Source organism: Thamnophis elegans, chromosome 6, assembly GCF_009769535.1.
Source record: "Thamnophis elegans isolate rThaEle1 chromosome 6, rThaEle1.pri, whole genome shotgun sequence".
Lineage (NCBI taxonomy): Eukaryota > Metazoa > Chordata > Lepidosauria > Squamata > Colubridae > Thamnophis > Thamnophis elegans.
In genome coordinates this window covers 85690824-85835002 of record NC_045546.1, presented here as the reverse complement: position 1 = coordinate 85835002, position 144179 = coordinate 85690824, and the positions used below count along the sequence as shown (strand labels likewise).

Here is a 144179-nt window from a genome sequence, read left to right as displayed (position 1 = left end):
AAAGCAATCCTATTGAAGAGTTGAACAGTGAAGGGACTTTATAGATAGCTAGCTGATATTTATTTATAGGGGAAAATGTCCAGACCAAACGTAATTTCTAAGGTTGTATTTCCCCCCTTACCAGAGGGATTCCCCTTGTGGAGTACTGTAAAGCTGTTACCATGGCAACTCCACTGTGCTGTACAGTAGTAGCCATTTTATGGCAGTACAGTAGAAGCCATTTTAAGGAACAACAGGCTGTATCTTAACAGAACACAACCCTGAAGGTTGTTAGGGGTGTCTTAACCCCACAGTATTTTTTTCCAGATAATAAGTCATCTATGTACCATGCTTGGTTGAAATTGCTCAAGGAGTTCCAGAATTATGCTGGATCACACACTGAGCCATTTTTAGATAGATAGATAGATAGATAGATATTTAGATAGATAGATAGATAGATAGATATTTAGATAGATAGATAGATAGATAGATAGATAGATAGATAGGTAGGTAGGTAGGTAGGTAGGTAGGTAGGTAGGTAGGTAGGTAGGTAGTTTGAGTTTGAGTTTGAGTTTGAGTTTGAGTTTCATTTTATTTATATGCTGCCCTATTCCCGGTGGGACTCAGTGCGGCGCACAAACCCAAGGAGGGGGAAGGGAAAAAACACAAAAACTACAAAAGTACAGGATATTTAAAAACAACCAACAGCCACACGATTCGAGAGGGGAAGGGAACTCATCGACCCCAGGCCTGCCGACACAGCCAGGTTTTAACGGCTTTTCGCAAGGCCTGGAGAAAGGTGAGGGTCCGAATCTCTGTGGGGAGTTCGTTCCAAAGGGCCGGAGCCGCCACAGAGAAGGCCCTCCCCCGAGTAGTAGCCAGATGACATTGGCTGGTAGACGGAACCTGGAGGAGGCCTGCTCTGTGTGACCTAATGGGTCTTTGGGAGGTAATTGTAGTCTAGGTAGGTAGGTAGGTAGGTAGGTAGGTAGGTAGGTAGGTAGGTAGGTAGGTAGATAGATAGATAGATAGATAGATAGATAGATAGATAGATAGATAGATAGATAGATAGATAGATAGATAGATAACCAGCACTTTCAACTGGTTCCCGAAACCAATTCTGCTCTTATAGATTGGGCATATACTGCCAAACCAGGTCTAGCCACTGGCAATTTGAAAGCTATGTTTTATACCTACTGCAGTTTCTCTGTAGTCTTCAAACAAAGCTCTGGTAAAGCACTTTACAGTGATCCAGTGAGCCTTGTAGATCTGTAAAACATATTGAGAATCCTGCCATGATTCCTTATTTTTTTTGGCATGGAAACATTATAGCAAAACAGAAACGAAATTCTTGTATTGTAGTTCATTATTTGCTGCCTTAGTCATTGCCCACCAGAAGTTGTAAAACTCAGACTATAATGGATAGATTATCCAGTTATTAAGTTGTGGTCTTTAATCACAAAATGAAAAGATGAAATTAAAAAATCAACAACTTTTTTTTTCATCTCACAAATGGTGTTTTTATACTATTTTCATTTGTTTCATTCTGCTCTCTCTCTCTCTTTTCTTCATTATTAACCATTTGGCCAGAGCTGAATTTTGGTTTGTGAAACTACCAGTTATCTTTTTAGTTTAAGACTTTTCATCAAAACATATTAAACATTCTAATTCAACTAGTTAGACTGCCTTATATATGTTCCATCTCTACTCCTCCCACCATCCATACCTCCCTCCCTCGTCCCCCATTTAGCAATAGCAGTTAGACTTATATACCACTTCATAGGGCTTTCAGCCCTCTCTAAGCGGTTTACAGAGTCAGCATATCGCCCCCACAGTCTGGGTCCTCATTTCACTCACCGCGGAAGGATGGAAGGCTGAGTCAACCTTGAGCTGGTGAGATTTGAACCGCTGAACTGCAGATAACAGTCAGCTGAAGTGGCCTGCAGTGCTGCACTCTAACCACTGCGCCACCTCGGCTCTCTTGCAGGACTGGATCAGAATAAGCAGAACTTATCCCCTTCCCAAGATAAGGCTCTTTAATGCTACTGTGAAGTGTGATTTGAGTACCAATCTGTTAGCAAGGGCATCTTATAAACTGTCCTATATAAGCCATATCTATTTTAGAAGGGATTGCAATGGTAATTTTTATTTTATCTTATTTTTCCACACGGCCTTATTATCTATAAAAAAAATTGCTGAGTTCTCTGAAAGCGTGAGGCTACTGCGTAGTCATGCTTTCGAAATCTTGTACCCTCAAGGTGTGTTTTATTGCAAGTTGTAAGATGTCTATGCAGGCTGAAGATTCTGAAACTTGTGATCTAGCACATCTGGAGAGCACCAGATTGGGAGGAGGAAGCAATTACACCCTCTTTCCCCTTTTATTTTGTGCTGTGATGAATCATTCATTATCTAAAGCAGTGGTTCCCAAACTTGGCAACTTTAAGACTTGTGGACTTCAACTCTCAGAATTCTCCAGCCAGCTGGAGAATTCTGAGAGTTGAAGTCCACAAGTCTTAAAGTTGCCAAGTTTAGGAACCACTGATCTAAGGTAATCTTGTGACTCTTATTTTTTTATTACATTTGCTGATCCATGAAGGTTACACTGCAAGTAAAAATACACTTGTAGATAGGCTTGAATTACTCCACTAGTTGTTGCTAACTCTAGAGGGTGATGCTCATCCTCATTTCAAGGCCATTGAGAGAGCATTGTCTGAAGACATTTCCCTGGTCATGTGGCCAGAATGAAGTGACGGAGCACTGTTACCTCCCCCACCTAAGTGGTATCTATTTATCTTCTTGCATTTGCAGGAGCTGGAGTGCAGGATGGGAGCTCATCCCATCATGTGGAGCTTGGCTCTCGAACCTGGGCTGCTGGTTTTACAGCCAACAAGCCCAGCACCTTAACCAGAGGTGGTATTCAGCAGGTTCTGACCAGTTCTGGAGAACCAGTAGCACAATTTTGAGTAGTTCAGAGAACCAATACCACCTCTGACTGGCCTCACCCCCATCTATTCTCTGCCTTTCAAGACCCAGCTGATGGGGAGGAATTGGGGATTTTGCAGTAACCTTCCCCTGGAGTGGGGAGAGAACGGAGTTTTTATGGTATCCTTCCCCTTCCAAGCCACGCCCACCAAGCCACACCCACAGAACTGGTAGTAAAAATTTTGAATCCCACCACTGACCTTAACCACTGCGTCACTGCACCACCCTACCTATATAGCACATCTGTTCTAATAATAATAGTTTCCAGGCACCCTAAATAGTTTTACAATTATCTTGAAAGTTGAATGTCTTTTGTGCATCTGCAGCATAAGTGGGTTGCTCCCGGTTCAGCCCGGATCAGTTGAACTGGTAGTGGCGGTGGCAGGAGGCTCTGCCTACCCACCCAGATGCTTCTGCGTAAGGACGAGTGAACTGGTAGCACTAGATCAGAGGTAGGTTTCAAATTCTAGTGCTACCAGTTCACTCGTCCTTACGCAGAAGCATCTGGGTGGGTAGGCAGAGCCTCCTGCCACCGCCACTACCAGTTCAACTGATCCGGGCTGAACCGGGAGCAACCCACTTATGCTGCAGATGCACAAAAGACATTCAACTTTCAAGATAATTGTAAAACTATTTAGGGTGCCTGGAAACTATTATTATTAGAACAGATGTGCTATATAGGTAGGGTGGTGCAGTGACGCAGTGGTTAAGGTCAGTGGTGGGATTCAAAATTTTTACTACCAGTTCTGTGGGTGTGGCTTGGTGGGCGTGGCTTGGAAGGGGAAGGATACCATAAAAACTCCGTTCTCTCCCCACTCCAGGGGAAGGTTACTGCAAAATCCCCAATTCCTCCCCATCAGCTGGGTCTTGAAAGGCAGAGAATAGATGGGGGTGAGGCCAGTCAGAGGTGGTATTGGTTCTCTGAACTACTCAAAATTGTGCTACTGGTTCTCCAGAACTGGTCAGAACCTGCTGAATACCACCTCTGGTTAAGGTGCTGGGCTTGTTGGCTGTAAAACCAGCAGCCCAGGTTCGAGAGCCAAGCTCCACATGATGGGATGAGCTCCCATCCTGCACTCCAGCTCCTGCAAATGCAAGAAGATAAATAGATACCACTTAGGTGGGGGAGGTAACAGTGCTCCGTCACTTCATTCTGGCCACATGACCAGGGAAATGTCTTCAGACAATGCTCTCTCAATGGCCTTGAAATGAGGATGAGCATCACCCTCTAGAGTTAGCAACAACTAGTGGAGTAAAATCTTCAGGGAGGTATGGTGAAAAGTGCTTTCATAGGCTCTTTGAAAGGTTAAGATTTTCATAATCCTTATTTGATGTACAGGACTGGTTTAAAGAGTTTTATTTGATGGTATTTGCAAGTAATGTTTCCTAAAGCTGAATACACACATTTATTTTGCAGTTGATAGTCAGTAGTACATTGTAAATAATTCTGTTGCAGATTAGTATGTAAATATTCCACATCAATAAAAGCAAAATAAAACAGAAACGCTTTAGAGTTTCTATCAGAAAAAAAAAACATTCTCTTAATTTTTCACTATGTAGAAAGAGGGGCTTTTTAAATGCCGACAGGTCTTTAATATGGGACCATCATGGCTACAATCTGAATAATGGATGATTATTAATGTTATAATAAATAGCAGTAGTAGACTTATATACCGCTTCATAGGCCTTTCAGGCCTCTCTAAGCGGTTTACAGAGAGTCAGCATATTGCCCCCAACAATCTGGGTCCTCATTTTACCCACCTCGGAAGGATGGAAGGCTGAGTCAACCCTGAGCCGGTGAGATTTGAACCGCTAACCTGCTGATCTAGCAGTAGCCTGCAGTGCTGCATTTAACCACTGCGCCACCTTGGCTCTTAATAAATAATTTCTTGTAAAGCTAGTATGGATTTCAATTCATTTATTATATAGTCTAATAACATTCAGATACAAAAATGGTGTGGGAGAGAGAGATCACAAAGGAATCAGCAGTCTACCAATCCTAACTTTGATAGTTTGGGGGAGGTTTTTTCCTCCATAATTTTATCTGTAATTGTCAGCCTTAATAGCAGAGGTGGTATTCAGCGGGCTCTGACCAGTTCTGGAGAACTGGTAGCAGAAATTTTGAGTGGTTTGGAGAATTGGTAGCAATAGCAATAGCAGTTAGACTTATATACTGCTTCATAGGGCTTTCAGCCCTCTCTAAGCGGTTTACAGAGTCAGCATATCGCCCCCACAGTCTGGGTCCTCATTTCACCCACCTCGGAAGGATGGAAGGCTGAGTCAACCTTGAGCCGGTGAGATTAGAACCGCTGAACTGCAGATAACAGTCAGCTGAAGTGGTTGCAGTACTGCACTCTAAACACTGCGCCACCTCGGCTCAGTAAATACCACCTGTGACTGCCCCTGCCCCATCTATTCTCTGTCTCCCTAGTCCCAGCTGATCTGGAGGGAATGGGGATTTTGGAGGGTGGGAATGGGGATTTTACAGTATCCTGCTGCTACCACGCCCACCAAGCCACGCCCACCAAGCCACACCCATAGAACTGGTAGTAAACTTTTTGGAATCCCACCACTGTTTACAAGGTATTCTGCCTTGAGATCCAGAAACTGACTGCATAGGAAGACAGTAACAGTACTCTGAGATAGGTTATAGCAACAGAATCTTGCAAATCTGCTTCTACTTCACCTTCCCTCCCTCTTATATCCTGGTCAAGGAGGAACTCTTATCACTTTTCCAGAGTTTGAGGAAGTCTTTTGTCTTTGTTATTTCTGTAACAACTTCTGGATGGTCTTTTCAAGGCCTTCTCCATGGCTCTCTGCACTAATATCCAGTTTATTTTTATTATTATTATTATTATTTAACAGGCAGGGCTAACTGAAAGTTATAGTGAGAAAAGTCAAGATGGCAGCCATGATGTTGCAATGACAGCTCTGCCCATTTTTTTTTATCTCATAGTGGAGCTTCAGTTGCTCCATTATAGCTACGGTCTTCACTTTTTTAACCATACTGTCTGCTAACAGACATGCAATAGAGCCATAGGAATTTTAATTTATAATATACAAGCATTTCTTACACCTGTTTAAAATTGGCATTTGCCTGAAACCCCTGATAGAATTGTCTGTGCAGTAGGTTCCGGGATATTGGGTTCATAAAACAAATTTTGTGGTGCAGTCTAAATGTCCTGGAAGGATCTTTTGAAATTCTGCTTAACTTGCTGTTTTATCACAGAAATGATTAAAGTAGCAGTGTCTCAACTAAGCCATGCTAGTAATGTGCAATTTTTTTCTGATCCCCAGTAATTTCAATCAACATAAAACCAAACCTTACGATTTTTTAAAGTTTTATTTTTTTAACATTACATATGGAGGGTTTTTTTTCCTGCCAGCAACAGATGCCATTACTGTAAATTAAAGAAAGAAAAGAAAACCCTTTTCCAAAATAAGCATTGTTGTTTCCCTTATTTTTGAACAATTGATGGGGGTGGGGGGTGGGGGTGGCGTTGCATATGAATTGAAGTAGTAATTTGACATACTTGCTCAAAATTGCATGACCTTTAATGCAGCATAATAGCATTTGTAACTGTTATAACATTTAAGAACAAAGCACAATTTAGATAAAAGATAAAAAGGTAACTGTGTGTAACCTGTGGTGTGTGTGTATGTATGTTTACCTATATATGCAGATATGTGTAAACAGAGAGAAGGAATTATTTTGTCCTCGTAGTATTTTAAACAAGAATAATTTTATATGATTGTCATCAGGTTAACAACATGTGAGTATGACTCAAGATATAATTATAACATATCAGCTGTTTTGCACACTGAATTTCTGAAGAGGTGTGTGTGTGTGTGTGTGTTCAAATACACTCAGAAGCCAGTCTAGTAAAAGAAATTGATAAAATATCTGTTTTTCATCATTAGATACTATCATTTAGCCAACATTAAATCTGAGTAAGACCTACTTGCTCCAAACTAGTAGTGCAGTTTATTTAAAAAAGGTACTTGCATGCAAGGGATAGAGGAAACTAAATTTTTGTCCTTCAAATCAAGGTGAAAATTTCTTGCAATCTACAGAGCAAAGCTGGAGTGAAAAAAAAAAGATAAAAAAAGATTGATTGTTTGGAATTCATACTATTCAAGAACAGGAGTTCTGTAGGTAACAGATAGACCTGAATTAATTTGACTTACTCCTCCTCCTTTTCCTCCTCCTCCCCACCATCATTACCACCACCATCATCACCACTGTTGTTGTTGTTGTTGTCATCATCATCATCATCATCATTAAAAATACATGAATATTCTCATGGAAATATATGGTATTCTGACATACGGAGCCCATAATGAAGTAAAACAGACTGATCAAAACTAAAGAGATTAGCCAAGTATCCCTTTCTGCAAATATTGTGATTACACAGAGCTAATGTTGAACTCTTTTCTGCTTCCACTTTGTGACGTTGTACTTGATACATGGCAGCTGAGCTATTGAGAAATAGGTGGTTACATTCCTTTCTAATGTGATTAAGCCAGAGAGATGGAATCTTGACAAACTGGACATTATGTGGCTTCGAATATGGGAAACATGTCAACATTATTTAGGGAAACATACGGTGGTATCACTGGCTCAAGGTTCACATTATTCTTTTATTTAAAATATCTTTCTCCATCTGCTGTCCAAAGGAACTGACACTCTAAGAAAAGGCTCGAGCATTCCTACTAGCACATAGCTCAGTTTTTACTTATTGGGCATCCCAGTTTGTTTATTTATTAAATTTATATCTTGCCTATCTCTCAAGTAACTAATCCAATCCCTTGATATTAGACTTTTTAAAAAATCTCCAGTGAAGTATACATTCAGATTAGAAGAGATTTATGACCAAAGTGTTTATTCCCTCCCCCCTAAAAAATGACAAATTAGAGTCAAGCAAAGTCTGACTTTATACCATGAATATGATGTTCTTTTATTTAAAATAAAAAGGTGGTACTACTTACAGTTCATGATAGATTTACACGCACTAGTAGTGAATGTGGGAATAAAAGGGGAGGAAAGAAGTGGTAAATATTGTCTTCCAATCAAATCACTACACTCTTTTGCTGAATCAATGCATTATTCTAATTTTGTAGAGTTGGGTCCAGGATAAATGGATGGGTTAAACAAGATAACCCAACATAAAAATGCCAAATCTGATATTAAATTCCATTGCTGTGCCCATTTTCTTAACTAATCCTAATAACTTGAGTAGTCCTATTAATTGTAGCAGGACTATTGAACAAATACAGAGGACTGTGCAGCTAAAACTAATAAATGACACAGATGAAATTTAAGAATCCCGAAGCTAATTTTGATCAGATGACCCTACCAAAACTCCAGTCAGTAATTAACTTGTATTTACTTTTCACAGAGTCCACACACTTTCAGAATTAGGAAGATTTGTTTTTTAGACTTGACAACCCTAAATTAGTAAAAAAATAAAATAAAATTAATGAGGCTATTCAGATGTCCTATCTCACATTTCTTTGAATTGGTCAATCATTAGTTGGGGTAGAGTCTTTTTTTCAGATCCACATAACTAGTCTTCCTTCTCAGATATGAGGTATCCAAGGAACCACCACCACCTCCAAAAAGACCCAGATCATAGATCCAATTATTTATAGAAAAATGCACCCACCTACTCTGTGGGTGTGGCCTCCTCTGTGGGAGTGGCTTGCCGCCCATGTGACTGGATGGGATTCGCTTGCCGCCCATGTGGCCGGATATGAAGATGCCAACGACACTTGTCAGAACCACCTTAAATTACCTCACACACAGCACTGGTATGCATAAGAATAGGATGTAAACTTGTTTTTTAAAAGGCATCTTTGGTTTGCATTAAAACAACTTCAACACACGCAATGTTCTGATTGCACCACAAACGCAGTAGTCATCCTTACCTTTCACAGAGGCACTGAGTTTTATAAATAGGAGCATGATAGTGTAGAATAATCATAACTAAGGACCAGTGGTGGGTTTCAAAAAATTTTGGAACCTCTTCTGTAGGTGTGGCCTGCTTTCTGGGTCCACTGGTGGAACCTCTTCCAACCGGTTTGGTAGATTTGACAAACCGGTTCTACCGAATAGGTGCAAACTGGTAGGAACCCACCTCTGTCCTAGTCCAAGTTCACCCAGCTGGCGTTGTGCCCCAGGTTGGACTAAAATTCCCTGTTTCCCAGTGATGCCCTTTTTTATAAGATTTTTTTTTTTTTGGAAAAGGTTTACGTAAGTGAAGGGCAAAAAATGTAAAGAAAAAGATATGAGGAATAAAAAAGATAAGATAAAATTGCAGAAAGCAGAAGGAGGGAAGGAGGGAGGAATCCTTTTTTAATCATCAGATATATAAATCATTATTTTTTTCTGGAAAAACTCCATTAAAAGTTTCTGGTATTTTGTAAAAAGTACTTATTATTTTGTTCCTGACCAAATAATAATAAGCTTTGCCATTTCTGCATTTTCACAATCTATTACTCCATTGTGAAAATTTTGACACCCCTCCTTTGCTGTACATACAGTATAATAATAATAATGCTGCTATGACCTTATATAAAGTCAGTCTTCCATGGGTCTTATTTAATTGGCTATCCATATGTCCCAATGAAAATAGTTTTGTCTTTTTCTCAATATTAATCTTTAACATTCTTTATATCATTGTATGCATTTGTACCCCAAAATTTCTGGTTTTTTCCCAAGTCCACTATACGTGGTAAATAAAATAATCTGATAAACAACAAAATGATTAAAACAAAACAGAGAGCATTGAAGAAATAATAAACATCAACCCTTGGCTTGGAATGAATGCCAGGTTTTCAAAGCTTTCTGGAACTCTAGAAAGCTCTAAAACACTTCCTCCATCTTTCAAGATAGCAGCATTGAATGGAGGAGATCTGGAGGATGCTGAAACTTATTGGATGGGCAGAAACAATCAAAGGCAACTTATCTCTTGGAGATACAGGTCTTGTGCCATACAGGGCTTTATAGGTAATAAACAGCACCTTGAGTTGTACTGGGAAGCCATTGGCAGGCAATGTAGCTTGCGTAGTAGTTACAAAGCATGGAATCACTGAGATTCTTCCATTATTTTTTAAAGGATCGAAGATGATTCCCCCCTTATTATTTATGCTTTTCATAAAATTCTGATTTTATATTGTGTCTGTCACACACAGTGAGGAACAGAGAAAGTGAACTCCGAAAACTCTTTGCAGTATTCAAATACTCCGTGTGACATAAACTTACCCTTATGAATTGGAACCTGGAACTCACTTCCCTTCTTGCAGCTTCAAACGAGCAGCATATGTTGGAAATTGTGTCCTTTTATACCAAAATAATATCTTGAGGACTCAGCAAGATTTGAGATATGTGATTTGGATGCTGAATTTGGGTCTAGATCATTTGTTTTTCAAATTTTTGTCTCAAAGAAAGAAATGGGAAATAGCTTTATCCCACATTTTATTGACAGAAGTCAACTATCGTCACATTAACATTCATGCAGTCACTTTTTCATGACCTGGGTCACTGCAAATTTGAGGAATAGTCTGCAAATTGGATTGCATAAGGCTGGGTAGAGTAATTAGAATGCTTAATTCACTGTGAGAAGTAGCATAAAATATATAGCCTCTCTTTGCCATTGTGATTCTATGAATTATTGTATTGTTTTAAAATTGTTCACTTATTAAAGAGTCAAGGCCCAGATTTCATCTGAAGAACTGGTATGATTTTTCTTTGATACATTTGTTTTAAAATTTGCTAAGAGTAATCAGAAATAGCGAGTTTGACATAGTGCAGTAGTGGGTTTCAGCTCCCGTTGCAACTGATATGCTGCAACAGGAGCAGGGCATGAACCACGGCCACGCATGCTGCACACGCATGTGCACCCACTGCCTGCGATGCTCCAGCTGCTTGGCAGAGCATTGCACAAGTGCCCTATGCTGTGTGCGCATGCACAGATGGCCCGTTTCCTTCAAATACAGGTGAGGAACGAGGGTGGGAGGCCAGGCCCTCCAAAGCACTGTTCTGGTACGGTGGCTGCTGCTTCCGGCAGGCACCAATACGCATGTACCGGGGCATACCGCCTGCAACCCACCACTGATATAGTGGTTAAGGGCAGCTACGTGCTAGAAACCAGGAGACCGTGAGTTCTAGTGCTGCCTTAGGCATGAAAGCCAGCTGGGTGACTTTGGGCCAGTCACTCTCCGTCACTTTCTCTCAGCCCAATTCATATCACAGGATGGTTGCTGTTAAGGGGGAAATTGCAGGAGGAATTGTGTGTTAGATGTGTTTTCTGCCTTAAGTTAGTATATTAGTGTATACTATATCTTAAGGCAAATTTAAGAGTAATTTAGATTGTCACTGTCTATTAGTTGTTTTAATAGCTTTTTTTTTTTCATTTTTAGACTATCTATATTATGATGTGGAAGGTAAATGAAGTTAAGTCCATGGCAAAATTAACTTCTTCTTTTTTGAAGGAGAAATAATTTATATGTTATTACTTGACAATGATATTCAGTGAAATGTCTGAATACCATTGGCTTCAGGGGATTTCAAATTTCATTTAGTTACTTCCGATCCTTCAAACTCACTAAGAATAAGAATATGAGTTAGGACTAGGAACTTTCATGTTCTATCATTGTTCACCAAAACGCAACATTCAAACAAGTTGTTCTAATCTGACAGTAGAAATTAACATTCTGTAAACAAAATTTAAGTCATTCACTATTTTGATTTTTAAAGGGTTAATTGTCCTTTAAAAAAAAAATCACAGATCTCAAACAAAAATAATATTGTCCATTAAAAGTAAGAGTTTCAGTTTTAATAGTGACAACTGTGTTCCAACAATAAGGAAATATCTTAACTAAGCATATATTTATTCATTTGTAGATTTATATTCTGATTTCTATACATTGGAAAATGAAATGTATTGCAGCAATAAAAAACAGAAAATGTAAATAGAATGACTTTTAATTCAATGTTAGAATGAAATCAAACATTTGAAATACTGTATTTAAAGTCATAATTAAAAGCTTAGTAAAAAAAGAGATGTGTCTATGTCTCCTGAGCATAAAAACAAGAAACAAAGACTTTTATGCTGTCAATCATCTGTTATATTCAGAAGTTTTTATGTTGTTTTTTCTGCCGAATGCATTGTTCAATTTTGCAGTGTAAATTTAAATATATTTAAGAGTCGTGACCCGACGATTGCGCGATAGACATATGTGCGCCGACCAAACCACAACGACAAAACCGCGATGTCAAAATCACACCCACAAATTCGCAACGTCAAAATTGCGCCGACAAAACCGCAAACAAGCACAATAATATTTTTTTAAAAATTAGGGTTAGGGTTATAACGTAAGTATGCTCGATTTTGTCATCACAATTTTGTCAGCGCGCATATGTCGAAAATCAGTTAGCGATTTTGACATCGCGGTTTTGTCGGCGCGGTTTTGTCAGCACGCATATGTCTATCACGCATTTGTTGGTGAACCTTTAAGAGTAAACCTGTGGATTTTATTAATAAAACTTGATTCCACAATTTAACCTTGAAATAGCATCCCTCCTAAGGACTGCAGGTGTGCTGCACACTTATGGGGATGACATAAATATTAGAACAACCACATGGAGTGCAATGACATGTAACAACTTTAAAACATTGCTGCATCTGTGGAGGTAGCATGGCTGAAACACCCTCCGCCCTGGCCCAAGACTCATTTAATGTACACCTGTACATTTTTATAGACGTATGCGCTAGGAATTGGCAAATGTGTTAATGTAGTGGAAAATGTTCTGCTCAGCTATGCTAACCTATCATTTAAAAGTGCATTGAAAAAAGAAGCCAATTGCTACATGGGAAATGAGGCAGGTTTATTTTAATGTGTATATGTTGGTCGCATTTCACTGAATGCCTTGTAAATGCACGTGAAGGTCAAAACCATCGCCATGACGTTTAGTGATGCTGAGGCCAGAATAAAATAGACAAAATGACATCTCCTCCGAAGAATAAAATCAGTATAAGGTTTGGCCGTACCACAGTAAACTCCTTCTCAGCAGGATAAGCGGAAAACTCATAATGGACCCCATGGCATATTATAGAACTAGCAGCTCAGAGCGTGTGGAACACAGATCTCTTCCCCAGTTTAAGTTAACTTGCTGCATAGCACAGGGATAGGTCCAGCATTTATTTTTTTTAAACAAAGGTTCACTCTTCTTTTAAAAGATTGCTAAACCTGGGCTTAAAGCAGCCTTCTTAAGACATGGCATTTGCTCCAGAGAGCACCCGCCATCAAATACGTTGGTAGATGTTCCTGCAGAAGTTTCTGGTCTCTCCTATAGTCAAAGTCTAAATGTTTTGGAATGCAGATGCCCGTTTCCCATACAGAAAGACCCATGAAAGAGGCAAATAGAGCTGGGCAGATCCCAAGCCCTGACAGTGTGAACAGCCACATCACCAGTGACATGTGCTAGATTATATACCCACATTATAAAATGTGTTGGAAGAAGAGAGAACACTATTTTCACCCTGGAATTGCTAAGAATAACTTTGAGCTGCTTCAGGTAGAGGCTGGAGATGAGAGGGAGGCAATGTCACAAGGAAAAAATACAATTCTATGCGTGATTGTGCCATGGTTGAGGAGATGACAGAAAAAGTGCGGTCCAAATACTTTTCTCTAGATAAATCTAAAGTTAATTAATTAATTATCAGATGCAGATTTTGATTGCATATACTGTCGTTTTGACATATCCTTTGGTTTAATGGGCCCGAAATGAAATTATTATTTAAAGGAAACAACATGGAAAAAGTATGATCTGTAGATCTGGATTAAAATAAGATGTAATAAACATGATTAGGATTACTAGTATTCAGATGGATGGATGTAATAAACCACTAATGGAGTCATATTATGTTTAATGTGTATTAAATTTAAATGTCTCTGAAGGTGTATGGGTACCAGCAGTTAGCAATGAATAGTGTATCATAGTGGCTGTCAAATATAGCTTTACAAGTATGTATATGCAGAGGGAGGAATTACACATTATCATTGGATGTACATTAATGATAAATTCAATTTTCTTCCCCTTTTGGTATGATTTATATCTAGGCAAAATTCTACAAGCACATAGAAGTGATTTCTGTGACTAAGAATTATGTTAAAGAGATTCTGAAAGAGTACCTGCTTTGGTAAAATATTCTTATACTTAGAGGCTTCAGAAGTTTATCCAACTAATCTTATTTTACTGAACATTCATTTAGAAAGCAACTGGTGATTTTTAAATTTCTCTCTCCTGGCTTCTTTCATATATTTACTTGGAGTTCTTTAATAAATACATCTATTGAAAAATTAGTTGATTTAGTTCTTTTCCTAGCCAGTACAGCAATTTTACTCATATGGCAAAATTCTGTTCATATTCATTTACATGAATTTTTAAGAAGTTCAAATAAGTGAATCATAAGCCTTTTAGTTGTTATTGCTTACATTAAAATGGAAATGGGCTATATTTCTTTCTTACATCTTAATTTGGGATTGGGGAAATAGCTTACACCTTAATTTAATTATTTTTAATGCATTTCTATGTAAATGCAGAAAGAGTTTTCATGCCCTTTTCGGAGGATAATTTCCTTTTCTAGCAGAAACCATTTTCTAAACCAGTATGGCGGTTGTGGTATAGTGTTTAAGTTCAGGGGGTGAATATTGGCCTGACTATCTGTTTTCAGTCATTTCTGCCCATTCAATAAAGTCTATTAGGGCAGAAACCCTCTGAGTCTTTTCTTGAGGGACTGTCGTCATCAGGCAAAATGATGGTGCCACTTTTCTCTCTTTCCCTTTTGAACTGATCCACCTGTCAGTCAGCACCATTCCTCAAGAAAGCTCCAAGAACTGACTATCACACAAATGAAGAAATAAATGTTTAATCTCACTACTGTGAAGGCTGAAAGTTGCTGCAAAATGCTATATACCACTAAGATGGAAATGTTGCAGTGTGATGGAAGTATTGTAATAACAGAGTTGGAAGGGATCTTGGAGGTCTTCTAGTCCAACCCCCCTGTCAAGCAGGAGATCCTATACCATTCAAGACAAATAGCTGTCCAATCTCTTCTTTTAAAATCTTCAGTAAAGAGGCATTCACAATTATTTTTACAGCATCCTATCTTGCTGATTAATTCTTAAAAATCTGTTAGCTAGTGGACCACAACTCAAGGGGTCTGCACTGTTAAAAGCTCCATTTGATAAAAGTTTGTAAGTGCTGGTGTCAATTCATATTCTGTGTTTTAGATACATGATTTCTTTTGTTGATGGATCAACAAAAATGTACATTTTTTAATATGTTGAGATCATAACACGCAGTATGATGTGAAAAACTAATTTCTAAAGTTAGTGAACTGGGGAAGAAAGAATACTTGGACTATAAATCTAGTGTATATAGTCACATGTAAGACCATTTGTGGAGAAGCCAATCCTTGAATTTTTATGAGCTGGGGGATTCTGAGAGTTGATGTCCACATATCTTAAAGTTTTTGAGGTTGAAAAATACTAATGTAGATTACATAAACAAGGTGGAGTATGGACTGTAATTGAAAATTAATGTATCAAAAGGCCAAGCTAGATGTGTGAGATGGGCAAAATGATAAAAAACAATTGAATGCCAATACTTAAATGGTGAAAGATTAGAAAATGTGTATGCATTTGTGTACTTGATAGAATGTTCTGCCATGCGCTGCGTGGAGAGTCCAAGCATGGGTTAAATTCAGCCTATTCGCCCAAGGACTGAGTTGATTTTCTTAGCCACGCCTCCTCTCCTCATTGAAGAACATTGACACATTTTTGGGGAGTTCCTCGGTTTTTGGGTGAATAGGCTAGTGATTTTCCTATTTTTGTCTTAGTTTGTAGTCAGGAGAAAAAAAATCCCTTTTAAACATCGTTTGACTCTCTGTTGAATTGCTGGGAGGACTTGGGGGCTTCTCAGCTCCTCATAGCTGATGGAGCTTTGGTTCATTGGGGTGCTTGTCCAGTGGCTGCTGGTGAGTGCGGGGGCAGCAGGAGGCTTCCTTCCCTCCTCCCCAGCTGTCAGTTTGACTTTCTTTCACCTGGAGACCTTGTCAGAAGCTTTGGATTGCATCTGACAGCTTCCTTATCACCCGAAGAAGCATGGCGGCCATTTCTGAAGCCATTTTCGCATTCTGGCCATTACTGCTTGCTGCTCTTTCCCTTCCTAGCTAGCAGATCACCGCGGGGAACTTCTTGGCCTTTATTCGGGGCTCCAGCAAGGCTTCCTTCCCCAAGAAGAGTTAAATGGGTGGCTTAGGAGAGCTTTGGCCCTCGGGTCATACTCCTGTCTGGAGGACACATCTGCAAGGTGTGCAGCACCTGTGAACTTGCGCCAGTGCCAGGATTACCGTTGCATCAAACTCTGACTCTAGAGTTCCTATCCCTTCCCCCAAGGATCTTTGTCCGGTGTCCCATCCCCATAACCCTTCCCAAGAGGGAACACATGCAGGCGGAGATTCAACATCTCCTACAGATAAATGCCATAGAGCCAGTTCCAATAGACCAAGAAAAGAAGGGGTTGTACTTCATTCTATTCCTCCGTGGGGAAGGGTAGTAAGGGTCTGGATCTCTACGGGGAGATCGTTCCATAGGGCCGGAGCAGCAACAGAGAAGGCCCTCCCCCGGGGAGTCGCCAGCCGACATTGACCGGCAGATGGAATCCGGAGAAGGCCTAGTCTGTGCGATCTTATAGTCCTCAGGGAGGTAATTGACAGGAGGCGGTCTCTCAAGTAGCCAGGTCCGATACCATGTAGGGCTTTAAAAGTAACGACTAGCACTTTGAAGCGTGTCCGGAGACCAATGGGAAGCCAGTGCAGCTCGCGGAGGATAGGTGTGACGTGGGTGTACCTAGGTATCGCTCGCACGGCTGCGTTCTGGACTAACTGGAGTCTTCGAACACTCTTCAAGGGCAGCCCCATGTAGAGCGCCCTCTCTAAGCGGTTTACAGAGTCAGCCTATCGCCCCCACAATCCGGGTCCTCATTTCACCCACCTCGGAAGGATGGAAGGCTGAATCAACCCTGAGCCGGTGAGATTTGAACCGCTGAACTGCAGATCACAGTCAGCTGAAGTGGCCGCAGTACAGCACTCTAACCACTGCGCCACCTCAGTGGGTAAAATGAGGACCCAGATTGTTGGGGGAAATTTGCTGACTCTGTAAAACCACTTAGAGAGGGCTGTAAAGCACTATAAAGCAGTATATACGTCTAAGTGCTATTGCTATTCTTTAAGATGTGCAAATAATGGCAAAAAGGCAGTAGAAAATACATGAAATACATGAAAATATATTTCCTCACAGAAATGTGAGGAATAAATATTTGTCAAAACAAATGAAGCAGCTGTGGCATGGAAATGTGAGTTTGCTCATTTTTGAATATGGAAATAAGAGTTGGACCTGCAGAAAGTTTAAGCTGAATGGAATGAAAATGGGGTATAAGAAGAAGAAATAGTGAACCAATAATGATTGGCTGTTGACTAAATGTGTACTGAATGCAAAAGCGAAAGTATCCTGAGATGAATTAGCAATATAGAATGAGAGTATCAGAATCAAATTGCAAACAACATATTAAAGAGGAATGAGTTGTTCACAAGAGGTGATCTTGGAGAAAGTAAGCAGAGGTGGCTTCAAAGAAATGTACACCAAGATGTCTGGAGAAAGGGAAACAAAAGAAAACATTAGGAAACTCACCTTGGTTCTTTCTCAAATCTCTGTCGTATAAGAGAAAGAAAAACACTGGAATTTCAAGGTTCTGTTTGCAGAGGTGTATCAAATATACTTCTAATGAAACTTGTGAAGTTGGTTTCCTGGTTTAGCCTACCGCACAGGGCTGGATAGTAGGAAAAGAATTAGAAAGTCATGTTTGGATGATATCCACAAAACAGAAAGCCAAAAAGCAGAGTATGAAATGGCAGAAGCAAATATGTTTGGCAGGGTTAAAAATACACGCAGAGACATAATTAATGATATTGGTGTAAACTAAATGAGTTCTATTCATTTTCCTTTCTTCTTATGTCATGAATTTGATTTATTTGGTTTACTATTTTTTTTTTTACTCTGATTCTCCATAAATTGCTTCCCATGAAAGAGAATAATGCAATAGATGAATGTGCATCAGAGGTGGCATTCAGCTAGTTCTGACAGGTTCTGGACACACCGTAGTGGAACTTTTGAGAGTGGGGAGGGAATGGGGATTTTGCAGTATCCTTCCCCTGCCACACCCACAGAAACGATAGTAAAAAAAAAAAATTGAATCCCACCACTGATGTGCATGTATACTTTATATTAATAGATTATGCTAATGGTGACCTTATTTTGATAAATATTGAAAACATTTTGCCTTCATTATCTGTAACATACTGTAGTTCTTAAGATGATACTAGAATAATGTATCAAAAGTTTTATGTATATAGATGCTATTGACATGGTTTAATAAGTCAAGCTAGGAAAAAAAAATGTGGTGGACTTTCTTATTTCCCAAAATGTGTCTCCTCCTCCTTCCTCCTCCTCCTCTTCCTCCTTGCCTTCCCATCAGTTTTGACTCCTGGTCTGCCTAAAGGAAGACTATTACTCATAGTCTCCTAATTTATAGCAATAGCAATAGCAGTTAGACTTATATACCGCTTCATAGGGCTTCCAGCCCTCTCTAAGCGGTTTACAGAGTCAGCATATTGCCCCCAACAACAATCTGGGTCCTCATTTCACCCACCTCGGAAGGATGGAAGGCTGAGTCAACCCTGAGCCGGTGAGATTTGAACCGCCGAACTGCAGATAACAGTTAGCTGAAGTGGCCTGCAGTACTGCACCCTAACCACTGCGCCACCTTGGCTCATTTCTAACCCAATGACTTTGACTACTGAATCAAAATAGCTTCTCTGTCATACGTCCAGAGTGCTTTGATTAGCATGCAACACTTTCCTTTTTTTCTTTTGCAAGAACTGTATATCTATAATATCTATATTAGCATTATTCAAAGATTCTAATAATATATTTGACCTCTAGCATTTTGGGATGAAATTCTTGAAAAAGTACCTTTTGTTGCAAGTTGTTAAGTGTATGGTTGTTAGTCTTTTGGTGCCATCTTGTGGTGTGTCTAAAAGTTTAGAAAACTTTTTTTTTCCCTCTGAGCATTGAAATATCTAGGAATACTGATAATATCTTTGTATTATAATGTAATATATTATTAAAATGTATGCATTTGTAAACTTTATGAATTTGGTCTCCCGAGAGCCTGATTCAAAGTGAATAGGATTAGGAGAAGTCATTGTGGTCATCCAGTTTGAATCTGTACTACTCATATAAGTGGTTAGAATCATGTACCTGACCATCACAAAGGCAATAACAATACAGCTTTATTAATGGCATGGGAAATAGCTACAATATTTCATAGAAAGGCTGGCATTTTAAATGCAAAACAGGAGAGACAAAGACATACTTTAGCAGGTAAGCCAAAACATGATTCCATATCTAAACATTTTTTTTTCTTTTTACACTTCAGGTCACTTTGTAATATTAATATTTCTCAAATATAGCAGCTAGTTGTTATGAAATAATTAACCCATTGAAAAGGCCTCTTTTGTGCAGTCTTTCAGCATTGCTGATTGCTCATTTGATCAAAATTCTCAGCAAGCGTTTAGAGAGGGTTGTAGTTTGGCTAGGAATTCTTATCTGAATTGAAATATATTTTGGGAAAGAATTATGCTTCCTTTGGGGACTTCTAAATGCAAATTGGAACTGTTCCTGGAACTGGCATTATGTTTGTGTGTTCAGTTGGAGGAAATAGTGAATAGCTTTGTTTTATCAGCTTCAGCTGATTCCTCTCCCTCTTTTGAAGAGATGGCTTGGCTTTAGTAGCGTATAACAATCACATCCAGAATGAACTTGCTAAGCACATTTTATAAATAACTGAGGAAATGCACCTGATCTTATTGAAGATCTAAATCAAGACTGAAGAAATGAAGATTCAAATGAAGTTCTAAAAAAAAATATAGAGCATAATCTTAAGAGAGATCATATCAATATATTTTCTTTCTTGTCTTCCCTATTACTCACTGGATTTTAAGAACATATTTGATTAAGCCAACTGAATATTTAGCGTCTTTTTTTTTTAAATTTCCAAAAGTACTTCTAAGTCCCACTTCAACCCTATAGCTGTAGTTGCAGATAATTTTGAAATGTGGTTGCAGTCCAATGTTTTTGGAATTTGTGCTTCTATATGAAGAAAACAATGATCGAAGACAAGCTTGGGATGTGGACCTTAGCAGCTGATTTGGGGTGATTCCTTAATTAGCCTTCTAGCATCTGTGTCCCTTTTAACTAGCTATGTCATGCTTGAAATGTCAGCTGTCCTTATTGTTCAGAATGATTATATTCTTGAGGAACACATTAAACAGAATTGATATAAATGTTTGCTCTAATAAGTAAGTAAAGTGGGACAGGATATTTACCGATCATCTATTAATAAAATGTTGGAATATCAGATAATTCAGAATACAGTATTATAGAGTTGGAAGGGACCTTGGAGGTCTTCTAGTCCAACCATCTCCTCAAGCAGGAGGCCCTATAACATTCTGGAGAAATGGTTGTTCAAAGATAAAGTTCTCATGAGCTGGGAGATAATGTCTAAATAAAGATAATAGTTAATTTAATTTTGAATCATTGTTACAAGGCTTTTATATTACAGAGATGATAAATGATGAAAAACAAAAGCAAGAAACCATATTTTTTTTGCCATAAAGGGTGATCTGGAGCATAGTGGAGGGTTTCTACTTCAGAACTATGAAAGAACCAATGGAGAAGGTCAGACAAAAAATGGGCAGTGTTTAAAAGATTTGTTTCAATATTAAAATAGAAGAAAAAGAACTGCTATTTTTCCCTGGTTATATAATCTGCCCAACAGTAAAGTGGGTTAGCCACTATTAGTAATCCTCTTTCTTAAGGCAGATGTGCTTCTTGCTGTAATTCTCAAAAGTTTTGGGAGATTTGTCTGGCCCTTTGCAAAATAGGTCATGAAATTCTTATGACAGAGTAAGAAGGATATCTATCCACTGAGGAAATCTTACTGCTGAAACAAAAGGGCACTACAATGTTTCAGTGTTTCAGAATTATTTTAGCCTTTTTTCTTGGTATTTTACATATATAAATATGTATGGAAATACTTTGTCCTCTTGAACTAGCTTTTCTATATTAATGATAGGTTTAGGTTTCTTACTGGATATTTTAGAAAACTTTACTGGAAAAGAATGGAAAAGCAGCGCCTTTTCTTTTTTTTTTTTTTTTTTTTTTTTTGCATAAAATATTTTATTCAATTTTCAATTTTCACATTCCATTTGCAATCATTTATACACAGGGTATTTACTATAAGAAAAGAAGAAAAAAAAAAAAAGAAAAAAGGAATAAAGCGAACAAATAAAAAGGAAACACAACTCATCATTCACAACCCCACCTGACCCTTGCATCCTCCATACACCCCATCTACCCCCTCCAACTTTCCTTTCTCCCTCTAACACTCCCCTCCTACTTCCCTTACCCCCTCAAACCTTCCTTCTCCCCTTACTCCCCGGACACCCTCCTTACATTCCCCTTACTCCTTACATTCCCCTTACTCCTTCCTTACTCCTCCCTCTTCCTTCCCTCTACCTCCCTCCTTGGTGTATGCCTTTATTCGAGTGTTGTTTGATCTAATAAAAGTAAAGTGGACCAAGGGAGAAAATAATAATAATAATAATAATGAAAAAAAAAAGGAACCACCGTGTATAAATACATTCTTGTTCTTATTAAGACTATGTTAACCCCCCCCACCCCACCCCCCACAATCCCCATCCCTAATCCTCCCGGCTTCCCAGGGCCCACACCTGGCACTACCTTCTATCTAAAATATCTTGTATACATATGGGTTAAAAAATAAAAGTAATATATGAAAAAGGAAAAAAAAAAGAAACCACTCTTTGTGTTGATCTCAGCCCCCCATCTTTATCTATGCTTAAATAGTATAAATCATTCTATCTATATTTTATTCTCGTCTCTTACTTCTTTGCTATTTACCCCGATCTTCTGTAGATTCTCCCGTTCCCTTCCTGAATCTCATGATCCCTTCCAATAAGATTTAAGCAGCATGGTTCATGCCATATATTCAAATATATCTTTACAGACAAGTAATCAAACTTTCCCTTCTAGTAAAATTTAAACAACGTAAATGATCTTTCTTTACCCCTTTTTCAAACAGTAATTCAAAATAATCTAACCAGATTTCCCCTTCTTAGTAAAGTTAAGCAGCGTAGATCAGATATTACTTTACACAGGGATCAATTTCTATCTTAAGATAATTCCAACCGACTTCCCCTTCTAATAGGATTTAAATAACTTAGTTCATTCCACATGCATTTTACCCTCATCCCCCACTTGTCTGATATTTACCACTATCAAATTTATGCTAACATTTGTTTAAAGTATAGTTCAAAGCGATTTGTAGCATGAATCATTCCACATATTCCAATAATACTTTCAGCAAGAGTCAGTTAACCTTCTATTTTAAGGTAGTCCCTTCTAACAAAGTTAAACAACATAAATCATTCCGCATTCTTTTAACAGTTATCTTAAGATAATCCCAAGCGGCTTCCTGTTCTAATAAGCTTTAAACAACATAAATTTTACCCTCTTCCCTTGCTTGTCTGATATTTACCACAAATAACGTAGTTCATTCCACATGCATTTTACCCTCATCTCTTGCTTGTCTAATATTTACCACTATCAAATTTATACTAGCGTTTATTTAAAAAGTAACTCAGGACTATAACAACCACCTTTCCCTTCAAGTAAAAATTAAATAGCATGGATCATATTCAAATCTGATGTTTACCACTATCAAATTTATGCTAACATTAATTTAAAATCTAGCTCAAAGTAGTTTCACCCAGCTTTTCGTTCTGATGAAAATTAGTCCGCTTTTTCTACCGGAGAGAGGTCTCAAACCCCCATTCAGTCCTCAAGCATTTTAAAATGTCTAAATTCTCGATCTCCGTTTTTCTGCTTCTCCGAGGGAGGAGGGGCTACCCCCTCCATCTTGCAACCACAAGGCCAGCCGCTCGGCTTCTCCTTCCGCTTGTCTCTCCACTCTTCCAAACGCGTCAGGAGGTCCCGCCTTCAGAATCCTACAATAGAAATCTTGAGCCTCCGAAACAGAGTTGAGACGAAACCTTTGATTCTCAAATGTAACCGTGATACCGGCAGGGGCCTCCCATCTGTATCGAATCTGTTGGCTCCTAAGCTCCTTAGTTAAAAAGGCGTAATCCCTTCTTTCTTTCAGCATCTGAGAAGGAATATCTTTAAAAACAATCAGATTTTGGCCGTCAACTCGGAGACTATTATTATGAAGCTTTTGCACAATTGCATTTCTAGATTCTTTTGTAGAGAAATGTATAATTATGTCCCTTGGGAGCTGTCGCTGTTCCGCTATCAATGAGTTCTGGCGATAGATTTTCCGAATCTGCCAATCAAAGTTAAGTCCCGGGCTTCCCAGCGCATGGCTGAAGGCTTCAGCAAAGGTCTGTTTTAAATTCTCTTGCTCCTTTTCACGGAATCCTCTGACTCTTATAGAAGATGCCTTCCTATTAAAATTTAACATCATAAGCTGTTTCTCATTGTCTCTAATTTTCTGTTGTAAAATTTGAATATTGGTAGTCAAATTAAAGTTAGCCTTCTCCAGACTTTCCAATTTGTTCTCTATTTCAGCAGAGTAATCTGACAGAGCAGACACAGCTGCAAACGTATTCGCCTTCATTTGATTAACTTTAGATTTTAAATCATCATATAATTCCAATACAAATTCCCTAATTTCTTTCTTAAAAGCGTTAAGCATTTTAAGGAGATATTCCTGTGTTAAAAGTTCCCCAGCAGAAGGCATAGGAGACAAAGGCTGTGTTTCCAATAAAGATTCTTTAAATTCTTTTATAGCAAGACGCTTCCTTGACTTGGGTGGCATAATAAATAAGCAAGTAAGCAGAGCTTCGCTCCCCTCTATTTCCAAAGAAAAAAAAATTTAAGGAGCAGTCTGCAGGAAGATAACACCGGCTAGGTACATCAATCATCCACGGAGAGAAATCGCCATTTTGAGGTCTGTTTAGACAAAGAAGCCTCTAAGACGAATGGTGCTGGTATTTACGATAGTAATAAAAACATAAATCTCACAGGGGTGGAACCCGCCCGTATCAATTCTAGCTTGAAAAAACTTTGTCTTGTCCTGGGGGGGGGCTAGCCTGTCTGGGGCTGCCAAAAAAAAAAAGGCAGCTGAGAAGAAATGGCTGGAGATAAAAGCTCCGCTTCGGCCGGCTCTAATCTCTTTCCACAGCCAAAAAAGAAAAAAGGCTGTGGCTTACGATTAGATCCTAACCTACGGGGCTAACCTCCCTGCCCCTTTCTTAGCCAAAAAGGGGTGCTATCTATGATCTTATTTAGATATACAGACCAGATCTCTGAGGAGCTCGGTGGAGCCCTCCTCGGCAACAGGCCACGCCCCCCGGAAACCATCGAAAAGCAGCGCCTTTTCTGTGGCTACCCCTATTTTGTGGAATATGTTTTCTTCAATGACCTGATAGTCTTCATTCCTTTACTCTTTTGGAAGGCCATTAAGACCTGGTTTTTTATCCAAACATTGGGATAGTATGCACATATCTGGGGTTGGTTATTGGGGCATCTCAAGGGGATGATTGAGATACTGAATTTTATATTGCCAGATCTTTCCAGTTTTGTGTGTACAATAATTATGCTGTAGTTATTGTATACAAAAACAAAGTTTCCAAGACATTTTTTTCAACTGTCCAACAATGGACAGTTGTCCAATGAAAAATATGTCTGATAACTGGACAAAGTGACAAAGTAAATAACCCTTGGCAAGTATAGTATGCTGCTACCAATTAGACTGATTTTATTTTAAGCAGAAATCAATCTTTCTAGGTCAATGCTCCTTCGTCTGTTTTAAACTTTCTTATAGCCAAAGTTTTTAAAGCTTTTTGATAAAATTTAAATCTGTGAAGCTCCCCATCCTGTTTTTTTTCCCCCCTTGGTAAAATTGTAGTACAGTATCTCACTATATGTTAGCTATTTATGTTTGTTTATAATTTCTTGTCCATATAATGCAGTAATGCAGGGGTGGGTTCCTGCCAGTTCTGACCTCTTCTATAGAAGAGGTTCCACAAATCTACAGTGCCGTTTAGAACCGGTTCCAGCTCCCTCCCCCTGCCCGTCCGCACATCATCAAGATGAAGAGCGAGAGGAGGAATTCTGGGAGTTGAAGTCCACAAGTCTTAAAGCTATCAAGTTTGAACACCCCTGGGTTTTTTTTCTAAAGGGTTGGAGGTGTAACCTGACAGCTTTAAGACTTCCGTGCTTCAAATGCCAGAGTTTCTGAGCCAACATTTTGGTTGCTAAGGAAGAACGTTGTTAAGTGAGTTTCACCACATTTTACAAGTTGGCCATGCCCACCTGGTCACATGGCCAGCAAGCTGCTCCCACCCGGTCACATGGCTGGCAAGCCACTCCCACAAAGCAAGCCTCACCTACAGAAGAGGTTCTAAAAAAAATTGAAACCCACCACTGCAGTAATGGTATTCTATGTTCTTCACTACCGATTCAGTAGCGGGAGCATATGCACCTGGGCATGAGTGGGCAGACATTGATGACATCTGGGTGGGTGGGAGGAGCCTCGCACTGCAGCCACTACCAATACTACCAGTTTGCCCAAATCGGTGCGAACTGGCAGCAGACCAACTCTGATATAATGCTTCGTGTTCTGAGAGCTGCAAAAGTGTTTTTTGGGACACAACCTGGATTTGTTCTTAATGTCACAAATGCAGCATAAAGATTCTTAAAATCCACCTTAACCTTGACTTTATTGTGCTACAAATATCCATGTCACTGAAATCTCAAATCGTGTTCTTCTAACTCTAAAGGCCTTCTATCTCTCAACAGCACCCACTTTTTTCATCCAAAACGAACAGCAAGCTGCAAAAATATAGTTTCAAATCAGGTAGACCCATTCTCCCTTTTCCTTTGCATCTTGTGACAATTTATATTTAACTCAAGTTTTTTTTCCTCTTGCCACACAAATTTTGATTTATTTTGTTGTGTAAAATCAACCAATTGTTTGCACTCTTTAATAGTGAAGATATAACATTCCCACAAAGGTTCAATCCATTTATTTGCTTAACTCCAATTTGTTCAAAAGCACTTTAAGCAGAAATCAATCTTTCTAAGTCAATGCTCCTTCGTCTGTTTCAAACTTTCTTATAGCCAAACTTTTTAAAGCTTTTTGATAAAATTTAAATCTGGTGAAGCCCCCCATCCTGTTTTTTTTCCTCCTTTTTTTTAATCCAGACAAAATGTTGAATCATGAAGTAGATTCCTCTTCTCCTATCACTGAGAAAATATGTAAGTAGTGGTAAATAGATTGCACCTGAAAGTGATTAAAAAAGTAAGGCTTGTGTAAACCTTGTTTCCATATAGATTGCATTCTAACTGTGAACTTGATTTAATTCTCTCATTCCCCAGCTCCTCAATTTACAAAATATCTTGCAGTCGTCTTAAGACAAGCTGTCTAGATTCAAGTGGGCAATCTTACTATCAATCCAGAGAGACTGTGTCACCCCAGGATTCATCTAGCTACCCGTTTCCATTGAACTGCCTTCTGTGTTCCTTTGGGGATGCCTAGACTGCTATAAACCTTCACCTGGAACCCCAGAATTATGTTTTTGTAGTTTTTATGGTTCTATTTCTAATTGTTGCTGTGAGACACTTAGAATTGTGCTTTAAGTTGGGGATCCCTACAAACCTTTTAAATAATACAATATCAAATTTGAAAGATCAAACAATGAAGCCCACTTTCTAACTTTCAAGTGGCGACAGTACTCTATGACTTCTGCTTTTTGATTATACTTCATATCTTCATTATTGGAAAAACAAAAACATATTTCTCTTAACAATCACCATGTTTGTAGGCTAAGTATGTTAAGAGAGTTTAGTTTTTAAAGTGTCATAGAAGTAAAGAGTACTCAACTGCTTTGAAACTCAACAAATTTGGTACTCAATGTATTTCGCATTTTGATGCAAAAATTTTGTCCCGGGACTCATAATTATATTTCGTATTCAATAAACAAGCTAGAATTTATTACAATTGGCTGCCTTGTGACTCATTACGTTATTCCTTATAGGAAACATTTCTTTGGTATTCATCATTTTGGGTACTTATCACCCTTCCTGGAATCAATTAACAATGAGTATGGAGGTACCACTGTATCATAACCATTTTATTTATGAACCTCAATTCATCATATTTTGATTATTTCCTCAACAGCCAGAATGACTTTAACCCTCTTCTTTAGAAAGAAACAGCAGTATAGGTAGAGGATTCTGGTCCTTTTTCTCTGTGAGATTCTTGCATTAAGAAAGCTTTCAGGCTTAATTTTCTGTTCAGATATAGTGACAGGACTTGCAGAAAAGCATACTGAATATCACTTTTCTATGTGATCTGGCAATTCATAATTATTTAGGGATCAACATTTCAATTTTTATTTTTATTTTTAATGAAAAACCATGCAAAGGTCTCTCAGGATGTTTTAATAATTTTTTCAGCATTAAAAATCTGGATGGCTTAATGATTTTAAGAGTTATGGTTAGTGCCAATATGATTAACATTCTGAATCCCTTTACTCGAGAGAAACATCAATGACCCAATTTTAGTTTTCTGATTAAAACTTGTTTAACTTGGATGGACAAGATTTTTTTTCTGGATTATGTTTTTTGGGGATGTATCTTAAATTTAATTAGGGACTTCTTGTTGTTTGAAGCAGAATGGTGGGGAGGATATATACAGGTATCATTTAACACTTTTTCTTTCCTTTATTCCTTAATTTACTATCTTGCACAAATGCATCCCTTTATCTATAAAATAATCTTAAATCCTAATATTGGGCTATTCCTTTCAGACAGACCCATGCAGTATTGATTGATTTCTATAAGGCAGTGAAATCACAGCCTTTTTCAAAATAAAATTAGGGAAAAAAGGTGCCATTTATGCCTATCTAATTTTTATTTTTTATTTATTTTTCTAAAAGTAATAATTAAAAACACCCAAATGTTAAGGCACTGAATCAGAGGTGGTATTCAGCAGGTTCTGACCAGTTCTGGAGAACTGGTAGCGAAAATTTTGAGTAGTTCGGAGAACCGGAAAATACCACCTCTGGCTGGCCATGCCCCTTCTATTCTCTGCCTCCCGAGTCCCAGCTGATCGGGAGGGAATGGAGATTTTGCAGCAACCTTCCCCTGGAGTGGGGTGGGAATGGAGATTTTACAGTATCCTTCCCCTGCCACAACCACCATGCCATGCCTACCAAGCCATTCCCACAGAACCACCACTGGGCTGAATATTACTTACTCACTGTTCTCAAATGATGTCAGCAATTAGCTGCCATGGCCAAAGTTATAGCAGTCACTTTCTTATTTGGTATGGAGCCTGGATGTTTTTTTTTAAAAAAAGATAAATAGCCATATTTGTTGGAAGCTTGATTGGGTCATGATCTTTAGATAGATACATCATTTGGGTCAGCTCAACATTGTGTTGCTTGTTGCATTAGTCCATAACAATAGATTTAAAATTCAATTTTCTTTTCTGCATTTCTCCCACAATTGATTTGAAAGAAACCCATTATGGTAATAGCCCCCATCTAACACATGCTACATTTCTTCACTGAGTGTTGAGAACAGCATAGCTATTTAAGATCCCTGCGGATTAGGACTGATTATTTCGATAAAGAAATAGGTGAGCACCAACTGTAAGATCCTTCTTGCTGGCATTCTGTTATTCGTAATGGCTATTTGTGGAATGCTTAAGATAGAATAATGGGGAAAAACATGGTGTAGATGACAGACAATTTAGAATAAGGCATCTTTTACATTCATATACTATTATTCTGTGATTTTAAGAATGACACATTCCCCTAACATGAAAAACTGTAAATGCACTATGGCATATCATCAAGAGCCGAGGTGGCACAGTGGTTAAATGCAGCACTGCAGGCTACTTCAGCTGACTGCAGTTCTGCAGTTCGGCTGTTCAAATCTCACCGGCTCAGGGTTGACTCAGCCTTCCATCCTTCCGACGTGGGTAAAATGAGGACCCGGATTGTTGTTGGGGGCAATATGCTGACTCTGTAAACCGCTTAGAGAGGGCTGAAAGCCCTATGAAGCAGTATTTAAGTCTAACTGCTATTGCTATTGCTAATAATCTGTTATTTATTTGAATAAAGAAAAGCTTTAATTTCTGTATTCTATAGAGTTGAAGCTACGAATTTTAAATAGGCATTATATTACTCATATTATTGCCTACTCTTGGGATATTTTCAGCTGCTCACGTTTCCTTTGCCATTCAGTCAGTAGCTCATCTGCCTGCTATCATACATTGATTGGTTTTATCTCAAAAGAGGCCCCTAATCTTGGTTAAATCTATTTTCCCTTCCGTAGAAGTAAAGCCTGATTTATTCTCTGAGAGCCCGGGCATTTAATTGTCTTTTCATTCCTACCATAGCATTTATTTTATCTCAACTTGTTAAAACTTCTGCTCATCATTTTTGACAGTTAAGCATTGATCTTTTGAGAGTCTTAATTCGTGGCACAAGTTGTGTTATCAGTAAAGTTCAAGACAGACTTACATGACTGAAAATGGGCTTAGCTAATTGGATAGATACAGAGTCTAATTTGGGATGAGACCAGAACATACTTTATTCCTGAAAGTTCAGTCAGGAGGTTGATGATAACTTCAAAGCATTTTATCGTGGGTGGGTGGAGGATTTCGCTCGAAAGTACCTTTATCAACTTTGTGTGTAGGATTACAACTGCAGTATTATTCAAGTCAGCATCAGCTAATGCCTAATAATATCTTGAAAGCACCGTGATGGGGAGGGCTGCTCAGAGCTCTCTTTACAAACTTTCTCTTTACAAACTTGTTATACATAATATAACCTGAGTAACAGTGTTTTATTCATCATATATGATGAATGTGATATTTATTTGTACCCTTTGTTGATGATGGGTTCAGAAACCAGTCATAGCAAGCTATCCAAAATGTCTGTCCGCCTCCACAGAGTTTATTGCTTTTTATACAGTTTTTCACAAGCAGCAATGAGTATATGGCAACAGCATCGCTATTGGTGTATTCTCCTTGTCAATCTATAAGAACATCCCAAGCAGGGTAGAGTCTCACATATCTAGATGGTTCCTGGTAACTGCCTGGTAGTGCTAATTAGATGAACTCCAGGGGTGGGTTCCTGCCAGTTCTAAGCTCTTCTTTAGAAGAGGTTCCACAAATCTACAGTGCCGTTTAGAACCGCTTCCAGCTCCCTTCCCCCGCCCGTCCGCACATCATCAAGATGAAGAGCGAGAGGAGGAATTCTGGGAGTTGAAGTCCACAAGTCTTAAAGCTGTCAAGTTTGAACACCCCTGGTTTTTTTTTTAAAGGGTTAGGGGTGCAAGGGTCTTGTAACTTGACAGCTTTAAGACTTGCATGCTTCAAATGCCAGAGTTCCTGAGTCAACATGACTGGAGGAGGAATTCTGGGAGTTGAAGTCCACAAGTCTTAAAGCTGTCAAGTTTGAACACCCCTGGGTTTTTTCCTAAAGGTTTAGGAGTCTTGTAACTCGACAGCTTTAAGACTTGCACACTTCAATGTCAGAGTTCCTGAGTCAACATGACTGGAGGAGGAATTCTGGGAGTTGAAGTCCACAAGTCTTAAAGCTGTCAAGTTTGAACACCCCTGGGTTTTTTCCTAAAGGTTTAGGAGTCTTGTAACTCGACAGCTTTAAGACTTGCACACTTCAATGTCAGAGTTCCTGAGCCAACATGACTGGAGGAGGAATTCTGGAAGTTGAAGTCCACAAGCCTTAAAGCTGTCAAGTGGGTGGCAGCGGCTGGTCTCTTACCATCTCTGGAATGGCACCACAGGACAATTCTGGGCCTATTGCAGGCCGGATCTGGACCATAGGCCATGTGTTTAACATGTCCCTTATAGAGTATCTTACCTCCAAAGTACAGGTAACAAATTAAAGAAGTAGTGTTCAATCAAGTATGGCTTATGGGTTATTGATTTCCCCCCCCTAGAAAACCATCAGTGTTAATTAAGTCCTATAGTATTGTTTATAATACTTTTTAAAATTTCATTTGGCTTTGAATGATAGCATGCCATCCAGAATTGTACTGAGGTGGCCCATGAATATTGTTAAACAAATCAATAAAGTATAAGCTTCCTAAACAAGCAGCAGCAGCCACATCATCACAAAATCATGGCTGAATGCTAAACATGTTGAAGAATAATTGCCAAGTGCAGCCTGAACCAGATAAGGATGTACATGCTTTGAATGAGGGATTTAATGAGAAACAGTTTAACATTAAATGTAATAGCCGTGATTGGTCTTTGGGGAACTATTTGCCAAAGGCTAGGATTGTGCAATAGCTTACTAGCTCTGGGCTCTGAATAGGAAGAACTAATGAGAAACAGCCTGGTAGAAAAGATAACAGAAATGTGCAGCAGTTCTGGGCGAAGAACAAAAGCTCAAAATAATTCAAAATAGCCGGTAGAGCTTTGAATTATGACAGTTGAGAAAACGGGATCTGTGAAAGGAATATCCAGCAAATTAACAAGCACAGCTACCCAGGTCTAGGCTTCTAAAAGGGAAAATGCCATACTCTACAAGTTGTTCCTTTGCATGGCAGACGATAGGAGGTCAAGCTAATTATGTATGCAGGATGGAACCCGATGCATAGTAACAATTCTGGAACAGCAATCATCATATGAGTGTGAAAATCTTTTTTTAATGGATAACAGTCTTTTAAAAAAAAGAATTAAAAAAGCTATTTTTAAGCAGGGAGGGAAGCAAGGAGGGAAGGAGGGAGGGAAGGAAGGAGAGAAGGAGAGAAGAAAGGAAGGAAGGAAGGAGGGAAGAAAGGAGGGAATCTAGGAGAAAAGAAAGAAAGGAAGGAGGGAAGGAGGGAAGGAAGGAGGGAATGTATGAGAGAAAGAAGGGGGAAGGAGAGAGGAAAGGGAGGGGGAAGGGAAGGAGAAAAGGAGAAAAGAAAGGAGGGAAGGAAGGAGGGAAGGAGAGAAGGAGGGAGGGAAGGAAGGGGAGTGGCAGAGAAGAAACGAGGGAAGGAAAGAGGGAGGGAGGGAAGAAGATGCCTAACTTTTGATGTCTATAACGATTTTGTTATTATGGAAATGTCTCGAAACGTAGTCAAATGTAAAGCAAAACAGTGGCGGATGTTGTATTGTCTTTTGCAATCTATTGGCTGTTGTATTCTTCTTTTACTAATAAAAAATAATAAAAATTAATAAATAAAATAAAAAAGCTTTTCTCCAGGGTACAGGGTGTCAGCGGTATAATTTCCAATTGTTTCAGATCTGCAAAATGTATTAATTTGTGCTATAATGTATGGAGAAGATGCTTCAATATACATTCAGAAAATCAACTGCTTTAGATTGAGCAGCCTTCCAATAGATTAACCATCTGCAGAGTATTATTAGCGTTTAAGATATGACCCAGTTTTTACAGCTGATTTTGTTGCCCTTATTAAATTTATTTTTGCCTTTCACAAACCCACATTTTTTTTAAAATGAATTTTTTTCCCAATAAATGTTTGGCTTCTTGGTTTTAGATAAAACATGCTACAGTTGGCCCAACTGCATACATGGGTTTAAATTACTAATTTAATTTAAATTACTAATAAAATACTAATTTAATTTATATCAGTGGGTCACTCTCTAAATGTGATTAAGTATGGGTCCTTAAGAGCTGTAGTAGTGCAGTGATTAGAATGCAGTATTGCACGCTAATTCTGCTGACTGCCAGTAGTTTGATTGTCACTGGCTCAAGGTTGACTGAGCCTTCTGTCCTTCTGAGATTGTTGGGGGCAATATGCTGACTCCGTAAATCACTTAGAGAGGGCTGTAAAGCATATTGAGCAGTATATAAGTCCAAATGCTATTGCTATTGCTTGTCAATATACAGTGGAAGGAACTTAAGACAGCCGTTCTGTTAAATATATGTCAAATACCTCCTATTTCAAGTAAAAGGACTCTAAGCACTGTCTCTCTCTTGATTTTAATGGTGGAAATTTACTTAATTTTCACTGCGATCTGAAAATCCATCATTATTCTGAAGGTGATTAATGTTAACAGGAACATCACCCCGTCGACAACTTTGAATTCAGTGGGAATTGAAAGGTTCTGCATTGTAAGGACACTGGAGAGAAGATAGCCCTCTTTCAACAGTGTCTCTACTGATGCATTTACACAGTTTAATCTTTACAATTCAGGAAGCACCTCTTCCATTTAGAACAGTTCCCTTTTCTTTTTGAATACACAAGATGTATTCAACGCACTGAGCATTGTGCGGTGATGCCCTTGAGCTATCTTGCTCTTTGCCCATAATGGCAAAAAAAAGTATTTCTCGAAATCCATGTACTCCAAAGTGACAATTTAAAATGCAAGTACAGCCAAGCGAGCTACCTTTAAACATAATATGAGTGGATATTTCCGCATTCAAATTATAGTAATCCCTGGGGGCAGGGGAAAAGTGGGTAGCCTTTTCAGCAGCTGATGTAGAATCTCTCAGTCAAGTGATATTTCATTCTCCAGTACAGTAATTCCCAAATGTTGATGCTTTGAGGAGGAGGGGAGGTTGTTGATTACACAGTGCTGGCTTCTTATTTCCACTTGTTAAACTGCATTAAAATAAATCACTAGATTATTTTTAAAATGCTAGTGCAAGTTAACATTGCACTTACTGAATATTGTTAATGGCTTCACAAGATACATGCTATTGGATGACAAATGCACAGAGCTGTGGAACGGATAGTTTTATATATAGGCAGAGAAGAGTATAAAACATTGTTTCCCTGAAAGATGACCAATCCATGGACCACACACATGCCCAGATTCACATAAGCAAAGCATGCATAGCCACCTTTCCCAAGTAACAAGAATATCCCCCCAATTCATGTATTTTGGTTTCAAGGATCTCCACTTTATAATATGGCCATTGTGTTGGAAAAACGAAAGGAATCCAGCTTGGTAGCCTTGAAAAGAAAATTACTCTGGGGAAGAAGCCATTAAAGAGCACATTCTTCAGCCTCTTGCAGGTTGAATGCCCCTGTTCAAGAAACCCACTTAATTGTTATAAAAACGGAAGTATTAGTTTGTGATGGGATATAATTTCTACATTTTGTTCTAATGGACCTTCCTGTATTTGCGAATGTTCCCTGGTTCCTATTGATATGCAATGGAGATAATTAAACTCACAGAGGGATTGTGAGCATGAATTAATTAGCAAATTCTCTGCCCGGCTTTGATACTATAAAGTATATCTTCTATATTCAAGTCCTCTGTGTGTGTGTGTGTGTGTGTGTGTGTGTGTGTACATGTAAAACACACGTACATACTTCCATATATAGGTAGTCCATAACTTACAACAGTTTATTTACTGACCATTCAAAGTTACAATGGCACTGAAAAAAGAGACATGACCATTTTTCACAGTGGTGAAAGCAGCATCCCCATGATCATGTAATCAACCTTTGGATGCTGGGCAACTGGCTCATAATCATGAACGTTGCAGTGTCCCAGAGTCATGTGGTCAACTTTTGTGACCTTCTGACAAGCAAAGTCAATGGGGAATAGCAATAGCAGTAGACTTATATACCGCTTCATAGGGCTTTCAGCCCTCTCTAAGCGGTTTACAGAGAGTCAGCATATTGCCCCCAACAACAATCTGGGTCCTCATTTCACCCACCTCGGAAGGATGGAAGGCTGAGTCAACCCTGAGCCGGTGAGATTTGAACAGCCGAACTGCAGTCAGCTGAAGTAGCCTGCAGTGCTGCATTTAACCACTGCGCCACCTCGGCTCAATGGGGAAGCCAGATTCACATAACAACCAGGTTACTGACTGCAGTGATCCACTTAACAACTGTGGCAAAAAAATGTCATATAGTCACTTATCAAATTTTCACTTAACAACATAAATTTTGGGCTCAATTGTGGTAAGTCAAGGACTACCTGTATTACATGCAGGATAGTTATAGAATATCTGTATTTCTTCTTCTTTTGTTTTTACCTGCTTCTTCCCCAGAGTAATTTTCTTTTCTTTTCAAGGCTACTCCAAGCTTGACACCTTTTGTTTCCTCAAACTTAAGTAGGGTTCATGCTGTAGTGTTAGCTTCTTCGGTGGAAGGGGTGGTGATGGCCACCTTGAAGGAAGTAGTAGCACATTCCCTTCTCAAGAGGCCATCCTTGGATCCAGTAGTTTTTAATGATAATTCTAAGCTATGTTGGGAGCCTTGATGATGCAGTGGTTAGAATGCAGTATGGTGATAAAATTCTGCCTGCAGTTACGAATTTGATCCTCCCCAGCTCAAGGTTGACTCTGCCTTCCATCCTTCCTTGATCAGTAAAATGAAGACCCAAATTGTTGGGGGGGGGGCAATATGTTGACATTTGTAAACTGTTCAGAGAGTGCTGTAAAGCACCATGGAATGGCATCTAAGTCTGAGCATTATTGCTATAATTATTACTTTGCCAGCCTTGCCCTTTTGAGGAAGGTTGCTAAGAAGGGGATTAGTCTGCAGCAGATGAGAACTCTGGAGGAAATAGATTCTCTTAACTTGTTTCAGTTGGGTTTGAAGCTGGAATGGTTGTGCACCCAGCCTTGTGATTCTTGAACTCTTGGCAGCTTTTGGTACTGTCAACCATGGCTGATAAATTCACCAAGAGACCCAGCAAGTCTAGTAGGGTCACACTTTCCTTATTCAAGTCTTAGATCGTGTGAGTGAGCATTGTGGTTTCTGTCCCATGCCCAAGATAGGATTCTGATTAAAAAGGATCTAGACCAGTGTTTCTCAACCTTGGCAACTTGAAGATGTCCGGACTTCAACTCCTAGAATTCCCCAGCCAGCGAATGCTGGCTGGGGAATTCTGGGAATTGAAGTCCGGACATCTTCAAGTTGCCAAGGTTGAGAAACACTGATCTAGACAATGTATTTCTTCCAGAATTAATACTGTATTACTGCAATTGACAGTAATTAATTCATAGAAAATCAAACAAAGGTAGAAGATTACTGATAGAGATGTCAACATTCTAGAAATCTTAAAATGTTGTCAAGTACCTTTAATACTAGAAAATGAAGTTAGATCAGCTCTCAGGTTACTACAAGACTGGAGGAATTGCTTGAATAATTACAGAAATATGGCAATCAACAGAGGAAGAATCAGCAAAGGCTATGTCAGCACATCTGGAGCATGACTCAGATTGGAAAAATCTGTATATTTACCAAAGAAGCCTTAAAAATATGTGCACATTATCATACCGAGGTGCCGAGGTGGCGCAGTGGTTAAATGCAGCACTGCAGGCTATTTCAGCTGACTGCAGTTCAGCAGTTCGGCTGTTCAAATCCCACTAGGCTCAGGGTTGACTCAGCCTTCCACCCTTCCGAGGTGGGTAAAATGAGGACCCGGATTGTTGTTGGGGGCAATATGCTGACTCTGTAAACCGCTTAGAGAGGGCTGAAAGCCCTATGAAGCGGTATATAAGTCTAACTATTGCTACTATTGCTTGCTATACAATATCCTTAATGTCATATGCTACAAGGGAAATACAGATGCCAAATATTTTAGAATCGACTGGGAAACGAGACATTGCTGGATAATTGAGAAAATGAAAGAATATTTAAAAAAAGTCAAAATGTTCTTCCTTGATTACGGAAAAGCTTTGATTGCAGCAACCTTATCAAGCTATGGAATGTATTTAGGGAAAATAGAAACCCCATAATGTCTCATTGTTCTCATGCAAAACTGTTAAATAGTGATAGTGCAAAAAAAAACAAAACACTTTCACACAATTAACTGGTGTAACTGCAGTAACTGTTCCTGGGGCAATCAGATTTGACAAAAAATTGTCTATACCTTAGTTATATACTGTAAAGTAACACACTGCATGAGAAACTGCCCTTGAAAAGGAACCAGAAGGTGGCGGATCCAAAATGTGACAATTACGGTGTTAGAAGCATAGTAATATCATTGTTCTGTGCTGATTGTCAGTTCCTTATTGTGCAGACTTTTAAGGCATTGATGTAAAACTTTAATGTTCTAAATAACTTAAAGTTTGAGCATCTAAGGAGACGTTTCTCCACACTCTACACCCATGATGGCGAACCTATGACACGTGTGCCACAGGTGGCATGCAAAGTTCTCTCTGTGCGCAACACAAGCTGTCGCCTCAGCTCAGCTCCACCATGTATGTGCATGGGCCTCCCATCGGCCAGCTGGTTTTGCCATGCATGCATGGGGGGTGCATGCACAGAGGTGCATACAGAAGCTTGCATGGGAGAGTGTGGGGGGGGTTGTACGTGCATTGCATTCTGGGTGCGCACAAACACGCTTTCCGCACACAATGACAAAAAAGTTAGCTATCACTGTAAAAACTGTAGGACTGTCCCTTTTGAGTGAAGCCACGTTATTCTAGTCTCATATAGATTATGGAATTCATTCCTTTTGGCAGTTGGATTAGGTCCATACTGTCTCAGTAAAAATCCATAATGATGTATGTATTTTATGGCTTTTAAATCCATAATTGGTTTTGGTATTAATTTTAGTTCATTCTTTCGCACTCTCTCTTTAACAGTTCAATTCACTTTGCTTATAATGAACCTTCTGTAGATAGCCTGCTCCAGCCACCTGTGTTTATCTCTCAGTTCAAGCTCTCCAGTGGGGTGGGGGTGGGGGGGAGAGAAGGCTTGACACAATCAGTGTCTCCCAGGAGAATGCTATCTTTCACTTTTAAGCTCCTTAAAGGATCATTAATTAATGGGGTACATGAGATAGAAGCATTTATAATGTCTTCTTTAAAGGCACTATGAGGTCTGATATTACAAAGAAGAAACCCCAACAGCTAGTCCATTTGTTAAGTCAATTCTAAGATATATTGAGTCCCCAACCCTACTCAAAAAATGCCAATATTATTTTTTGAAATTACATTTCCTGTGTTTCTAAATATGTGTATATATGCATCAGTGGTTTGGGTGTGCTCCCACACATGTGCAACACTTCTGTGTAACGCTTCTGCATGTACAGAAGTGACTGGGTGGGTGAATGAGGCCTCCAGCTGCCGATACATAGATACATAGATACATAGATACATAGATACATAGATACATAGATACATAGATACATAGATACATAGATACATAGATACATAGATACATAGATACATAGATACATAGATACATAGATACATAGATACATAGATACATAGATACATAGATACATAGATACATAGATACATAGATACATACGTACGTACATACATACATATGTTTTATTTGAAATCTTTTACGAATCACATTTTTCTAGACACTGTATACTCAACCTTCTTGTCTCCAATCTGGACTTTGATTACTTACATTTCTGATAACATTTTTTCTGGGAAAACAGTAGAAATAATTAGGGAGGGACTTGTCATTCCTAAATAGTGCAGTACAAGAAAATGATTCTGTTTATTGGGCCACTAGGGAACCAAGATGCAGGGTAAAACCCTTTAATCTAATCCAGCATGAATACACAACATTTTCATCACATTTCCCACCGAAATTATGTGCTTTAGATTTTAGAATGTTCCCTGTATAAGTCAAGACAGCATGGTGAGAAAACTTACTTTCCATTGTCAGAAACACAATACTGCTAAATACCTGTTGCTTGGCAATACGGAGGTGCAATTATGATGATAGTGTGCTCCTGGCCTTCTGGTGGACTTTCAGATAATCACAGTTAATGTTTTGTTCCGTCTGTTGCCATATTCCTATGATTTACCCACAGTTCTTTTGTACTTGAATTTAATTGCTGTATCTTGAATGAATTGTCTAATATGCATTTTACAGTAATTGCAATAGCGTTAGAATCCTGCCTAATAAGTAGCAATTATAAAATAATAGTAATAAATATTGATCTGCAATGCTTACTTGTGCATATGTACAAATGCATTTTCAATCTCTTTAATTCCCAAGCTCTGTGCTTCCAAGCTAGAAAAGCACAGAATTTATTGGAGTGCCAAGTTCTCATCGTCAAATCAATCCAAGTGGGACAATTCAGGTAATTTTACATTTGAGTTGAGAATGATTAGATTCCTTAAGCAATCCTTGAAGTAATGAGGAGAAAATCTTTTTCGGAAATATAAAAATGGTGTGTGGTGTAATGATTTTACTAGAAGAATAAATATTTAGGCATTCATTTGGAAGACAATTAATTTCAGTGGGGGATGCTAGATGTACATTATCTACAGCCAAGGTGGCGCAGTGGTTAAATGCAGCACTGCAGGCTACTGCTAGATCAGCAGTTCAGCGGTTCAAATCTCACTGGCTCAGGGTTGACTCAGCCTTCCATCCTTCCGAGGTGGGTAAAATGAGGACCCAGATTGTTGGGGGCAATATGCTGACTCTCTGTAAACCGCTTAGAGAGGGCTGAAAGCCCTATGAAGCGGTATATAAGTCTACTGCTATTGCTATTGCTATTGCTATCTGTGTTGGCACCTGTCTGTGTAAGAGTACTTCATTGTAGTGCCATCCGCTAATTACCAATAATGGTTGTGCTTGGTCTTTAATAAAACAACTTTGTTATACTTTGAGTGAGTGCAATATTAAATCACATTTCCTGCTTCTCAGTGCCTTATTTCTTCATGCCTTGATGAACTGATTCTGCTCTCTGAAGCTGCAGGATTTAAGCCTCAGCAGACATTGCAAATGCTTGAGAAGCTAATGGCAGGTTTTTAGATACTTGCTTAGTTTTTTGCCCTTTCCCTTCCACTAATAAACCTGGTAACTTGCTGACACAGAGAGGGGAAGACAGAGAGAGTGGGCCTAGAGATTTAATATTTCATTTAGCCTGAAGGGAAGAAATGCCTTCTTAGAGACGTTCAGTGTCATTTAGTGGAATTCTTACCACAGAGCAGGAATTTATCCAGAGGGCACGAGAAACGGTATGCCCGTTCATGCAGTATTAATCTAGACTGTTGACAACATAGAAACATTCTTCCAACAGTGGGGCAAAAACAACAACAACAAAAATCAATTTGGCAATCTAAAGGAAATCTGGTATTTCAGCTTTCTTTCTATTTCAGTGGTGCAATTTGTATTGATCATAAATCTAAGGTATAGAACGATTTAGTTGGTATGATTGGCCATGTTCATGCTGAGTGTGTTATTGGAAAATGATCAATAACTTCAGCACCTGTTTTAATATTCCCACGTAGATTTAGAGGCAGTAGGTTTTCAAAATTCACTGTGACTAGGAATAATATACACTAAAAAAAAATTAAATATCTTCAAATCTGGAAAGGCAATATAGAAGTGGAAGCGTGTCAATTTTCTTTCTCTCTTTTCTTATTTGAGTTGATTAATTGGTTGACTTCATAGAAACTTGCATACGGTTTCCAAAAAAGACAAAGAACGACTTCACATTCAAAAATTCATTTTCTTCTTTTTTGGTGTTTCTTAAACTAAAATACTATAATGCAGTTTAAATTAAGCACTTCATTGGCTTATCCTGTTAAGGCAGTTTTGATTTGTGCAGTGCTGATCCCCACTAATAGCTTTTGAAATAGAAATAACTGTTTCTATCATCATATACATATTTCAGGCATTTTCAGTCTGACACAGAATCTTATTAATGCAGAGATCTCATGCATGTCTACATGCTTGCACATACATTTTGTAAGTACATACATACTAGCACTGCTGCTACTTAGTTTGCTCAATGAAACATTTACAAGCTCAGAGAGCACCAAAGACTCTTCATTTCAACCCTGAGCCCAAATATTCTCCTTTACTAGTAATATTGTAAACATATTGTCTGTCAACTCTATGATTAACAGCATAGAGCATGTAAACTGATTACACAGACGATGAATAACTACTACATGGTGTTCCAAGATCTTGCAACTCTACTTTGGCTTGACCTTGCCTCCTTCCTGTTGGTCAGGTAGGAAGCCAGCTTGAATCTCTCCCTAACACTCCAGAGCTTAAGAAAGGCTTCTGCTCTTGTTATTTCTGAAATGGTTTCTGAATGTCCCTTTCAAGACTCTTCTCCTTTCCAACAGGAATGGGGAAAAAGAAGGAAGAAAAAGGCAGGAAGGAGAAGAAATAAAGAAGTGTCTGGGTAGAGAATAAAAATATATAAAGGGAGCCTGTTTATATATTACACAAAAGGATATATTCCCCGTGGAACGATCTACCCGTAGAGATCCAGACTCTTACCACTCTCCCGGCCTTCTGTAAAGCCACCAAGACCTGGCTGTTCCGGCAGGCCTGGGGCTGTTGATCAATGTCCAGCCCCACCTACACTGAATGGATGATGTGCAATTTTAATAATGTACCTTTATTTTTAAATTTTTAAATGTTTTTTATCTGTCTGTAAGCCGCCCAGAGTCCCTTGGGAGTGGGCGGCATACAAATTTTTATTAAATTGGAAAAATTGGAAATATTCAGCAGGTAACAAGTCCCACTAAAAAACAATCAATTCAGGGGTGAAATGCTACTGGTTTGGACTGGTTCGCCCAAACTGGTAGTGAAAAAAAGCTACTGGTTCACCTGAACTGGTAGTAAAAAAAAAAAATGCTACCGGTTCGGGTGAACCGGTATTTCCAACGATCAACTGTTACACATGATTTATATTAGTTAGAAAGCAGAATTTCCTGCTTTCTAGCTAATCTAAATTGCGTGGCACAGTGGATTTCCCGCTTCACTGTTTTAATTAACTTTTCAGGCATGCTCGGTAGCAGGCTCTGCCCGGATGTCATCACATCTGTTTTTGATGTTCTGCACATGCGCAGAAGGCCCTGCGCATGTGCGGAGATGGCCCGTGTGCTCACATTTGCAAACTGGTAGCGAAGGTAAGTAGATTCCACTCCTGAATCAACTGCGAGATAATACTTTTTAAAAATTATCTACCATTGATACCAAAATGTCTGTAATCATGCACCTTTCTTATCCACTTCTAACCATTTCTTTTCGTGGAATCCTTGGGGGATAAAATCATCTTATCAGACTAGAATTCACTGACATATGTAGTGTTCTATCCAGTGCAGTGTTTCTCAACCTTGGCAATTTGAAGATGTGTGGACTTCAACTCCCAGAATTCCGTTTGCTAAAAGCGTTGTTGGCTGGGGAATTCTGGGAGTTGAAGTCCACACATCTTCAAACTGCCAAGGTTGAGAAACACTGATCCAGTGCTTATCTAAAGAAAAATTGCAATCTATAAGACTCTCTTATAGTGACTCTTGCATCTTTTAAAAAAAAAATGAAAGCAAAGAAACCTCTTTGATCCTTGTAAATGCACTCATTGGCTTAATTCTTTTATTGCACGCAGGCAGGAAAGATATTGATGCTTAAAACCAGGTAATTAGAAAGGCTTTTGTACTTACAGCAATAAACTGTACTCAGGCAGGATTCTCCAAGCCAATAGGTAAAAGGTGGAGGGGAAAAATGTGCCCACTGTAGCAATCCATTAAGCAGACCTGCATGTCAGATTTGTGTACATAAGCTATTTTTGTAATTTCAACACATTCCATCCAAGCTTTTATTCCATTAACCTAATTTAACAAGAAGGAAATCCAATAACAATAGCTAACATGGAAGAATTATTTCCCCAGAGAATGTTAACGATACTTTAACATCAAGTGAGAATGTGTAAGGAATGGATTATGCCTTTCTATAAAGGAAGCCAGGAGGAAAAAGTCCTGTGTCATATACAAGCAGTTCAAAACTTACTCTGTTGTGTAAGAAAAGGTGGAGTGGTTCTTATGGTAGCCGATGTCTTTGTTAAGGTTAAACATTGAAGAACATTGGCTTTGGGGTTTGAGGATTAGATTGGATTGGATTAGAGAAATATTTAGCCTTTTAAATATAAGGTTATTCACAATTGATAATTGTATGTGTCTGTCAGTCAGTCAGTCAGTCAGTCAGTCTGTCTGTCTGTCTATCATCTATCATCTATCATCTATCATCTATCATCTATCATCTATCATCTATCATCTATCTATCTATCTATCTATCTATCTATCTATCTATCTATCTATCTATCTATCTATCTATCATCATCTATCTCTATCATCTGTCTATCTATCTATCTATCTATCTATCTATCTATCTATCTATCTACCTACCTACCTACCTACCTACCTACCTACCTACCTACCTACCTACCTACCTACCTACCACCTACTAACCATATGTCTATAACTAATATCTATATATTCTATATCACGCATAAATATACACACTCATATATGTGTCTCTGTGTTTGTGTGTGTGTGTATACACACTCCAGTTATTGCTGAAATATACTCATATCTTTACTACACAGCATGCAGAGAGATGCTAGGATTTCCAATTGTCAACATCTGGAAATCCATTGTGAGGTTGGCGCAGTGGGTAGAGTGCAGTACTGCAGGCTACTTCAGCTGACTGCTAGTTCAGCAGTTCAGCGGTTCTAATCTCACCGGCTCAAGGTTGACTCAGCCTTCCATCCTTCCGAGGTGGGTGAAATGAGGACCCAGACTGTGGGGGCGATATGCTGACTCTGTAAACCGCTTAGAGAGGGCTGAAAGCCCTATGAAGCGGTATATAAGTCTAACTGCTATTGCTAACTGCTATCTCTAGAATTGTATTATAAGATAAGATGGTCAGTGAATGACCATAAAAATCACATCCTGTTTAAGGTAATAAATGATGTATTATTTACTATTAGGTTTTTAGTGGTTCATTATTATATGTTACAGCCTATACCAAATGGATGTTTTCCAACTCCTTTAACCTATCTTTTTCTTTAACTGTAGTTGGTTTTGCTTAGTTTTATTTTTTTAATAACTTGAAAAAGTACAGTACATAAGAAAAGACTTTGCAATCAAGTTCTCGTTATTCTTTGCCAACAAGATCATTTGTACGTTTTGCCATCAGGGTTCAGAAGATGCTAATATTATATCAAATTACATAATATCATATGCAACTTTCCTCTCCCAAACTTTTAACAGAGCAAGAAAATGTTTTGCTGACAACCTTTGAGCAATGATATAAACCAGAGAATAAATTACTGAATTAAATAGACCATTATAAAACATAACTGCCTACCTAATTCCTACTGAAAAGCATCTATAGCTGATTGTTTTTCTGCTTCTAGATCAGAGGTGGGTTGTTGCTGGTTCGGCCTGGTTTGGTTGAAACCAGGCCGAACCCAGTGGCGGTGGGAGGCTCCACCCACCCACCCGGTCACTTCTGCGCATGTGTAGAAGCGCTGCGCACAAGCGCACACATGAGCACAAGCCAATGGTAGTAAACTGGTTAGCAACCCACCACTGTTCTAGATAATGTTGTTTTCTGTTTCTAAACTGGGACAACAATCTATGCTGTCAGGTCACGAGACATAGCATTTTTTCTTTCCATAGTTTCAAATGCAGATCAAAATAATCTTTTATTTAGCATTTGTTCCTTCATGATTCACTTTGTCTTCTTGGGAAACTTTAGGAATTGATTTTTGAAATCTTTGATTCAGATCATGTCTCTCTTCTGATGCATATGTCTTTCTTTCTTTCTTTCCTTCTTTCTTTCTTTCTTTCTTTTTTTCTTCTTTTTTTCTTTCTTTCTTTCTTTCTTTCTTTCTTTCCTTCTTTCTTTCTTTCTTTCTTTCTTTTTTGCAATACTCCGGAAAACTAATATTCTATGGTTTCCGTAATTTCTAAAACTGCATTAGTCTTTAAATGTTTCTTGATGGCAAAATTAATAAATCACTACTTGACTCTCAAGCCAAATCAAGCAGAAAATATTTTAGATAAAAACTATAGCGAGAGCCAATTTAATGTAGCAGTTAAGGTAATGGGATTAGAAACCAGGAGATGGAATTATAGTCCCGCCAAGGGCATTGAGCTAGTTGGGTGACCTTGTGTCTGTCACTTTGTCTCAGCTCTAAGAAAGAGATAGAGGCAAATCACTTCTGAAAAAAAAAAAAAACAACTTTGCAATAAATCTTCAGAAATTTGTCCAGGCAGTCACCAGTAATCAACACTGACTTGAAGGCATCACCACTACTACCAACAACAACAAAAGCTATTGTATTTAATATTTAAGTACCTGTGGTAGAATTCCTCTAATCTACATGATGAACATTCTAATAGTTACTACATTTATTAAAGTTTAATAAATCTATTAAAAAGTCAGCAGAGCTGCATGAGAAGACTAGAAAAAAGCATTGATTTACATAATACATGGCCATGGGAGTAACTTCACACTACATTAAGGTTTTGCAAAAGTTGAATTAGGTGACAGTTACCAAACTACTTTTGTAGTTTTATTTAAATGTGTTTGGGGGGGAAATACATATATTTGCAGTTATGGTGCCAGGTATAATGTGAAACGTAATGTACAGTAAAGGAGTGCATCTGAAGGTATAAATTCTTTTTCTGTTTGCTTTAAGGTTTTGGATATGCACCGACTACAGATGGGCTTTCTTTAATAAACTGTGCCAAGGGTGCCCAAAAAGCTTATTGTAAGAAGAAGTGCAATATTGAACTTGCAGTCAAAGGCACGTGTGAAGCCAAGAACTATGATAATACAGCAAGTCTTACTGCTGGCACTGTTCTGGGTATGCCTGCTACACCCCTGCTTGGCAGCGATGGTGTTTACTAGGACTACAGAACACCAACCCCCAACTTACAGAAATCGTGGAGTAGGAAATGATGGGAAGGCTCTGCACCGCCAAAAACGAGGCTGGATGTGGAACCAGTTTTTCTTGTTGGAGGAATATACCGGATCGGATTATCAATATGTAGGCAAGGTAGGTATCACACATTCTTACTTCTATTAGTCCAACGTTCTGCATTGAATGAAATGGCATGAAATTATCCTTGAGGGCCCTTTGTTTTGTTAAAAACAAAAAGCACCAGATCTTGGCAAATAGGAGCAGCAGGTTGATAGGCGAATGTTCTCCTGGGAGCAAACCAATTAATAATGTCATTGCATGACATGTTGATGACCTTGTAGTTCCTTAAGGATTTGGATTTTGAATCATAATGTGCATTAACAGCGCTCCATCCTTCAAATGACACATCCTACTGATTTCTCTAAAATGTAAACATTCCCCAACTTCCAATAGCGCCTCTTTCTTTGAAAAGAAAGTAATTCTCACCAGCAAGCCTGATGTAAAAAAAATAATATATGAAACAATACAGTTATTGGGAAAATGGTTTAAATACTCTACAAAAGTAGGTAAAATAGGACAAAATCTATAAGAATTTGTCCCTGGTTTCAATCTCTTGAATGTAGAAGTAAAACAATCTTAAAAGTTCATAGATGATTGGCCTATCTTTTCTTTAATATAAAATCTGGCTGTAACAAGTAATGATTTATTGATTAATCACTTCCCCAGCAAATTCGTACTTAAGTCAAGTGATTTCAAGAAAAAAAAGGTAGCAATTGAACGTAACAAAATCTACATTTGTGCCTTTTCTTGTTTTAAACCAGCTTTCTGGATTCGAAATTGTCGGAATAGTGTGTAATATTACACATACCCAAACCTAGCTTGGTGATTACATTAGTCAATATCGTGGTAAAGTAAATATGAATCGTAATATAAAACCGCAAACCCACAATACCCTTAAATAGTAGCTGTACTCTCAGATTCGCCCAGTAGATTTTAAAATACAGGATCACTCTCCTGGAATTTGGGAATGATAATGTATCAAAAATGCAGAAATGAAAAGGATTTTTGGACAGCATAATATTGATATCCATGCCTTTAGGTAAAGGTAAAGGTTCCCTTCGCGAATATGTGCTAGTCGTTCCCGTCTCTAGGGGGCAGTGCTCATCTCCGTTTCAAAGCCAATGACCCAGTGCTGTCCAAAGACATTTCTGTATCATGTGGCCGGCATGGCTAAACACTGAAAGAGCACAGAACGCTGTTCCCTTCCCACCAAAGGTGGTCCCTATTTTTCTACTTGCATTTTTACATGCTTTCGAACTGCTAGGTTGGCAGAAGCTGGGACAAGTAACGGGAGCTCACTCCGTTACACGGCCCTAGGGATTTGAACCACCGATCTGCTGACCTTTCTGACCGACAAACTCGGTGTCTTAGCCACTGAGCCACCGTGTCCCTACATGCCTTTAGCAAATATTATTTCCTGCCCAGATATTGTTCGCTCTTTCCTGTAATCAGTAACTTCAAAAGATGCTTGAAAATATTCAGGATTAATCGGTGCATACATATTAGTGACTACCTGTGTATATATTTATAAATTCCTGATTTGTATGACATTGTTTTATTTCTTTGTTGGGGAGAACTATAAAACACAATTTCAAATATTACATTTGCATGTGCTATAACCCATATTTGAAATGACAGTGATACATATTATCTCTTTGGCTATTTTTTTATTTTATGCAGTGTGGTATTGTATAAATATATTGTTATAACCATGGGTAATCCATACATCATGAAAGGCAGATACAGTTTCTCTAATTGTCTGAATTTGTTCTGTATTTGCAATAACGAACTACTGCAGCAACAGGATGCAGCCATATGCAGAGAATATTCACATTTTTATTATAAATATTCAGAGACATCATTATCCATATTGTGTCAAATGTTATTTCACAATGTATGTATTTTTGTTTTCGTTCAAAAAGTAAACCCACCACATCTTTGCAAACCGAATCAGGTCTCATTTCAGGGGTCCTATCTGAAGAAAATAAATGGCTAGTTTTTTTAAGGTGTTATTTATGGAATGGAAGGGGTGTTCCATCATTATTCCTGGCACTCCTGATCTTAAGGGAAAGGTTTACAAAAAAAATGTAATTCTATTCAGCTGAAAAATTGCTGTAGTTTCTGTGACCTTTCAAGAAAGGAGGACAGTTAGAAATGGAGGTAATAGATCCAAGAAGTGTGATTGTTAGTCTCTCATCCTGAGTTTTTTTCCCCCCATTAAAATCCCAAGAGATATTTTTTTTCTCATTTTAACATATATATATTTTTCCTGGAGACTTACCTTTCTTAAGGCGAATATCAGAATTAGGTGCTCTAGTTACTATTGGTGCTTAATTAAATGTGAGTGGGGAGAAGTGCTTCTGTGTGGAAATGTGTTTGGAGAAAAGCTATAAATATATACACTCCTTTGTACTAAAGAAGTACCAGTGCTCCATATAAATGCATGCAATGCTAGCCAATTAAATTATTAGCATTTAAATCAGCAGAAATGAATCATATAAATCAGCAAGAAATAATATCAATAATTTATGCCTGTCCGAGGTTCTTGGGAAGAACTCAGTAAGTGGGTAAAATGCTGTATCCTGTCTAAACATCTGGCTGACTAGGCAGCTAACCGTAATAATGTGTTACTTGTTGGCGCTATTGCAAACCTAATATCTAAATAAATAAATAATAATTTAAAAACCTATGTGCACCACAAACCCAATGTATAAATAGCATATCTTCCATGCTGGGACAGTCATAGTTTCAGGAATAATCTCATCAAAAATTCCTGCTGCAGAAATCTTTTTTTTTAATAAATGCACAACTCAGAATGGATGACTAGTACATACAATGCTTCAGTGCACATTACACTTACTGCACATCTGAAAGCTTCTTTTGTGCAATTCCCATAATTTGCCACTGATACCCAGAAAGTGCCAGTCAGGCATAATTTTTTGGCTTATCACTTCAAGCAAGCAGCACAGAATTCTCTCATAAGTACCATAAATTGCTGTGAAAATCATCTATGTAAGCAGACTTTAATTTGTGATTGGAAGGGGAGATAAAGTTAGTCAAGCTGCTTATGTTGATTTCATAATCTATCCTTGTCTCTCATCTTTGCCATTAGAATATATTGATTCCCTCTTTCTTTAAATTAGTTCTTCTCTTTTTACTTCACACACTTCTTAAATTCCTCATACTCACTCTTATTAACTTTTTTTTTCTCTCTCCGAACCTGCATTTCCAAATAACAAAGGACACTCTTGTACAAACCATTTAAAGCTTCTTTTAACAAACAACCATTCCTTGCAACGGAGAAATAGGCTACCAACTGACTTTATTACAAAATGTGTACATCTCTCTCCCGCCCCGGGAGTTTCTAATCTTTAGTAAACCAGCTTTAAGATTACTTGAAGCTAAAATTTTTATTCTAGATGGAGCCCAGATAGGATAGCAATAGCAGTTAGCAATAGCAGTTAGACTTATATACCACTTCATAGGGCTTTCAGCCCTCTCTAAGCGGTTTACAGCATCAGCATATTGCCCCCACAGTCTGGGTTCCCATTTCACCCACCTCGGAAGGATGGAAGGCTGAGTCAACCTTGAGCCGGTGAGATTTGAACCGCCGAACTGCAGATAACAGTCAGCTGAAGTGGCCGCAGTACTGCACTCTAACCACTGCGCCACCTCGGCTCTTATCTATCTATCTATATCTATCATCTATCTATCTATCTATCTATCTATCTATCTATCTATCTATCTATCTATCTATCTATTTATCTATCTATCTATGAACTCCATCCATCCATCCATGCATTATATCTGTTTATCATCTATCTATCTATCTATCTATCTATCTATCTATCTATCTATCTATCTATCTATCTATCTATCTATCGCAATAGCAATAGCATTAGCAATAGCAGTTAGACTTATATACCGCTTCATAGGGCTTTCAGCCCTCTCTAAGCGGTTTACAGAGTCAGCATATCGCCCCCAACAACAATCCAGGTCCTCATTTCACCCACCTCGGAAGGATGGAAGGCTGAGTCAACCTTGAGCCGGTGAGATTAGAACCGCTGAACTGCAGATAACAGTCAGCTGAAGTGGCCTGCAGTGCTGCACCCTAACCACTGCGCCACCTCGGCTCTATAAGAATATTATATGAAGGGAAAAAATATTATTCAAAAATACATATTTTCAGATCTAAGGAATGTTGCTAATGCAGTACTTTGTTCAGGTTTGAGACAAGTATGCTCAGAATAGAGTTAAGGGCATGGAGGCTAGAAGTACTGGCTAAAGATTTCTTTGTGCCCAGAAGGTCTGATACTATTAATTCTGGCAAATGACTGTCCTTCATCATGTTACTGGCAGTGAATCAGAGACAGAGGCTGTCTAGGCTCGCCATATATTTACTAACCCTCTTCCTGGGATAGGAAAACCTCAAGAGCTAAAAATATTTGGCAGTCTGTAAGTTACTCACGCTAACCTTTCTCAGAGTGAAGAAGAACTTCTCCAGGGCCTGAGATAATGTGCTATCATTGCCATTATTACAGGCCACATTTATCAAAATCCCACTAACGGAACCCCGCCTGGCCTATCTGTCTCTGAGGAACCAGAAATTGCCCAACATGTGTAGCTTCACTGCAATTTTAATAAGGATCTGAACAAGGATTATATATTATCCTGAATGCAATGCCTCCCAGGAAGGAGAGCAGGCTACTTTGCCAATTTTCTTTTCTCAGATTCCAGCCATGTTAGCAACAACACAGTAGCTGAATTAGAACAAAAATTATACATTTTGGGGGGGCTGGGGCCTATTTTATTAATCCTACCCTTCTTTTATTCTCGTTACTGTTATTTGATTGTAATAAAAATAAGATAATCTTTAGTAAATATTGTAAAGTGCACTGTATTATGGATGTGCTCTATGGGTATTTATTTATTTACACTGTTTCCCCGAAAATAAGACCTGCTCGGATATTAAGCCCAGCTGAGCTTTTGAGTGCATGTGCTAAAATAAGCCCTCCCCGAAAATATTGCAACACAGCAGCAGCCATGAGGTAACCATGTTCACCACCTCCTGCACCTGAAAAATAATAAGACCTCCCCGAAAATAAGGCGAAAAGAAAATGTCTCCCATTTGTTAACTCACATTTTTTTAACCATTTACCCTTCTTATATCTTTAAATTCAATGTTCTGCATGCAAAAGTCATCACCAGATAGCACTCATAGGCATTGACCTTTAATTATCCATTATCACTTTGACCAATCAAAGTTTTTGCATAATATCATTTGATAAGAAGAGAAAACATAGGTCACATGTCTTTCTTAGTTTCTGACATCATGACATCCTTCTTTGTAGCCATATTCCTTGGAATGTTATCTGGATTCTCAAGAAGGAGGAGCAAGAGATGGCAAAGTTTCACTAGTTTTAGTTGTTCACCGCCTCCTGCACCTGAAAAATAATTTCATTTATTTATTTTTCATTTATTTGGGATTTATAGGCCGCCGTTTTCCCTGAGGGGACTCAGGGCGGCTTACATTCATAGGAAAAGGAAGGTGCAATACAAAAACGTAAACAATATGTGAATAAAATAAACAGTAAAAGCAAAACTTTCATTCAATCTTCAACACTCGGGTGGGGCGAATTAGAAACTTATCCCCAGGCCTGACGGGATAGCCAGATCTTAAGGGCTGTGCGGAAGGTCTGGACGGTGGTGAGGGTGCGAATCTCGACGGGGAGGTCGTTCCACAGGGTCGGAGCTGCTATTGAAAAGGCTCTCCTCCGCGTAGTTGCCAGTCGGCATTGACTGGCAGATGGGATTCGGAGGAGGCCCAATCTGTGCAATCTAATTGGTCGGAGGGAGGTAATCGGCAGGAGGCGGTCTCTCAAGTACTCAGATCCACTACCATGGAGGGCTTTATAGGTGGTAAGTAATACCCTGAAGCGAACCCGGAGATCAACAGGTAGCCAGTGCAGCTCGCGGAGGATAGGTGTTATGTGGGTGAACCGCGGTGCGCCCACTATCACTCGCGCGGCTGCATTCTGGACTAACTGCAGTCGCCGAATGCACTTCAAGGGCAGCCCCATGTAGAGCACATTGCAGTATTCCAGCCTAGAGATCACAAGGGCTCGAGTGACTGTTGCGAGGGCCTCCCGGTTCAGGTAGGGTCGCAACTGGCGGACCAGGCGAACCTGGGCAAATGCCCCCCTGGTCACAGCCGACAAATGATGATTGAAAGTCAGCTGTGGGTCCAGGAGGACTCCCAAGTTGCGAACCCTCTCTGAGGGGTGTAAAATTTGACCCCCCAGCCTGAGTGATGGAACACTGGCCAAATTGTTGGGAGAGAAACACAACAGCCACTCGGTCTTGTCTGGGTTGAGTACCAGTTTGTTAGCACTCATCCAGTTCTTAACGGCCTCAAGGCCCCGGTTCATCACGTCCACCGCTTCATTGAGTTGGCACGGGGCGGACAGATACAATTGAGTATCGTATTGATGGTATTTTATCCCGTGCCTCCGAATGATCTCGCCCAGCGGTTTCATGTATATGTTAAATAGTAGGGGGGATAAGACCGAACCCTGCGGCACCCCATATGTTAGGGGCCTCAGGGCCAATCTCTGCCCCCCGACCAACACCGACTGCGACCTGTCCGAGAGGTAGGAGGAGAACCACTGCAAAACAGTGCCTCCCACCCCCACCTCCCGCAGTCGTCGCAGAAGGATACCATGGTCAATGGTATCGAAAGCCGCCGAGAGGAGAACCGGCCTCCATCTCTGGCTCTCCAGAGATCATCGGTCAATGCGACCAAAGCGGTTTCTGTGCTGTAACCAGGTCTGAAGCCGGACTGGAAGGGGTCAAGGTAACTAGCTTCCTCCAAGGACCGTTGAAGCTGGAAGGCCACCACCTTCTCGACAACCTTCCCAACAAAGGGGAGGTTGGAGACTGGATGGTAATTGTTAAAAACGGCTGGATCCAAGGATGGTTTCTTCAGGAGGGGTCTCACCACCGCCATTTTAAGCGCGGCGGGGAAGTGCCCCTCCCAAAGGGAGGCGGTCGCGACCGCCTGGATCCAGCCGCATGTCACCTCACTGCTGTTGGCAACCAGTCAGGAGGGACACGGGTCCAGTATACAGGTGGAGGCACTTACAGCTCGTATGGCCTCCCCAAAAATAAGGCGAAAAGAAAATAAGACCCTGCCTTTCTTATTTATTTATTCATTTATTCATTCGTCCGTTTATTTATAAAGCACAATTGTTAACTTGATTTTCCTTCTCAGATCTTTGTTCTTTAGATTCATGCTCTCTATTCCACCTCAGATATGTTTAATATAGACTATCAACACTTTGGATTTTCATCCAACAGTATGGTATCATTTGCAAATAATAGTGCATATCCATGCACATACACAACTATCCTGCTTCTCCAAAAATAAGACCTCCCTGGATAATAAGCCCAAGTGGGCTGTTGAGCGCATGTACTAAAATAAGCCCTCACCCAAAAATAAGACCTCCCCAAAAAGAATAGCAATAGCAATAGCAGTTAGACTTATATACTGCTTCATAGGGCTTTCAGCCCTCTCTAAGCAGTTTACAGAGTCAGCATATCGCCCCCAACAACAATCCGGGTCCTCATTTCACCCACCTCGGAAGGATGGAAGGCTGAGTCAACCTTGAGCCGGTGAGATTTGAACCGCCGAACTGCAGATAACAGTCAGCTGAAGTGGCCTGCAGTACTGCACCCTAACCACTGCGCCACCTCAGCCAGAACGCCAAGTGCTTATTTTGGGGGTGAAAGAAAATAAGACCCTGTCTTATTTTTGGGAAAACATGGTAAGATACATCCAATATCTCTATAAGCATTCCTTATACACTTATTCATAAATATACTAATCGAACAATGGGATATTGTACATTGCTTTACTCCCTATTGATTAAATACTCTAATTATACTTGTGAGTGACCTGTGTTCATTAAATATGGTTATTGTTACATTCAGCAATATTTCTGCAGCACATTCCATAATGTGGGATCTTTGGTGTTCTCTGAGATTGATGGCTTTCTTGCAGACATTTCATTACCAAATTAGGTAACATTATCAGTGCTAGAATGGAGTTTATTTCTTCACTTCATATATATGTATGTATGTATGTATGTATGTATGTATGTATATGTGTGTGTGTGTTGTATTTGTGCTGATAAATAAATTTAGTGACACTAAATATATATATATATATATATATATATATATATATATATATATATATATATATATATATATATATATATATATATATATATATATGTTATATTTATGCTGATAAATAAATAAAGGGAGACTAGTATAGATCTATTTCAAGTTATTTAGCTCTCATCAGCTAGCCATACCCAAGTTTGGGAATCGATGAGAGCTAAATAGCTTGAAATAGATCTATACTAGTCTCCCTTTATTTATTTATCAGCATAAATATAACAAATATAACAAAAAGGCAACAGTAAAAAATATTGGGTTTCTGTCTGGATGGTCTCTTGTGACGAGCCGAATGACAGATGATGGAAGCAGTTAGCTTCCTCCCATAATTGGGGCTTACCAGGGGTTGTAAAAATCTAATATATATAATATATATATTTTCTGAGGTTTTCGCGGGTGTTAGTATGTAGGTCTCTAGTTGTTCGGGTTTTCTCCCGCGTAGAATTGGAGATGTCTTGGCGACGTTTCGACGAAGTCACATTCGTCATCTTCAGGCTGCTGCTGACTACTTCAGGTTTGGTGTTTCCAGGAGTAGAATATATATATATATATATATAAACACACACACACACACACACACACACATTCAGGAAAAGTTCAAATACAAAACCCAAAAGTCAATAAAAATCCAAGAAGACATATATACTATATTGCCAAAATATATTCACTCACAACTGAGTCTTATTATGTGGATGGGTGAGCGAATACTTTTGGCAATATAGTGTATTTTAGTCCTTTGGTTCATTCATTCATTTCTGTACCTTCGTCTCTCTTCATTTATTTCACTTTGAAAGATAAGATCATATTCAGTTCCTTCAGCAAGAATCATTTCCCTTCTTCAATTTCACAGACATGAAGGATATCTATTTTCTGTCTTCCATTTGTTAACTCACATTTTTTAACCATTTACCCTTCTTATATCTTTAAATTCAATGTTCTGCATGCAAAAGTCATCACCAGATAGCATTCATAGGCATTGACCTTTAATTATCCATTCTCACTTTGACCAATCAAAGTTTTTGCATAATATCATTTGATAAGAAGAGAAAACATAGGTCAGGTGACCATCCTTATTTGTAGCCATATTCCTTGGGATGTTATCTGGATTCTCAAGAAGGAGGAGCAAGAGATGGCAAAGTTTCACTAGTTTAGTTGTGAGGAAGGGGATCAAGACATCACCTGCCTAAGAGTTCTCAGCATATATATTTAATGATGCCAATCTTTAGATAAAGGTAAAGGTTGCTCTCCCACATATGTGCTAATTGTTCCTGACTCTAGGGGGTGGTGCTTATCTTCATTTCAAAGCCGAAGAGCCAGCACTGTTCGAAGACGTCTCCGTGGTCATGTGGCCAGCATGACTAAATGCCGAAGGCTCACGGAACGCTGTTACTTTCCCACCAAAGGTGGTCCCTATTTTTCTACTTGCATTTTTATATGCTTTCAAACTGCTAGGTTGGCAGAAGTTGGGACAAGTAATGGGAGCTCACTCTGTTATCCGGTGCTAGGGATTCAAATTGCTGAACTGCTGATCTTTCTTAGCAGGAAGTTCAGTGTCTTAACCACTCAGCCAACACTTCCCTAATCTTTAAATAGTTTGGTTTAATTTGCTTTAATTTGGCAAGATTTCTCCCTATAGATGTGAAACAATAAAGGAAACCACTTGAGAAGAATCTCACATGTCTTTCTTAGTTTCTGAAGCTGATATCATGACATATTTAATATTCCTTCCTAATGATAAGGAAAGCAGCGGTCACTTTGGCCTATATGTTACAAGCCCAATAAAAGCCCAGCTTTATTCCAAGGTTCTATAGAACCTAAGATTTGTAATATAGAGATTCTCTTGGAAGCCAAGAGATGGTCACATCCAACCAACTAAAATGTGCATACACTTCAAGACGTGCCATTATAAAATCGCTACCTGTAGTTCCTTCTGTCTTCTGTTTTGATTTTCAACATGGTGCTCCTTAGAATTCTTCACTGGAATAGCAGGGTTTGAATCAGCATTGAACCCTGGTAGCTTTCCTGCACCTCAGTAGAGGTCCAGATCGGCAGCAATATGCTTAATATTTAAAAAAAAAACAAAAAAAAACAAATAAGGGAATAAATTCAAAAGTGCTGTTGATTAGCTCTGGCTTGTTTTGAAAACTGAGATGGTATGCTACTTTTATGAAGAGAAAGAAGAATCAATTTCTGCTTACATATTACTATTAAGACACAAATGCCAGAAATCTACTTGAACAATTCGAATTTGACATGTGGTGTTTGCATGTTCCTACCAGATATAAATAAAATATTCCCTCTGCATCTTTGTAAAATCAAAGATGGAAAAAATAGCACCACTGTTTCTTCATTATCAAGAAAAAAAAAACTTACAGAGAAAGTTTACTGTATCGGTGTACACAGTATTCCACTGTAATTTAAAACACACACACACACACACACACACACACACACACACACACACACACACTTTAAAAAGGTCACTCTTTCTTTTCTGAGAAGCGGGGCTTAATTCTGAAGAATATATGTTAACTTGCACTTGTGGGTGAAGCGGTTTTTCTGCATCTGGTTTGCCAAGAAAGTTGGCATAGTTTTTTGACAAGTTTGAGTTCTCTTGGAAGGGACCTCTGGTTCGATGCCAGGCTGGGCAAGGCAAAATTGCAACATTTGGCCAGAGAAAGAATCTTTCTCTGGAAGTTTACCACCCCAGTAGTTGGCACACTTTCAGCTATTTTAAAGAGAATTTGACCTGTCCTGGTTATGCAGAATTTAAAAAGAAAGTTTGATCCAACAGTATATACTGAATTGGCCAGTCTTAAACCCGTATACAGAGTTCTCCAAATAGAGATGAAATATCAGTACAGAAGAGAAACTTCCTATTAGCACAAAAAAGGGGGGCAAATAAAGTCTTGTGCCTCGTCACATTAAATAAGTTTGAACTTGAAAAAAAATGAATTAATTCACAACAATGATAGTTTTGCATTCAAGATAGGCTTTGATAACCCAAGAACTTAAGTTGATGAAATGTACTACTCAGCTTCTCCTTTCAATGTAAGACAGCCTACAACATCACTAAATGTCCGTCCACCATATTCTTTGTATAGAAGAGTGAAGTTATGCATTGTGTATTGTCTGTGACAATTTCAGAAGCAGCATAAAATGTGCATTGACTCTGCAAAGCGATTTGCAGCTCCCTTATTTGATTTGCAGCATTAAAGTGGTTCTGCTTTGATATGCAGCTTGGCTTGGTTGGGATAATTCATTCAAATCTTCACTTCATCAAAGCCTCCTTTTGAAGTTCTGCATAGCTCTCGTTTTGATAGCCTTTTCTTTAGTCCACCCTGTTAACATATTCCGGTCTTGATTTTTCACAGCGTAAGCAAAATCCATGTCAGTACTCAGTTCTCTTAAAGGAACGTTGCGGTTTGATTCAGGGGCCTTTGGATTGATGAATGTTAATTTCAACATAAGAAAGAATGATGTGAAATTGTTAAAAGGTATGCAATTTTTGTAAGAATATACGTAAAGGGAAATGGGCTGATAAGGAAGGAAAGAGCAACTTTCTCATTCATTAACACCCAAGGAACATGACACAGAGTAGTGGTAAAATTCTCAAAGACTACAGTTGTTTATTTGTAAGTGAAATTCAGTGTTTTAATCAACAATTTTGATCAACACTTTCAAAGTGAGAATTATAGTGACTCACTCTTGTCAACGTATCAATCTCAGCTTCTTCAAAACTTGCTTATGTGAATTTTGTACGTGAAAATAGTGACAATAAGGAACACACAGTTTTTAAAAAGTCTCAATGGCTTTGTTTGATAACATCTATCTTTTTTTCCTCTTTTGTCAGGAGATTTTCATAATTGTCCTATTAACCTACTTCTTAAGTGGAACACTAAGGACACATAATCACTTTTTTTTTATTTGAATACCAGTGTTGGTGAAAGCAACACTCAGTTATTGTTTTCAGATGTGATCTTTTGTTTCCATTTCTACTTAACATTTATTCACAGGTTTTAAGGGTTTCAGACAATTTGGGGAATATTCTACTTCTCAACATGCATGTAGAAATTTTAGCTTTTAACAATCCATTAAAAAAGAAAATGTATGCAAGAAATACATTTCCATAGAAATCTTGTTGTGTTTCATGCATATATTGAAGAAATTATATGTTCATTGCTTCATCCATCACTATATGCATGCATGCATGTATGTATGTTTGTATGCATGTATGTATGTTTGTTTGTTTTATTTTTGAGGCCCATTAATTTTAATGTTAAGATGCTCATCAGCAATTTGGAACAATCTTGCCTTTTAGGTTATTAGGCAAAAAGGAATATTGATGACATTTACAGATATTTTAATTAATGACTTTTACAATATATTAAAATATAAAAGTAGTATATTAAGTGATACAAAACTTATAAGATTATAGCATAGTTTGAAAATAAACAGTACTGGAATTAATGTTAGGAATTATTTAAATTAAGCTTGATGGACAGCAAAAAATATAATAAGAAAACTAGAGAACCATAAGAAAATGGAAGTGGAGCCTCATATTGTCCTCTAGCTTCTTTTTAAGATTACATCTAAAGAGGCATTTTTGTAAAGTGATAAAAGCGGAGGAGAGAGGACAGAAAATATGTAACAAATCAAAGTGTGGAAACAGACTGTCCTGCACATATTGCACCAATAGATATGTGCAAAATAACTTGATCTGCCTTCTTGAACCTGGGCTTTGTCCAGAGGATCTAGAGGGATGTTTTAATATGTAGCGCAGATGGTTAATTAGCAATTTTGTAGAGTCTCCAGTTGACCTCTTTCTGAAGTAAGCAGGCCATGTTTTATCTCCCTCTTCTGTCTTTTATCTCAATAGGAATAAGCAGAGAAACCAGAAACACCACATGCTGAAACATGTGAGGTTTATTCCATGGATTTAAGCTGTTACATTTCAGTAAATTGGCTTTTGTGTTAGCAGTGCCATTTTCTCTCTGTGGTTCATTCCCGCCCATCTTGGTTCCTTCCACATCCTGTAATGTACGCTGTTTTTGTATCCCTGTTGTATATGAGCCGTGATGGCCAAACCACTACCGGTCTGCCGAACTGGTAGGAACCCACCACTGATTCCCCACCACTATTACTTTAGTGAACAATCGTTTATTGCTACGTAGGAGAGGCACAGCATAAAATTAGCATTCTACCTTTGGATGGATGTATTTGGATGTATTAAAACTCATGGGGAAATGCCAGTGTCCTGATCCTGCTCATCTTTTGGTGAGCCGCTTTTCTTCTCTCTCTTTCTCCTCACACAGCAGCCAGCAAGGAAAGGGACAGATTGCTTTTGTCAGAAGTTTAAATTGCCGCTTGATAAATTGATTCTGGAATCAGATCAGGGGGCTGCATGAAATTGGGCTGCATCAGACTGTACGCATGTAGACTGAATGAGTGACAAAGGTACCACAATCATCCGCAGGTTTTGAATGATCTAGGCAGAAATGGAAAGACATGCTGGTTGCAACATGAACTCCTGTTTTCCTGCATTTTATTTTAGGTTGCTGCGCTTTTCCTGTGTCAATGGAATACAAATATAACCCCAGCAAAGTCTGTCTGGACTACACAGGTAGTCCCCAAGTTACGACTCTTTGTTTAACAACGGTCTGGAATTATGACAGCCTCAGAAAAGGTGTTCATAAAGCACTTCTAATCGCAGAATGTTGAACCACCTCTCCACTGGACATGTGACCCGAATCTGGATGCTTGTAGACCTGTTTGTACTTACAACTGGTTGCCAAGCACCCTGTAGTAAGGTAATTGCCATTTGGAATCTTCCTTGCCAGCTTCCCCAACAAGTCGATGGAGAAGGTTGCAAGCTGCTGCCATCTGCCAAGAGGACTCCCTTTCATCTCTGGGAGCTGGCTGAAAGAGCTGCCTGCCAATGGGGCTGAATTACTTAAAAGGAGGTGCTGGAACTTATCTCAAATCTTGAAGATTTAATTCTGCTGCTGAACCCCCCTGGAGGAATTCCATCCCCTGCACAGAGATGAGCTGAACTCCTCCAGTGGAGGGTAGAAACAGAGCTCAAATCCCAAAGGGTAGCCTTCCTTGCCCATTTGAGGGTGTGCAAGAGGGAACACTCTCTTTCAACCAACTTCCAGAGACAAGAAGGACCAAAATCCAAGCAGAGGGACAGTGCAGTAAGGTACAGATAGGGTACCTCAGGCAGGTGGGATGGCCCAGTCCAAGCCACCCACCACTATCCCTTCACTCAGGAGTTGAAAATTCTACTGAGTGAAATCTCCCAGGATCCCCTACCCCTGAGGTACCTAATGCTCCTCCCCTGACACTCCATCTGCTTAACAACCTGTGAGACTGCCTAATGACCACAACCAGGAGTATTGAGATTGTGTTCGTTGATTGTCAGCAGTCATAAGACATCTCACTTAACAACTGCTTTACTCAACGACCAAGATTCTGATCCAAATTGTGGCTGTTAAGTTAAGGACTACCTATATAGTAACTGAACTGACAGTTGGCTGATTTGTAAGGTACCCATTTGATTAGTTGCTCAGGTTTTACTCAGGTTTTATGATTGATGTCCATTTTACTACTAGAAGGATCTCAGTCTTAATCCCTTTGCTTGCTTCATACATATGATGCATGGTATGCAGGTTATTAACAGAGCCGAGATGGTGCAGTGGGTAGAGTGCAGTACTGCAGGCCACTTCAGCTGACTGCTAACTGCAGTTCGGCGGTTCAAATCTCACCGGCTCAAGGTTGACTCAGCCTTCCATCCTTCCGAGGTGGGTAAAATGAGGACCCGGATTGTTGTTGGGGGCAATATGCTGACTCTGTAAACCGCTTAGAGAGGGCTGAAAGCCCCATGAAGCGGTATATAAGTCTAACTGCTATTGCTATTGCTATTACAGCTTGTGAGTCATATTGGGCTCTGCGTGGCATGTTAAGAGCCCCAGTGTAAAAATTCAAGTTGCATTTGGGGTGGGTGTTTTCTTTTTTAGGTGTGCTTTCAGTTGTTTTCAAAGCTTAAGGTAGCTATCTAGCTTCTTTAGACATTCTCCTCCCCCGCTTCACACCATAGTGAAATGTTTTCCTCCATCTATTCATAAAGACTCTGTGAGCCACGAAAGTGGCACCAGCAGGTTTCACTCACCTGAAACATTGCTGTTAGGCAACTGACAGCTGTAATTTTGGTGTCATCATAAAATGTTCATTCAAAAAAAGTTGTATTGATAAATGCCTGCTTCTGCATTTCAGCTTGTTAATATAATATTCAAAACATAAACAAAAAGGCGTAAGTAGAGAAACTGGGATTAGCGACCACAGCTGGAAGTAGCAACTCTGTCATTAAACACTAAATTACAGACCATGAGGATCTTAACATGTCACTATTGTTGCAGTCATTTAGCGAGACATCATATGACTGCAACTGATTTTACTGCTACCTTCTCCATTGAGTCTGCTTGTTGCAAGCCAATTGTGAAGTACAGAAATGGTGTTCCCATGAGTGTGGAGATGTTGCATGGCTTGTAAATATGAGGACCGGCAATAAAATTACTTCTTCAGTGCTGTCATAACTTTGAACAATCATTAAATGATACATTCAGTAACTGAGCACTACATGTAGTAGCAGTAATGGCCGAGGAAGAGCAGGAGCAGAAGGATGTGGTTGTTTTTAGGAGGTAGTTCTGGAAAATATGGTAGTCCCACTTAGTCAACAGTTCTGGAGGTCCTCTGGATACTTTAGGTCAGTTTTTCCAGAAAAATAGAAAGAAGAAACAACCGCTGGAATAATCATAATTCAGGAGTGGGTTTCAACCGGTTCGTGGCGGTCCCTGCGAACCGGTTGGTCGGCGAACCCGGAAGTAAGTAAATTCCGGGAACGGCGAAGGGCCCAGCCGCCCGCCCGCGCTTCTTACCTGGTTTTGACGAGTTCTGCGCTTCCACGCATGCACAGAACGCATACAGCGCCTGCGCGATCCTCCAGGAGCAGCTGGAGCATCGTACAGACGCTAGTACGCATGCGTGCACCGCACGCATGTACGAGGACACCGCTGGCCCCGTTCCAACCGAACCGGTTGGAACGGGGCGAGAAACCCACCCCTGTCATAATTGTAAGGCTATTTGCCACTTTGGCTTAGGATGTATTTTCTTTTATTTTTATTTTTATCTTATTAACATTGAACTCTGTGCTTAATGAAGATGCCTACATCTCTGTGCTGTAGTACTGCTCCATTATGTCAATTTCTCACATCTCAATGAGACAATTGGGCAACTGAAGCCAGCAAAGAAATGGCATCTCATTGGTTAGTTGGCAGGGAAATTGAGAGTAAGGGCAGTGGGCACCCTTCCCCCAAACACACAATTAATCTTTAATGAGGTGCCCTGAGCTACTTTTGGACTATGAGATTGTCTGAGTTTAACTTACAAATGACGCAAGGCTGTGGACATAATTCTTTTTCTCTGCCTTTCAAGAAAACACAACTTGGGAAACAAGTTTCTCTTTTCAAGTTGACAGTTCCCTATCACAAAAGCTCTCTGACTGCATTAAAAAGCTGATTAAATTGGAATAATTGGTATTCATAGGCGCAGCCAATGAAGAAAATGAGAGAAAAGAAGAGGGGAAATCACTACATTACAGTGTAATAAATTACTTGGAAATAAGAAAGACGCCACATTACTGATTTTCATCTCTGCCTCTTGTTTAAAGTTATAAATAAATATAATAACTTAAAAGCCAGTTATTTTAGCCACAATTTGAAATATGGTAGTTAGGGGTGATGTTGGTTCTTTCTTGTATGTTGCTGACCTTTTAAGTCTCCTTATTTGGCACTTGAGATAAGAGTGAGTGATTTGACTGGGAGAAAAACAGTGATTTTTAGCAATAGCAGTAGACTTATATACCGCTTCATAGGGCTTTCAGGCCTCTCTAAGCGGTTTACAGAGAGTCAGCATATTGCCCCCAACAATCTGGGTCCTCATTTTACCCACCTCGGAAGGATGGAAGGCTGAGTCAACCCTGAGCCGGTGAGATTTGAACCGCTGAACTGCTGATCTAGCAGTAGCCTGCAGTGCTGCATTTAACCACTGCGCCACCTCGGCTCTTCTTTTGCGCCTTATGGGCATTTCACTGCATTTGAAAAGTTAAAGAATTCTTCTTAATCACTCTTTGCTTGAAGTCTTGCCTTTACGTCCATGTATAAAATTCTTGTTGGAATTTATTTGTTCAATTGTTGCATTTTTTTAAAGGAAAAGATTAGGCCATAATTACAGCAGAATGTTCTATTTCTTTCAGAATTCATATTTTCTATTAAGCTCCAAAGTATACTTAAGGATTGAAGTTTTGTCCTTTCTGTACAGAACAACAGGGTTTATTTCAGAATAAATAAGTATCCCTTGCCTTTTTTCCGATGTTCACAACAATTCAACTTAATATAAGGTTCAGTTAATGAAAATATAATCAACCATATTTTGTTCCCTGAAGAGGGCCATCTGGAATACCAGCTGAAGTACAAACTTAAGGATAGAGATTGCAAAAAGGACATTTAAGGATCCAGGAAAAAATTTCTAGCATGAGATGTAAGGCAGAAAATGGGGAAATTGGGAGCAGGAAGTATTGTTTTCTAAATAGAGACTGTGGTAAACAGATGTTCATCATGAGAAATAGATTGCAAATTGTTTATAACCAAAGGGCAGAGAAATAGACTTGTTCAAATCTTAGGGCATACCTATCAGTAGGACCCGATTTTTAGCCTTTGTAAAAGGCATTCCAGAGCATAACTAAGATTGATGCTATCCAAAATGAAGTATTTTATCTAAGCAAGGTGACTCCTTGTCTTCCATGAAAGTATTGAATTTCTAGAGAAATAATTATTGCAATGGCCATAAGGCAACCATTGACATGAGATACCACTAACAGAGTCTACAGGATCTAAGGATCTTCCACTACAGTTAATGATTGGATTTAATCTAGAAATGTATAAAGTGGTTGCATAACAAACCGATAAGGACCTTGGCAGCAACTCAGACAAACTCGGACAGCAATGAACACAGATAAGGCTTGGCAGCAATCCATCCTGCCAAGCTCACAGTCATGTCCTCCAACATTCAATCCTGCGTTGACTTCTGCAAAGAGGGGTGTGTGCACAAGTAGCTTTTTATAGTCTGGAGAGGAGCCTAATGACCACTAGCTGAGTGCAATCACCTCCTGTAATTGCGTAATTGCTCCTGACGCCTATTAGCTCTTCGATGGCGTGCATCCAAGAACAACGCACTGCTGGCGTCCGGATCACTCTCCCTTGTCTCCTCCCCACTGGTATAAGGCTCAGGTGCCTCCTGGTGGCCAACCAGCCTCTCTGCGCCCTGCTCGAAGTTGGAACCCTGTTCAGGATCCTCCACATCCTCCAGAGCCGACTCATAGGGCCCCTCGCTGTCGGAGTCTGGTGGCAGCTCCAGCGGCTCCTGCTGGGCCACAATAGATAATATAGCCAACATTACAGAAGCAGATTTTCCCTGCATAGACATTATAAACTCTGTTTTAATAGAACTGGAACATTAGATTAGACAATATAGATATTTCAAGATTATCCAACAGTGGGAAGCAATTTATTTAAAAGTTTAGCAATGGGGAGAGGCACCCTCCCTCCCTCTAGACACACAACTCTCACTTTGGAGGAGCTGTTCCCAGACACCTAAATTCCCAGACACCTGAATGAACAGGTAGAAGAATGGAGATCCATGGGATGGATCAGATAGACTGTGTGTTATATGCCTTAAATAGACACTCTTGCTGCAACTCAGTCCAGGGGAGGAGGTACAATATGATATTAAATTACAAGTCATGGTTATTTTTTAAAAAATATGGAAACTTTATTTCTCTAAATCGATGTATTATTGTCCAGAACTTTGCTGCAGGAAATTAGAAGCTCTGTTAGAATAAAGCAAGCTATGCGTTAAATGGAGAATTATTTGCTTAAGACCTTTGGCCATTTTGCAGTTACCATGATATATAATTTGGAAGATGGTTTTGCCTCCGGGGGGAAAAAAAGTACTATCAAAGGCTATTAGTTCCAGAGTGGCTTGTCTGTCTTCCTGACCGTAATACTGGAAATAAATTGTAAAACATAAATAAATAGTGCCTAGACCGAAAGGACAAAAAAGTTGGGTAAAACATTGATCCCAGGGACAGTCTGAGTCAGTACTGCTGTTGGAATTTACAAGCTCAGAATAAATTTTAGTAAATGATCTTTAACCGTTTCTGAAAAGAAATCTGACTCTCTTCGGTAAAAAATGTTTTGAGGCCATACAAGAAAAGGCCATTTGTGAATTAGAACATGCAGTAGATTTACAGCAACCAATGGGTCTACATTTCAGTTCTCTTCCTTTCTAAAATATGCGGCTCCAGAGTCCATGTAACTGATAGCAGCTCTTAAATATTTATGGCTTCCATTTCTCATCCCCATTTTCGCTTAACCTACTCTCACTCAATTCTCCTTCAGTTAGATTACCTAAATTTCCATTTCTTTTCAGTTCTAGACCTCCCCTCCCCAATGTATTCCAAAACACTTTTATAGACAAATCGTTAGTTTGCAGTCCCTCCCTTCTTCAGTAATTAAATATCATTTTAAAATTGATGTTTGAGAGTATATTATTCTATTAGCCAACCCTTTTTAAGCAGTGATAGCTTATTCCATATTGGCCAAAATGATGTGATGGTTATTTCAGGCACTGCCATTTCACTTCTATAGAATAAAGAGGAAACACTCCTACTTAGAGATGGTGGTGATGGTGTACAGTCATCGATAGTGCTATTATAAGAAGCCCCATCTTTTAACTGTGATTTTGCTGAAGACATCTGATTGATTTGCTGCCTCAGGATAGGTGTTGTGATTTGTATCTCTTCTGGGCATTAGTCATTGCTGAAACAGAGCAATAATAAGTATTTCTGCTTTGTTCAGCACAAAACACCTTCCACGCCACACTTACACTTTAGGTGAAGTGACAGAGGTGTGACAGACTCTGACATAAAACTGCAAATGTACCCCTTTATGGCTGCTTGCTTGTAGTTACCCCAAATTCCTGCAGTTGGAATCTGCGCTTATCCCATTGCTGGATGGAGATTGCAGTGTCCCCCCCCCCAATTTTGTATCCTAACAAGGGGAGCTCGAGTTGAAGATGGTCCTGTGTTCTGACACCCCCCCCCCTTCTCCGTCCAGGAACGAAAGCCAAAACAGACGTACGAAAGAATGTTTTAATCAGACAAGACTCTTGTTGGCTGCAAGCCCAAAATAAACAAAGAGATAAGCTCTCTGGCAGCAATTACTACAAACCTAGGCAATGCAAACAAGCTCTCATAACAAACCACTTATCCAAGTTGGTTTCTCTGAATCATGAACGTGAACGAGAACGTTGACTCCTGCAACCAGGGCGTGGCACAGTCTCTTTTATACTCAGGAGAGGATCTTAATCAGCATCAGCTAAGCACAATCATCTCCTACAATTACGCAGTTGTTCTTTACGTCGAGTAGCCCTTCGCCTGCATGCATCCTGAAACAACTCCCAAATGTTTTCCTGAACATTCCCTTTGATCCAATGCTCTGCTGCCACCTGGTGGCCAACCAGTCTCTCCCCGCCCAGCTCGGAGTCGACACCCTGTCCAGGGTCCTCCACCTCCTCCAAGGCCGACTCATAAGACCCCCCTCACTGTCGGAGTCTGGCGGCAGCTCCAATGGCTCCTGCCAGGCCACAACATTCCTGGGTATTTAAAAAATACTCATAATAATCATTATATGTTTGTTTTCTCCAACAAATTTGTTTTCTATTTAAAAAGTAGCATTGGTTGTCTGTATAATGGAAATGTGCTGAAGGAGTAAGATAAATTGCTATTCAGTCAGACAAATTGCAAACTAAAGATCACATTATCCCCCATTTGGCTTATCAATTGGCTTATCCTTTTCATCATAGGATTACTCAAATACTAATGCCTATAAGAAAAGGTAAAGATATGTAGGGAAGAATCATGTCTTACTGTTGCACAGGGAAGAGACACATTCAATGATCCTTCGTGACATTAATACTAGCTGTCTTGTTTACATAAATTGAATACTGGTTTTTTTTAGCATCAGAGATTCTGTACCCTAGATAATCTGACATTTGCTGTTTCAAAAGTGTATTCAGACTATAAATATTTTAAGATTGTTAACTAAAATGAACATTTTAAAAGAGCTGGATTACCTTTTCCAGTTCTTTTGGAAATGTCAGCTTCTATTTCTTTTATTAGCAAATTCAGTCCAACAGGGCCACTCATGTTAGCTATTTTTTTAAAAATCTACTTAATACATACAAGAGCCCTGGTGGTGCAGTGGTTAAAGTGCAATATTAGCAGCAAACTCTGCCCACACCTAGAGTTCGATTCTGATGAGGCTCAAGGTTGACTTAGCCTTCCATCCTTCTGAGGCAGATAAAATGAGGACCCAGATTGCAAGGGGCAATAAGACACGCATGCTTTGACATTGCAAGCCACACAGAGAGTGCTGTGAATTGCTAGGGGGGCTGTATATAAACTCAAATGCTGTTGCCACATTTCTTCTTTAACAGTATATTATTGTTATTGTCCAATCACTTACTTTCTGTGAGACACAATGGAAGGGATTGTCTGTCAAAAACTGCTTGAGTTTTCGCAAATACATATCAGCATGTCCAAAGCTAGGCAAATACATGCTTAAAAATATTAGTAATTTTCTGCAGTTCCACAATTCAGAAGCATATTTTTTCTTTGTTCAGTCATTCTTGTAATCCTCAGTAAACAATGATAATCAGAACCAGGAATTACAACTCTGAGTAACATGGTTGAATATGATATGACAGTACTGACTTACAACAGCAGTTCTGACATTCCAGTTGCAATTAGGAGAATCCTACGTAGTTGTTATGTGTGACATCATGTGGTTGCTACTTGCTACATCCTCCTGGCTTCCTCTCTGAGTTTTCTTGATGGAAGCCAATTGTGAAGGTCACAAATAGTGATCACACAACCAAGATGCAGTGACTGCTGTAATTGTGAACCAGTTACCAAGCATCCAAGTTGCAATCATGTGATCACTGTGACAGCCACAACTGGCCCTAAGTCTCCTCGCTCACCATTATTGTGACTAAAAATAATAAAAGTGGGAAATATTTTTTTTAAAACTCTTGTCTTGGCCTATGAAGAATTGAAATTTGATTGATTGATCAAATACTTGATTAGTTTCTACAATTGTACAAATGCCACTGATTTGGAGCAGTTTACAGAGAGTTAGAAAAAAGTTAATGACAATTAAAAAAACCCCAAAATTATTAGTGAATGATAAAATTTACATTCTAAACACACAAGGCAAACATTGTCTGCTGGATTCCAGAAATTAATGTGGTGGTCCTTTGAGCATGAAAATTATTCTATTCTTTTAAGATGAGATACAGATAAGAGATAGCAGCAACTTCCACAAAGCCCATTTAAGTTCTATTGGATACAGCGAAAAGTAGATAATATTCTTTTTACATGCAAAAAAATTATATCAATTTAAGACACAATTTTATATCCAGATAAAGGATTGTGGAAATTGGCTGGGGTTACTAATGCAAATTTCACGTTTCAACTTTTCAGCTATGATATTTGGCATAAGCAAATAGATTCTAGTCTTGCTAGCTTAATGAATGCTAAAGAGAAAAAAGAGAAAATAAACAATGACACTGAATGTCAACATTTGACAGAAAGAATGTGAAATAAGGCTGAGCAATAAATTACCAGACTCATCCTTCAGTCCCAAATCCTCTGAAAGGAACTGATCTGAAAACATGACAAAGCATCTAGTGATTTGTAATTTGAATGTAGTGTGTGTGTTCCCAAGGGGAAGAAAAAGAGCTGGCCAGCCAGATAGTCCTGCAGATTTTTAATTTCCAAAATTATATCTAACAACCTGGTGTAGATAGAGCCAGTTAAGGAAAATGTTTTAGTACCTGCCAAGAATGAGAAATAGAAATAAAACTACTTTAATATATAAAAGCAAGCAAGATATACTTTGTATCCTGCATGAATGATTAAATGGATATTGCTAGATATTAAACCGAGACACTGCAACAGATATTGATAGTGTATATCTCATAGAATTCCCTCAAGCATTGCCAAAATACATTGTGTTAAATTAAACTATTTGCTGCCTGGATAGAGTAATAAAACAATCAAAATACCACATTCATGTCTAGCATAAGAAAACTCCATTACCGTGTTAGCTAATGAAGTTTTCTCATAATATCTGCTAGTAAAGTTTGTGATATTTTGATTGCTTTATTACTGAGGGGTTAAAATAATCTAGAAATAAAGAAGAGGAAACAAAAAGTTGAGAAAACATCAAGCATGCCTTTTTCTCATTTCCTTTATAAAAAGAGAAGCATATTGAGAAAGTTCTTCTAAACATATTGTGACTTAAGGTCTATACTATGTAAAAAGCTTTTTTAAAAAAGCTTTTTTAAAAATAAATAATCAGTTTCCTGATTTTCAGATGTAATATCGATGTGCACTTAGTAATAGAAATAGAACTTAGATTTATATACTGCTTCATAATACTTTGCAGCACTCTCTAAATGGTGTACAAATCAGCATATTGTCCCCAACAATCTGGCTCCTCATTTTACCGATCTTGGAAGGATGGAAGGCTGAGTCAACTTTGAGCCAGTCGTGATCGAACTCCTGGTAGTTAGCAGAATTCTGCATCCTCACTACCACTTAGTTGAAGCTATTAACTCTTCACTGTAGAGTTAGTTTAGTTGGATGTTTTATGTAGTTGGATGTTTTATGATGGACAGGGTATGACATCAATCAAACTACTGGATATTGTAGATAGTCAGAGCTGCCCATCTGTTGTATTTTATGAAGGACTTTATACCTGAAGTTCTTTGAATGTAGATGTAAAAAATATAACACCTGAATATGGAAAACAGGATGCTGAACATACATGAAGTCATTACGATTGATTTTTTAAAATATTCTCAGCTGTGAAGTATTTTAATGTTTGTATTATTTTAATTGTTTTTATTTTTTTTAATTTTGTGAGCCAGACTCACTTGGTAAGATGAGTGGCCATGCAAAAATAATAAAATAAAATAATAAAATAAAATAATAAAATAAATATAACATAATATAACATAATATAACATAATATAACATAATATAACATAATATAACATAATATAACATAATATAACATAATATAACATAATATAACATAATATAACATAATATAACATAATATAACATAATATAACATAATATAACATAATATAACATAATATAACATAATATAACATAACATAACATAACATAACATAATATAACATAATATAACATAATATAACATAATATAACATAAATAATATAACATATAAAATAATATAACATATAAAATAATATAAAATATAAAATATTATAAAATATAAAATATTATAAAATATAAAATAATATAAAATATAAAATAAAATATAAAATAAAATAATAAAGGTTTGTTTGTAGATAATATGCGAAATACCATATCATCAAAATAAACTTGTTTAATAAAAAAATTAAAAGGTAAGCCTTAAAAGATAAAATGTACATAAATCAAGTCTATTAATAAACATATAATTATAGTTGTGGACTAAAATATGTATTAATATCAGGCAATGCCAGAAGTTTATGCAGTGTTTACCTTAAGGCTTGGATCAAAACAAAACCTTTTGCACTCCGCTTAATCTTTTGCTGCATGATATTGATCTGTTTTATATGAGATTCACTGTTTATAACTACTGATAGGGGGAAAAAACCTGTTCTACCACTTCCAGGTACCTATTTTTTATTTATTCTCTTATCATCTTCAATACTGAATCAAAAACAATTTCAATTACCATAATAATGAGTGAGAAAGTTATCAATTAAAGGTGAGGTTTTAAATGTCTCGTTGAAATGCAGCGTAAAATTCCTCATCACCAGAGATTCACCTTTTAACACTGCTTGCAAAGTAATTCGGAAGATGTGACTTTTATTGCCTATGAGTGTGAGTTGACACTAAGCTGACTCATATTACAACCTAGATGCCTTGCAAGAGATAAAAAGATATCAAAAGATCCTCAGACAACAAGAAGAAAACAGTGACGAAAAGCTGACACCTTTTTTGATATGTCACTGCAAAAAGTGAAGCTGTATGAGTCATGCCATCATGGGACTCCCGCACACCTTCAACATTCATATTTAATGCTAGTGCAACCTTGACTAAGCATATATTACTGTGCAAAATAATCTACACACACATTAAAAATATAAATGAGAAGAATCTTTTCAATAGGAATAGGAATAGAATATCTAATCAGTGCATCTGAGTTTGGTTGGCTTTTGTTTTTTTTTTTTAAATTCCTGTAAACCAGATAGAAAGTGATTAAGAGTGACCCCGATCAGGGCTTCCCAGTCCAGGAAATTGTCCCACGAAATGGATTTGTGCAAATCCCTTCCTTCTCACCATGGTTACCACCAACTCCTCCTCCTTAAATAATGAAGGTTCGAATAACCCCTGAACCATATTCCCAACTTCCTATATGAATATTTTGCTGGGAGAAATAGGTTTCATTGGAGGCAATGGGGCGAACACTGGGGTTTCACGGAAATTTCATTGGCAATTTTTTTTTTTTGAGATATTAAAAGCAAATCAGCAAAGCCAGAACCTCTTATAGTATTTGCCTATACAGGAATAGCAATATAGCAATAGCAGTTAGACTTATATACCGCTTCATAGGGCTTTCAGCCCTCTCTAAGCGGTTTACAGAGAGTCAGCATATTGCCCCCAACAAGCCGGGTCCTCATTTTACCCACCTCGGAAGGATGGAAGGCTGAGTCAACCCTGAGCCGGTGAGATTTGAACCGCTGAACTGCTGATCTAGCAGTAGCCTGCAGTGCTGCATTTAACCACTGCGCCACCTCGGCTCTATGTATAGGAAGAGCACTTGCCCAATTTTCAATTCAACACTTCAAGAAATGTTCTCTTTGAAGCAGCTATTCAGTGTGACTACTAACTTGTGCTTCAACAGCTATGTATTTTTAGTGGGTGTGATTAATGAGCTTCTTACACTTACTAACTGCGCCAGGAGAATGTAGACTAACATTTCATTTGCATGACGTGGAGTCAGAAATAAATTCTTTGTCTTGTGTCCCGGGTGATGTTAAGCAGCTGATAGAACCTTTAGGATGATGACAGAGAGAAAGTTGGGAAAGAAAAACATCTTCTCTGAGAACTTTTGTCTCTCTTTCCCATTCATTAAGGAATTTGGACGTGGCCCAGATCATACAGACCATCCTTCTCAAAAAGAATCAAGCTGTCTGCTTTAATGGGGACCCAAGGAAGTTGACTTGAATGTAGGGAGAAAAATAATGAAATGGATTTCTTAGGTGATATACGGTATCTAAATATATCAGTCAGGCCTCAATACTTCTGTCTCATGCCTCGGTTTTGTTTTTGAAGTTAGATATTCTAGAGATTTAAAGGTTTTACTAGATAATAATAATAGTGATAAATAGTGTCATCTCTGCCAATTTTTTTTCATTTTTTTTTTCATTTTCCCTTTATTTGTATGCCGCCCTTTTCCCTGGGGGGACTCAGGGCGGCTCACAGTTTAAAAAAAAAGGGGGGGGAGGACAAAACAGTTTCCAACATACAGACAATACAACATATTAAAAAACACAACAGCCACACCATTCGAGTGGGGTTAGAGTCTTAACCCCAGGCCAGCCGGGACAGCCAGATCTTTAGGGCGGCGCGGAAGGACTGGAGGGTGGTGAGGGTCCAAATCTCCATGGGGAGTTCGTTCCAGAGGGTTGGAGCAGCCACCGAGAAGGCTCTCCTCCGGGTAGTTGCCAGTCTACACTGGCTGGATGATGGAATTCGGAGGAGGCCTAATCTATGCGATCGTATCGGTCTAGTGGAGGTAATTGGCAGTAGGCGGTCTCTCAAGTACCCAGGCCCACTACCATGAAGGGCTTTGTAGGTGACACGTAGCACCTTGAATCGAAGAATATATAATTTGATAGCTAAACTACATTGTGTATAAATTATAGGAGCACTGAGAAAATACATGCATGCATACATATTGGAGTACACACATGCATTATTATACATACTATTCTAATATTATACATATTAATATAATTTTTATAGCAACTAACTTGATGAATCATAACATTTACAAATAGGTTTCTGCTTGATACTTTACGACACCAACCAATGATCTTGTAAAAGGAGATTTATATGACTGAAGGGAGATCCTCAGGAAATCTATCTTAAACTCTTGGATAGTAGGATATAAATACAAGAAATACCATGAAAAACTGGCATGCGGAGAAAAGTGTTACAAGATAAAGTCATCATAAATTGTAGAAATAATACATATTTTTATTCAGATTCAAAAGAGGAAGGTATGATTAGTAACTATTCTAAAGTGAAATGCTACCGATGGGAGGAGAATGAATGAACTCATTGAAGAACAGTTTGCAAAATATCAGAGGCAAGTTATAAAAACAAAACCACATTTTTACAGCTGATCATTTGGAGAGAGAAAATTGCTCAGTTAAACAGATGTCTTTTCCTTTCTCAGCTTGGCTGACATAAATCACAGATGTCCATTAGCCAAAAGAAGTGTCTGAACATTTTATGCTTATGACAGAAAATAAGAGCCGCACTGTTACGCTTCAGATTTTTGTGTCTGGTGTTGTTTTTCCACAAAGAAAAAGACTACCTTTAAAATAATATGGGACAATTTCTGAAAGTTTAGTCTATTTCAACACTTTTATGGCAAATCCTCTTCCTCCCCCGCTCCTCCTCCCCAATAATTGGCTTCTAGTTTTGCCATTATATATACATTTTTAAATTAATTTTTGTGATGAATCAGTATTTCCCACTAAGGTGCCTTTGCAGCCTCACCGAATTATTAATTTTTCTATGGCTTGATGTGACTTCTAAAAACAAAATATGTGGCTAGGAAAGAATAGTAACTCCAACATACACTGTGTAAATTTTTGATTCAGATGTAGAAGCAACATTATTTAATCAAACTGAAGTCCCAAAAAAATTGACTGTATATGAGTGATCAAAAAGTACAGAATATTGTTATTATTTATAACTGGTAGGGCAGTTTTGCATTGGTTAATAGCAGTTAGACTTATATACCGCTTCATAGGGCTTTCAGCCCTCTCTAAGCAGTTTACAGAGTCAGCATATCGCCCCCACAGTCTGGCTCCTCATTTCACTCACCTCGGAAGGATGGAAGGCTGAGTCAACCTTGAGCCGGTGAGATTTGAACCGCCGAACTGCAGATAACAGTCAGCTGAAGTGGCCTGCAGTACTGCACCCTAACCACTGCGCCACCTCGGCTCCTTAATGGAATGGGCAGGGGAGAGCAGAGCAGAGGAGAACATACTTTATTTGGCCAAGTGTGATTAGACATAGAAGGAATTTGTCTCCACTGCAGAAGCTCTTAGTGTACATGCAAAACATCAGAGCAGTGGTGGGATTCAGTCAGTTCGCACCTATTCGGGAGAACCGATTGGTAACTTTCTAAGTAGTTCAGAGAAACCTTATTTTGTTTTTTTTCCCACTTTACAGAGCTAATCCTGTAAGGAAGGCAGGAAGGAAACATTCTAGTGTTGTTTCTAACCTAATCTTTATTGTCCTCGCTTACAGAAACTGGTTTTCCAGTTAACCCTATTACATTTTAACATCTAAGACGAAGCGTCCATCAACGTGAGTGACGTTGAGTTGGCCACGACCACCCAGTCACATGACCACCGAGCCCCACCTACCCAGCTGGTCATTAGGGCAGAGAACCGGTTGTTAAATTATTTGAATCCCACCACTGCATCAGAGTAATAATAATTATAATAAAACCAATAAGAGGTGGTAGTAGATAAGATGAGAAGGATAATAATAATTATCCTTCTCATCTTATCATAATACAGCAGTACCACATGAATAAATATACTTAGACACAAGACTGTGGGAATTAGGAAGAAAAAACCTATCTGTATTTAGTTGTTTTTGGCATGCAAAGCCCTGTAGCGGTATCCGAAGGAAAGGAGTCGAAACAGTTTGTGTCCAGGATGTGAGGATAGATATTTTCTCAGCCCTCCTTCTGACCCTTGCGATATGCAGTTCCTCTATGAAAGATGGGTTAGTTGCAGTTATTTCTTTTTTCCTGTAGTCCTAACTATGTACATGTCCTGTTTGGTTGCTGCACCCAACCAGACAGCTATAGAAGTACAAAATGACAGACTCAGTAATTCCTTTGTAGAACCCTTACTTCCTGGGTCCCAGCAGCTTCAGGTGCAAACTGAACTTTCTGAGCTGACCCAGGAAGAACATTCTTTCTTGTGTCTTTTTAATTATGGCACAACATTAAACACCATAATGATTTAATAGTATTAGGCCTGAACCAATCTTTCTTTCATATTTTTAAAGAGAATTTTAAAGCAAAAAAATAAAAGATAAACATAAAAAATATATGAAACAATATTAAGAAAGAGAGAAAAGACAGAGTGCAGTAGATACAAGAAAAAGGAAAGGAATGTTTAGCTTCCAAACTTCTTTGCAATAGTTAGAAACCTATTTATTGTCACTCATCCCCCATAAAGACCTGGACCAGTTTCAAGTTTAACATTGTCAGTGAGTCAGCGCATTCCTGGCTCAAAAAACCAGTTGGCTTTGCAGCCATACAAACCATAGCCAGAGTGAGATTGTTGCTTTTTGTGGCAGATGGTTGCAGCTCTGGCAGAACCAGTGAAGTATTAGAAGATAAATCTATGCTTTATGCAATCTGTCCTGCACATATTTGGTCAGTTTGGTCTAGTGGTGAAGTCACTAGGCTAGAAACTGAGAGACGGAGAGTTTTGGTCTCATCTTAGGCAAGAAATCCAACTGTATGACCTTGGTCCAGTCACTCTCTTCCAGCCCAACCCATCACACATTGGTTGTGTTGTGGGGAAATAGAAGGAGGAAGTAGTATATGTGCATCTTAATTGCCTTGAGTCATTTATAAGAAATAATAGACAGGATAGTCAGATGATAGATTGATAGAAGAAAGAAGAGAAGAGAAATAATGACTCTCATCATTAGCTGTACTGAAAACTGCTTGTCCCTGAGTGTGATTGAAACAAGACTAGCTTTCTTTGTGCTTTTAATTAAAATTCCAAGATGTGAAAGGAAACAAAAGTCTTTTGCAGGAAGAGAAGTAAGATAATTATTTTGTATTTCCTGTTCAAAAACAACATCAATTCCAAATGAGAAATTTAAGTTGGAGGCTTAATTTCATTTTGAGATGCATTTCTTCCAGGGCTTTCAATTAGTATTAGTATTGCTAATAGCAAGAATCAGAAATCAGTTGAAAACAAAGATATGAAGAAATCATGCACCTCTCCCCTCCCTCTCTCTTTATCCCTCTCTGTGATGGATTTCCTATTATTAATGAAGCCACCATTGCACTATCCGTGGCTGCTTTTGTGTGGTGGACCAGCTCTGGAATATTGGCCTAAGAATCTAATCAGTATTGTTTTAAATAGATACTTAAAGCATCAATAACTGGAGCTTTACTCCAATAATTAAAGGTGGTAGTAATTCATATATAATATGTATTCATCAATCTACTAATGCCAACATTTCATCTTCTCTAATTCTGTCTTTGAATTTTCCTTTCCATTATGGCAACTTCAAAAATTAAATGATTTTAATCCAGCCACATCACAAGCACCATTGATACTCCAAAATATCCTCAGTTCTTCCTTAAGAGTGCTAGTTGACTTTTACACTTTAGGGAATCCTGCTGGGGTTTTATTACTCTTAGCATACATTTCCAATGTTTTGCTCATCCCTCCCAGGAATCCTACTTCCCCCATCATGATGAAGCAATACAACAGGATTTGGGGGTGAGTAAGGACTAATGGGATCTTATCTAGGCTATTCTTATAAAGGATTTAGCTCTTTGCTGTTGGAAGGATATATGGAAAAGATGTCTTCTCTCACTTTTATTATTTGATTTTTAATTGGAATCTTGAGAGCACATGATTTAGCAGGTTCACTGAGGACATGTTGGTATATTATTGCTGGAATTGGGTATGTCTAGTTTAATAAAAATAAGGACTAGGGGTGACATGATTGCAGTGTTCCAGTATTTCAGGCACACAGCATCCTGATTGTGAGGTGAGAGTTCCACCTCTATCCATATCAACATTCCTGCTATTCAAAGAATATTAAGCCAAAATGCCTCTTTTGATATTAAGTAGTGCATCAGGGTTGTTTGTCAGTGGTCCCTTAAAGTATTATTGAAGAAAGAATATCACAAGAAGAGATTCACAAGAACTGGGATTTCAGTTATCTCAGTGGGTGCCACATTTTGCCCTCCAGTTTTCTTCTGCTTACCTGTTGTTACCATGAAAATTTGAGATGGTAAAGTTATAATGTCACCTGATTGCCATTTCAATAGAACGATTAGGTAAGAAAAAAGACATCTTTTAAAACACCAATGAACTATTTCTGACTTCCAGATGTTCAATTTTTATAATGTGGCCCGCCTGCTATTCGAGTAAAATTAGGCAAGAGAAAGACATATTTTAAAACATGAATGAGCTATGAATGAGCTATTTTGGACTTCCAGATGTTCAGTTTTTAACTTCTATGAGCCTTAGCCAGCATTATCCCTGTTGAGAAGTAATGTGAGTTACATTCTTAATGTGAGCTACATTCTAAGGGAACTGATTTGCTCTTCTAAGCTATTGTTTCTTTTGAAAGAAAAATAAGAATGAGTTAATTTTTAAAAATATCTATCTATCTATCTATCTATCTATCTATCTATCTATCTATCTATCTATCTATCTATCTATCTATCTATCTATCTATCTACTGTCTGTCTGTCTGTCTGTCTATCTATCTACCTACCTACCTACCTACCTACCTACCTACCTACCTACCTACCTACCTATCTATCTATCTATCTATCTATCTATCTATCTATCTATCTATCTATCTATCTATCTATCTAAATAATAGTATTTATCCTCTCTGAAAATATTCCTACCTCAATAAAGGTAGTCCTCAACTTACAATACTTCATTTAGATTTACAACAGCACTGAAAAAAATGACTTATGACCATTTTTCACGCTTACAATTGTTATGGCATCCTCATGGTCATGTGATCAAAATTCAGGTTATTTGGCAACTGACTCATATTTATGACCCAGAGTCATGTGGTCAACTTTTGTGACCTTCAGACAAGCAAAGTCAATGGGGAAGCCAGGTTCATTTAACAACCATGTTACTAAGTTAACAACTGCAGTAATTCACTTAACAATGTTGGCAAGAAAGATCGTAAAATGTGGCAAAATTCACTTAACAAATGTCTCACTTAGCAGCAGAGATATTGGGCCCAATTGTGGTCACAAGTCAAGGACTGCCTGTACATAAGGCTGTATTGCATGACAAGCGAAGATTATTTGTGATACTCACTGTAGATAGAAAGTCTTCAGTGATTACAGATCAAAGTCTAAAGTGGGATTGCTTTATCCCCAATCATATGTTTTTATTCGAAGACTGTTTGCTATTTAATTCTTGCAGTTTATTTCTGCAATGGTAACAAACTCTATTCTCCAGTCAGTCTGGCTGGATATTTCAAGGAATATTATTGCGTAGACACAAAAAAGTCCTATGTTATATGCTACAGTTCACTAAAAAATTACTTTCAGCTTGAACTGTTAAAGAAAGAGTCTTCTGTCCCCAGCGTGATTTTGGTCTATTTCAAAATTGCTCTTGCCTTCCTTTCAAAAGAGAAGAAGGTAGGTGTTTTTCACAAAAGCAGGGACTCTGCTATCAGCACCAAGCAGCTGTGACAAGCCACGTTGGAGAACATGAAAGAAATGGCAGCTAAAATACACAAGGAAGGATGGCAGCATCCAAGATAGGGTTTAGATGCTGTTTGGATGGGAAAGGCATATAAGCCCAGGTAATACAGTAGTAAATAAATAATTGTTGGCCCAAGGAAGAAGCATGTCTTTTGTTCCAGAATGGTTAGAGGTCCCGTTCCCCCCCCCCCCCAATCTCATAATACATAGAGTTGGAACAAAACCGATAGGCTGCTAACTCCAAATCCCTCCTACGTGCAGAATCCGAATTCCAATTAAACAATCTCTTGACAGAAGGGTGGATATGAATGAACATAGCCAATGAAAGGAAGCCAATATCTCTTTAGGCAATTGGTTCCATTGTTAAACCAATTATTGGTTTAACAATGGAACCAATTATAACCAATTATAACCATATAAATAAAATAAACATTCAAACATTCAAACTGCTCTTACTTTTAGAAAAAAACATCCTCAATACAAGTATAGTGAGTATCGCTAATAAATTGTTTCTGTTTTTATCCAAAACGGAGGTAATTCAGGACATTCTTGGCATCCCTTCCCTTGCTTCTGCCTATAGTGTTGCCTTTTAATATTTTGCAGAAGCCTTACCAGTGATGATGAGCAAACTATCCTTTCCTAAAATTTGCTTTTCGTTATTTTCCTAGCAAGATGCAGGCATGTTGCTCTTTAAAAACAAGCATTTCCTACTCCCCAGCCCACCCCGGAGTGCTGGGGAAATGCCATACAAGGTTTTTTTTAGCTGCTCCTACCTTTCTTAGTAATCGTGGTGAAGCAAAAAAAAAAAAAAAAAATAGTTGATGTGCATAAAAGCAGGCCTCAAACCACAATTTGTTGAAGAAAGTCTATTGAAAAATGAGGCAAACTGTAACTTTGGGCATATAAATTTCTCTAAAATATAAATGAGAAAAGCTTCTCTGTACTTTGCAATAGTTGTTGTCCTCAATCTGTTTAGATATAAGGCTATCCTTTAGACTTGGGGTCTCCAACCCCTGGGTCTCAGCCTAGTACCAGGTTGCGGCCTATCAGTACCGGGCTGTGGCTATTCAGAATTGGGCCATGCAAGCTACATGAGAGCTGTCGCACTCGGAGCTCCATTTGTGCAAGTGGAGAACCCATGTGTGCACCCATCACTTGCGTAAATTGAGCTCTGAGTGCACACATCTGCTGGTTGCATGGAACCACTCTCTTTCCTTCCCCCCACAGGTCCACAAAGTCAGAAATGTTTGAGTTTGAGGGGGGGGGGAAATCAATAAAAGAAAATAAGAATAAAAATAGACAGGTTAAAAAACAACACAAATACATTCGTTTCAGTCGGGGCTGGACCTCAACAATTAGCAAAACTCACTTAACAACCATCCTGCTTAGCAATGGAAACTTTGGACTCAAAAGTGCCAGTAATATAGGAAGATTTCAGGCAAGATTTTTTTCCGTCTATTCTTTCAGATGGCAACATTGGATTTTCTCCATGCAAAGCTTAGGTTTTTCTCTGGCTGCGCTATATATATATTTATTATTTATCCTTCTTTCTTTAAAGTGCTCAAAATACAGTTTATTATAATGATAATTAATATTAATGTGATAGCAGGTTTTTTTATGCTATCACAGAAAACTCTGATAGCAATTTTTACGGATGCTCTTTTGGTCATTACTGAGAACAAGGCAGCAAAAAAATGCAACATAAAATCTCTTTTAAAATATCTGTGATAATTTATTGATTTAATCTACATCTTAGTATAAGAAACCATATTCACTATAAAACTGATGTATGCTTATTAGTTCTGCATATTATCCATACTATCCATACTAATAGTGTTTTATAGTGTGAATAAATTTATAGTATGCATATTCTAGCAGACCTCTTACCAAAAATGTTTCTGCAGGTTTAATTCAAATTAAATAACATTGATATGCAGATAACATAATTAGTATTACAGCTGTATGACTCCTCAATTTTCACCAGAGAATAAATATATATATAAGCCCAAATCGCTGAATGAGCCTGCACATATATTGAAAGGTGCATTTCAATCCTGGTTGTATCATTACTTAAGTTAGTGCTAGTAATGTGAACTTAAATTATTCTCATTGCTGATTTCCAGAGCCAATTTATTGCCAATTCCTGTAATTAAAAATTATTATCTTGATTTATATCAAAGGATTTTGTGTTGTAAAAGTGAAAAAAGCAGCTTTCTACTTATTCAGCTTGATTAAAACAAGTGTTGCCTTGTTAATAAACTTTCTGTCAAGATACAAGACTTTAATAGATTTATTTATGTTACTAAAAATAAAATATGTCACTCTGAGAAGCATAATGTGTATTTTACCCTTCTAATGCATATGTTCTACTCAGACAGGTAGTAATTTGTATAGATAATGGTAAATAGAAGTAGTTTGAATATGAAGAAGGATTCTGATGAATTTTCAAGGAGTGAGAGACATCTGTCACTCTTACAATGCATTTTGAAGAGAGAATATAGACAATATGACCACTGGGGGAGAAATTAAAGGCAAAAAGAAATTATTTAAAAATGCAAAATGGAAAGGACAGAAATAGGATGAGCATTCGTTCATGACATAAAATAAAATACCAGTTGAAAAAAAATCATTCAGATTTTTATAGACATATGATATATAAAATATGAAGTAGTAAAGTCATATAAATATACAGTATATGATGCATTAATAAAATCTTACTGGGAGAAAACTGATCTTGATAGTGAGAATAATTTTAAAGTGGTAACTATTAAAAAAACTTCTCACTGATTTTATTCTTAATTTTTAAAACAGCAATTACCTTCTTACATCTTTGGAAGCTAGTCAAACTGAATGAATAGTACATGGGTAGATTTTAGTCTTAAATATACATATCTGCACAAAAATGCAGACATGGAATAGGGAGTCCTTTAAAAACAGCTACTTAAAAATAAAGTACTTCTCCCACACATTAGATACAGTATGAAATACTAAGAATACTAAGATAATATACAAGATGTGACTTGCAATGAAGTGTCCACAATAAAATATATAACTAACATTTTCAGTAAAGAATAATACTTTCTAAAATTAATAACTAATCAAATGTATCAATTTTAAAAAATGTTTGAACTGGGGTGAAATCAACTTACCTTCACTACCGGTTTGCAAATCTTCTGCGCAAAAACAGGACGTGATAATGGGTGGGTGGGTGGAGCCTCCAGTCACCAGCGCTATTGGTTCACCAGAACGGGATGGAACTGGCTGAATTGCACTACTGGTTCGAACCTCCTAACTATTGTATGACCTGAGCTTAATGGAGCAAAATAATTAAGATTTTTGGCAATGGTTTGCAATCAATTGGGCTTTTGTTGCTATTAAGATGATCTTAAAAGCCGAGGTGGCGCAGTGATTAGGGTGCAGTACTGCAGGCCACTTCAGCTGACTGTTATCTGCAGTTCAACGGTTCTAATCTCACCGGATCAAGGTTGACTCAGCCTTCCATCCTTCCAAGGTGGGTGAAATGAGGACCCAGACTGTGGGGGCGATATGCTGACTCTGTAAACCGCTTAGAGAGGGCTGAAAGCCCTATGAAGCGGTATATACGTCTAACTGCTATTGCTAACTGCTAATAATCTCTAGAACATTATCCATTTTGGGAGAATAATAGAAAACCCAACTTTGATGGGGAGGGAGAACCAAAAAAAATTCAATATTTATATCATACAGATCAGTGCTGTCAAATTTACAGCCTTTGGGCCATATGTGTCATGTTCTGGCCACACCTACACCCAGTTTAGCAAAGTGGAAAAAAGTACCAATATATCACGTGATGTCACCATGATGCCGCAAATTTGACACCCCTGATATAGATGGATGAAGACAGTTATGTTTTTTAACCTAGCTATGTGGCTGAGATGGATAACAATATGACTGTGTGTGTTTGTGTGAAGGCTATAGTTACTTCTGTCTATAATCACAATCACTGCCTATAATCACAGCTGTGTCCATGACTAGATGAGGTATTTATATAACTTTATTATTGTGCTGTATATCCAATTATCATTGCAGTTATATTAAAATAACTGCTGGAGCGTTATGAGTTTTAGCATAATTGTAAAAATGTCAGAGAAATAATGATATATATCAAAAGGACACAACAAAACAATATATTTTCATTAAGGCTAAACTTGTAATAGATGGTCAATAGATAGGTAGTGGGAAGAAAATGTAATAAACAGTTGTGATTTGAGTAGTGATTGCTAAATAAATCTCTTCCTTTTTCATTAAGTCATTCTTCACTGTTTGGGAGCAATGAACTTAACAATGATTTATGCTGGGACATGCTTGGATTTAGAAGAAAGAAGCAAAACATGAAGATAAATGATACTAAAGCACCTTAAGGGGACCAAAAGTATAAACATTGAGCCAAACTTGCTGCTTAAAATCTCAAATCAGCTATTACTCTTGAAGCAGACGTACTTAATAAAAGCTACAGTTTTACTAGTTTCAATACGTTTTCTGCAATTTGGTGATAATACAATTAGGAAACATTAGAGAATCTGTTAGAAACATTGTGAAGGTCAGTAAAAATAAAAATTATATATATATAATCAGCACAAATACAACACAAATGTACAAAAGGCAACAATAAAAATATTGGGTTTCTGTCATGATGGACTCTTGTGACGAGCCGATTGACAGATAATGGAAGCAGTTAGCTTCCTCCCATAATTGGGGCATACCAGGGGTTGGGACACTAAATATATACCTTCCTCCCTGGCTTCAGCTGATAAGGAGGAGAGCCTGTGGCTTAATGGCTAAGACGTTTGCCTAAGATGTTATATAGCACAGGTTCAAATCCCAGTAAGGGTATGGCTAGCTGATGAGAGCTAAATAGCTTGAAATAGATCTGTACTAGTCTCCCTTTATTTATTTATCAGCACAAATACAACACACACACACAAACACACACATATACATACATACATACATGCATGCATACATACATACATACATACATACATATGTTGCATTTGCATTCAGCTACCCTTACTGGGATTCGAACCTGGGCTGTATTAAATATTAGGCAGATTTGTTAACCACTAAGCCACAAGGTCCTCCTCCTTTATCAGCTGAGCCAGGGAAATAGGTATGTAATTAGTGTCACAACCCCTGGTATGCCCAAATATGGGAGGAAGCTTACTGCTTCCATTCTCTGTCTATCGGCTCGTCACAAGAGACCATCCAGACAGAAACCCAATATTTTTACTAAAATTAAATAAATATATATTTAATAAGATGGCAATTGGGAAAAATTTAATCGTCAGCAAAAGGAAAGAAGACATGGGGATATAGTGAGTTGGGTAGGACAGTTGTGATAGTATTGCAACAAGAAACAACTTGGGGAGTTGTCTGCTGACAGGATGTATGGTTGACTGTGGAGAGGTTAGATAATGTCTATTAATGACAAGGGCTTAGGGAAGTAGACGGGGTTTGAGGAAGATGATTAGTGATAGTTAAGGGCAAGCCATAATATCAGTGCAGAGAGAGATCTGATGGGAATCTGGAGGTGGAGGTTGATCAGGCCCATGCTATAGCGAATTCATCTTTGAATGAAGTTATGGTTCTGACTCCCCTGAAGACAGTAGTGTATTCAACAAGCAATGGCTAGATTAATCAACATTTGTTGCAATGGGATTCAGGTTTAAAATTCAGAGAAAGCTGATTACCCAGATGCTTTCATGGCAGGCTATACTGCAAAGAAATCATTGACTGTATTTGCTAAAGATCTCTGATAGGAGAGTGGTGAGATCATCTGGGCTCAGCAAATAGCCTCTTGGAGCACAACACAAAGAAATGCCCTACCTTAATAGAATTTGTGAACAAACGCATAAAACAAATAGAGGCCAACATGGGGCTAAAGAGAATCACTGACCTTTTCATAGATGTCTTAAAACAAATGTCTATGATGATGCAATATGTGCAAAAAATAATAATTGTTTCAATTTAGAAGGCAGTGACAGACTTAAACCGCACTAACAAAAACAATAACAAAAACAAATGGAATAAGCATAATCTCTAGTTCATTTCAGCCAACATTCTCAATCCTTAGTACCTGGGTCAATCCTTAACTGTTAAAAGAAAAATTGGCTATGACATGATTATTCAGCACACATCCTGTCATAGTGTCAGTTATAATGAATTTTGTTCCTAAAGGTGATAGGAATACATGCATGCTGTTAGTGTAATGCATTTAATGTAATGCCAGAGGCAACATAATATTTAAGGATCCTATCTTTGCTGGATTGGAAAATTGGTTTAGGTCCAAAAGGACCGTCCAGAAGCAGAGTTATCGACAGCGATCTTGAGGGCTCCAAGATCGTACGTTGTGTTGTCGCAACGTCAGCTCCGCCTCAATATTTTGACAATTTCTTTTTCCCAAGTCTGAATAAAGCATGAGATATAGAACAAGTATGCTAAATTACTTGTGCTGATTTGGCTGTAATTGTGCATGTATATACATACAGTATGTATGGAGAGGGGGGAGAGAGAGTATAAATACAGAACAAAAATGTCTCAGAAATAAAACTATTTATAGAAAATACAACAGAAGAATACCCTGTGAGAATGAAGTGATATCTGCCTAAGCTTAAACTGGGGTTTTCTATGAAACATCTGTTCCTATATGGTTTCTGTGACAACCTCAAAATCAATGTGACACATAACCATACATTTTTTAAAAATGACCATTAGATTAAATTAGATTAATACTAGTTAGATTTACTTCTTCAAGAGTCAGAGCTGTTAGAGATGAATAAATCAAGGTCTCTCATCCTTTCTTAGATCAAAAATTTGCCATGTCTAAAGTTCTTTTGTTCCATATCTAATACATTTTAGATTTCAGAAATAATATATATTGGGAGATTGAAGTTTACCAACAAATTCTGAGGATCCTCCATATATATATATATATATATATATATATATATATATATATATATATATATATATATATATATATATATATATATATATATATATATATATATATTTCTTTAACAAATACGAAGCTTTGAGATTTTTTTAAAGGACACCACCAGCTCAAGAAGATATGATATTCTTAATTAATAAGTATCTTGTCATGTCCTTTATCTGCTTAGAGAATTTACAACCAACACAGCAGGTTGTGAATGTTTAATAGATTCATTTTCAAGAAAGAAAAGGTCAGCATTAACATAAAATTCTTGTAAGATTTGTGACACAAATGTTCTGCTCTGCGGAACAGGTGTTGGTAGAAAAACTAAAATCTGCGCACCAAAGCTAAGCTATCAAAATTATTCTCGGTATTAAGAACGTTCTGGTAATGAGAAGCATGCTTTTGATACTGTTGCTATACTGAAACGCATTACACTCTCTGTGAATTGGAATAGATTCTGTCAGTTCATATTTTCCACGGCCATGTGGAATTTAATAGATCTTAATTAACTGGATTGTTACTATTGTTGTTATTATGTTTACATAGGTCGGTATCTTTAACCTTGCTTACTCTCCCTTTATTTTTCTATTCTAGCTTCACTCTGACCAGGACAAAGGAGATGGATCACTCAAGTACATCTTGTCAGGAGACGGAGCTGGCACTCTTTTTGTTATTGATGAGAGAACAGGAGACATCCATGCCACAAGAAGAATTGACAGAGAAGAGAAAGCTTACTATACCCTTCGTGCCCAGGCCATTAACCGAAGAACACTTCAGCCAGTGGAACCGGAATCAGAGTTTGTCATCAAAATCCATGACATCAATGACAATGAGCCAACATTTCCAGAAGAAGTTTATATAGCAAGTGTTCCTGAAATGTCAGTGGTTGGTAAGTATAGCCTTCAGAAATGGCAAATAGCAATAGCAATAGCAATAGCAGTTAGACTTATATACCGCTTCATAGGGCTTTCAACCCTCTCTAAGCAGTTTACAGAGTCAGCATATCGCCCCCAACAACAATCCGGGTCCTCATTTTACCCACCTTGGAAGGATGGAAGGCTGAGTCAACCCTGAGCCGGTTAGATTTGAACAGCCGAACTGCAGAACTGCAGTCAGCTGAAGTAGCCTGCAGTGCTGCATTTAACCACTGCGCCACCTTGGCAAAAGCATGAGTTGGTGGATCTTACTATAAATTTAGGTAGTTGGAATATAGGTTGCTTTACATTAATAAGATTGTTTACATTAAGCAGGACTGGCAGGTTCTGCAAAGGTTATTTTATGTGGAGACCAAATTATATAATTTTCTAAATAACTTGATAAAAGTTTTTTTTTTCCTCTTTTAATTTTAAGTCAGAAGTGAGCTGTCTGACTTGCATGTTATAATATTTTCCTGTGTGGCGGTGTTCATTTAATGTAAAAAGGAATAACTTAGCATTTTTACCTATAGCTTAAATAATAACTAGATTGGGGCATAAGCTGGCTGTGGTGATCCCGAATTATCAACACACTGGGTACCAAACCAAAACACCTTGGATGGCATGTAAAAAAAACTTGTGCATTGACAAAATTTCCTTCTGTGAATTGCAAAGGTGACACTGCTTGGACATTGCTTGTTGTGTCAAAACATAATGATATCCTGGATTTTTGGAACTCCATGCATATAAGGCCAAAATCAGCTGAAGAACTAACAGTTGTGACTTCACATTGTTGTGAACAAATAATCAATAATGAAAAACAACAACTGGAACACCACTTGAACACAATAGGCATTGACAAATTTCCCATCAGTCAATTGCAGAGGGCGATTTTGCTTGGAACTCCTTCCATTCTGCGATGATATCTGTAGCACCGTCAAACAGGTTTGCCTATCTCAGATCCAGAAATCAAAATTCAGCCATTGACAATTACTTCAGGAATTTCTAATACCGATATAGCAATGGAATTTGGATGAGAAAAATGTGCCTCAGTAGCAATAAAGAAGAATAAAACCACATGGACTACTAGAATTGAAATGCAGAATTGCCAAACGCTCAGGAGCCATCAGGATGAAGCCTACACGTATCTTGGCATCTTACAGTTGAATTAAAAAAAAAAAGGCATGGACAAGTTAAAATTGTGATTAGTGGTACGTCCAAATAGTGAAAAACATGCCAAAGACAAAATTCAAAATGGTGGAAACACCATCAAACCCATCAATACCTGGACCATATCTCTGATATGCAACACAACTGGAATTATTAAATGGGCACAAGCAAAACTGGACAAAACAAGAGCACTCTTAACTATCCAGTATGCCTAAACATCCCTGTAGTGATATTTAGATTATATTCGATCTAAATAAATAGAGGCAGAGGCTTACTTCATATCAAACAAACTGTTAAAGAAGAACATGCGTTGGGTGATTATGTAAAAGACAGCAAAAGCAAGCATTGATGCAATTACAAATTGGAAGTTAATAAATGTACAGGAAACAAAAAAAGTGAATATCAAAATAATGTACTAAAACCCCAAACTGGATCTGACAAGGGAAGAAGCATTATGTGGTTAATTTCTACAAAAGTAGATAAATGTAAAATATGGCTGAACATTTAAAAAAAGGGGGGGAAAAGAAACTGACTTCTTGGCTTTGGCTGCATGAAAGCAAGTCATTCAAACTAGTGCAATTGACATGTTTTTTTTTAAAGATCAAATGTTTCAAAGTGTAAATTGTACAAAGCCAGAGAAACACTAAATCGTAAACTCAGCTTGTGCGTGAAAATTGCAGAAACTCATGATAAACAGTGACATAACACAGCCGGCAAACTTAACTCTTCACTGAAACATGTAAAAATGATCACGTGTCAGTAAAGGAAAATTGATGGGAATGTAGAGTTTAAAAAGTAGTAGAAAATGGGCAGGTTAAAATTGATTTATTTATTATGAAACTTATTCGCCAACCATCTCATATTCAACAACTCTGGGTGGCTGGAAGCATGAAAAATACTGTGGAATTCCAAATATAGACTGATAAAGTCTTGGCTCATAACACACCAGATTTGTAGCGTGGTTGAAAAGAGGAAAACATGGATAATTGATGTCGCAATTACATATGCAATGCTAATACATAGAACAGCCTAGGTTCTTAGGAAGAACTTGATAGATATGAAGGCCAATAGCAACAGAAGAACTGACAGCTGTGATTGATCTTCTACACCAGAAGAAAGTCAGATTAAAATTTTGGCTCCACGTGATTCTTAAATATTATTATTATCTGTAATCTGGCAGAAACCTTTCTGATTGGCAATATTAGCAGTATATGCATTTAAAAGATTTTGAGATCCAATAATTTCTGTCAACCTTAAAATAGTTGTTCACAGGGGTGTCCCCCCCCCAAGCCATATTAGGTTGTTCTGGACTTAAAATGACTCCACAATTACTTCAAAAGCTGAACAGACCATTTTGAACATAGAATATCCTATCTCAAGTTCAGAACAAATGTTTCAGGCTATAAACAGGCCCTTTTGAGCTTAAGATATTTCAAATTTCAAATGTTTTGCATTGTTTAGCCAAGATAATTTTATATTTACTCAGAATTTAGTCCTACTCTTCAGCTTTAATTAGAAGGAACACCATCAACCCTAACGTTACTTCATTACTTGTCATCAACATCTTCAATTATCCTCTCATCCTCAAGAAACTCCATTAATTAGCATTTACTCTCATTGAAATCCTTTTATTAAAAATGATAATGAGTAATTAATTAAACTTTAACCCTATTCTGAAAGTAATTGAGTATTGAGTAATTAAGATTTGCTAGCCCTTGGGTGACCTTGCCTGGGATCAGAAGCTAAGAAGGTTCATATCTGGTTATGGATGGGAAATTTTCCAAGCTGTGACTTGAGAAGTCACACAGCATCACCTATAAAGGCTGTGGCATATCACTTTTATATTCTTGCCAAGAAAATTGTATTAAGTGGCAGAAAGTCAAGTTCAATGTGAAGGAGATTTTGCTTTAATTAAGATTTAATTACTGTTACTATATTACTATTGAACAGAAACTAATTAAGCAGGTAGAAGTCACTAAGAGAAATATCCGACATAAAACATACCGAAAAGCCTTATAAGCTCTGTTTAGTTTCTAAATAGCAGTATTATAAGTTCACACACACACAATGCTATGAATATGTGTGTCTGTGATATGCCGTATATATCAGAGCTGAAAAATGACAAAACTATTAAATGTAATACAATGACACAGAATTAGGGGCGGATTTTTGGGGAGTGGTCAAAAAGAAAATTACCTAAGAATAAAAATTCCAGACTAAGAAATTGATGTGAAAATAGCTGTGATTATAGAATGATTATAGAATGAATCACACACATACACATATTATCCAGATGAAACCAAATAATAAAACATTGCTTTATAGCTATGCCTCATCATTCAGACAGGAGGTGAAAATGAATCAGGAAAGGTAGCAAACGATAGGGGAGAAGGCTATGAGTATACTGGCTTCATGCATGATGCAATATATAACTAATAATCTCATCCTCTGTTAGAAATAATGTAGTTATTTCAACCTTTATTGCGTGGTCTCCATTCTACTGTGCTCAGGAGGAGATGCTTCTAACAATAATTGGTATTTTGTGTTTAGTTATAAAGTTGGACAGTGTTCTGAAATCCAATCTGTTAAATAAGGACTGAAATATTTTAACCAATATCGTCATATGACTGGCAGGGCCTAATCTAGTCTTTAGAAATTCAATTCAAGTCATTGAGGTTTGCTTTGAAGCAGATATATATATATATATATATATATATATATATATATATATATATATATATATATATATATATATATATATATATATATATATATATATATTTATGGGCTCTGCGCGGCCATTTGTGAATGAACTTGAAAGAGAAAATAATTTTTTAAAAAAAAATAAATAAAAATAAACAATGCACAACGTTTGCCCAATAAATTAAGGTTAAGCTTACCACCACACCACCAAGGTTAAGAGCACTCCTGCAAACAACTCCAAAACAGGTTGAAGATCCATCCAGGCAGGGTAAGCGAGTTTGTGAATGCGGCTGCAGGCAACTTAGTTAAGGAGGCTGTGGGAATAAAGCCACTGTGTCTCTCTGTGTATGTGTGCATATATGATTGTATAAGAAGCTGAGGTTGTCCAGCCTCCAGGATGTGATTCTTTTCAGACCCAAAATTTAGGAGTAGATAAGATGTTGGATGCTCTATAAAAAAGATGTAGAGAGTCTAGTCTAGAAAAAGTGCGAAGAAGAGCAAGAAAGAGGATTAGGAGATTGGAAGCTCAAACATATGAAGAACAGTTGCAGGAACTGGGTATGTCTGGTTGAATGAAAAGAAGGACTTAAGGGTAATATGATAGCAGTCTTCCAATATCAATATCTACATTACGATTCGTAACAGCAGCAAAAGTACAGTTATAGAGTAGCAATGCATTTTATTTTTATGGTTGGGGGTCACCACAACATGAGGAACTGTATTACAGGGTCGCAGCATTAGGAAGGTTTGAGAACCACTGCTATAAACTTTCTTCAGCTTCTTTCAGTTTGTAAGCGTTCACATAATTGACTAGAGATACTCATGGTGCAACTTGCTACAGAAGAGAAAGAAAGGAATTTGCCAAATATCTCCACGGGGCTTTATTGTAGATTAGTAACTTGAAACTGCTTATTTCCACACCTAAACCCATCACTTACTCCGTGCTTTTAAATATCCTTTGATATCTCTGAAGTGCAAGCTTCCTTCCAAGTTCCCCTAATTCTTTAATCTCAGCTTTGATGATGAATTCTCAAAATCTTGCTATTAATCAACTTTTACTTTATTCCCTGTCCATATTTCAGTTTGAAGTGGAACATCATTTATAATAGAGGTCTGGCTACTTCCTGCCCTGTTTACTGGAAAAGATGAAGGGAGGTGTCTGTGCCTGAGTTTCCTCTTTCTTTTGCACACCAATTAAAGAAAAAGATGTATTATTTTCTCACTATTGTCCCCATTTTATTAGATTGCATAAAGGACTGGCCATAATTACCTATTAGAGGCAAACACGTTCAGTCTCTCCTCAAAAAGACATATCTTTCTCTCATACTTTATCACTGTCCAGAATGATTTTAAAAGAAGGGGGGATAAGGTTTTGTTGGTGGATTAAAAAGAATGGGTGGGGGGAGTAAGCTGTTCCCATTACAATTATAAAGCTGAGAAGTACTGTACATGAAAGATTGTAAGGAAAAATGTTATTGAATGGATGGATGGATGGATGGATGGATGGATGGATGGATAGATGGATCGATCAAGCATAATAGAGCATAATAGAGCTGAAAGAGACCTTGGAGGTCTTAGAGTCCCACCCCTTGCTCAAGCAGGAGACCCTATACTTGTTTTTTTTTTAATATAATTTTTATTAAACATTATTACCTTTAAAAAACAGGAAAAAACAATACAGCAACATAAATACAACTACATAAGCAAGACAAATCATACATAACAATATAAAGTAGAACATACAGATACAAATGCCGTTTTAAACATACAACCCCCCTCCCCCCCCACGGTGACAGTCATTCACAGCCCAATTTTTTCTTTCTTTCCTCATTATTAGGTCTCTAAGCCACATCTTCTCATTGCAAGATTCAGGGATCTATTACGGTACCTATGTTGACTTTCCCCATTTTAAGTCCCTGCTGTTCTCCTAGTCGCCCACATATACCATAGGTTCCAGCTAAGATAATGTTCTGTTTCTCCTTTGTCCCTCAGCCAACCCGTCAATGCCATTCCAAGGCATTGCTTGTTCATTCACTCAGAGTAACTGTGACTGGTAACCTAAATGAAAATGTGTCAATGACATGGCATCCTAATATTATATTTGGTGGACAAAAGGCCTGTTAAAAAGATTCATTTTGCTTTTATATAAGAAAAGAAGATATACATTTTATAGCTTGTTTTTCTTAAAGTATATTCTATGGGATTTCACAAGAATTTCACTGTTTATAAGATTCTACAGCACCAGATGTTTAACTTTCCCTCACTCCCTCGTTACTCCCTAAGTAGTATATATGTCCTAAATATAAAACCGATGTGTACGAAACAATCAGTGATTATCCCAGAAGTCGTTAGCAGATTAAGAGATCTAGAAGGTCTGGTTTAAGCCTTAGTTTTCAAAGCCCCCTCCTCAATAACATTTTTTTTCTCCTGCAGCAACAATTTTCATTGTGTGTGCATATGCACACTTACACATATCCCTTTTTTGGTCATTTTAATAAGACTAAGAGAAATTTCCTAGCTCTGCAGCTGCTACTTCACAATATTCATTTTATTTCTGCCTCCTAGCTTATTTGTTCTATGGCTTTATCTACCAAACTTTTACAACCTTGGATTTTTAGGATTTAATAGCTCATCCTTTGAATTACTCCAGCTATTATTTTCTCAGTATTGCTGATTGCTGACATCCTTTCTTGTTGAGCTTTCAGCTTTTAATCTTTTCTGCCTCCTGTCTCAGAAATATCAGGGCAAAATGTGTACACATAGGATCCCTTTCTGGGTCCCCAGGCAGTCTGCAAAAGTTACCCTACTAACAATTCAAGCCAGCTGTCCTTTGTCTTCAGAAGTAAAGCATGATATTTTTAGCAGATTTCCCTTCCTTTCTCCCTAGGCCTTCTCGCTAATCCCATCATTAGTCTGGTGTGCCATCTTTTTCACTGCTAGGTCAGTTATACTTTTTAAGAAATCATCCTTCACCTTACCATCATTTGTCCTAGAGGTCTTATTGCATAATATTGTTAGTATAGTCCCTCTCTCTCCCTCTCTCTCTCTCTGTCTCTCTCTCTCTCTCTGTCTCTCTCTCTCTCCTCTCTGTCTCTCTGTCTGTCTCTCTGTCTGTCTGTCTCTCTTTCTCTCTCTCTCATCTCTCTGTCTCTCTTTCTCTGTCTCTCTTTCTCTTTCTCTCTCTCTCTTTCTCTCGTCTCTCTGTCTTTGTCTCTCTGTCTCTGTCTGTCTGTCTCTCTCTCTGTCTCTCTCTTTCTCTCTCTCTCTCTCTCTTTCTCTCTCTCTCATCTCTGTCTCTGTCTCTCTCTCTCGTCTCTCTGCCTCTGTTTCTCTGTCTCTCTCTCTCTGTGTCTCTCTCTCTTTCTCTCTCTCTCATCTCTCTGTCTCTGTCTCTCTCTTTCTCTTTCTCTCTCTCTCTCTGTCTCTCTCTCTCTTTCTCTCTCTTTCTCTCTCTCTCTCTCTCTCTCTGTACTATAGATATTATTGCATGAAATATAAATCAGCAAAAATGTTCTCAGAATACATTTTAATGATGCAAGTAGTTTCCTTTAGTTGGGCAAGATTCTGTCTATTCTGTCTATAGGTGAGGAACAATAAAGGAAAGTGCTTAGAAGTAACTCTGTGTCTCTTTCTTGGTTTTTGGAGCCTGATATTTTCACACTGGCCACACTAACTCACTAAATCCTGTCCATCTCTACCATAATATTCTTTGCCATTCCCAGAAGTTAATTTACATTATATATTTAAAAAGTAGGCATTTTGGTGGGAGTCAAAGCACTTATTTAACAATGCCCCATAATAAAAAATCACACCTGAGCCTCACATGCATAGATTCTAACTTCAAATGACTCAAGTAAGGAAAACCTGTGTACTTTAGCCCTTAGTGGGACTTAGATATATATATGTACATAGAATAGTGAAAGATTTTTTCTTACATTCCAGGGCCATAAAAGTTTGAAGCGAGATAATATAAATAACTCTCACCAAGGGTTTTCTAAATTTCAAGAAAGAAGGAAAGGGAAACCTATAGAATCTTGCTTTTCTTAGAGTAATATTACTTCAATCAATCAATTAGGATAGAGCTGGAAGGGGCCTTAAAGTTCTTCTAGTCCAACCCCTTGCTCAAGCAGGAGACCCTATATCATTTCAGACAGGTGCTTGTTCAGTCATCCCTTAAAAACTCCAGTGATGAAGCACCTACAACTTCTGAAGAAAAGCTGTTCCACTAGTTAATTGTTCTTCCCAACAACATTGGAAAGAATTAACCAGTGAAACTTATTATTATATACAGTATGATATGGAAGAATGGTAGTTTCTTAAAAGATGGTTCCTTGATGAGTTTAGATAAAGTTCCTCAGCTGGGGAAAAAAAGAAATGGAAAATAGTATTACGCAGTTTGGAAATTCCTTCTCAAATTCTTGAATGTTTGGCATAGGGGCTGAGAGCTTTACAATGCAATGCACATAAGCATTCCACTGACAGGGATTAAAGCATGGCTGGCAGGCAAAAATGAAATAATTCTCTAGAAAGGTAAATATAATATGCAGAAATATAACAAGCAGGGTACTGCTGGAAGGCTGAGTCAGGAGTTTCACTTAAATTTAACTCAGAGGTCTTTGAAGGCTGTGCAGTTTCTGAAATGGCTAAAGATAGAGATGAAATAGAAAGGAAAGCTTTTAATGTATTCAAATTGATCAGCATGGATTAGTCTCCCAAGTGATTAGCATGGGGAAAAGGAAGGCAAGAAAGCTACAGGGGAGAATTCACTGCGCCTTTAAAACTGACCAAATGATTCCTTACAATTTTATTAAACGGTTGAAACCCATCTCCTGCTTTAATTATCAGACATTTATCACTGATGGATTAAATTGTCCCTTCCTGGTGTGCCTTTATCAAATGTATGGGTGGAAGGGTGAATATTTTCCAGGACTTTTTTTCTATTGTTGCTTAATTGCCAGAGTTTAAGAAATGAATAGACAAGGTTGGCACAAGATTTAATGATGACAACCAGCCCAGAGGTGGGTTCCTACCAGTTCGCACCTATTCGGTAGAACTGGTTCATCAAATCTACCGAACCGGTTAGAAGAGGTTCCACCAGTGGACCCGGAAAGCAGGCCACACCTACAGAAGAGGTTCCAAGATATTTTGAAACCCACCACTGGTCCTTGGATATGATTATTCTACACTATCATGCTCCTATTTATAAAACTCAGTGCCTCTGTGAAAGGTAAGGATGACTACTGTGTTTGTGGTGCAATCAGAACATTGCGTGTGTTGAAGTTGTTTTAACGCAAACCAAAGATGCCTTTTAAAAAACAAGTTTACATCCTATTCTTATGCAGGCCAGTGCTGTGTGTGAGGTAATTTAAAGTGGTTCTGACAAGTGTCTGCGGCATCTTCATATCCGGTCACATGGGCGGCAAGCCACTCCCATTCGGTCACATGGGCGACAAGCCACTCCCATAAAGGAGGCCACACCCACAGAGTAGGTTCAAACAATTTTTGAAACCCACCACTGCAACCAATTCTGGCAGAGATCCCCATTCTTGTTTAATTTCCTTCCAGGATTGCTACCAAGTTTCTTCTATACATTTAAACTCATGTGACTTATTTGCAAGATAATCCAGGAGAAATAACTCCTAACCAGCCGTATGTGTGCCTAAAACACCTTCAATTCGCTACCACTGCCCTGCTTGTGTGAGATACCTCCTTGAATAACATTTTTGAAGACATTTTCTCCACTATTATTCCTTATCTTTTAAAACAGAGGTGGTAGGTAAAGTGAAATGCAGAATTAGAAGCTTGCAAGCTTTTAAGGTCTTTCCTCACTAGTGATTTATGGCATGTTGATATCATCTCCCAGTCATCTTTGAAATGATACACCATCTGTTCTCGTGTTTGTTATTTGGTAATTGCAGAAAATGATAGAATAGAAATCCTCTCAAAAGTGCATAACAAGTTCAGAGACATGATCTTCCAACATCTCTTCAAGGAATATAAATACTCCATGTGTACTTTGACAATACATTCCCTGGAATTTTTTTTTTTTAAATGGCTTTAGATAAGTATGAGTCTGTGCTTTTATCACCCAAGTATATATACATCAATAGCAATAGCACTTAAACTTATATATTGCTTCACAGTGCTTTACAGCCCTCTCTAAGCGGTTTACAGAGTTAGCATATTGTCCCCAACAATCTGGGTCCTCATTTTACTCACCTCCAAAGGATGGAAGGTTGAGTCAATTTTGAGCCTGATGAGATTCGATCTGCAAAACTGCTGGCAGCTGGTGATCAGAAGAAATAGCTTGCAGAACTGTACTCTAACCACTGTGCCACCGCAGATCAAGAATCAATAATACACATAATATTTTACATAATATAGGAAGAAAACCTCCTTGCCTCAAGAAGCAACATTTATATTACTGGTGAAACATGGGCAAAGTTTCTTGTCAACTAAACATTACTAAAGTCACAGAACTGCCCGAAAAGCACCAGCATTTCCTTTTTCCTTGCAACATATGTGGTATTAAAGATGTTCTCAGAGTTTTGAGACCTAAAGGTTTGGAAACGACACAGAAATGACATGCTGAAATACTTGTGATTTTTATTTGTTACAAATTGGAGAAAATATGGCCTATCACTAAAAATGGTGCCTCAGCTACCAAAATTCTAAAAAATTTTTTTCCTCAAAGGACTGACCAGAGGGAAAAACTAGAGGGGGGGAGGGAAGGAGAGAGAGTTTTGGTGAAATATATGCAATTATGAACATTCTGGGATATGATTTGCCGTGACCTGACAAATGCACGATAGACATATGCACACTGACAAAATAGCGCCAATTAAAACGCCACAAATTTGCGACGACAAAAGCGCGATGACAAGCACAATAAAGAGTTAGGGTTAGGGTTGTTAATGATGCAATTTTGTCAGCGCGCATTTGTCGGCACGCTATTGTCAAAAATCAATTAGCGATTTCGACGGCGCTCGTTTGTCTGTCGCGGTTTTGTTGGCGCGCATATGTCTATCGCGCATTTGTCGGTGAACCATGATTTGGGAAAGGCACTACTATGAAGGAGTAGAATAAAAAGGGAAAAAAAGCCTGCAGCTTTTAGTAAGCCGCATGAATCTCATGAATATCTGATGCTGATATGTTTGCATTCTTATTGCAGTAAAGATAATATAATTATCTGTAGGCCTCTCTGGTCAAAATATAATGTTGATACATGTTTTGACATGATACCTAATTAATTTCCATTTGAATTTTCCAGGTACTTCTGTTGTTCAAGTCACAGCCCTTGATGCTGATGACCCTTCATATGGAAATAGTGCCAGAATCATCTACAGCATACTCCAGGGCCAGCCATATTTCTCTGTGGAGCCAGAAACAGGTGTTGTTGTACTTATTGATCTTAATTAAGGATTTCTGCCTTGTCAGAAAAAATGGTATTCACATTATTTTTCAGCCATATTCAAAACAGCTTAAATTCTCTTAAAGTATATGAGAAAAAGTTACCTAATTACTGTAGCAAAATTCAGATGTGGGTACTAATTGGATAGCAGTTAAATTTTGATCTGGATTTTTCTTAAGATATTGTTGTTTCCTAATCTGAAGCTAGAGGGGAAAGGACTAAACAAAGGATTCATAGCATAAAAAATGGATTAGTAATGACTACTTCAAGGATTCCAGGAAGTTACATTTGGAATATAAAGGAGAATACTTGTAGCTCAGGGTTGAAAGGAGGGCTTGGTGGGCATGGCAAGATACTGCAAAATCTCCATTCCCACCCCACTCTGGGGCCAGCCAAAGGTGGCATTTGCCGGTTCTCCAAACTCAAAATTTCCGCTACCAGAATTTGTCAGAACCTGCTGGATTTCACTCCTGGTTTACTCCCACTCACTTGTGCAGCTTTCACACACTATAAGTTCATATAATTTCATACTTCTATCCTTGGTGCCCTCTGAGCTTGGTTATTTCCTTGCAGATGTTTTATCACCCAAGCTAGGTAATATCATCAATGTTAGTGAGGAGTGGGGTTTGCTCTCTGTTTATATTCTAGCAGTGTTGGTGGAGGTGGTCATAGAGGTTCTTTGGTTGAGCTACTTACTGTTAGCTTGCTTGGTAGTTTCACCCCCCACCAACACAGACAGGGAAGCTACTAGAATATAAACTGAAAGCAAACCCCACTCCTTACTAGCATTGATGGTGTTAGCTAGTTTGGGTAGCAAGAAAACAAACATGTTTAGAAATCACCAAAGATCCTACATTTTGAATATAATTTATCTGTTTGAATATAATTTATCTGTTTGAATATTTTATAAATCTTTGAAAACTTAATTTGAATTCTAATAGGCTCATGAGATCATATAACTTGAAGTGAAGTCAATAATCCCCTTTAAGCAAGTAAATGTTTTTTATACAAGAAAAGCCAACAGTGGCTTTTCTTGTATAAGAACAGCAATTTTGTACTGTGAATGTTTTTTTAAAAACAAATATCATTCTACATTATATTTCCTAATTGATGGGTAAAACATTTTCTCTAGTGGATTAAATAATTTTATTATCATGCAGCAAAGCTAAATTATTGAGCACCACCTTTTTGTTAACTAATGGCAATTTATGATTCGACTTTAATTTTGTTAAAAACTGAGTAAGAGCTCAATATTTTGCTTGAAAAAAGTTTGAATTATGCGGATAACTTGGAGAGTAATTTTACAAATATATTGTGTATTTAAAAAAAGTCCTCCGGGATTGGGCGGCCTATAAATCTACTAAATAAATAAATAAATCTGAATCCGGTGCTTAGTACTATAGACGATTTACATATTGTCAAAATCACGAGACAACTCGCCGTGTCACATGATATATTTCATGGCGGTTTTCCCATTCACGGAGGTGGGGTGGGTGTGGCCTGCACATGATCCATCTGGCCCATGGGCTGCCAGTTTGACACTCCTGATAAAAATGATACAGTCTAATTTCAACAGATCCAGGGGCAAAGCAGCATAATAGATGTCTAAAATACGTTCTATCCCAGGAGTGTCAAACTCAAGGCCCAGGGGCCAGATCCGACTCATGGGGTGCTTGGATCTGACCTGGAAACAGTGAAGGACCGACCCACGGTGCCTCTGCCAACAAAAATGGAGATTGTGAGGGCTGCGGGTGGTACCAAGTACCAAGCACTGGATTCAGATAAATTATATTCAAAATGGAGGAGGATGTTGCAAGTGAAAAGGGAGCTCAGGAGCCATTTTTGCTGGCAGAGCACTCAGGCCACCAGAGGCGCCCTCCCCCAACACGAGTGGTGTCATGCTGGCCACACCCAGTCTGACCACACCCACCCCAGATCCTGAGGTCAAACACAACCCTGATGTGGTCCTTACTGAAATTGAGTTTGACACCCCTGTTTTATCAGAAGGGAAACCCACAATTCAATTCTATAGAAAATTTCAAAATGTGTTGAAACTTAGTAACAGTGATGTAAGTATACATGACGGAATAAGGACTGTGAGTGTCCAGTTTCAGAAAATCAGTGGAATTTAGTCTGAAAAATAGATAAAACACTTTTGTAGTACCTGTGTTAAGGAAAGATTTCCAAAATACCTTTTGAACTATTGCATCACTGGTTCGTTATCAGCGTTATGCAGATTTTAAGCTATGCATCTCTTAAGGAAGTTAGGAAGGTGGCCAAGGGACTCTAAAATCTTGGCAGGCTGAATTCAGAGCAAGTTATTCTATATCGGATCACTGTCTGATCTTATACCATTTCATAGGGAAATATTCCTGAGGACTAAAACATAATCTTTTTTTGACTTAAAAGCAGTTTGAGACTCAATTTGTAGAGTATTTTATGGAGAAAGATAACGGAATCCTGAACTGTCAGAAGGCAGTTTTTTTTCTCATAATGCAATTATACTCTTAAGTCATTTTTTTTTTTGCAGATTTGATATAGTCCCAATAGTGCTTAGCTAATTCAATCCCCTGACACAACATGGAGGGAGAAAAGGTGTGTTTTGGCTTCAGCAGTGTTCAAATTTTATATGAATGGCTTAGCAGCCTCTTTGGAATCAGAATTTCTAAACTGGCTGAAATATGTGAGCCATAACCATGTATATATTAATGTAGCCATTGTGAAAAAGCATTGTAGTTAAAAATCCAAATGTAATTACTGAGTTATATTTCAAAAATATGGAATTTGATGCTAGCAGACAATTCTGATCTTATCAAGCCACAGGTTTGTTTAAGATGGACTGAAAACAATACTACAGATGTAAAAGAATGGATTCCGAAGATGTGTTCTTGGTCACTTGTTAAAAAATCTTCATAATGTAAAAATGAGAAGAGCAGTCAAAGACAAAGATTAAAAATAGTAACTAAAAAAATAAAATATGTAAAGAGAAGTTACATACATTGTGCAAAATGAAGTGACAGTGACAATTAAGATGGTGGATGAATTATATTTTACCTTCTTTCTCAAAACTTCCCTGCATTTACTAAAATAAACACATGAGGGAGTATGCTATGCAAAAATTGTCCTCCTTTTTTTTACTAATTTACTATTTTAGAGAGGTGATTGTTGTTGTTATTAATATGCAGAGCACTCAAAAATATTCCCCCAGTGTCTGAACTTGCAGATTCAGAATTGTTGTTTAATGCATAAACTGCTACTTAATATATTGCAGCCACAATCACCTACTTTTAATTTCTGTGTTCAATGTATTCATTAAACTCTGCTTGACATTTTGAAAAATTATTTTTCTAAATAATAGACATACTGTTCCACAGAGAGTGATGGAAAATCTTTGTTTGTTTCTCTTTCAGGCATTATTAGAACAGCTCTGCCAAATATGAACAGGGAAAACAGAGAGCAATATCAGGTTGTTATCCAGGCAAAGGATATGGGGGGCCAGATGGGCGGATTATCAGGAACCACGATAGTGAACATTACCCTGACTGATGTCAATGACAATCCACCTCGATTCCCACAGAGTAAGCTTCCTTTAATTGTCCTTCTGTGCTACAAAAATATCAGAATGAAAGAATTAGACAACTACCATCTGGTTTAATATAAAATAAAAATCTAGTTTATGGAGCACATGCAAAATAGGCTTTATCCACAGATTTATTCACCGTTGTCAGAAAAAAATATGTAATGAGATGCTACGGGGACAACTTGGTTAGAGAAAAATACAGTTGCAAAGAACAATTGCTTAATATTGGATAATTCTTAGCATAATGGTAACGGAATCTCTTTCTCCCTCCCTCCTCCACAAGAGGAATGGAAGAAATAACATTAGTATGTAAGGGTTGGAAGTGACCTTGGAAATTATTTAGTTCAACTAACTATACAATAACAGGAATCTACTGCTTCAGCATCTCTACCAGATGGCCATCCAGTTTATACTTCGTACAAAGAAGGGTCTGCCACCTCCCAAGCAGTCTTCTCTATTGTTAATCAACTCCTACTGTTAATATTTTTTCCCCTGATGTCCAACTAAATTTGTAATTAAACCCATTGTTCTTTGTTTCCTTTCCTGGAACAATTCTGCCCCATCTTTTACATGACAACAGACCAGATAATTGAAGACATCTATTGTGTCTTATTGCTGTTTTCTCTTGTCAAACATATCCAAAACGTTCAGATGTTTCATATAAACTTGTGCTTTTCCTCCCCTTTATCGGTACTTTATATTATTAATTGATAATATATTAATTGTTTAATTAATTGTTCTCTTCTGAACATACTGTATTTTGCTAGTTCCTTTCCAAAACTACTCTGTAATTAATGTTCTGGGTCAGGGCTGTCAAACTCGCGGCCCACGGGCCAGATGGATCATGCGCTAGCCACGCCCATGCCTGGTTTAGCGAAGGGGGGGGAAAGTCCCGATACGTCACATGACACCACCGTGAGGATGCAAGTTTGACATCCCTGGTCTAGCTACAGTCTGACCAAAGCAGAATAAAGAAGAATGATTTCTTCTGAGCTTGACTCTATAATTAAAGTTTCAAGAGCATATCTTTGTTTGTTGATGTCTGGAAGTTAATATACAAATTTAAGCAACATAAACCAAAATAGGAATGCCTTTTGTAGCAAAACAAGGGTTTTTGAAAGATGACTACAATTCAGAGTTACAGATTGAGACAGGAAGTTCCCATCCATCAGACTGAAGTGATTTAAAGAAATCTTCAAAAACTCATAAACACAAGGCCAAATGTGCTTAGTTAATACATCTTAGGCTAGTAGAGAACTTGTTATGCATTTCAATTTTCCAAAACAAAATTACTGAAAAAGTTTTGGAAAAAGCTAATCTTCATCTACTCTTGTCTATTTATTTCTCCTTACTCAGTTTGTAAAATCAAGCAGCAGGAGGAAGGATTCAAGAAGGTATTTGCAGATCCATTTCCAATATTTCTCAAAAGTAATTTTTGAATAACTAACAACAGCTTCTTTACCAAAGGAGACTTTTTGTAGCTGCTAATGCATTGCTGCATTATATTGTGAAAACAAATCAAGATAGAAGGGCACGTTTTAACAATGTTTTTTTTTTTTAACAAAAATAAAACCATAGACTTGGGAAATGGCCAATCAGGTCCAATCCATCTTCAAGTTATTAATTCAGGCATCCCAGATGTATTCCATAGGTCTCTCAATCTTCTGCCATATTTTATTTACAACACACATGATTGTGACACATTCATGCAGTTGTAGCCTTATCATGTGATGATACACATGATAAGGCTACAACTGCATGAATGTGTCACAATTATGATGTTTTGATCCCCTCCCACTCATGGATGCCCCCTGCCAGATAGATGACAGTCTAGCTTCCGCTTGAATATTTCCAGTACTATCATGGGTAGTACTGCCACTTATTTTTAGTTACAATAAATTAAAAAAAAAATTGCAGTACTTGGACTTGATTTACATTTATTTATTTTATCTGAAGCTTATGACTTTGAGTCATGAGAATTGGGCAGTCATCCTCCAGACACTCTGATGATGCTTTTCCTCTGTAGTGATGATCTGAGCAATGTACTGTGTTCCTTCTCTTTGTTTGCTCATAGTAGGTATGGCTGGAAAAGCCTTGTGTAGCTTCCTTGCCATTCACTGACTAATTCATTTGAGGGAGGTTAATTTCTTGTATAGTCTCAGAACACTGGTCAGTTCTGTATTTTGTGATCTCAGGATGCTGCTGGAAGTTGGAACTGCAGACATATATCTTCTATTTGTTTGAATTCCCTTCTCTACCTTTACTACAACGTTTATCTATATATGGGTCTTCAGTCATAACAAGACTGGGTTTGGTTAGTCCAGGGAACAATTAGCCTGTAAACTAGACTGGGAAATGGAAAAATATTATCGAAAAGGGCAGTGGCGAATCACTCCTCTAATGTTGCAGCGTAAACTTGTGTCAAATCAGGCTTGATTTGAGGGAATATTTACTTTTGTCCTATAGTTATATATGAACTTGGTAAGATAAACTCCCTTTTTGCTATAAGGCATTTTTCTAAAATTAAATATTCTTCCTCCCCAGTTCCCCTGACACTCTCTTTATTAATGAGGCTTATATCATGTTAAAAGAAAGTGAACGAATGAGCTTGTGAAAGGAGTTGATTCATGTAAGTGCTAAAGGCCTTATTGATTCCTTCTTAAAAGAGAATCAATAATATTCATGTCAAATGTGAAACTGTACACTTAACGGATCTTATCTCTTGTCTGATTTGCTGACTTGATTATGGATCAGGAGGACTTCTGAAATTGGAAGACCTTATACAGTTTATTATCAGATTAGGGTTGCACTAGTATTAATGACAAAGAACTAATCACACCTTTCTGAAGCCTTGTGAAAACATGAGATCAGTGATAAGAGTTCTGATTCAAAAAACAAGTCAGGAATTTTTTATTTATTTATTTTTTTTGCTGGAGACATTTCCAGCACAAAAAAATTAAAATGTAATTTTTTTTTACAAACCCTTCCTCCCTTTCTTTTCTTTTTAACCTCACAACAACTCCATGAGATGTGCCAGAAAAGCACAATTTCATGGAAAAATTAATGTGTGCTTAAGTCTCCTTAGTTATATAGATAGATTTACTTAAGTGCTCTAATACCTGCATGAGATTTTTTTTTTGTTTACTATAGAATTCCAGTAACCGTAGAATTTAGGTTGAACATCCCCTCCTTTCTAAAGCATTTTGATATTAATTTTATAATCCTTCCGCAATTTGATACCTTCTAGAAGTGCTGAATACCAATCTTCATCATTCCTAATCAAGGTACATCTAGTAAGAGAAGGTTGTTAATTTACAGAAAATAATGGGATAGCCCCTGCATGATATAAATATGATGTAAAAAGCCTCTGCTTTCATAGCTCCATTCTCCTTCTGCCAAGTGGAGTGGATAATATTTTAAATATTTTCCTACAGAGTCAGAAATATTCCCAGAATTGTCAGTAGGATGGAAGCTTCCTGAAGAGCAACTTAAGTTGACTGTAACTGGAATTGGCAGCCCATCAGATTTCCCAGTGGGGGTATCATCTTCCCACCTTATAGTGCTATTTGAATGTGTAATATCCTATTACCAGCAACAGGAAGCATTATATATGAAAAAGGTTTCTTAGTGGTTGCTAGTTGCTGTGATTCAATGCCATCTATGCTGTAATATCAGGGATAAAACAGACTTCCTTGCAGTTTTAAGCTAATTAATAGTTTCTATGTCTGAAGAAATTAATCTTAGATCATGAAAATAGGGGTGTGAATCTTTAAGACAAGGTTAGGTAGCGTTTTTCAGCAAAGAAACAAACAGTGTCAGAGAAATGTATTTAATGTAGGTACACACACACAAACACACAAACACACAACTTTTTTTCTAACACTAGGAACTTTCACAGAAAAAAAAGCAGCAAGAGTAGCTGTTTAAATTAAGCAGAATAATAAATAATTTACAGAAAAATATTTACAGAACATATGTGTGTGTGTGTGTGTGTTTTATTTTTTATTTGTGCTGATAAATAAATAAAGGGAGACTAGTATAGATCTATTTCAAGCTATTTAGCTCTCATCAGCTAGCCATACCCATACAATAGATCTATACTAGTCTCCCTTTATTTATTTATCAGCACAAATAAAAAAAAAACACCAATATAACAAAGGCAACAGTAAAAATATTGGGTTTCTGTCGTGATGGACTCTTGTGATGAGCCGATTGACAGATGATAGAAGCAGTTAGCTTCCTCCCATAATTGGGGCTTACCAGGGGTTGTAAAAATCATAGATAGATGATAGATAGATAGATAGATAGATAGATAGATAGATAGATAGATAGATAGATAGATAGATAGATAGATGATGATAGATAGATAGATGATAGATAGATAGATAGATAGATAGATAGATAGATAGATAGATAGATAGATAGATAGATAGATAGATAGATAGATAGATAGATAGATAGATGATAGATAGATAGATATTCATGGCATATAAGTGATACATGAACAGGGTCCATAGTATTGCCTGAGATGCTACACGTTCTCTTCATTCTCCTCATTATCTTTTGGGAAGAGGATTCAGGGTATCCAAAGCAGAACATCTAGATTCAGCCACATTTTTTCCATATAATACCAATCTTGTAAACTTTCAATTTTCCAATGGAATTTTTTTTTAAAGAGAGATGCTGAAAAATTGCCTGAAAACAGCAGAATTGAATGTAGTGTTGATATTGACCAGATTTCCTTACTCCCTTGTGTCAAATCTGCTTGAAATGAGTCTTTGGTTTTAATTATACCCCTTACTACTACAGTTCGTGACTCTTCCAATGGGAAAAATATAAATTCAATCCAAAGAGATTTCTTATGAGACAGGAAATAATAAAGCACGTTTTTTTTTCCTTCCTAGACAGTCATGGGTTGGTGCATAAGCCTCTTGGTTTTGGCACAGGAAATGGCACTCTCTGTCTTTATCAAAATCCTTTTATAAGTGTGATTGCATTCTTCTCTCTCGAAGTAGAAGCAAGGATGAGTAGTTTCCTTGGAGTTTCACCAGGGGATTATGGTGGTTCCATTGACTGTGTGTGAGAGAGAGAGGTTAACATAGAAGCAGGAGGAAAACTGGCTTTGGTAACTTTCAAACACTGCCAGCTTCAACCCTCACAAATTACAAATACTTTTGAAAACCAGCAGGAACAGTTTCCTCTTCTCTATTCTGGATTTCTTTTGAAAATCACAAAATGAAGCCTATTCACTTCAAGTGAGCTGCGAAGAGCTGTGCAATTTGGCAACGCTACAGAAACTGCTAGACTTATAAAAATGATTGATTGCGATTTTTATATTATTTCCAGGCTTCCAGAGCTTTTTAGCTCCTGGAGGCAAAGTGCAAATAAAGAATAATAATGGTAATTTATAACTTACCTCAAAAATCTAGGTGCCCTGCTTGTTTATGGTCTAATGAGGCACAAACAAGGAAGAGGGAAATAAAATACAAAGAAAAGGGTGTTAGAAATTTTCTCTCACGCACATAGTTCTCTCTGTATTTCTCTTCTGACCTACCCTCAGTATCTTACAAATTTATTTTAAGCCGCCGAACTATTTTTTTTAAAAATAACTATAACAACAAAATCCTTTGCCGTTCATGTCTTGCCTGGAAACTAAACATTAGTGGAGTGCATAATTTTTCAGCAAATTGGCTTCTACTGGAATAATGGTTTTCCTTTTTCAAAATAAACATTTTCACCAGATTTACACTCACTTGAGGCTATTGCTCAAGAAATACAGATGGAGATGTTACTGTTCGGTTTGCCTGTGCCAGGAGAGACAGAAGCCCACACAGAGAAACTTGGCTTTTTTTACACAACACATGCTACACAAGAGAAACCATCAAATACCGCAAATTGAGGCATGACTCCATCAAAAACAAGTCCAGTACAAATTGTGCTGTAATGAAAGAGAAATGCCCAAGAGCAATTTTTTTTTTTTTGATTCTGCAGCCCCTATTAGTTTCCTTGAATTCCTACAAACTCTTGCAGTGATGTTTTCAGTATCAGGGATTGGAATGCAGCTCCTTCTTCACCTCACCTTCTTACTGCAAGCATTTAAGTACTTCAAGAAACTGTGGGGATGTTGGAAAAGAGACTCACAAAACTCAGATCAAATCACCTCCTGCAAAAATTGGTGGAACTTGCAAAATGATTGAAATACTTGAATTTGATTTTAATATTTTTACTTAAAAGTAATTAGCTGAAGCTTATGAGAATTGAATTTAAGTGCCAGAATAGGTTATGGCAAATGGCAGGGGTAGGCGGTAATTCAAGCCAATGCCCGCTTGAATTATGGTTACTCAAAACTGATTAGGATGCTGCTTATTTTTGTAATTACAATTCACCCCCCCAGACACATCTTGGGAAAAATTATTGAAGTTGATTTACTTTTTCTAGTCAAAACACAGCTAAAACTATACAGTCTCTTACAAGGTGGGTGTACCAAACAGTCTTCATAGTGAACCTTAAGAATTCTACCACTGCGCCGAGGTGGCGCAGTGGTTAAATGCAGCACTGCAGGCCACTTCAGCTGACTGCAGTTCTGCAGTTTGGCTGTTCAAATCTCACCGGCTCAGGGTTGACTCAGCCTTCCATCCTTCCGAGGTGGGTGAAATGAGGACCCGGATTGTTGTTGGGGGCAATATGCTGACTCTGTAAACCGCTTAGAGAGGGCTGAAAGCCCTATGAAGCGGTATATAAGTCTAACTATTGCTATTGCTATCTATTTGCGGGGACGGGGAAACACACACACATACACACACATGTACACACACACACACACACACACACACACACATATCCTCTAAATATATTGGACTGCATTGCTAATTTACTTTCTCTTTAGTATTTTACTTATCTATTTGCAAATAATTATTAGTATTCACTTAGGTCTATACTTCAAACACCCTTGAATGAAATTGCACTTAGCATTACTACTTTGTTTCTTCACTTTTTTTTTCTTTGACCTGCCAAGAAGTGTTGTATTGTGGCTGGTTCGGTACTTGATGAAAACCTAATGGTATTCAAAGATATGTTCTCCAGTTTCTTTCACCTAAAATACACTTTCTTTTATCACCGTTTTAGAATTTCTCGGGTGATTTTTTTGGGGGGGTTAATCTTCATATTGAGAAGTACTCAAAGATGCTGCACTGTGTTACTTTTTTATTTCGGCTCTTACACATCAGTCATTCTGCAACCTCTCTGTGCTTCCTGAACCAAAAGAGGTCCTCTTGGAATAGGCAGAAAACTTGTTTTCAGTTTTTAACTTTTCAAAAGAAGGATTTGGCTCTGTCTGAAAGACTCAGATTTTATGGATCAGCAGATTTTTGATATTTTCTTTCAAGTTGCAGTAACCCCTCTCTTTCTTTTTTCCATCTCACTCCTATGAGGCCAAGAGAGTGTGTATTGGCCTTCTTATTTGCCAATAGATGCATAGTAGTCACCAGCTATAATAGCCTGAAAGAAAGAGCCGAGGTGGCGCAGTGGTTAGAGTGCTGTACTGCAGCCACTTCAGCTGGCTGTCATCTGCAGCTCGGCGGTTCAAATCTCACCGGCTCAAGGTTGACTCAGCCTTCCATCCTTCCGAGGTGGATAAAATGAGGACCCAGATTGTGGGGGCGATATGCTGACTCTGTAAACCGCTTAGAGAGGGCCGAAAGCCCTATGAAGCGGTATATAAGTCTAACTGCTATTGCTATAAAGCACAGACCAGGCTGTCGTGAGCTTCTCATCAATTAGCTAGAAAAAGTTTGGGAGAGGCAGGATGGTGTTTCATGATCACTGCATAAGTAAGGAAGGCACTAAGAGTCTTTCAGTCAACTCCAGAGGCCTTTCTTGGAAATTTCCTTTTCTTTTTAGGTATGTTGAACAATGCAATGATTAGTGGTGGTGGGGAAATGGGTCTACAGAATATTGTTTCATCACAACACAATTTGAAATGCTGGGAAAACAAGTTTTTAAACTTTCCAACAGGATTAGCAGACTATATTTAGTGCAAGTTTGTTTTTGGAAGCGTCCATTTGAAAGCAGTGACTCTGTAGTTAAATAGAAACCTGATGCTCTTGGATTTAAATCTATAACTTTCCTAGGCCTCACTCATTTAAAAGCAATTCACATGTTTCTTGGTCAAAGCTATTCATACCAGGGGTCTTAATCAGATGTTTTTTTTTTTTTAAAAAAAAACATTTTTCTGATTCTTCTTCTTTGCAGCTTCAGTCCACCTACGCATTCCAGAATCTTCTGCAGTTGGCTCTGCCATTGGAAGCATTAAAGCCTCTGATGCTGACATTGGGAGAAATGCAGAGCTTGAATACCGAATTATTGATGGTGATGGAAGAGACATGTTTGATGTTGAAACACAAAAAGAGACACAGGAAGGCATTATAACAGTACGAAAGGTGCATATTTTTCAATACGTTGCATTGTGTGCTTGGAACTACTAACCATTCAGTCCTTGCAAAAATAAAATAAAAATAAAAAAACACCATGAAAATACCCACAAGTTGGTATTGTAATTCACACTCCTCCTTACATAGAACAATTTGGTGCATGTATTGTTAACACTACGTGTTAACAATATTATGAATAAAAAGCAACAACTAAAACTTTTTTTTTCCTTTGGTGGTTATTTATATTTATTTTTGTAACATATTGATTAGGAAGGGAGGAAGACTTATGATTTGTTTGTTAAAATGGGATACTTTATATAGTTGAAAAAAATATTGGGATATTGTTTGGAAATCTTCCTAGTGGTATATGATTTCAGCAGAATGACCAACTATACAATAACATGGGAAAAGATTTTACAAAAAATAAGATGATCTGGTTTTTGAAAAAAAACAAACAATAATTGTGGATGAGTGTCTAGAAGTTCTGCCAAAATATTTGGTATATAGAAGTATACAGCATTGAGATTATGTGCCTCTCAGTTATAATAACTTGATTTAATTATACAATTCAAATTAATTTGGAATCCATAAAAAACAAAGGCAATTAAAATGCACAAAAACAGGCAGCACGGATTAAAACAATTAAAACAAATAGTGCAAAGAATATAACATATAATACAACGGAGACTCATCCAATATATCACACTTAACCCTAGCTTTGTGAACAGAGACAGATTTTCAAGGCTTTCCAGAATCTCAGAAGAGTGGGGAGCATCCAAATATTTGGAGGGGGGGTGTTGTTCCAGAGTATGGGGGCCATGAAAGAAAAGGCACACTTCCTGATTCCTGTAAGATGCAGAATTCAATTGAAAGGAACTGGAGCTCCTCACTCATCCAAACCTACCTAATAGGCCAAAACAATTGGAGATAGATTTGAATTGCATCTGGAAACTTCCTAACAACCAGTGCAGCCTAAGCAGGGGATATTGTGAAGTGCGCATTATTGCTTGCTCCACTGCATTTTGTACCAGCTGTGGTTTATGAATGATCTTCAAGGGCAGCCTCATGTAGAGGCATCGCAACAGTCCATTCATGAGGTACCCATGGCATAAATGATCACAAGAAGGAATGCAACGTTTTCTAAATATTTATCCATTTCCATCACAGATTGATCCCTACAAAGGTGTAATTTAAGAAATGTGGCCCACATCTCCCTCTCCCCCCAAAAAATTGATGCCACTTTGCATTTTTATCGAGCAATGATGTATCGACCAAACAGCGGTGATGTTTATCTTTGTGTTTGTTTATGTTTATTGGTCTTGTAATGCTGCCCACTCCCGAAGGACTCCGGGCGGCTTACAATAAACAAGGGAAGGGGATAAATAAACAAAACAACACTTTAAAAATATTCACAGTTTCCGTGGGGCTGGATGTTTCACAAGCCGCCCGGCCTGCTGGAGCAGCCAGGACTTAACGGCTTTGCGGAAGGCCGGGAGGGTAGTAAGGGTCCAGATCTCCACGGGGAGGTCGTTCCAAAGGGCCGGAGCTGCGACAGAGAAGACTCTCCCCCAGGGAGTCGCCAGCTGACACTGGCTGGCAGATGGAATCCGTAGAAGACCTAACCTGTGAGATCTAATCGGTCTATGGGAGGTAATCGGCAGGAGGCGGTCTCTCAGGTACCCAGGTCCGATGCCATGTAGGGCTGATGAAAAAGTCACCAAATGATCTTCAGAAGAACTTGGCCTTTGCATCTTCTTTAAAGTCTTCAGAGAAGGACATTAAATTAATTACTACTTAACCAGCAGACATTAGAATCTTAGCTTAGTAGCCAGCTGGAACATCAAATGCAAAACGTTTAGGGAAATCCTCTGGCTTCTTAAAGGATATATGTTGATTGTTTGTTCAACGCCAAGCAATTACAAAAGTATTTCAAACAGGTCAACTGGATTTATATTGGATGACTTTTTTGGCATCCAATCAGATGTCTTCTTTGATGGCTACTTTTCAATCCCTAGAACTCACATTACTGCTCTGCAGTGTGTAACCCTACGCAATTCTAAAATCTTGATTTATTTGAGATATATTAATTACAATGCAGGATAAAAATGTCCTAGAAAATAACATTAAAATGACAAGGAGGAGAGTCTCAAGATAATATTGAAAGCAATATTTATTTCCAATATAATATTACTTCTGAGTAAATGAGAAGATTTAAGCACATTGTTCCCCCTTTTGTGTGTTTTATTTATGTTTAAACAGACTCAAAGGTATTCACCAAAGAGATTCTCGGTTCATTTTTTGACTATACTTTGTCATCCCTTAAAAGTCAAAATGATAAAATAGATTTTTTTTCTGTAATATATACAGTAAAACCACATAGACAGGTCCATTTAGATGCATAAAACATATAAATTATAACCCCAAGCTTTATTATCTTTTCATTTTTAAAAAGTGATTAATTGCGCTTATGTATTTTATATTTTTTTTAAAAAAAATTATTACAAAATTCATTGTATACTAAATCTGTTAAGTAAGGGATTTGTCACCTGAAACAAGTCTGAACTTTGTCTTTATTTAAAGACACATTCATTGTACTTTGGAGACTGAAATCAGTTTTGGTATAATTTGTTCTTTGAAACTATGTAACTGTATTCATTATTCCTTCCTGTCATGATAAAAGTTGCATTGGCTCCATTATTAAAAGTAGTGGTTTACTGACTGCATAATATAACTTGGAATATAAAATGTCTACTTTATAAATAAATAAAAAAGTATAATAAGAAAATGTAAGAAGTTACAATAGTTTCTGGCCTTAAATGAATGGAAACAGTCCTTTGATATACTATTCACACTTTTTTTTTTACCATGTGCCATTTTGATACCTGAAATGCTTCTGTGTCATTGTGTTAATAACTGTATTTTTATATCCATTTATTTTTAATACAGCCATTGGATTATGAGAATCGAAGGCTATATACTTTGAAAGTAGAGGCAGAAAATCTGTATGTTGACCCACGCTTTTATTACCTCGGACCTTTTAAAGATACAACCACCGTGAAAATATCTGTGGAAGATGTGGATGAGCCTCCTATATTTAGCAGATCTTCGTATCTTTTTGAAATACATGAAGATATTGAGGTGGGCACCATCATAGGCACAGTCATGGCACGAGATCCAGATTCTGCTGCAGGCCCAATAAGGTAATTGCCAGAATCCAAAACATTACAGTTTATAGGAAGATGAGTTATTTGTATCAATAGTTAAGTTCATACTTTTGTTGTGAGTGACAAAATGTACAGAAAGTGGAGCATCATTTTCCTATCACCAGTTTAATTTGAGCCATGTGAGATAATCTTCTACAGGTAAATTGTAGCCTTGCCCAAGTAAGTGTCTCCAAACAATACTGACAGTTCCCCATATTGCCAAACAATATGCATAATGAGGGATAAGAAATAATTTTGTTCCATTTGACGTTCTTAGATCTGTTGTCTCACTCTATCTGCAAAATATCAGTTTGTGAAAGGCTGATATACCGAGCATAACTTTAATGCCAAATAGTGTGACAATAAGTTAATTTTCCCCGCTTGCTTGCTTTTAATAGAGGTTCATTAATAAACTGAAAAAGGGCATTAATAAATGGAGGAAAATTGCCAGAAATTCCCATTTGAAATATAACCTTTAATTTTAATGTGAAATTTGCCATTGTCTACCTGAAGTTTCATTGGTTTAATTGATTTTCATTGCAATTGGCCAATACCAAATACGAAAGTTCCCAAGTTGTTGGCAAATAATATCATTGTCTGAAATCTCATACTGAATATTATATTTTTATAGTAGTACCTGATGTTTAAATATAATCAATAATATAATGAATAATTAAATATAATTTTCCAGTCCTAAAATATGAAAAAGAAAAATAGCACAGCTCTAATATTAAGTCTAAATATAAAATCCTCAATGAATAGTTGCATAATAATTTTACATCAGCTCCATGTTTTGAATTTCTTCAAAGCCCGTTTGACATGAGATTATTTAACCCAACAGCTTTATTGCTATCTTACTTGACAATACAGTAAAACTTCATGGTCATTTCTGGAGAAAAGGTATCCATAAAACCAGAATGTCCAAATCTACATAATTGACCTAATTTATATCAAGTGTATAATTATAATCACATTAGTGGATTTTATCAATTGTCTGGAGAGAGGGTTTAGAATTAATGAACTTGTCCATTATTTTCAAGGGTGAAGTACGACAAATGTTTATGCAAAGCCTTTAAATAGTGTTCCTTTAAATCAAAATTTCATAATCCAACAGCTGTGATTTACCATATTTTCAGAGTATAAGATACACCTTAGATATTGGAGAGGAAAATAGGGGGAAAAATTGTGCCTTCCAGGTATTCATCTGGGTCGCATCCTTAGTCTGGTTGGCTTCAGCACATAAATTTGCTAGTTTTGAGAGTGCATGCTTTTTATCCCCTGGACTATGTATTCAAAATGAGGCCACACTGATTAATAGCAATAGCAGTTAGACTTATATACCGCTTCATAGGGCTTTCAGCCCTCTCTAAGCGGTTTACAGAGTCAGCATATCGCCCCCACAGTCTGGGTCCTCATTTCACCCACCTCGGAAGGATGGAAGGCTGAGTCAACCTTGAGCCGGTGAGATTAGAACCGCTGAGCTGCAGATAACAGTCAGCTGAAGTGGCCTGCAGTGCTGCACCCTAACCACTGCGCCACCTCGGCTCTTGTTAACAATCACTTACAATCATTACAAACAATCATTATTGAGGGCAAGTGAGAAGTCTATTTGGACCAACAAAGAGTACGCTTTCCTATCTAAACTCTATCTGAGATCATCAACTAGCATGATCAGTGCTATTTCTATTCTGGAAACTTGCAGGAGTAATACTAGCAATACTAGAGAAAAGTTGAAGGGCATTCAAAGAAGATGGGCACAATTTGCAAAAGAATGTGTTGCATTGGAGAGAAGTAGATTTTCCGTTCCTTGAGAAATTGTTTTTTGAAGCACAGACTCCATTTTGTTTCATCTTTACTCTTCCAAGCCTCACTTAGATGTACCGGCATCCAAAGGGATGAGTATGCTGCAGTAAAAATATTCAAAGCTTTTTTTTTCAGCCCTAATGAGGCACTAACATTGGAGTGAGGAACAATGAGAAAAGCAGGCAAAGTGGGGAAGAACACTTTACTCATTGGCGCCTCAAAAGGGTGAAAAAAAAAAAAACCTTTGAAAAAGTTATGTTCGGAGTATAAGACACACCCAAATTTCCAGCCCCTTTTTTTTGGGGGGGGGGAGTGTATCTTATACTCTGAAAAATGTGGTAGTAATGAAAGCTGATGGGCTCTGCCAAAACTTGAGCTCTCTAAAGCTGTCAACGACTGTCCAGACATTTTGTATAGTTGTAGAATAACAAATGGTAGTCCAGCATCAGTTAATGAAATACATGGATAAATTAAAGAAAAGTTGGATGAATCATTACATGCAAAACTGGGAAAGACTGAGCTTATATCATTCCAAAGGCAATTTATGACGGAGGATAAACCCATGTCATTAAACCAAAAAAGAGCAGAGGTGGCACAGTGGTTTAGAGTGCAGTATTGCAGGCCACTTCAGCTGACTGTTATCTGCAGTTCAGCGGTTCTAATCTCACCGGCTCAAGGTTGACTCAGCCTTCCATCCTTCCGAGGTGGGTGAAATGAGGACCCAGACTGTGGGGGTGATATGCTGACTCTGTAAACCGCTTAGAGAGGGCTGAAAGCCCTATGAAGCGGCATATAAGTCTAACTGCTATTGCTATTGCTAAAATACGAAGTCAAGCACTACTCATAAATCCATGCTAGCATAATATTTTTTTTGTTAATTTGGAAGTCCCTCATATAAATGTTCCCAATCCCCATGAGGATATTCTTTCATAATCTAAAGATTATGTCAACCATTACTGGAGATGGGCAAAATAACTGTCCATCTAGTTTGTTAGATCTTTAAAAAAAGGAAGTTTAAATAAAAAATAAGCAATGTAGTTTAAGAACGATATGTTTAGATATTTCTGCATACTTCAAAATTTCCAGAGATTTAAAAAAAAATATTTTGTCAGGAAATATCTCAAAACATTAGTGTCAGTTCCAGTGCATTTTTCTGTGTAATCTCACAACAGATTCTTAGAACTATGGTAAGATTTAAACTTTTACAAAATGCTCTGTAGGTAAAGAATGAATAGAAATAGTGATCATACTGAAAGGCAAAGCTGTCTAAGCATTTTAGGCAATTTGCAGTGATAAAAGGTGTGTTTCAGTGTAGGAGCGCCATTGGGTTTCATTAGAGCTTTCTAATTATTATTATTTTTTTAACGAACAGAGGTAATAAGGCTAATAAAGGTAAATTACTGTATTTTTCAGAGGGGAGCAAAAGTTGCTATTTGCCAATTAAATTACAATAAGTGATTATTATGCTTCCTGCCAAAACTGTCTTTTTAGTGGAATAGAACAGCACTTGATGCAACAAAACTGTTCTTATGAAAAGGAGAGATTAAATATAAGCTCTCTGGAACAATGATTATATATATTTAGGTTAGCCCCATGTATGTATTCAACATTAGCAAATCATGCAGTAATTACCTTTTATGCTGATATACCTCATTGCTACCTTGTGTTTCACAGTTAAGAGGCATTGAAAAGGCTGCCTGCATGATGTTGCTGATATGAATGTTCTCTATGTGTTACTGGAAATGTATTAAAGAAATGTATAAAAGAGAAAGTTCTCAGTAGAAATGGCACATATGAACTATAGCATTTCAGGTCATCCAGAACCAACTTTTAAGTTTTGCTCCATTTGCCAGCATCACAGATGCTTTCATGCATCCAGCTCTGAACTCCTTTGACAATACTGTCTATGAAACAGAGCAATGGAAAATCCATAGCATTGTGACCATCTACTGAATGCCCCTCATTATGAGCTGAACATCAGGAAGATTTTTGGTGTGGTGCAAACCTATCCTTGCTGTCACATCTAGTTCTAACCATTGCAGCTTAAGCTTTATGCATATTAGAATGGATACAAGCATCTTCCTATTCAGTCTGATTGGCCGAACTCTCAGTTCTAAATATGTTTAAGTCTAGAAATGCCAGTTATCTCTGATTAATTTTTATTGTCACCAACTGTAACATTGTCGCTGTTGTAATTATTACATCTTGAGTTAAACAACTTCGTGAACTGTTGCTTTCTTAAGAGCTCAGCATTTGAAAGAAGGCAACATATGGTGGGGTCTGGGAAGGGGGCAGGTGTTGAAATCATCAAGATGGGCAAATTTTGCCATGATGCAAGCATATTGAATATGTATGCATTGTTGCCACTCATATAAAGGGTGTGAGACTTGCATCTCAATACTATCTATCTCTTGCTGATTTTAATGCTTTTTAGAAGCTGCTGGCAACTATGTCACTACTCGCAATTAGAATATAAGATTATATGTGGTATAAATGTACATCTCAACATAAAGTTCTTTTTCTTCCTACCAATCGTTAGGTTTTCCTTGGATCGCCACACTGATCTTGATAGAATATTCAACATACATTCAGGAAATGGATCTATCTATACTTCTAAGATGCTTGACCGAGAAATATCACAGTGGCACAACCTTAGTGTAATAGCAGCAGAAATCAGTAAGTCCATTACTATCAGTGTATATATTTTAATTATTGTGTCTAGTGAAATGTATCTTGGTTATGTAATACAGATAGTCCTTGATGTGCAAGCACAATTGAGACCAAAATTTCTGCAAAACATGTATTAAGTGAATTGTGCCCCCATTTTATGATGTTGTTAAGTGAATCACTGTACTTGTTAAAGTAGTGCCATGGTTGTTAAGTGAATCTGGCTTATCCGTTGACTTTGCTTGCCAGAAGGTAGCAAAATGGGACACTGCAACCATAATAAATGTAGATCAGTTGGCAAGTATCGAAATGTAAATGATGTAGGGCATGCTATAATGCTCATAAGTGTGAAAAATGGACATAAGCCACTTTTCCCAATACCGTTGCAACTTCAAACAGTCACTAGGTTAACTGTTGTAAGTCGAGGGCCACGTGATTGGTTTTGTGGTCCTCCAGCAAAATATGTGTGTGTGACCGTCTAGCCTTTCCTAATTCAGCACAATTCAGATATGTGAATTGTGAATTCAATGCATACTTCCCTGGTTAGCCATGTAGCCATAATGTCAAACAAAAACAAGATAAACTATTAGCATTTCTTTTGGAAATGTTAACTTCTGAATCATCCCCACTTGTAATCCTACAATGGCATGGCTGCAATTTATATTAGGAAGGGATTTTATTCAGCACCATAGTAATAAGGAGGATTTCGTCACACTGATGAGTATATAGTGTTTCTTTATCAAAATAGCTATTTGCAGCATCTCTCCAATAACAGTTCTGTTTTTGGAGAGATACAGGTTGATAGATGGAAGAGTATAATTCAAAATTAGCTAAACTTAGTTAAATCCATTGGTAATAGGTATAGTTAAATAAAAATTGATAATGATAGTAATGTATACAATGTTGAGTTGTTATGATAAGTAATAATTGGATATGAGAAGGGAAGGTTAGAAATATTTTTGGACTATCTATAAATATTATTAATAACAATAATAATTATCATAAAAAACAAAACTATATACAGTTAAATTTTAACTAATGGGGAAAATGCTATGATATAGGATATAGTTAAATAAAGAAAGGATAATGATAATAAATTATATACATGGAGGATTAGAAAACTTTGGTATTAAATATTATGGATGTTTAGCTGAAACAGGATATGAGGACTTAATGTTAATGGAGGATTTTATAAATAAGTAAATGAAATGCCAGCATGTGGTTATGGATTGAATCTTGGTATATTTAAGGATGAAGGATGTTTAAATAACTGTAGTCAAATAAAAGTGGAGGTATGAGGATGTTAATATAGTAAATATTTGAATTAAGATATTTGAATTAACATGGATTATATTTGATGACGGTGGAAGAAATGCACAAAAGCTTTTTCTAACCAGCTGATATACTTTTTGCAATATATGTTTGTTTTGGAAATAAATAAATAAATAAATAATGATTAAAAATAGCTATTTTGTAGGGTGTGAAATCATTAGCAATTTTCCCTATTTACGGCTATCTTAATATGTGATATCAAAGGTTATGCTGCTTGGTGATGTAGAGAGGAATTTGGAAACTAGAAAGTTTGGATAGGCTGGAAAGGGAAATTAAACAAGAATATAGTTGTGTTCTTATCCAATTGCCCTTTACTTTATTGGAGCTAATTAAAAATAATATCCTAACCAGATGTGTCCTGGAATAACTTATAATAATGTCATTCTAAGAAATCTGTAATATCAAATATATTTTTCATTGAAACTGGAAGAAGCGAAGTGTCCTTTATGCTTCTTCCCATCTTTCCAAGTCTCAAAAGAAACTGTTTCCTTCTAATTTGTTGGGCTTCTTCGTTTCACCCAAAATAGAGGGTGGGAGGTGGGCACTAAGATGCTTCTTGCTCTGTTTTAAACTGCCAGAAACTTGAAAATAGTAGATTTAAAATGTTGGCCCTATCCATTTATTTGAGATTGATGCCACTTTGGCCTTCAGGGTTGAAAAAAAATAAATTCTGGTCACTAAACTATTATCCACCACTACTTTATATTTGTTTTTTTTTTCCTTTGAAAGGGCATAGAAAATAAGCAGTAAGTTTTGTGTCTTCTGTCCATAACAGAGCACAGACTGGGTGCAAAGAGATTGTTAGAAATGTCTTCAGACTGAAAATGTGTTTATCCTTTAAAGAAATCTTTAAAGTAAAATGTAGTATATTTGTGGACATCCTGGTTACGGACTACAAATCCATTTTTAAACAACGTTGCCTATTTCCCCTGCTTTGACAGACAATCCCAAAGAGACAACCCGTGTCTCTGTGTACGTACGAATATTGGATGTGAACGACAATGCACCACAATTTGCTGTATTCTATGACACTTTTGTGTGTGAAAATGCAAGAGCAGGACAAGTAAGTCAATTATGCACATGCATTGAACTCTCTAGTTTTGTTTTAGGAACAGGAAAAATAAAAGATTTCATCTCACAATAATTTGGAAATACGATATGAAAGTGGAAAAATGTCTGTCAATAAATCAGAATCCAGTTTTGTATAGATGTTCTTTCTAGCAATGCTAACACAACCTTTTTTTTATTCTCACCAAACACTTTGTGTTCTTCAAACTTATTTTTTTCCCCTCAACTTCTTTTTGTTTGGTTCTTTTCTCCCAGAAATACAATAATTTTGTATCATATCTTTGTCGGAAAAAAAGTATGCTATAAACTATTTCTTGTAATCAGTTTGTGTGTGCGTGTGTATATGTGTATATGATTTTCCCCCTTACACAGCTCAGTCTTCTGTTGATATGTATCAAAGCATCACCGACTGCATTTCTTTCTGCAAATGCTATTTTCATCCCAGTCAAAAGAATAAAAAGTTGTTAGTTTTTTTCTTAAAAAAAGAACATATGTTTTCCTTCACCTACAGATGTATATAGAATACTGAACACCGATAAAGAATAGTTTCGATATAGTAAAAAGCAAAACACCAAGCTCAGAATTCTGCCAGAAATTTCCTTTTGAGACAAGGGAAAACCAGTTGTTGTAACAGTAAAAACCTGCCCTTTTCCCTTAATTCCAATGTGTGGGCGAAGTTATGAGAACAAAGCAACTTTGGAAAGTTGACTCTGAGTGAACAGATTACAAGAGGAAAGGAGAAACCAAATAATCACCATCAGAAAAAAATAATAGAAATCAAAAACTGGATTCATTAAAGGAGAAGATTTGGGATACCCTCCCCCGCCTCTAAATCAGACCATGAGTAGTTACTAGTTTAGTTTTACTATAAGAATGGGGAACCTGGTTTACGGAATTGCTGTTGATATCAATAATTGTTAGGGGGTGGAGGCTAAAACCTATGAAGAACGGTTGCAGGAAATTGGGTGTGTCTAATCTTTTGAAAAGAAGGACTAGGTGTGACATGATAGCAGTGTCCCAATATTTGAGAGGCTGCCACAAAGAAAAAGGGGTCAGCTTATTTTTCGAAGCACCAGAAGGCAAAACAAGAGACAATGGATGGAAACTAATCAAGGACAGAAGCAAGCTAGAATTTAGGAGATAATTTCCTAACAGCGATCCTAACAATTAACCAGTGGGACTGCTTTTCCTTCAGAGGTTGTGGTCACCCCATCATTGGAGGTTTTTAAGAAGAGACTAGACAGTCACTTCTCTGGAATTATATAGAGTCTCTTGCTTGAGCAGGGGATTAGACTAGAAGACCTCCAAGGTCCCTTCCAACTGTGTTAGTCTTCTCTGCTTTCATAAAATTAGGAAGCACAATTGATTGTGATTGTTGCTGGGCAAATCTTAGATCAAGGGAGCGGGAAAGAAAAGATCAAGGACTAGGTTGTGGCAGAAACTTTTGAAAAGTAGACATTGTATAAATATAGACATTGAGGATATTTCCAGAGATCTGCCTGGAATTACCTGGAACATTATAAAAGGAACACATTATGAAGCCGCTGCAATTAGCCAAAGTAAAGAAATCAGATTTTTTTTTAATATGGTACCCAGAGTTATATTAAACAAATAATTTACCATCTTAGATAGAGAAATGTGTTATTTGCTTGACGAAGTAAACACAGTGGTGTATTAAACTAATTTTATCGACTGTGTGTGTGTGTGTGTGTGTGTGTGTGTGTCAGCTGATAAGGAGGAGAACTCTGTGGCTTAGTGGTTAACACATCTGCCTAAGATGTAATACAACACAGGTTCTAATCCCAATAAGGGTATGGCTAGCTGATGAGAGCTAAATAGCTTAAAATAGATCTATACTAGTCTCCCTTTATTTATTTATCAGCACAAATACAACACACACACACACACACACACACACACACACATATTAACCTGCAAAATAAAATTGTGTCTTATTAAACGGAGAAAAACATACTTTTTGCCTTACTGAGTAATTTAAAAATCAGTACATTTAACTCTTCAGAGAAAGTTGACAGAGTATATTAAAAACTCATGGATGTGTGCAGCAAATGATGGAATGAATGGCTAAAATATATAGAGACACAGATTTTATTTTATTTTAAAAAGGAGGGGGAATAAAAAGCAATCTCTCGCAGCCCAATTTTTTTGAAAGACTTGCTGCTCAAATATTGAGAGAGAAATTCAAAAGGCAGCATTTCCATTTAAATGCTAATGGTATATTACAAATTAATAGAAGAAATGATGTGGGGTTTTTCAAAGATTTTTAATGTCTGAATGTTCATGGTTTTCAAAGCATTGCAAACCATCTGGATTTTGGAAATGTAGAAAATATCAAAATATAAATAAATTCCATATCTCTTTCAGAATAAGATATATAAAGACAATACAATATCCCTCAGTGCAAGAACAGCAATAAAAGCAAATCCTACTGCTAGTACATTAGTAGGCATAAGTAACTCTGCTGCATATTGATTTCTCACCCATTGCCTTGTTCCATGTACCTTTGTCCTGAACGGAGGTAACCCAGGCTTGAGAAATAGCTGGGGTTTGGAATTATACCTTGTGACCCAAGGAAATCAAGTATGAGTCAAAGTTTCCTGACAGAACAATTAGTCAATGCAACAGTTTGCCTTGAGAGGTAGTATGTGCTCCATCCCTGGAGTTTTTAAAGAAGAGACTGGACAGCCATTTGTCTGAAATGGTACAGAATCTCCTGCTTGAGCAGAGGATTGGACTAGAAGACCTCCAAGAGCCCTTCCAGCTCTGCTACTTTGACATTTTATTGTAATTTGGAACAGGATTGACAAACAACATGGATTTGACTGTTTTCACACTGTTTTCCTTTTCTTCTTTCATATCTTTGATGCCTGTGTTTTGTATTATGACAGCCTAAAATTAAAATAGGACGTGTAACCCAAATCTCTCAGTTTTGCTGGTATGATTGGATGAAACCAGAAAGTTGTAGTGTTTTATGTGCAGACATATTAAAGAATGAATGGGGAGTCAGAGATTTGAAATGTTATGCCATAGTTTAAAGTTATATAATTTATACAATAGCAGAGTTGGAAGGGACCTTGGAGGTCTTCTAGTCCAACCCCCTGCCTAGGCAGGAAACCCTATACCATTTCAGAGAAATGGCTATCCAACATCTTCTTAAAGACTTCCAGTGTTGGGGCATTCACAACTTCTGGAGGCAGAATATTATTATATCCCGATATAATGCAAGCCAACATAGTTGTGCCCACTAGCATTGTTGTGCCAGGTGTACACGTGTGTGTATGTGTGACTGCCAACGCCATTACTGCAACCATTTTGTAATTTATCCAAGGTGTCACTACCCCAAAATATTAAGAAACCTAGTTCATGGTAATATCAAATCAGGCCACCGGTAGAATCTTTGGTAGCTGTGATCCTCTGTGTATCTCCAGATTTCTTAAGGATCTTGCTTGGCAACAAGGAACCAAAGGAATATAATTTATATTTGTTGAGATCTGCATAAAGTTATTTTATTGAAGAGAGGGAGGAAATTTATGGATGAATGGAATAAACTATATTACACTAAATTAACATTATAGTGTAAAATCATCATTAAGTTTTCTGCATGGAACAGTTAATTAAATAAGAAGTGGGAAATCCTGAAAAATTATAAGTGTGAATCGCCAAAAGAAAAACCAACCCTGCATTGCATAAATGCTACTTTGCTGCAGTCTGTTCATCTATATGCGTTCTAAGGGGAAGAGAGAAATTAAAGCACAGCATGCTTATCTCTCCATTAGATTTAGAATTGTGCACCAATGCTGAGATCGGTTGGTTTTGAGTTGGTTCTAAGAAGCCCAATTGAAAACGGTGGAAAGCCTGTTGCCTATCCCACCTTAATAAAATCAGTCAATGTGGCTAATGTATTGTGTGCCATTATACCAACACATTTTAATTTTATTAAATTATTTCCATAAAATTATTATGTTAATAATAAAATAAAAGATATTTTATTACTATCTTTTGTGACTCTTTTTTTATTTTTAAAGCAGTCATGTATGTTGCAAGCTGTATTTTTTTCTTCCTTTGTTCTCCTCTGCAGCTAATACAGACCATTAGTGCTGTTGATAAGGATGATCCCCTTGGAGGACAAAAGTTTTTCTTCAGTTTAGCTGCTGTTAATCCAAATTTCACCGTACAAGACAATGAAGGTATAATGCATACACAACAAGGATGATTAAGTCTCATACACATTTCTACAGTGTATTGTACTTAGCAGTTAGATGTTATCTGATTCAGGAAATTAGGATATATATATATATATATATATATATATATATATATATATATATATATATATATATATATATATATATATATATATATATATATATATATATATATATATATATATATATTTAAAAAAGAAATGATTGGGGAAATATACAAAGAATGGAAGAAATGATAAAATACAACACAGTCTTCATAAATCAGAAAGCAATATACAACACAGTAATCAGAAAAGAATATACAACATAGAAATTAAATGGGTAGCTTTGAAGAAACTAAACTATAAAGAAACACTTTATATCCATAAAGTGTTAATATATACTACCTTTGACATATTATTAAGTCTAGCTGTATTGACCAATCTGTTGTGCCATCTTTTCAGTTTGATACAATATTTTTATTGTATTTATTGTATTGTATTATATTTATATAATAAATTAATAAATTAATATTTACATAATAAATTCTTAATTATTAAGCTAAATTATTTGACATTAAAAACTCTGTTATATTATTACTCAGGATGTATGATTATGGATAAGTGTTTTTTATACATGTTGATAAAGGAAGAATAGGGATATAAAGCAAGTTTAGCAAGTTTGAAATGCCAAAAAAGTGAAATTGAAAAGGATAATGACGACGATGAGGATGATTTGATAAATCTTTTCAATTACTGAGCGGTGACCACCTAACATTTTGAAATGTTATTTTTTTTCCAGAATTTCCAAATAACTGCTTATTATTGAATCAAAAAGCATTTTTTTGTAGAAACAAGCCACTTAGATTTTCTAGATCTATTGGGGGGGGGGGGAATATAATTGCTTTCCACGCAGAAGCCCCCAAATTCAAATGCTTTTGTGCAAAGAAGTTCTACTTAATCAGCATATAACAACGGATGAGTTTAAATATGTATTTCCATATGTATGAGCCATGGTGGTGCAGTGGTTAGAGTGCAGTACTGCAGTCTACTTCTGCTAACTGCAGGCTGCCTGCAATTTGGCAGTTCAAATCTCACCAGGCTGAAGGTTGACTCAGCTTTTCATCCTTCCGAGGTGGGTAAAATGAGGACCCGGATTGTTTGGGGGCAATATTCCGACTTTGTAAACCGCTTAGAGAGGGCTGTAAAGTGGCATATAAGCAATAAGTGCTATTGCTATTTCAGACCAGGACCTGGTGTGGCTGTTACATTGCATTTTTTTAAAAAAAAAAATAGAGATCTAGTTTACCTGCTAGATCTGTCCAGGAAATTGCCCTATAGACTCTGAGAGTTCAATTACAGAGGTGTTTTGTTTTCTAATATGCTGCCTTCTATCTATTATTATGAGAATTAAATTGTAAGGTAATAGATAAGGTAACTATTACCTTATAATTTAATTCTCAAACAAAGTTGCAAATGTTTGCATTTCTTACTAAGAAGCCACACATATACATTCATTGAAAAGGAGAAAAAAAAACACCTTTGGAGGAGAGAGGTTGTATTATTATTTAATGCCATAGTAAGGAAAAAAAAATACTACCAAAGTTTGTTTCAATGTGTGGTAAATTTGTTTCAATGTGTGTAGAGAGTCGAGGTGGCGCAGTGGTTAAATGCAGCACTGCAGGCTACTTCAGCTGACTGCAGTTCTGCAGTTCGGCAGTTCAAATCTCACCGGCTCAGGGTTGACTCAGCCTTCCATCCTTCCGAGGTGGGTAAAATGAGGACCCGGATTGTTGTTGGGGGCGATATGCTGACTCTGTAAACCGCTTAGAGAGGGCTGAAAGCCCTATGAAGCGGTATATAAGTCTAACTGCTATTGCTATTGCTATTGTTAAATGTCAGTGAAGCTGTAAGCGTGCTTACACTAGAAGTGTGGATTGCGTTCCTTGATGGGATTAATTGTAATGCATGTCTTGTTTGTGACTTCTTGGTTCAGATAACACAGCCCGGATTTTGACAAGAAGGAATGGCTTTAGCCGACATGAAAAAAGCACATACCTTCTTCCAGTGGTGATATCAGATAATGACTACCCCATCCAGAGTAGCACAGGCACACTGACAATCCGTGTGTGCGCTTGTGACAGTCGTGGAAACATGCAGTCCTGCAATGCGGAAGCTTTGCTCCTCCCAGCGGGCCTTAGCACAGGTGCACTCATTGCCATTCTGCTGTGCATCATCATTCTCCTGGGTAAGTTTCGAGGGAATAATCACATGCTAAGCGTAATACTACCAAATGCTAGATTTAACCAAGCTGCATTGGGTGCAACCCTTTCAAACACAACATCGTTGACTCTCCTTGCAACTAGTCAGAAACTAACCCCTTTGTAGCTACTGTAATTTGAGAGTCAACCTTGGATTATAGAAGAGCCGAGGTGGCGCAGTGGTTAGGGTGCTGTACTGCAGGCCACTTCAGCTGACTGTTATCTGCAGTTCGGCGGTTCAAATCTCACCGGCTCAGGGTTGACTCAGCCTTCCATCCTTCCGAGGTGGGTGAAATGAGGACCCAGACTGTGGGGGCGATATGCTGACTCTGTAAACCGCTTAGAGAGGGTTGAAAGCCCTATGAAGCGGTATATAAGTCTAACTGCTACTGCTATTGCTATAAAGCAGTTCGAGAACAAGTCATGCAGAGGCAGACAGTGTAAGCCCAGTTCAAATGATAAAATACTGCATTAAAGTCCATAACAAACCACAAAGAAAGCATGAGATATTAATATCAGACATGCCCAAAATGGGAACACATTAGGTTTGAAGACAGAACATTCAAAATGTTTCCTTGGAACAATTGAATTGAATTTCAATTTATTAGGTTTCTATGCCGCCCAATCCCGAAGGACTCCGGGCGGCTTACAGAATAAAAAGAAATTAAAAGAGCTTAAAAACAATACGACACACAAAGTTAAAAAAGAACGCAACAAACACCAATCAGAAGGCCTACCGGAAAAGCCAGGTTTTAATGGCTTTGCGAAAGGCCATGTGAGTGGGTAGGGTCTGGATCTCTGGGGGTAGCTCATTCCATAGGGCCGGAGCGGCAACAGAGAAGGCCCTACTCCTAGGCATCGCCAGCCGGCATTGTCCTGCTAAAGGCACCTGGAGAAGGCCCATCCTGTGTGATCTTATTGGTCTAAGGGAGGTATGTGGCAGGAGACGGTCTCATAGGTACCCAGGTCCTAGGCCATGTAGGGCTTTAAAGGTTGACTTGACTGCATTGTTACTGAACAAAATTATGGACAGCTTGAGTGTTTTGCCTTTCATTAAAACAAAACGTGAAACATTTTCAATGTTCCTTCCATAGGAAATGTTTTAAAAATTGATGTGAGTCCTTTGCTCTCTTTTACAGCCTACCTACCAAAAGTAACTGGCATAGCCATATACAATGGCTGCCACTTGTCATCAAAACTGCAGGAAAATATTAAAGAAAACTCTTGAATAACAGGTCAAACTAATCCCCTTTCAATCAACAACAGGGGAGGAGGAGACTACAAGACCTCCAAGGTCCCCCCCCAACTCATTTTCTGATGGGATGTTTAAAATATGCACAGTCCCAAATACTTTGGAGATTACCATCTCATGCCAGAATGTAGACCTGGCTGCTGGTACTACTGCAGGTAGCATGTCCACCTAATCTTCCTTTCCGGTGGCCCCAAACTTCCTCTCCTCTGAAAGCCCGTTATAGCTGTGCACTTAATGTCACAGTCGCCTTGTGTCCCAATGAGCTCTGTTCAGCATATCAGGTAGCATCTACCCATAACTTGATCCTCCATTCCTCTTAGTGCACAATGACAAAAGAGTAAAATATACAAACTCCACCTTTATGTATCCAAATATATTAAATTAAGTGGCTGTACAGGTTGGTACCTGATGCACACAGATATTGCAAATATTTCTTCCAGCATGTCACAGAGATAGTTTGAAGTTTGAAGTTTAATTTTATTTATAGGCCGCCCAATCCCGGAGGACTCCGGACAGCTTACAGAGAGGGGAAATAAAAAAATAAAATAAATAAAATAAAATAAAATAGACAAGTTAAAAAACAACACAGGTACATTCATTTCAGTCGGAGCTGGATCTCAACGGTGAGGTTAACAGCCTCAGGCCTGCCAGGATAGCCAGGTCTTGACAGCTTTTCTGAAGGCCATGAGAGTGGGTAAGGTCCGGATTTCTGGGGGTAGTTCGTTCCAAAGGGTCGGGGCAGCCACAGAGAAGGCTCTCCTCCGGGGAGCCGCCAGCCGACATTGTCTGGCTGACGGCATCTGAAGGAGGCCCACCCTGTGGGATCTTACCGGCCATTGGGAGGAGTGTGGCAGTAGGCGGTCTCGCAGGTATGCTGGTAACAATACAAGATAGTAACAATTAGCTGCTGAAAGTAGCCAAAAATTGCCCTAATCCTAACTAACTAACATATCACAGCCTGCTTGTTCAAAGCCATCATTTTCATAAGAGCTAGTGTGAACCTGATTACTTTAATGTACCCTGCAGTTTATTTCTTCATGACTGTTTCATTCATTGTAACGGCATCTTGCTCTGTTTAAGACCGGGGGCCTTATCTCAAGGCTACAGATTGTTGCCACAGTGGAAAAGATACCTGTTTGGATGCCTAAGAAGATCTTTAAGCATTCTAGACAGCAAAAGATGTTTATTGCATTCATCCTGCTGGCCCATTTTTTACTAACAAATAACAGGAAGCACAGCATGGGTTTTCAAGATTAAGGTTGTGGTGTATTTATCACCAATACACATTAAACCTAATTAAAGGAATTGTGTCTCCCAAATGATAGACAGGCCTGATTTTCAGGGATCCGGCAGGGAACGTCCTTTGAAACACACACCCAGAAAAAAGCCCAGGTTCAAACCAAAGGCCTTACCACTCTTTTCTCTGTCTCATTTTAAAAAAAGACTATTGTAAAGCTGGACAGAAGAAATAACAAAGCTTAACTGACTTGAGAATGTGGGAATTACAGTATTTGAAAAGCAGACAGCTATATATCTGCCAGTTTTAGGACAAGCATCAGTAGTAGCAATCCAGAAAATGACATAATCCAGCAATGTGCTTTGATGCGATCCAGACCTTCCTTTCCTGGTGTTGCGCTAGCAACAAACAGATCCAGACTAGCTCCTCATTATGTCATTTGCTGCTTATATGCCTACTGCATTATACCAACATTCAGTTCCAGATTATCCTTAGCTCGGCTAAGACAACATTTATACTGGCCCAAGCAGGAAAATTCAAAAGACAATGCTCCTTTTGCTAGAAAGGACATCTTAGCACAGTCTTCTTTCATACTTTGAAGAAAGCACTCAAAAGAAAATTGCCTGGTTTCAAATAAAGAACACGCAAGTCATTTTACACATCCCTAGTTATATTATCACAGTAACTCAAAGTGTGTATATTTCTATCAGCTACCTGACAATTCAGAACCTTTCCTTAGTATTATTTAAGCCACTGTGGTCTTGGGATTTCAGTCTGAACATACCCAGGCTTACACTAATACATTCACAAACAATAAAACATAAACTGTCATTCACTGAAAGTCCATACATAACATTTATCAAGTAGGCTATATTAAAATTTCCATGATGATTTAGACAGTTGTTTCTGAGATGTTAAAGTTCTCACTTGATGAGTTTAGTCCCTCATTTCTTGCTGTATTCGGATCTTTTCCCATGTAAGATTGAGATTGTTTTGGCGAGGTCCCACTTGCCATCTTCAGGCTGGTGTTTTCAGCTTTGTGCTTGTGCAAGTAAACCGTGGTCAGAGCTGCTGTCTCTCTATAAATCTTGGTGGGGTGTGTATGGAGGGCTGGCTTTGTTGCTGTAAGTGGGTTGATTGGCTGTGTAGTTGCATCCTGATTGGTAGATGGAGTTGATGTTTGTAGATTGGTCGGCTGTTTCGTATCATCCTGTGTGGCTGAGGTGCTGGCTGTGTGTCCGTTGTTCTTTTGGGTTGTAACGACCTGGGTGGTGGGTGGACTCCTTTGTTGACTAGGGCTGGTTTCCAGATGTCTGGTAGGTGGGAGGTATCATCATGTTTATTCATGTTGTGGGGGTGTTTCTCTATTTCGATGGCTTCCATAATTATTCTCTTGTTGAAGTGTTCAGTTTTGGAGATTAATTTGGTTCCTTCAAAATCAATTTCATGTCCTGTTGCTTTAAGGTGCTGGAAAAGGGAGGAAGTTTTTTTTCTTTTTTTCTGACTGTATTCTTGTGTTCTGCGATGTGTGCATTTATTCTCCTATTAGTTTGTCCAATGTACGTGGCAGGGCAGATTTTGCAAGGTATTTCATAGATTCCTTGGTTTTCTAGCTGGATCTTGTCTTTGGAGTTTCTTAAGATGTTGGCTATTTTTTGGTCAGTGCTGAAGGCTGTCTTGATATTGTGCTTGTGGAGAATTTTACTGATTTTATCCGTGTCCCTCCTCCCTTACATCAAAGGCACCATGGATAAAATCAGCAAAATTCTCCACAAGCACAATATCAAGACAGCCTTCAGCACTGACCAAAAAATAGCCAACATCTTAATAAACCCCAAAGACAAGATCCAGCTAGAAAACCAAGGAGTCTATGAAATACGAAACACCCCCACCAAGATTTATAGAGAGACAGCAGCTCCAATCACGCTTTGCTTGCACAAGCACGAAGCCGAAAATACCAGCCTGAAGATGGCGAGTGAGACCTCGCTGAAACGTTGCCAAGACAATCTCAATCTTACAATCTTACATGGGAAAAGACCCAAATACAACAAGACCAACATACCTACACCCGTGAAAATCTACGAACACACACACACATACACACACACACATTTTTATTTATGTATTCAAAAGTTTTATTTCTTTTAAAAAACACAAATATTTCAACATTCCTCAATCAGTAAAACATCGAAGTACAATTTTTTTTGTATGCCCCTCCCTCCCTCCACCCCCAACCCCCCTCCTCCTTCCCCTCCCGACTTCCCAGAACCCGTACATGGTATGGATTTTTAACAAACACAGTCTAAAATCTATTGAGAAAAAAGAAATAAAGAAATTAATAACATCTCTACACTGATCTTAGCTTCTTCTTGCTGAGCTAACTTTAAACAATTTAAATCATTTCCGATCTTAAGCATAGGCTAACTGGAATTTCTTGGTCCCGTATTTGTTTTGTATATAGTCGATCCATTTTTTCCAGTCTCGTTTATATCTCTCATTTGAGTGATCTTTAAGATATGCCGATATTTTAGCCATCTCGGCTAAATTTGTGACTTTCAATGTCCATTCTTGAGTTGTAGGCAAGTCTTCCTTCTTCCAGTATTGCGCCACCAACAGTCTTGCTGCCATTATTAGGTGCAGAATCAAGTTAGTCTCTACCACTGTAAAGTCAGTACATATACCTAGTAAGAATAGCTGAGGAGTAAACTTTATCACACACACATTTTTACATGCTTTCAAACTGCTAGGTTGGCAGAAGCTGAGACAAGTAATGAGAGCTCACTCCATTACATGGCGCTAAGGATTTGAACCATCAAACTTCCGACCTTTCTGATTGACAAGTTCAGCCTCTTAGCCACTGAGCTACCACATCTCTTATATTGATGTATATTGACTGCAAATACATAGTTTTGTTAGTAATTATTTCCTCAAAAGAAACAGCTCTCTCTTCATCTTGCAAGTCTGAATGAAACTGTATAGGAAAACAAATGAAATCTGATCAAAACCTGACACAATATTTTTTTGCAAAAGAAGAAAGCGTTGCTACTGTGTTCTATTGCACTTTAGTTTAAGATAAGAATTTCTGAATGGCTTCTTTTAATATTTGCATAGAATACTCTGCAATGGTATAAGATAAACACATAAGGAATAAAGAGCTTAATAAGGGTCTTAATGAAATGTTTGTCCCTTTTTTCACTATGATATATTTATAGTAGCTTAAAAACAAGGAACAATGGGAAGAAGTATTCCGTTTTCAATCTGTACGTAATTGATTTCTTTTATGGTTCTTTTGTGTGTGTTTTTTTAAAGAATAGTTAAGCTGATGGTTGATAGATTAATCAGCAGTTGTTTGGCAATGAATCTGTCCTTTCATATTCAGGTGCAAGAGTATATAATTATTGCTTGAAACAAGGATAGAAATTGACAATTAACTTCCTATTCTATTTCTGTGTTTCTATAGCAGCCTCCTCAATCTAATGCCCTCTAGTTATATTGGAATCACAACTCCCCAAATTATCAACTCTACAAAACAAAACACTAAAGGAAAACAGCAATGTTGGTTTGCTTCAGCAGGGATTTTTTTTACATTTCTTCCTTGGTTCATTCCACAAGTCCAGGATCAGAATAATTAAGATTTATCCAAAAAGAATATAGCAAAAGAGTCTTATATTAAATCTGGGAGGGCTCAGTAGCTTAATGATGCTGGAGATGGTCTCTGCTGAAGCAGTTAGAGTCTTAGTACTGTGGAACAGGATGAGCACCGTCACTTGCCTCAGCTTCTGCCCACCTAGCAGTTTGAAAGCATGTTCTACGCAGTGACGTGTGGTGAGGTTCACCGCCGGTGAGGCAAGCGGGCAGGATTTCGCCTCCCCCCCACCAGCTGGAATAGTGTGCGCGTACACGCCATCCACCCCCTCACCCCAGCTGCACCTGAGAAGAGGGGGGGGAAGCCAAGTAGAGCCCCCCTTCTCACTCAAAGCCCCCTTAAAGCAGAGAACAAGCCCGCTCTATGGCGGACAGACGCGCTGGCACTTTAAAGTGCCAGCGCGCCTCCCGGCCACAAACCAGGACATGTTTCGCTCTATGGCGGGCTGAGGCGGCATGGCTTTAAAAAAAAATTAAAAAAATAAAAAATGTGCCAGCCCGCGCACCAGCAGAGGCGGGTAAACACACACACACACACACACACACACACACACACACACACACACAAAATAAAAAACAAATTACAATTACTTACATTACAAATAATTTTGAATCCCCCCTCCCTCCGTCCGATCCACATACCTTTTCCAGGTGTGGATTTCTACTCTCCTCTTGTCCACCTGCCATGATGAAAGTGTTAAATAAAAAAGCAACTTACTTAGGCAAGGCATGATTTGCTGCTCCCAGATCAGGAGGCAGGAGAATCACGTGCCTTCTTTGCATACGGAATTTTTCGACTTTTAACCCTTGCTTAACTCTTAAAAGGCGAAAAATTCCTTATGCAAAGGAGGCCCCTAGTTCTCTCACCTTCCCCTACAGTTAGCACTAAGCAGACTCGGAGTCACTGTGACTCTGGAGTCTGGCAGCAACTACCTTGGCCTTTTTAATTATTTTAAAAATTATTTTCTTTTCCTCATGAGACTGGTGAGGCAAGTAGATACAACGGCACCTCTTCGGTCGGAAGACAAACTGGTGCTCCATGCAGGCAGTCAGATTCCTGCCGGCTCTGAATCTTCCCGGTTGCAACATCTGTTTGCAAGGGAAGGGATGCGTGGATGATGCTCCAAGAACAGCTGCTCAATTTTCTTCCAGTTCTTCTGTCTCTTATGGTGCACCATGGGTAGCGTGCAAGCATGTGCCTGGCAGCGCTAGTAAACAGGCAGCCAAACTACTACTCTGCAATTGCATTGTAGTCTCCTGGCTAATGTAACGATAATGACAATAGACCAAGTTGCATACTTATGTTTATGAAGAAACAGTATGATAAAATGTTCATTTTTCATTAGTTAATTCATGCTTTTCTTTCTTTCTTCCAAGTTATAGTGGTGTTGTTTGCTGCTCTAAAGAGGCAGCGGAAGAAAGAGCCTCTGATCCTCTCTAAAGAAGACATCAGAGACAACATCGTGAGTTATAATGATGAAGGGGGTGGAGAGGAAGATACCCAGGCTTTTGATATAGGCACTTTGAGAAATCCCGCGGCGATTGAAGATAAGAAACTCCGCCGAGATATTATCCCAGAAACATTATTTATACCACGGAGGACTCCTTCTGCTCCAGATAATACAGATGTCCGTGATTTCATTAACCAAAGGTTGAAGGAACATGATCACGACCCCTCTGCCCCTCCTTATGACTCTCTGGCGACTTATGCCTATGAAGGAAATGATTCTATAGCTGAATCCTTGAGTTCTTTAGAATCTGGCACCACTGAGGCAGACCAAAACTATGATTACCTCAAGGAATGGGGCCCTCGGTTTAATAAGCTTGCTGAGATGTATGGTGGAGGCGAAAGTGATAAAGACACTTCCTAACCTGCGGTAGGATATATAGTTCAATTGAGAGGAGGTAACTTTACAGATACGTTTTCCACGTGACAATATTTGATGTTCAGGAGCATTCTCCTACCACTCAGCACAATGTTTCTTTTTCTTCTTCTTTTTTTCCCCCCCTTCGTTTTGGTTTTTGAATTGCTCATTAATGTCCTTTATTCTTTCTTGTAAAATGTCACATGGAATATATTCAGCATTTTATTTCACCCTGTTCTGAAAGCCAAAGCAATTGAAATTTGGTGTCATCCATTTTATTAAATAAAGGAGAGGCTGTTTGAGAAGGTATATAATCTCTCAAACAGTCAGATGAGAGTTGCTTCTGTTAGGTACATGCTCTCCACTCGCAAGGAAAGCTTTGAAAAAGACCCAGACTGCGATCTACAAAAGGATCACGCATGCACATTCCACATGCCCACCCACATTTTCCTTGGAAATGTGTTTCTTTTTCTGAAACTATGCACAGAAGACCCCCCCCATAAACCGTATTAAGCATTTTCATTCAGAGAGTGTGCTCTCTCCTAAATCTACGCATATAATGAACAAACTAGGGTTTGTTTGTTGTTTTGTTTTGGGTTTGGGGTTTTTTTTTGGAGAAAAATAGCTCCTCTGGAAAATAATTTAGTGCTATATACCCTGAGAGTTTTTGATAGACACGTTCAGATTTCATTGTTTAAGAACAATAGTTATAATCTGGGGTTTTCTGCTTGTGCAGCTTCTGAAAAATGAACTGGGGGAAAAAATTGAAATGGTATGGACAGAATGTCTGTGCATTTCCTTTTGGATCATAACCCAAAAGAAGTAGGAAGAAAACAGTTGCCCCTATTCTGTACATTAAAAAAAAATTGACCCCTGAAAATGTACACGTGGTGTTAATGTGATATGCAGCTGGTTTAAAAAGAAAAAAATTTGTGCAACTTCATTTCATCAGATTCTATCTGCCAATGTTTTATATTTATATTTTTGTATTTATTTTTAAGAAATAAACCAGTTTTATAACGATTCTGCTCCCTGATTGTTCTATAAAAGGAAATAGCATATTACAAGGTTAAGCAAAGCTCTCTGAACATGTAAGCGAATGTTATTAAACATAGTGAGACACACATTGCCTGGGACTGTTAGGCTTAAAGGTTTCAGAGAATGATTATTGTGAATTCACTTAAGATTTGATTAATGGTCTAATCCTACTTTACAAAGTTATAACAGAGTTGGAAGGGACTTAGCGGGTGGTGGTGGGGGGCTTCTAAATCCAACCCTCTGCTCAAGCAGGAAATCCGATACATTTCAGACAAATGGTTGTCCACTCTGCTCTTAAAAATCTCCAGTACTGGAATACCCACAAATAATAGTTGATTTGTCCCAAAGGTGCTTTTTCAGGAGGCAGGTGGACCAGGGGTGAAATGCTACCGGTTCTGAACTGGTAGCAAAAATTGCTAAGGTTCACCCAAACTGGTAGCAAAAAAAAAAAGCTTTAAAAAGTGGGGGAAAAAAGGTTCTGTGATCTCAGCTCTGCTGTGCAATCTTTAGATCCTTTTTTTTCCATTTTTTAAAACATTTTTTGACTAACAGTTCTGACAAATAGGTAGTAAAAAAATGCTTTAAAAAGTGGGGGGGCGGCGGAAAGGTTCCAATGATCGTGCGGATCAGCCGTGAGTCATGTGATCATGGGAACCTTGATCCGAGCCGAGGTGGCATAGTGGTTAGGGTGCAGTACTGCAGGCCACTTCAGCTGACTGTTATCTGCAGTTCAGCGGTTCTAATCTCACCAGCTCAAAGTTGACTCAGCCTTCCATCCTTCCGAGATGGGTGAAATGAGGACCCAGACTGTGGGGGCGATATGCTGACTCTGTAAACCGCTTAGAGAGGGCTGAAAGCCCTATGAAGCGGTATATAAGTCTAACTGCTATTGCTATTGCTATTTTGTTTTCACTTTTTAAAGCATTTTTTTTTACTACCAGCTCTGGTCAATAGGTAGGAAAAAATGCTTTAAAAAGTGAAATAAAGAGGGCCCGATGGTCGCGTGCTTACAGCTGATCTGTGCAAACTTTTGAAAACATTTTTTTCTACTTATTTGCCCTACCCAGCAGGGAAAAAATGCTTTAAAAAGTGGGAAAAAGTTGGTCAGACTCACCCAGTCACATGACCCCCCCTCCCCCACCAAGCCACACTCACAGAACCAGTGGCAAAAAAATTTCAGATTTCACCACTGAACTGGACTTTCTTGTTTTTCTTTTCTTTTGAAGACGTTTAACTTCTTATCCAAGAAGCTTCTTCAGCTCTGTAAGGAGAGTGGGGAATGGAAGGATTTATATTCTTTGCAGACAGCTGGTCATTTGCATCCTTTTAGAGGGTGGTTGAAGAACTTGGAGGCTTATCTGTGTCCTCAGGGTCACCTGAGTACTGCTCCTGTATTCTGCAATTTTTCCTCTGGGAGTAAAAGTGGATTTCCAGGGGGGAAACCACCTTTGGGACAACCGTGGCCTGGATGACTGAGAATCTCTAAAGATTTCAAGTGTCCTAACTGTGAGGAACTTTCTCCTTTTCGTTCTAGGTTGGCTCTCTCCTTGATTAATCTACAGACATAGCTCTGGCACATATTTTTCTGCCAGTTAATCATGAAATGCAACAGTCTTTGGGTATTCATATAAAATTATTGGTCAGACTTTGAATTATATTGCTTACAGAGATATCCGGTCTGTACACATGCAGCTGTTAGCCTGTATGTAACATAAACTAAGCTATATGTGACCCGTCAAAAGCGCAAACGTCATAAGCGTGCCGACAACACCGCAGCGCTAAAACCGCGATTTCAAAAGCGCGTCGAAAACAGCGCGCCGACAACAGCGCGCCGACAGAAGCACGATTTCATTTAAGGTGAGATTTACAGTTAGGTTTAGGGTTAGGTTGAGGGTTAGGTTGAGGGTTACGTTACAGCGCGCTTCTGTCAGCACGCTTTTGTCGGCACGCTTTAGGGCTAATTAGTCGCTCATTCGTCGCACGGTTTTGTCACCGCGCTTTAGACACCGCGGTTTAGTCAGGCGCGCTTTTGTTGTGCGCGCATTTGTGGTGGAACCAAGCTATAGGCCTTGATTAAAATACAACACACAGCAGGAGGTAAAATTATTGCCTGGACCTGATTTTTAACTGAGTTTTCTGGTCTTAGTTTGCAATGGGAACACAGCCAAATATTATGGTGATCAAAAACATAGCCCTTTTTTTGCAGCAAAACAGTGAAAAGACTAATACACTTATTTTGACACAAGGTTCCAATGTTTACAGTCCACTTCATTAAATTCATGGAATTTTATTAATGATGATGTCAGGAAAAAAAAATGAAACGTTGAAAAATTGCACTTTCCCTATTTAAGAAATAAGAGGGCTTCCCCTCTTATTGGTTTTTCACTGAACTGATTTTAAACAAAACATGCAAATACTGGAAGAGAAACATTTCCCCAACTCTTTTCATAAAAGGGTTTTTTTCTAATTTTCTCCTCCTGTAACATTATCCTTGCCTATTCCAGGATGCATTTATATTAGCTAAACTTAGCATTATGGCTATCAAGAAGCTTGGTAGCAGGACGTGTCTTCACATGTCTTTGTGCGTGCAGCTGAGAAATAAAATCCCCCCTATGCTACTCCACACTTGCTCATATATGGTGCCCTTTACAGACCTTAAGAAAATAATTCAAACCAAGCCATCCTATAAAGGGAGTTTCCTTTCTTCTTGCTATTTCTGCAGCCGATTGATCCAGAGAAGTTTCCTTGGTTTTATGTGCTTTCTTTGGAACAAAATAGGAAAAATTGTGATGGCCAAGGACTTTGCTTAATCCTATTGTTGCAGAAAATGAGACAAGACCAGCTCTTTGTCAAAGGGAAAGGTTTATTTGTGCAAAGGTTCAGGAGCAAAACCTGAACCCCGAATGGCAGTTGTGTACAGTCTTTTATACTCTTTGACAACTTATCGATCATCCCCAAATACCTGGCCTTCCTGTGTCACGTAGACCCCTTTCCTGTGTCATGTAGACCTCTACACAATCTCCCAAAACAGAGACATGACATTCATTACTCATTTACCTCCCCACAGGGGGTATTGGTACAAATATCCTGTTTCATTTGTTTTAGTTAGCGGAAGCAAACAGAACAAGTAATCTTAAGGGTAATCATTCTTTTTTTCCCATTCCACATGGTAAAGAGACTTTTAATACCCAAAGAATCTGTCTAGTTGTCAAATTCTCTTTTACTATGAGGGGGAAGACTGGGAATCAAAGAGAGAAACGCTACATACAGTACAAGTGCATGCAGATAAGACTGTTTTGAGGAGTGGAGGTTAAGAGAGATGTTTTAACCATGATAGGAGTAATTTAAGGTTTCACACTAGTGTTTTCCTGATCTCAGTGTGGCAAGAAAATCTTTCTACGAACACCAAACATGGTATAGAGGGGGCTTCAGGGACAAGAAAAAATAAAACTCAAGCACCACATTGAGTTCTGCTTCACAATTTTATAGTCAATGCATCCTCTCCCGAAAATGTGTAGTGTAACATCTTAATAAAGCAGGGCTGCTTACACAATGGTAATCATTTCTTCAAATATAGCATTAGTTCAGCCCTCCTAGCTGAAAATGTGATCATCAGGGAGAAGTAGGAAAAGACAAGAGGGAGTGGGTGAACTGGTTTTCTTGTTCCAATTTCAGGCCTTGATACATGAATACTGGATGGGATCTACAGTACCTTCTGCTACATTTTTATAGAATTTCTTGGCTTTGTGTTGTTTTTGTTTTCCCCAAAAGAATATCATAAACCTGTTCAACAAAGGTTTCAGCTTTCAATACCTATCTAGTGCAAAGCAGTACTCCAAAAATGTTGGAGGTGATTATGTGATCTGGCCTTGGAAAAACTAAAGAGATATTTAAGTATACTCAACTCTTGGCAACTCCATCCACTGTCTATAGTTTTCTTGGTTGTAGTAAAAAAATAGTTTGCCATGGTGGGTTGATCAGTGGGGCTTGAGAGAAACAGAGGAGTTTTAGGGAAAGCATCAACACATTAGATGCAACATGCAACATGAAGTATTTCCTATCTCTTGAGGAGAAAATTGTCATCTGAGATATATTTTTTTTGATTGGTAAGCCATGATAACATAAGAGGTTAAGAATCAGGTGATTAACTGGCTTGAGAATTAAGCTGTAGACTTCTGGTTAGTTAACCAATCCAAACTATGAATTTGGCCAAAGGACCTTTTTCTGACTCTCCCAATTACATTAAGGAATTCCATCTAAGAATGTTTAACAAGCTAAATATATTGTTTTAAGACTTTGAGGTAGTAGGTTTGCCAACTCTTGTGTCAACAGTCTTGTAATAACGTTTGACCGTTTACTTTGGAAGTGGGGAAAATCTTTATGCCTTTGTGTACAGCAAGGCTCTGTTAGCAGAATAACTTTCTGAAGAGACAAAATTAAACAGTACTTACTTTAAACAATTTTTTTTGTTAGGCTATAGCTCTGAGCATTTTTCTGAGCACAAGTATCTTCAGTAATTGCTTTAATCCATTATGCTTGTATCAAGGTCAAAATAAAACATGTTCTCTATTTATTTAATGGTCTCAAAGCCTTTGTGTCCTGAGTTAAAAATCAGAGTTATAATCCACCTTGAAAAGTTTTCATTTTTCCTTTGGTAACATAAATGGGTTTTGAACAATTGCACCAACTTGGTTCAGTGCAAACTTTATGTGAAAAGTCTAGACCAAGGTCAAACTTTGGATCTCCTCCAGATGCTTTACATTTCATCTCCCATCAACCACAGCCAGAATAGGATCACTGGGAGAAGTTATGAGAATCCAGAACAACTGGAGGCATCATGTTGCCTGATTTGCTCATAACAAATATCACCTAAAATATTTGTTTGGAACTCAAAAGTGTGCTGTTTTGATCTCTACATCCAAACCGTTATTTCACCTTTTTTTTAGTTCTTTAATATTGTCAGCATCTAACTTTATTTCTTAGCCTCAAAGTGGGCAAGTATTAGCTTGTACCTGCGACCTCTAAAATGAGTTTTGCTGAAACAGCCTTTATAATCGGATCCATTTTGATGTTTTTCACAAATAATATTTATATTGGAATACTGGAGGAAAGGATATTTGAAGAAGAAATGAAGGGAAAGCTGCCATATATTTTGATCCTTTAACTATTTAAAATATTTGGAAATATCACACTGGGTAGAAATATTTCTCCATTTCAATGCTTTGCCATCTCAAAAATTCTCTTTGAAAAGGGAGTTTATAGACATGAGCAGACTATAGTTGGAGTTTTATGCTTGTTTATCAGATCCGAAAGACCACTGACTCTACAGGAACTCTGGGCATTATAACAAATTTGATAAATGTGTAAATAAATAACTCTGAAACTGTAATGCCAGATTTCCACAGATCAGGAAATGTGGAATGTGAAACATAAACCACAAAATCACTGAAAATAAAGATATGCAATAATATGTAGTGGCTGATAGAGTTGTTGTTGTTGTTGTTGTTGTTGTTGTTGTTGTTGTTGTTGTTATTATTATTATTATTATTATTATTATTATGTGACACACTTCAGAAAAACATCAGGATAAAATGTTACAATTCTCCCCTCCCAAATTCCATAAATTCTTAGCAAAAAAGAAATTTCAAATAAAACTATGTAACAAATTCAAGATATTGTGACTGTTATGGAAAACTCTTTTCTTTTTAACAAGGCAAAACAAAAGCAATAACAACGGGAAAATATAACAGTATAACAAAGTTGGAAGATATGTTGAAAGTCTTCTAGTCCAACCACTTACTCAGGCAGGAGACCCAATACCATTTGGGATAAATGACTGTCCAATCTCTCCATGAACCCCCCAAAGGCATGAAGCAGCCACAGCTTTTGAAGGCAAGCTGTACCACTGGTTTATTGTTCTCACTGAGAGAAAATTTCTCCTTAGTTCTAGGTTGGTTCTCTGCTTGATTAGTTTCATTGTTTCTTGTCTTGTCTTCTAGTGCTTTGGAGAATAGTTCAACTCCCTCATCTTTGTGGCAGCCCCTCAAATATTGGAACACTGCTATCATGTCACACGCTAGTCCTTCTTTTAATTAAACTAGACATACCCAGTTCCTGCAACCGTTATTCATATGTTTTTAGCTTCCAGTCCCCTGGCCATCTTTCTTGTTCTTCTCTTCACTCTTTCTAGAGTCTTCACATCTTTTTTACATCATGGCGACCAAAACTGGATGCCGTACTCCAGTTGTGGTCTTACCAAGGCATTATAGAGTAGTACTAACTTTTCATATGATCTTGATTCTATCCCTATGCTACAGGTCCAAAACACCTTCTGAAATATGGTTACCACATATATAACAGTATCTAGAGAGAGATATACAATTTATAGAACCAAAGGCAATCTAATAATTGCAGTGAGAGGACAACAATTAACAATTCCTAATTAATTTAATTTTAAAAGTTAGCAATTTGAAGCACAAAAGAAATTTGCAACAGAAAGTCAAGATTATTTTTGGTGGTTTTTAACTTGCTGTCTGGGATCCCCAACAATCGTGAAAGTAAAATTAATGTGAGAAATACAAATAAAAGGAAACTAGGAAGGGGAAAGAATGGGGAAAGTGTATAAAAAGGAACATTGAAAAAGAAAAGAGTTGGGCTAAAATCAGAGACATCAACAGCAATAAGGTAAAGGTAAAGCTTCCTCTTGCACATATGTGCTAGTTGTTCCTGACTCTAGGGGGCAGTGCTCATCTCCGTTTCAAAGCCGAAGAGCCAGCGCTGTCTGAAGATGTCTCCATGGTCATGTGCCTGGCATGACTAAATGCTGAAGGTGCATGGAGCGCTGTTATCTTCCCACCAAAGGTGATTCCTAGTTTTCTACTTGCATTTTTACATGCTTTTGAAGTGCTAGGTTGGCCAAGGCTGGGACAAATAATGGGAGCTCACCCATTACATGGCACTAGGGATTCAAACCACCAAACTGCCAATCTTTCTGATCAACAAGCTCAGCGTCTTAGCCACTGAGCCACCGTGTCCCTCCTCTTCCACAGCAATAACAGCAGGTACATATGTAAAAAGGATTGTGGTGCCCTTCCTGTCATCTTGCCATTTTTGTAGATAACCCTGGATAAGACTATGTCAATGAAAACTCAATCATCCAGGCCAAAAGTGTCTAAAGGTTGAATCATGGCTGCTGGATCAAACTTTGTTAATCTGAGACACTTCATTGCTCATTCAAACAACTTCCTCAGTCAGAGCAAAATTAGTTAGGCAGAGTCAAAGAGCTGTTGAAATGTACCAGCTCTTGCCAAACCAACTTCAGGAAGGAGTAAAATTACAGAAAAGGAAAGGAACAATTATGAGAATGATAAGGAAAGGGGGAAAATATGTTTATAAAGGATCTTCTTTGCACAGGTTTTTCTGACCGAGACAATAAGTCTTAACTATTCAATAATATTCAGGACCACGGTGGCTCAGTGGCTAAACTTGTCAATCAGAAAGTTTGGCAGTTTAGCAGTTCAATCCCTAGTAACGGAGTAAGTTCCTGTTACTTGTCCCAGCTTCTGCCAACCTAGCAGTTTGAAAGCATGTAAAAATGCAAACAGAAAAATAAGAACCATCTTTGGTGGGAAGGTAACAGTGTTCTGTGTTCCTTCGGCATTTAGTCATGCTGGCCACATGACCACAGAGATGACTTCCGACAGCGCTGGCTCTTTGGCTTTGAAACAGAGATGAGCACTGCCTCCTAGAGTCAGGAACAACTAGCACATTTATGCAAGGGGAACCTTTTTCTTTTTTATTCAGTGTTAAAGAAAATCATGGATAAGAAATCTTTCCAATATTTGCAGAATGAAGAGGTTTAAATGGTTTAAAAGATGATCTGAATAGTGAATAGTAAGAATATTGTTGGATCCTGATCTCATCCATTAAATCAAGGGAAACATCATTTGTGAACATGAGGCACACTTGCTTTACCATTTAGAAGTTGAGGGCCACAGTGTGAATGACATTTTAAGACATATATCCTTCACAAAGGAGGAGTTTTGAGGTGTTTTTGGATTTTCAAAATAAAGCAACAAAATTGTAAAAAGAAAGAGAAGTTCTTTCATTACAGTTGTTAGGTAAGCTCCCGTTGGGAGAGCGAGTACGTTCAGAGAAGTGTTGTGAGAGTTGTGTTGGAGAACACACAAACCAGCATACAGAGACACTGCAGTTTAAATAGGCTTTTACTTTCATGGAAATAGAGGTATCAGTGTCCATCAAACAGTCCAAGTCATACACGGATAAGACAGTCAGTCATCAATCAGTTAAGGGTTAATCCAAATAACATAATCATACAATCAGTCCAGTACACAAAGTTTGCTAGCAGTT

The 144179-nt window shown here is 38.0% G+C and overlaps 1 protein-coding gene across 1 annotated transcript; it reads left to right on the top strand.

Annotated features, from left to right (window-relative positions):
- Positions 1-45700: 45700 nt before the first annotated feature.
- Positions 45701-134777, top strand: LOC116510351 (cadherin-10-like). The gene is made up of 11 exons (XM_032219867.1): positions 45701-45931; positions 86622-86916; positions 98085-98204; positions 101636-101803; positions 110056-110243; positions 113181-113434; positions 117780-117916; positions 120181-120302; positions 124407-124515; positions 126508-126759; positions 134284-134777. The coding sequence occupies exons 1-11, from the start codon at positions 45701-45703 to the stop codon at positions 134775-134777; spliced, it is 2370 nt and encodes a 789-aa protein (XP_032075758.1).
- Positions 134778-144179: the final 9402 nt, after the last annotated feature.

Coding starts and splice junctions, on each gene's coding strand:
- LOC116510351 (XM_032219867.1), top strand. CDS start 45,701: ATGATAATACAGCAAGTCTTACTGCTGGCACTGTTCTGGGTATGCCTG. Junction 98,205..101,635: donor CTCTGTGGAGCCAGAAACAG/GTGTTGTTGTAC, acceptor TTTCTCTTTCAG/GCATTATTAGAACAGCTCTG. Junction 124,516..126,507: donor CACCGTACAAGACAATGAAG/GTATAATGCATA, acceptor TTCTTGGTTCAG/ATAACACAGCCCGGATTTTG.